General features: G+C 39.9%; 6 protein-coding genes, 2 long non-coding RNA genes and 1 pseudogene across 9 annotated transcripts; 7 read left to right on the top strand and 2 right to left on the bottom strand.

Moving 5' to 3' along the window:
• The first annotated feature begins 5,729 nt into the window (after window positions 1–5,729).
• On the top strand, window positions 5,730–9,381 carry LOC146271575 (uncharacterized). Its single transcript, XR_014767078.1, has 4 exons — window positions 5,730–5,760; window positions 8,092–8,287; window positions 8,501–8,594; window positions 9,068–9,381. It is a non-coding gene; the product is annotated as an uncharacterized LOC146271575 (long non-coding RNA).
• Window positions 9,382–15,221: 5,840 nt separating this feature from the next.
• On the top strand, window positions 15,222–29,357 carry LOC146271574 (myosin heavy chain, fast skeletal muscle-like). Its single transcript, XM_084706563.1, has 41 exons — window positions 15,222–15,242; window positions 16,132–16,172; window positions 16,447–16,665; window positions 16,870–17,013; window positions 17,130–17,286; window positions 17,395–17,422; window positions 17,601–17,709; window positions 18,290–18,382; window positions 18,480–18,543; window positions 18,660–18,758; window positions 18,877–18,980; window positions 19,057–19,195; window positions 19,299–19,417; window positions 19,580–19,729; window positions 19,940–20,110; window positions 20,293–20,596; window positions 20,737–20,801; window positions 20,931–21,018; window positions 21,155–21,272; window positions 21,355–21,478; window positions 21,817–21,953; window positions 22,179–22,434; window positions 22,525–22,767; window positions 22,856–23,032; window positions 23,223–23,368; window positions 23,766–23,856; window positions 24,018–24,407; window positions 24,652–24,778; window positions 24,955–25,073; window positions 25,196–25,392; window positions 25,539–25,722; window positions 25,914–26,079; window positions 26,275–26,399; window positions 26,501–26,809; window positions 27,420–27,623; window positions 27,715–27,840; window positions 28,209–28,379; window positions 28,526–28,630; window positions 28,712–28,807; window positions 28,980–29,111; window positions 29,227–29,357. Exons 3-41 carry the CDS (start codon window positions 16,459–16,461, stop codon window positions 29,242–29,244), a joined length of 5,802 nt encoding a protein of 1,933 aa, XP_084562689.1. The 5' UTR covers window positions 15,222–15,242; window positions 16,132–16,172; window positions 16,447–16,458; the 3' UTR covers window positions 29,245–29,357.
• A 3,573-nt stretch (window positions 29,358–32,930) lies between these two features.
• Window positions 32,931–56,434, top strand: LOC146271572 (myosin heavy chain, fast skeletal muscle-like). Its single transcript, XM_084706565.1, has 39 exons — window positions 32,931–33,149; window positions 33,372–33,515; window positions 33,624–33,780; window positions 33,889–33,916; window positions 34,060–34,174; window positions 34,672–34,764; window positions 34,862–34,925; window positions 35,042–35,140; window positions 35,261–35,364; window positions 35,441–35,579; window positions 35,683–35,801; window positions 35,936–36,085; window positions 36,283–36,453; window positions 36,597–36,900; window positions 37,043–37,107; window positions 37,239–37,326; window positions 37,463–37,580; window positions 37,664–37,787; window positions 38,079–38,215; window positions 38,468–38,723; window positions 38,833–39,075; window positions 39,164–39,340; window positions 39,480–39,625; window positions 39,810–39,900; window positions 40,109–40,498; window positions 40,650–40,776; window positions 40,902–41,020; window positions 41,142–41,338; window positions 41,480–41,663; window positions 41,850–42,015; window positions 42,111–42,235; window positions 42,348–42,656; window positions 43,299–43,502; window positions 43,614–43,739; window positions 55,278–55,448; window positions 55,587–55,691; window positions 55,788–55,883; window positions 56,086–56,217; window positions 56,402–56,434. Exons 1-39 carry the CDS (start codon window positions 32,943–32,945, stop codon window positions 56,417–56,419), a joined length of 5,808 nt encoding a protein of 1,935 aa, XP_084562691.1. The 5' UTR covers window positions 32,931–32,942; the 3' UTR covers window positions 56,420–56,434.
• On the top strand, window positions 51,015–54,540 carry LOC146271573 (myosin-4-like; annotated as a pseudogene).
• A 7,720-nt stretch (window positions 56,435–64,154) lies between the features above and the next one.
• Window positions 64,155–76,113, top strand: LOC146271571 (myosin heavy chain, fast skeletal muscle-like). The gene is made up of 38 exons (XM_084707582.1): window positions 64,155–64,291; window positions 64,407–64,563; window positions 64,839–64,866; window positions 65,257–65,371; window positions 65,707–65,799; window positions 65,995–66,058; window positions 66,160–66,258; window positions 66,386–66,489; window positions 66,628–66,766; window positions 66,882–67,000; window positions 67,155–67,304; window positions 67,480–67,650; window positions 67,841–68,144; window positions 68,285–68,349; window positions 68,511–68,598; window positions 68,703–68,820; window positions 68,902–69,025; window positions 69,317–69,453; window positions 69,711–69,966; window positions 70,057–70,299; window positions 70,397–70,573; window positions 70,716–70,861; window positions 71,055–71,145; window positions 71,305–71,694; window positions 72,051–72,177; window positions 72,341–72,459; window positions 72,633–72,829; window positions 72,963–73,146; window positions 73,280–73,445; window positions 73,541–73,665; window positions 73,766–74,074; window positions 74,230–74,433; window positions 74,524–74,649; window positions 75,013–75,183; window positions 75,331–75,435; window positions 75,521–75,616; window positions 75,773–75,904; window positions 76,096–76,113. The coding sequence occupies exons 1-38, from the start codon at window positions 64,181–64,183 to the stop codon at window positions 76,111–76,113; spliced, it is 5,568 nt and encodes a 1,855-aa protein (XP_084563708.1). The 5' UTR covers window positions 64,155–64,180.
• A 5,760-nt stretch (window positions 76,114–81,873) lies between these two features.
• Window positions 81,874–94,535, top strand: LOC146271570 (myosin heavy chain, fast skeletal muscle-like). Its single transcript, XM_084706564.1, has 39 exons — window positions 81,874–82,092; window positions 82,306–82,449; window positions 82,566–82,722; window positions 82,998–83,025; window positions 83,423–83,537; window positions 83,873–83,965; window positions 84,161–84,224; window positions 84,326–84,424; window positions 84,552–84,655; window positions 84,795–84,933; window positions 85,049–85,167; window positions 85,322–85,471; window positions 85,645–85,815; window positions 86,138–86,441; window positions 86,582–86,646; window positions 86,808–86,895; window positions 87,000–87,117; window positions 87,199–87,322; window positions 87,593–87,729; window positions 87,982–88,237; window positions 88,328–88,570; window positions 88,668–88,844; window positions 88,998–89,143; window positions 89,345–89,435; window positions 89,595–89,984; window positions 90,324–90,450; window positions 90,632–90,750; window positions 90,924–91,120; window positions 91,254–91,437; window positions 91,568–91,733; window positions 91,829–91,953; window positions 92,052–92,360; window positions 92,517–92,720; window positions 92,811–92,936; window positions 93,301–93,471; window positions 93,619–93,723; window positions 93,809–93,904; window positions 94,055–94,186; window positions 94,406–94,535. Exons 1-39 carry the CDS (start codon window positions 81,886–81,888, stop codon window positions 94,421–94,423), a joined length of 5,808 nt encoding a protein of 1,935 aa, XP_084562690.1. The 5' UTR covers window positions 81,874–81,885; the 3' UTR covers window positions 94,424–94,535.
• Window positions 94,536–105,894: 11,359 nt separating this feature from the next.
• LOC146271569 (myosin heavy chain, fast skeletal muscle-like) lies at window positions 105,895–119,506 on the bottom strand. The gene is made up of 39 exons (XM_084706562.1): window positions 119,468–119,506; window positions 119,081–119,299; window positions 118,679–118,822; window positions 118,314–118,470; window positions 118,062–118,089; window positions 117,592–117,706; window positions 116,982–117,074; window positions 116,788–116,851; window positions 116,490–116,588; window positions 116,274–116,377; window positions 115,934–116,072; window positions 115,632–115,750; window positions 115,401–115,550; window positions 115,107–115,277; window positions 114,645–114,948; window positions 114,479–114,543; window positions 114,253–114,340; window positions 114,022–114,139; window positions 113,730–113,853; window positions 113,509–113,645; window positions 113,004–113,259; window positions 112,680–112,922; window positions 112,415–112,591; window positions 112,079–112,224; window positions 111,808–111,898; window positions 111,243–111,632; window positions 110,862–110,988; window positions 110,594–110,712; window positions 110,107–110,303; window positions 109,801–109,984; window positions 109,499–109,664; window positions 109,181–109,305; window positions 108,772–109,080; window positions 108,185–108,388; window positions 107,972–108,097; window positions 107,372–107,542; window positions 107,129–107,233; window positions 106,933–107,028; window positions 105,895–106,711 (listed from the first exon to the last, which is right to left on the bottom strand). The coding sequence occupies exons 2-39, from the start codon at window positions 119,285–119,287 to the stop codon at window positions 106,565–106,567; spliced, it is 5,805 nt and encodes a 1,934-aa protein (XP_084562688.1). The 5' UTR covers window positions 119,288–119,299; window positions 119,468–119,506; the 3' UTR covers window positions 105,895–106,564.
• Window positions 119,507–120,869: 1,363 nt separating this feature from the next.
• On the top strand, window positions 120,870–124,236 carry LOC146271568 (uncharacterized). 2 transcript variants are annotated; one of them, XR_014767077.1, is made up of 4 exons: window positions 120,870–121,244; window positions 121,728–121,894; window positions 122,778–122,939; window positions 123,773–124,236. It is a non-coding gene; the product is annotated as an uncharacterized LOC146271568 (long non-coding RNA). The 2 variants fall into 2 exon arrangements; XR_014767076.1 differs by having other exon boundaries at window positions 122,778–124,236.
• A 1,338-nt stretch (window positions 124,237–125,574) lies between these two features.
• On the bottom strand, window positions 125,575–139,201 carry LOC146271567 (myosin heavy chain, fast skeletal muscle-like). Its single transcript, XM_084706561.1, has 39 exons — window positions 138,983–139,201; window positions 138,594–138,737; window positions 138,318–138,474; window positions 138,079–138,106; window positions 137,487–137,601; window positions 136,832–136,924; window positions 136,611–136,674; window positions 136,423–136,521; window positions 136,175–136,278; window positions 135,960–136,098; window positions 135,703–135,821; window positions 135,414–135,563; window positions 135,080–135,250; window positions 134,633–134,936; window positions 134,453–134,517; window positions 134,277–134,364; window positions 134,076–134,193; window positions 133,844–133,967; window positions 133,534–133,670; window positions 133,018–133,273; window positions 132,651–132,893; window positions 132,393–132,569; window positions 131,666–131,811; window positions 131,330–131,420; window positions 130,776–131,165; window positions 130,286–130,412; window positions 129,978–130,096; window positions 129,564–129,760; window positions 129,247–129,430; window positions 128,937–129,102; window positions 128,716–128,840; window positions 128,313–128,621; window positions 127,554–127,757; window positions 127,338–127,463; window positions 126,795–126,965; window positions 126,515–126,619; window positions 126,324–126,419; window positions 126,053–126,184; window positions 125,575–125,696 (listed from the first exon to the last, which is right to left on the bottom strand). Exons 1-39 carry the CDS (start codon window positions 139,187–139,189, stop codon window positions 125,679–125,681), a joined length of 5,808 nt encoding a protein of 1,935 aa, XP_084562687.1. The 5' UTR covers window positions 139,190–139,201; the 3' UTR covers window positions 125,575–125,678.
• Window positions 139,202–142,995: the final 3,794 nt, after the last annotated feature.

Raw genomic sequence — 142,995 nt, 5'->3', positions numbered from 1 at the left:
AGGGCTAATTACATTTACTGTGACTTCCATCTCCCACAGCAACACTTTCAGCAGCCTGTGTGAAGATGGGGAGCTGCCTCAAAGTTCTGATTCTGATCATTACAATAGGTAAACAAGATGTAAACATGTGTCCTGGAATCCTCAGTATCACTAGAATGAATGCTATAAGCTACTCTTTTTGTTTCTATCCACAAAAAGGATACTTACTCAAATACTTTTGTGATTTTACAAATGGAGTGGGTCCCAGAGTGTATACTGTCACGTGAAAGGAGACTGTATGACAGTAATCCATGTATCCATTGCTAATGGCAGCTCAACATGGTGGTGGACACATTCAGTGCCGGTCCTAGCACATCTGTCCTAGCACATCTCAACTCAGCACACCTGTGGGTCCTGGGCAATACACCTGAACTTCATATAGAGCCTTGTTCTCTAAATAATCATCCCACAGACAGACAGACACAAACACACACACACACACAGACAGAAACACAGAGATTGATGCCTTCATCGTTACAGTAGATGCCACTTAATTACCATATTTAACAAAACTATTAAATACATAATTTGTGAATATTCTACTCTTGGGTTATCTCTACAAGGAAACATGTTTAGCAACACTGAGGGGAGGAGCTAATTTCAGGAATGATTTCTGAGACCTATATGAACCCTAGATATTGTAGTGTCAAAAAGTATGTCTGTGAAGTTTAGTCTTGTTTTTTGTCATCCTGTTTCACAAAAGTTGATCATGTTCAGTTGTTTCATTTTTGTCATCGCTATGTTTGTAGGTAAGTGAAGTATCATTAAAATAGAATGCTCTACGTGTTTAGCATTTGCTATTATTTTGTAATTTGCTGGATAAAAAGGGATTTAAATAAACCTTTGACTTTAAAGAGCAATGTAATACATGTGGATTGTATTTTTTTACTGACGGCTTTTTGTTGCAGGAAATGGTTCGGCTGAAAATGGAATTTATTCATATAGTCTTGAGGAGAGGGTGATGTTTGGTGACAGTGTCAAGCTTTCTTGCAATTATTCATTGGATGGTGCAGGCAGTCTGTTATGGTATCGTCAATATCCCAGATTTGCTCCCCTGTTCCTCCTCCTCGTAACATCCTATGGACCCTCTAAGGAGACTGTAGTTCCTGCCACTCCTCCATACCCTCGTCTATCAATTTATCTCAATAAGGAGAGGAACCGTGTGGATCTGAGCATCTCCTCAGCTGAAGTGGCAGACTCTGCTCTGTACTACTGTGCCTTGCAGCCCACAGTGACAGGAAACTCAGACACACTGTACAAAAACCCCAGTATCTCAACACAAGGCTCAAATACGTGATTCATATGTGATCTATAAAACACTTTTAATTCTTCACACGTTTTACAGATAAGGCTGACTTTTTTCCAGAAGTCTTTGAATTTCAATTCAGAAATTAATTATCAGCAATTATATATTTTTTATTATACAGTGCACTACCATTTTGTCAGATTGCAGGATTGCAACACATTGATGCAGTCACATTACCACTACTTAGCCGATAAATTATAATTTTCAGTATAAATTAATTGATATTAGTCCTCTGATACTTAACTCCACACCAGGCACTAACCAACAACAGGTCGATTAGATATGTGGCTCCTCCTCTTGACTGTAGAGGGAGCTACATGGCAGAGCGCTGCATACTATATAACATTCTGCTTAGTAGAGATTTGAGTGTATTCAATGTATTGTTCTGTCATTCAACTCTTGTGATAAAACTTCGAATCTTTTGTTCATTATAATAATGATTTTTTATTCACTATTACTTTTCTCAGTGCTTGTAGGTAAGTAGTTCTATAATTGCTTGTAAGTAATGTTGAACTTCATTAAAAAAAAAACAAGCATTATAATTGAAAAATGAAAGTAAATATGCTAAAAATGGATAGGCATTATTCGATTTACAAATGTGTTGTAAAATAAAGTTGTTCGATCATGCATGTTAATTTCAGGGGAATATTCTGGGGAAGTGATCACACCATTCACTGATGTTGTTCTGGCTTTGGAGGGAGACAGAGTCACTCTCTCCTGTAACTACTCTGGCACATCCCTCAGCCTTTTCTGGTATTTCCAGAATCCCAGATCAGCTCCACAGTTCCTCACCAGTGATCACATTAACATTAAACCTGGATTCTCTGTAAAACATGAGAGAGAGAAGAAGCATGTTCACTTGGAGATCTCCTTTGCTAAAGTGACAGATTCTGCTCTGTACTATTGTGCCCTGCAGCCCACAGTGACAGGAATCCCAGACACACTGTACAAAAACCCTGACATAGTAAGGGGGGAGGGGCCTCACACGTGTCACTCACAGTAACACTTAGAGGAATGCCTGAGAGGGAAGACACATGCAGCAGTCTCTGTGAAGATGGAAACCTCTCTCAGAGTTCTGATTCTAATAATTACTACAGGTAAACATGATGTAAACAATGAAGTAAATATTTGTTGTGGGATCATCACTGTCACTATATTCAAATGAACAGGCTGGTTTAATGGCAACAAAAGAAGAATAAATATTTCTATACTGTATAATGATGTTGTCTTTTGCAGGACTCATATGTGGAGATCATCTGACCCCTGAGAAGACTGAGGTCACCTCCACTGAGGGACAATCTGTCACACTGAGCTGCTCCTATGAAACAAGCAGGAATGATGTTTGGCTTCAATGGTACAGACACTATCTGAATCAGGCACCTCAGTTCATACTGTATAAAGGAGCCAGAGATAGGAGTCATCAGGAACAAATCTCTGATAAACGTTATCAATCCACAACATCCTGGACAACAACTGAACTAATAATTACAGAAGTGACTCTGTCAGACACAGCTCTCTACAACTGTGCTCTTTTTGACTACCCAGTGATACAAAGTCTAGAAACAAAAACAAAAACATTTTCGCCTATTGGGCGATTAAATATTTTAATCGTTTGACAGCACTAGTAATTACTCATCTGCCACTTCTCTCCAGTGGTATTATCACATTCCTGGATCAGCTCCACAGTTCCTTCTGCTCATCCTCCACAGCAGTGGGTCAGCAGTCAAAGCTGAAGGACTAGATCCTCGACTTAAAATCAAACGTGATCCAGAATCAAGATGTGTAGACCTGGATATCTCCTCCGCAAAAGTGAAAGATTCTGGGTTGTATTACTGTGCAATGACGCCCACAGTGACAGGAAGCCCCATGGTTATGCACAAAAACCTCCAAATCCCCCAGCGCCCCAAATGTTCTCTATTCTTGCTTATACTTTGGCAATGTAATCTCAAACAACTGTAGTACATTGGCCCAAAATCAGGCTCAAATGTCAGAACACAACACAACATTCTAAAGGTCATGTATTGTTTAAATATGTGCATAACATATTTTTATTCAGACTTGCAATTAATTTAATTTAAGTGATTTTACAATTCCAACTCAATAGTTTCTCTTCATACATTTTGTATAAAAGCATGTGTATTAATTTTTCATTATTTAAATGTTGAATAAGTAATCATTTGAATAACTTTCATGTCTAGAAGGCAGTATATTTTTTACTTTTGAGCTTGTTCATTTAATCAGTAAGAAGCATGCTTGTTACAGTAGGCTTCATGTGAGTTACCATGTAATGGCACAACAGCTAAGAATCTCTCTCTCTCTCTCTCTCTCTCTCTCTCTTTCTCTCTCTGTCTCTCTCCCTCTCTCCCCATATCTATTTATGGTCAGGGTCAGGGTAGGCTATTTATAAACAGAAGCTAACATGGGGTATCAGAAAATCATAGTAAACCACTAACTCTAAGAGTATCTCAGCCACTACTAATTTGACCAGATACACATCTAAAAGATCTACAGTATAGTATCTGAGTAGAATGACTATTAGGCAGGTGTCAAAAAGAGGTGATTTCAGGAGACCTGGAACCCAACAAAGTGCTATTCAGTGCTAATTCCTTGTAATAATTTCTAACCTTCATGGTTGCTTGCACATTACCCAAAATGTACCGACCCATTAACAACTGATCAAGTAATCCTTAAAATTACAGGTGCGTTATATTGATTTGAGGTGACTGGCTCATGGTCCCACAGAGCTCTCCCTCTCCCCAGCCTTGCATATTCTGGAATCAAGGCCCAATTTCAAATATTCAAACTGTTCTGGTATTCAAACTGTTCTCAACTGCTATGGAATCAACACAGCAGATCTGGGGTTGGGGATTGAAGAAGCATGGAGTGTAGTCAGAAGTAGCTGTCGATGAGCCTCTCACCGCAAGGGAGCCAGCGTTCTATGAGAGCTTCCCTGACAGACTGTATTCATGACACAGCATTTGTGAACAATATGAGTGTGTGTGTGTGTGCGTGTGTGTGTGTGCGTGTGTGTGTGCCATAGAGCATTTTGGTGAAACTTGTCATGACTAAATGGTGGTGAATAAGTGAAAGCACTCTAAAAACAACCATGCTGTCTTCTTTGTCTTGCATATTACAGCCTTGAAGGATGAAGCCTACAGTGCACAGTACAGAACACAATTGCCCCCCAAAATGCCTTCAACTAAATGTTTTACCCCCAAAAACATCTATCCCACAAAACAAACTTAAATAAACCTACAATATATTTCTTTATGACTCACATAGAGACTGCTTCAATAGCAGCTTGGCTCATTTATATGATGAAGGATCATAAAGTAATCTATTTTTGGTATCGATCTTATGCTTTCTACTGTGCCCATATTAAAAAGAGGTAAGCTTGCTTGTGAATCAGTCTCTGAGTACTTCTTGGAATTCTTGTTTTGAATAGTTTATGTTGTTGAAGTTTACAGCATACTTCAGAGAGTACCTTCCAAGAGAGTACCTTCCATGAAACTCATCACAGCATTATTAATCCTTTATTGCCCATCAGACTGCATCGCAGTGCAGAGGCACCCAGTGGTGGGCAAGCACAATGATTCAACAAAGTAAGTCAACACCCCATGTTTACCCCCTCCATCCTTCCATTTCTGACATTGGTGCTGAAATAGATTTACCACTGACATATTTGGACTGGAATACAAACCATGGACAGCCTGTCCATGCTTAGCATACTTAGCGGACCCTTAACCTTACATGTGACATTTAACATCCCAAATAAGACATTAAAACTCAAGGGACATTTTTTACGGCTCAAATCAAGTTACCAAAAACTTGCTGATGTGTATGAAGTTTAGTTATACTAGGCTCTCGATAGATTAAACATTAAACAACACAGCAATATCGTCCTAAATATCCCAAGCATTGTTATTTGGATAAAAGGATTTAGTGTCGATGATATCCTCCAAATTGAGAATGTAAACGTGTGTAAAATAAGCTAACAACATAGTTTAACAGGTCAACTAATGACAGCTGTTATCTTTTTGCTTTAATTTATTTTAAATAATCATAAAAATAAATATCCCGGGGGAGAATAATATGAACTGTTTTCCTGGTTGCTTTTCATTATTTTAGACAACATGTAGGGATCTTCACAAACTAGTGAAAGGTAACATATATTTGCTTTGATGACCCCTGGTGAAAAAGTTTAACTGGTGCATAATAAGGTCTTGCTTGCCATGAGAGACACATAACTTGGTCCTCAAGTCACAAAAATCCTGTCACATGTGGTAGGACTGACTTGCTGCACGTTGGGCACACGCCCTCTTCTCTTAGGGTGGAGTGTATATATACGCCGTTTCCGCCTGGCTAAGTCGTTTAAATTGTTTGGCGCGTGTTGCCCGTGGTTGTGTGTCGCGCTGGTAGGTTTCGGTTTATCTGTTTTATGTAACGCTTACAAAAGCGCTTCTTTAATGCAACATTTAAATCTGTCATTGCAGACTGCGCGTTGCTTGTGTGCTGGCGCATTGGCTGAGGTTTGTGTGCGGGAAGCCTGACTAAGGTATATGGTTTTAGTTGTGTATTTCTTTTTTAATCATGTAAAGGTTGTTATGGTAAATATTATGTGTAATGTGTATCAGAGATCAGTCTGAACCTGATGTCTTGTGTGTTTTAGCAGGAAAGACACACATAGCAAAGTGGTTGACCACTGTTTTCTCATACTTTAATTTGTTTGTAATTGTAGGCTGTGAGAGCCACCAACAAATATTTATTTTGGGTTTTTGTTTACCTTTGTTTGTATGAATATGTGTCCTTTTTGGTTAACTGCCACCTGGGTGTTACCACCCTCTGGATACATTAGGTCCAGTGAATTTACTGTTTCTGACATTTTGTGTGTTTTTGAGATCCCCAAACACTATTGTGTGGAGTGTGTTTGAGCCTTGACTCACATTGTTCTGGATTCTGTTACTCCGCTTAAATGGAGTGATTTGTAGTGTGTTAATCCAGATAGTGTTGCTTTTATTGGGGATTGGTTTGTCACTGTTTACTGGTTACTCGTGGCCTGTATACCATGGTGGGGAGCTACTTTGATGGCAGTGTGTGAATGTATGTGTGTGAATTATTGTTTTGTAATCTTATTCAACATCAGTGACCAGATATTTATTGAATAAACAATACTGTATTTTGCTACATTTCTGCCTCTGCATAGTCATTCATCTGATTAGCCTGCGTCCTGTGTACCTTCAGAGTAAGTGAGTCAGGGTTTGTCACACACATAATATAGCACCGTTGAAATAGCAAAATACGTACTTGGAATCATATCCTGAACCCTGGAGTTTATTTGAGTTTGAAAACATCTTGCAATTCAGAGAGGCCTTTTTGTGACCTGACAGCATAAAATCTAAATTAAAAAGGTTAAATTAACGTGGGTTGTTGATTATGATGGAAAGTATAAGAGAAATCTGGAAGGTTTTAAAACAAATGCATATTGTAACTGGATAGAAAATAGTTAAAATAAAATTTAAAAATTATATTAAAATTAAGAATTAAATTAAAATTAAAGACTTTATTTTACATTCCTCTTGTGAACAAACTGTATGGAGAGGATACAGAATACTGATGGTAAAAATGGAGTGTCAAAGCAGAAACATTTGTGTGCACTCAGCTGAAATTAAAGATGTACTCTCTCTTATGGGCTAATTGGCATATCTTATATTCTCTGTACTCACATATTGTATATTCCAGTGTCAACCAAAAGTATTATTATTAGAGTAATATTAATATTATATAATATATATATAATAGTAATATTATGATTGCTAGAAGCACGGAGGACAATACACTGTCATTTCCTGCTTTCTTTCTGTCTGGTATTGTCCTGTTGTGTGATGAGGTCAAATACTTGACCACTTGGGCTCTATATAACTGATGACCTGTCTGACGATAGGGACATTCACAGACAGTACTGTATGATGTATGCACAAACTGATATGCTGAATCACAAATTCAGTACGTTTTCACTGTGAAGACCACAACTTTTAAAGCTTTTTGCACCCCAATGCATACTGCCCACTTGTGGCGGCGCTATAAAAAAAGCAGTATGCAGAAACTCAATGTGGCATATAAAGATGGCATGAGGCTGCTGCTTAAAATACCACAATGGAGCAGTGCACGTCAAATGTTTGTAAGTGTTGATGTATCTACCTGTCCTGCTGTACTCAGGAAAGAAAGACAAATTGTAGAAAAGAAAAAATACAAAAAAGCTCCATAATTGAAATTTGTGTAATCTTGTATAATTACATTAAGCATGTGTTTTAGTCAGTTTTAGTTTTTCAGTAACTGACAAACTCTCATTTGAGTTTTCTTGAGGATGGAATCATTGCAGCCAACCCTCTACTGGACACTTGTGGTAATGCCAAGACTGAGGAATGACCACTCGTCTTTGTGTAATTTGAGGGTGAAAGATTTGTAAAGATTTGTACTGGACTATTACACGTGTTATTTGTAGTATACAATGAATTAGTTTACATGTAGAATGTGATTCAATTTGTTTTGATAATGTTTATCCAAAGCAATGTACTGTGGGGATTTGAATATGCAATCCTTTGATATGCAATAAAAAGTTCTACCACTGGATAAAAGATGAGGAAGTAGTACCTTAAAATGCTAGAGAGGAGGTGAGATGGAGTTGAGCTGACAATGAGCCCAGAGCCACAATTATCCACTACTCATGGATAAATGTTTACTACAAGGTCAAGGCTCTACTGAAGAGTAGTGAAGTGACGTGACATGGAGGAGTCCACAGCCTCAGCCCTGAGGAAGAAGCTGGCTGGCTGACAGTGTGGCATAGCTGGGAGAGCAGATCGACAACCTGCAGCGTGTCAAACAGAAGCTGGAGAAAGACAAGTGAATTCAAGAGGGAGATTTATGACCTCCACCCATATCAAGGTATTTAATAAATCTAAGGTCTGTAACAACCAAACATCTCAAGAGACATGTTGAGGAGGAGGTCAATGTAAACTAAATTAATATTGTAATATCCCATTAATCACCCAATGGGCAGACTGATACACAGACTGACTGGTATTTTATTTTTCCCCAAGGGGATAATTCTCTTTGACTTAGTTTTTCTTACTTTCTCTTCTGTCTCTTCTGCCACAGATTTTGACAATCAATATAAAGTCAAACCAAGTATGAGACTGATGCCATCCAGAAAACAAGGGTACTGAAGGAAGTCAAATATGACCATTGAATAGTAAGTCTTTCCCTATTTTTTTTATTTCTTGTGTGGAGAAACTTAGGGTTAGTTGTCTCATGACAAATTACTTATGGCAGTGGTTCCCAACTGGGGTGCGCTCACCCCTAGTGATACGCAGACTGACCGCCGGGGTCGCACGAGAGAATATTTATAATGGCGGGGGAAAAAATTGTCTCAGTATTATTTTTACGTATTTAACTGAGGTAAACTTCACATGCAAAAGTTTTATTGAGAAATACAATTTCACATTACAAACTGTAAATTACTCATGATTTAATTTCATTTTACAAGCACGTCTGTGTCACAATGGCCCCGCCCGCTATTATTGCAATACTAAAATTAAAGTTTAACCAGAGTAAGGTGTCAGGGGGTGCTTGACAGGGGTCAAACACTAGAAAGGGGTGCATGCTGCAAAAAGTTTGGGAACCACTGACTTATGGAGTATTTAAATTGTATTTTGTCCCCAACAGGAAGAAGCTGGCTCAGCGTCTCCAGGAAGCTGAGGAGACCATCGAGGCCACCAACTCCAAGTGTGCTTCTCTGGAGAAGACCAAGCAGAGGCTGCAAGGAGAGCTGTAGGACCTTATGAACGTCTTAAATATATAAAACATTCACAGTAAAAAAAGGAGGAAAATTCAAAGCAGTTAGAGGTTAACCTGGTGTTTTCACTTACTTTCACATCCTTCAAAGAGACCACAGTGTTGCTTCTGTTATATTTTTACCACTCTAAGCCCTTGCAGGTGACAGCTGCTCTTGATAAGATTAAAAAGTATGACAAGCATAACAGAACTTAAAACAACTTTTAAACATTGTAATACATTAATTAGATGTTTTTTTTCAGCTAAATTAACCAAAATAACCAAATATTTTTGCTGCTAGCACTGGAACCCATGAGAACGATATACTGTTTGGGTGCCCGAGAGCAGGAGTTGTTGGCAGCCAGGGATATTAACTCCCCTTCACTTAAGTTCTCACAATGAGATCCAGCCAAGCACATTCTATTTTGGCCTCTACTTCCTCTCACACAATAAACCAAATCCAGGAAACGTTCACACTAAAATGACTTTTATAGCTATAATTCTAACATTAAACATTTAGGTGTTTTCAGTAATCAGGAATGACATTTAGAAAACATAATTTTTATCTGAAATCTAAGTTTAGGCCTATACTTGCAAACGAGACTGTAATGAACATGGCATGAAACCTCTGTCTTGAGGCATCTCTCCTCTGAGCTCTTTCGCTCAGCTTTTGTGGAAAAGGCCACTGGCAAACGAGTTGCTGCCATGTAGGTCATTTTCAAAGAGGGAAGTGGAAAACTGTGAGTCAGCTTGGGTGCTTGCAGGGCTTGGAAGGCTCTGGATCTTTCGGGTTGCCACAATATGCATAACAAAAGCAATTAATTCACTTTATATTCACAATGTTACTGAAAATTCCATGTGGATGCGTAATATCTCTTGCCTAATTGTGAAAAGGTTTTGCTCATGTGCATTAACTTAACACTGACATCTTAATGACTGGCTGCATTACAGAAACTGGCATCACGGGCATGAGCACTGCACTAGTGTAGATTAAAATAGGTCAGTTGACAGGGTGTGGACAGAGCTCATTCACATTTGCTCAATTGCAGGTCAATTGAGATCTAATAAAGACAAACTGCTGTCCTATGCAATGTTTACAAATCTCAGAATAACTCGATGTACAATTTATCTGTACACATGCTTTTACAAATTAGTTTACACGTGTAAACTAGTCCATAAAAGCATGTGTACAGATAAATTGTACATCGAGTTATTCTGAGATTTGTAAACATTGCATGTGTATGCTCAGTGTTGCTCATCAGCTTCCCTCAGTACATGAGGGGGTGACCCCCTTGGATCACACCCAATGTAGAATCAGCAATGACACAGAGGGAGCCTGGAGCAAGAAGAGAGATGAGAGGAGCCTGGACGGCAGCCAAAGTAAGCCACTGAGGAACCTCTTCACCTCAGACGACTGGGAGTCAGTTTACTGTAAGGGATTCCCCGCAGACATATACATCGTCCAATATGTGTGTGATGTGTAGTATGTCTGCAGAGGGGCCCGTTATGAGTATGGCTATTAATAGAATCAACAGTCAGGAAGAGGCCAAAGTAAAGGCAAAAAGGGAGTAACAGTTAAAACAATGCAAAATCAAACAAATATAGCTGCAAGCATGCATTACTTTTTATATGGTATGCAACCATTCATTTCCTTCTTACATATTTGCAGTGGATTAATACAAATTGTTCTAGACTAAATATCAAAGACCTCCGTTATGTTCCTTCTAGATTTATCCAGACCAGACACAGGAACTTGAAGGGCAGGTCTATGGGTGTATGTGAAGCCCTCTGTGACATGCTTGCGTGTAAAAAGGGCTATACAAATACATTTTTATTTGATTTGAGGAGGGATCCAAGTGCAGAGGGCTTTCTTGTTTCAACAGGGCAGGAACAGGCAGAGCTCTGGCACACAGACTGACAGGGCAATAGAGGTCATCCAAAATTGTTATCCAAATACAGGCAATAAGTTGTAAGAGCGGCTAACGGGGCAAAGTGGAGTATCCAATAATCGTATTCAAAAGGCAAGCAAATGGTCAGAAATACAGAAAAGATAGATCAAGGCTCAGACAAACTTTAAGAAAGAGACTGCAAAGAAACTAGGGAACACTGGGATTCAAATAGCAAACAAAAATGGGTCAAACAAGCGACAGGTGAAGCCAACTGACTCAAAACTCAGCATTCTTGCAGACGTAGGCATGACACTTGACAGTCTTGCCATCAACAGGCAACAGCTGCTACTAACCATCAAGATTATTATTGCCCTTACTGCCTATATTGTGGGTGAAAAACTCAAAACCTAGTGGCATTTCAACACAAAATACTTGAATGAAAATGTTTTCATTCTTCAAATACAGAATGAACTGGGTTCCCAAAAGCGGACGGTGTATTTCCGCATTTGGCGTGGTATTTATCAAACCAGATCCTCGTCGGGCAATCAGCGCCGATTAGTGTTAATTAGCTCGCTGTTAAAAGACGGGAAACATCGCCTGCATGTTACTGCCACCGTGGATGATTCGAGGAAAAGAAAAGAAAAAGTTCAGCGAACTGGAGAAATGTACACACCCACTTCCCTTACACCCTCCCAGCAGCGGTAATCTGCGTTTTTACTCACGTGCGCTGCCTTTGTAAATATGGTGTTATGTCTTTACCCGCTATTTCACGCATGACATGGGCGCAATCCTGTTAGTAAAAGAACCACTATCCAGTGGGTCAACTGTAAACCAAAGACACCAACAATGCATAAGGTGCAATGGGCTGGCTTCACCTTGCCGGCGGATCGTCGTGTTGCCCAGTTGGAACATACCCTCACTAATGGTGTAACTATTCATACTAAACTTCACTGTCATTGACGTTTCCATTGCAATGTTCTTGTTTTCCTCTTACCAATATTCAAAGGTTCACTGAAAATAATATGAGATTGAAATGGACAAACTGAAGGCTGTGCAACTGTAACAGACATGGTCTTGCTCCATCAGAGGTATACAGGCCGATGTTCGCCCCTCACTGGGGTCTAACACGCCACCTCTGACTTCCCAAGCCCGACCACTACCAGCTACGCCAACAAAAAGCTAGCTATTCGTTGGTGAGGGTGGCCTGTTACATACTTGAGGAGTGAGTTTCACCACACACCGGCTACACAACATGTAAGCATAGTCAGTGAGCATTCTGAAATTAATTTGAGGTATTGAGGGGGTCAGATGGCTGAACGGGCTATTGATCAGAAGGTTGCCGGTTCGATTCGGCTGTGGAAAATGACGTTGTGTCCTTGGGCAAGGTACTTCACCCTACTTTCCTCGGGGAGAATGTCCCTGTGCTTACTTTAAGTCACTCTGGATAAGAGCTCTGCTAAATGACTAAATGTAAATGTAATTTAACTCATCTGACCAAAAAACTATTGAAGTTTGAAATATTCAAAGATTCACTGAAAATAATGTGAGATTGAACTGGACAAACTAAAGGCTGTGCAACATGTATGCATATTCAGTGAACATTCTCAAAGTAATTTGAGGTATATAGATCATTACCTAAAAGTTATTTAATTTCGAATTTTTAATTTGAATAACAAAGTCCAAAGCGTGTACTACTTTCCGACAATGTGTTTTCTAAACAGAAGTCTTAGAATACTATTTTTTATGTGAAAGAGAATGACAATAGCTGAATAGCAATAAAGTATGTTTGACGTTACATTTACATTACATTTTAGTCATTTAGCAGACGCTCCTATTCGGAGTGACTTACAGTGAGAACAGGGACATTCCCCCCCGAGGGAAGTAGGGTGAAGTGCCTTGCCCAAGGTCATTTCGCAAATCTAGGAATCGAACCGGCAACCTTCTGATTAATAGCCCGATTCCCTAACCGCTCAGGCATCTGACCTCCATGTTTGTCCCCACGTTCACTGTGATTAGGCTACTAATTCTCATCTACAACTGCAGCCAACTATATGTCTTTGGAGTTAGTACTGCATTCTGTAGTTTTATTTAACCGTCATAACTGAGATACTGTAGAGGCGCCTAGAACACGAACTGGAGCCAGCGTTCAGCCAGCCTGAACAAACTGTTGAATAACCTCTTAACCTTAACTGTCTGGGAGTCAGTTTGCTGATAGGGATTCCCCTGACAAATTATTTATGGCTCATCATGTGTGTTTGTGGATGTGTGGGATTGTGTCTGTGCGTGTGTGTGTACTGAATTTATAGAATTTGAAGGATAGCGGGTCTATGAAGATGAATGCAACACAACTTTTCCACAACTGTAGCTTCAGTTAGTAGTTGTCCCAAAGACCTATTAAATACATTTACATGTAACATATTAATGTTTCTTTAATTCCTGTCATTCTTACCATCACCAGAAATAATCTCTCCTCAAAGGTCAATGTTATTATTGACAAGCATATAAGGCTTCTCTGACAAACCTACATCTCAAATGGCACTGCTGAATGTACGTTTCTTGACCTGTCAAGCTGTTTTGCAACATGATGATGTTCAGTGGTCGGCAAGAAAGCAATCTGACCATATATGTCTGTTCCCCCACAACATATCCCATTCATACTTTGGACATTGATACCACGATAAAGTTGCCAGTCAGATAAATAGCCCTGAGGGTCTGCCAAGAAAAAAACATTCTCTGGCCTCTCAAAGGAGGCATGCCAAAGTAACTTACTTGCCTGACATTGCATCTGACACCTCAAATCCCAAATAGAACTTAGGGGATATGACATGTTTACTTGTCCAAGCTACCAGTGCTACTTGAGCTACCAAAGTAATTGCTTATGTGTTAGGCAGACTCCCAGAAGATATAAAACACGTCAAATGTGTAACAACTCACAGCAGTTAAATGTGTCATATTTTATGATACGTTATTTCTCCTGTTTGCAAGAGCATTAGGTTTACCAATGACAGTTCAGTCAAGACACTCACATATTAGATTTGAGCATTTATTGATAACCATGACACGGAAGTAGGTTTGACTTTGGTGGAGTGGATGATCTAAGGGAAGCGCTCCCTGCCTCCTCGATGCGACACATACATACATGACATATGAGGCAGGGAGCAATAGAGATATAATCCCCCTGATGGATAGAACATACAGACAGCAAGGGGGAGAAGGGGATGGTGTAGGGCGGCAGCAGCACTGATCATCATCTTTTACATACCATTGGACAATGTTGCATAGTCATGCAAGAATCATACAAAACTGCTCAATTAATCAAGATCTAGGCCTCGGTTAATGTCATAAAAGGTTTGGGAAGAAGTTCATTTGTTTCCAACCAGAAAAACCTGAGATACAGGCGTGACATCTTTACATGTTGTCTCCTCATAACTGGATTTATAGTAAGCCTACTGTAAATGATATCAAGTCTATGGCTTGCTAAATCAGTAGATTATGTCGTCCGATAATTTATTATCCAAAAGAAATAGGTTTTAGATTTCAAATGGACTGAATGGGATTAGGATGCTATAAACCAGACTGGACACATTTCTATGTCATTATTATAAAATCCATACAGTTCACTCATGTATGTGGGTAATAATATATTTTACCTCTTTTCTCTTCACGTTGGATTTGAAATAATACACACAATGTTCAGTAAAAGTGTTTTCCTTTTCTGGCGAACCTATTCAAAAGACATAGAATGAAACACGGTTTTCATTTTCAAGTTTAGCAAATTGTTCAAAAGTTGTGCAAACTGCACAACAAGCAAAAATGAAATCAAAAATTAAATTGATCGGCTAAAATCCTGTTGGATCTAGTACTGTACTCATTACAACCTTTAATGTGTACTGTCCTTAATAAAAAGCAAATTTAGGCCTTTTTATACATTATTAAAAAATAAAGAAAAAGGAAAGCAATGTGGAATGAATCCAGATAGGTCCTGTATCATGCAAAAGAGACATAGAGAGAATGAGGGAGAGGGAGGGATGGGGTGCAAGTCAAACTCTAGACTCATCTCTAATCCATTTCCTTTAGGAGAGTAGTCCACAATTAGCTACTGCTTGCTAATCACTCTCCACTAGATATAAGGAGTCCCACAGAGCAGCATCCACGGACAGACAACTTCCACCTGTGGGGTAAGATACTTGTTATTTTCACAACCTTTTTATTGAGCTCAGGCACATAGATAAAACTCATCACACTTTGTGCATATTACGTGGTAAGTAGGTTTGCCTGGCCCATATACAAGAAAAATTTGTCAACTCTTATAGACAAACATGTAAGATTGAGTTTTGAATGAAAAGACAGACAATGTGATACAATACGTTTTGTCCCATAACTGAAATATTATTTTGGGATGACAAACTTTTGTTGACTATAAGATATTGGAAGTTGAAAAGTATGTTCTTGTTCTTGAACGACATATTGCATTTACTGTAAATCATGTTTGTTGTGTAGCAGGGATGCACCGATTCATTTTCCATTACCAATAGGTATTGCCCCCCCCCCCCAAAATAAGTTTATATCTGCTGACTATTTAAAAATATCCGATTACTTGTGACAAATTGTGATGTTTGAAAAGGCATCATGCTTATCATACGTCTACAATAGGCTAAGTTTTTTTTCTTCATTCACGTTTTAATGTGTCCATCAAATGTGTATACCATATGTGGTAATTTGTCCTATGTCTGAATGGGGTATACATTTTTTCTTAATTAATTATATGAAACAGTAATTTAAAATTGACTTAAATTAAAATGAGCAGAAATGAAAAGCTTCATCACAAGAAAATATATTTTTAAAATTATGACGTAGAAATGTACATTAAAGTCAAAATATCGGCATCAGCCAATTTTGTTATAGGAATATTGGCTTATGGTGTTGACAAATCATTTAAGTGCATCCCTACTATGTAACACTCAAATGTGATGGGAGGTAGAGCTATGAGATTAATGTTGTATATGTTCTGGTTATGTTATTTCTGGATACAGTTCTCAAAAAACTCTAAACAAACATATTTTACAGTACCAACTAAGAGTCAATTTCATCTGGGAGGGGAAAAACAGGTGAGACAGTTTGATGCTACATACATGTATACTGCTCAAAGCCAAAGCACCATAAGTATATCTACTACTGTAATTGTATACAATTAATTATTATATTTTTAGGTTTATTCTACACCTTTTGTAGGCTTCTTCTGAGGTCTAGTTACTTCACAGTAATATACAGTAAATGCATTTATCATGTAAACTTTCAGCCACACAGGATAATTATGAGAAAGGGCACATCATTTAAAAAAGAAGGAATAGATTTTGTAACAGTGATATATTTTTTCCCCAGTAAGCCGGCACCATGAGTACGGACGCTGAGATGGCCCAATATGGTGCGGCCGCCATTTACCTTCGTAAACCTGAGAAGGAGAGGATTGAGGCCCAGGCTGCACCATTTGATTCTAAGAATGCCTGCTATGTGCCTGATGTCAAGGAGTTGTACCTCAAGGGTCTGGTTGTTAAAAGAGATGCCGGGAAGTGTGATGTGAAAATCCTTATCACTGAGGAGGTAAGAGGATACTTACCACGGAATGAAAAAACAATTTGGTGGACTTGTTTCTGTACATCTATATTTTGCTGCCACAGTCACAGACACATTTAAGCTGTTTAAAAACGTACAAAAACCATGAAATATGATTGAAATTCACTTGACAAAAGTATACATTATTCAATTAGAGTAGGCTTAATGCATGTAATTGCCATAATCTTTCAGGTTAAAACCTTCAAAGAAGAGGAAGTCTTGCAGATGAATCCTCCTAAATATGATAAAATTGAGGACATGGCCATGATGACCTACCTCAGTGAAGCTACTGTCCTGTATAACCTCAAAGAGCGTTATGCCGCATGGATGATCTACGTAAGAAAACTACACATATAGACATGAGCCACCTTAAGGAAGCAAATCACACCCTCAGAAAATGTATACTTGAACTCTAATAACAATATTTTCCTTTACTCTCTGCTCATATACAGACCTACTCTGGGCTCTTCTGTGCCACGGTGAACCCCTACAAGTGGCTCCCTGTGTATGACATGGATGTAGTCAACGCCTACAGAGGGAAGAAGCGTATGGAGGCTCCACCCCACATCTTCTCCGTCTCTGACAACGCCTATCAGTTCATGTTGACTGGTATGGACACTCACTGAGGGATGGCTGAATTCATATATAGATGGATGCAGTGATACGAGTTGCTACTCATATCACTTCTGACACATTTATTTGTCAATTTACTTTCAGATAAGGAGAACCAGTCTGTCCTTATCACGTAGGTTTGAGACTTAAATTGAGTGTATATTTTATATATATATATATATATATATATATATGTATACTTTTATGTGTACAAATATGAAAATGGTGGTGTTTAATGACTCAAGAAGCTTGACCATACTTATTTTAGTTCATGCACACTAAATTATATTTTTTATCATCTCATAAACTAGTGGAGAATCCGGTGCTGGAAAGACTGTAAACACCAAACGTGTCATCCAGTACTTTGCCACAATTGCTGTTTCTGGAGGGAAGAAGGAAGTAATACCCGGCAAAATGCAGGTATGACCTTATATACACCATATAAAGTGCATGCCATCAATTTTTGACCCATCATTGATTTCAGCCCCCCACACCTCCATGGTACAGTTCAAGGGCGTATGTATCATTTTACATGAAAACTGTAAATATATCCTCCCATTTTTTATTAAAAAAATTAGAGTCACTGGCTGCATCATCAGTTATTGAAAAAATCCATCCCCCCATTTAAAAACAAAAAGACTCCCTTCGTATACGGTAGTTAAAATATAGTTTATATCTTAAAATATGTTATCATTCTTGACAGCAGTCCTGCCATAGTTTTACATACAGCATATCATTAATAAGACTGTTAGTATGTTAGTCATATAGCAACTTAAGAGCTTAAGGATTCATGACATTTGCACTTTAAGTGGGGGGTTCTGTGTTAACTCTGACCAAACATATTAAACTAAAGGTGTTCATAGATAATATAGAAACATGGTTAGACCTAGTCTAGGGGAAGCGTTTCAGGAGTGAATGATTAAAGACAAAGTGACGAAAGATAATTATTTTGGAATATTGGTGATAAGTCTAAATGACCAACTGGTTTGTTTCCCTTCAGGGTTCTCTTGAGGATCAGATCATTGCAGCTAACCCTCTACTGGAGTCCTACGGTAATGCCAAGACAGTGAGGAATGACAACTCATCCCGCTTTGTAAGTTTGGAGGGAAAATATTCACATTCTCACATTTTACATTAACTTAGAAATCAATAGGACACGTTGAAAAAGCCCTCTCTATGGACTCTTTCAGGGTAAATTCATTAGGATTCACTTCCACATGAATGGAAAACTGGCAAGTGCTGACATTGAGACCTGTAAGTTAGTTTGGATTCTTTCCCAGTTGATTCTTTTAGTAAACGTTGGTGTTTATTTTACTTGATATTCAAATTGTTCTTGTTTTTCTCTATCCTTTCAACCATGTCTCTCAAAGACCTTTTGGAAAAGTCCAGAGTAAGTTTCCAGCTGCCTGATGAGAGAGGCTACCACATCTTCTACCAAATGATGACCAACCACAAACCTGAGCTTGTTGGTGAGGCACTGCAGGGATTCTGAATGACATTAACTACTTTGTCCACTCATTGGATTCAGCCTTTACATAAAATGTACACATACCGTGGGTGATAATCATTTGAGTTTTGTCTCCACAGAAATGTCGCTTATCACCACCAATCCCTATGACTATCCCATGATCAGTCAGGGTCAGATCACTGTGGCCAGTATCGATGACACAGTCGAGCTTGATGCCACAGATGTAAGTCACTAAAAGGGTTCAACTTGAAAATCATGACGTATTGGTGGTTCATTGTAAACTTTCTTTCCACATCTAGGATGCTATTGACATCTTGGGCTTCACCGCTGAAGAGAAGATGAGCATCTACAAGTTTACCGGTGCTGTCATGCACCACGGCAACATGCACTTCAAGCAGAAGCAGCGTGAGGAGCAGGCTGAGCCAGATGGCACAGATGGTAAGCCAAAGTATTTGTATCAATGTTCTAAAGAGCATTCATACAACGATATTCCTTTGATAAACATTGCACTCTGATGGTCATTGCTCCTTTCTCTCCCCAGTGGCTGATAAAATCGGTTACCTTCTGGGTCTGAACTCAGCTGAAATGCTGAAAGCCCTGTGCTACCCCAGAGTGAAGGTCGGCAATGAGTATGTGACCAAGGGTCAGACGGTGCCTCAGGTAAGGCTTTAAAAAGCATCAGATTAATTTTTTTAACTGAAATGCTGTTAGAAATAAAGCTTGATTGTAAGATTAATTTTAGCATTGTTTTCAATTATTACAGGTAAAAAACTCTTCATAAAATGAAATCAATGTTTAAGTGGAACCAATATTCTTACACAGGTAACCAATTCAGTGAGTGCTCTGGCCAAGTCCATCTATGAGAGGATGTTCTTGTGGATGGTGGTCCGCATCAACCAGATGTTGGACACCAAGCAGCCAAGGAACTTCTACATCGGTGTGCTTGACATTGCTGGTTTTGAGATCTTTGACGTGAGTTTGATATTTGGCATTATGGCAATATTTGAACAATTATTAGAAGTACATTCAAAAGTGGTTTCTTTCATGCGTCATTAAACGATACAGATAGTATCTACTAAATATTTGATTGAGAGGAACAAAAATTGTGCGGATAAAGTAACAAATACATACGTTATGGTGGGATCGCTCAATAAAGTTCTGCCAAACTTTGTAAATCTACAGTACAACAGCATGGAACAGCTGTGCATCAATTTCACCAATGAGAAACTACAACAGTTCTTCAACCACACCATGTTTGTCCTGGAGCAAGAGGAGTACAAGAAGGAGGGCATTGTCTGGGCTTTCATTGACTTTGGCATGGACTTGGCTGCCTGCATTGAGCTTATTGAGAAGGTGAGGTGTTTGTGGATGTTTCATACCTGGCAAGGATACAAGGTTATTTATACATGCAGATACAGTATGAATAAACTGACATGTTCTTATCACAATGCTAATTGTGATTGTATTCTATTATGCCGTTTCAGCTCACTCTTTTACACAGTATATTTGACTGATTAATGTATATTTCTACACAGCCAATGGGCATTTTCTCCATCCTTGAAGAGGAGTGCATGTTCCCCAAGGCTTCAGACACTTCCTTCAAGAACAAGCTGTATGACCAGCATCTTGGCAAGAACATAGCATTTGAGAAGCCTAAACCAGCAAAGGGCAAGGCCGAGGCCCACTTCTCCCTGGTCCACTATGCTGGTACAGTGGACTACAATGTCACAGGCTGGCTGGACAAGAACAAGGATCCCCTGAACGACTCAGTGCTTCTGCTGTATGGAAAGTCCTCAACCAAACTGTTGGCCACGCTCTATGTTGCTGCTCCACCTGAGGGTTAGTATGGTTAAATTAGATTACAAACACATATTTCTACATGAACATATTAACATGATTGTTAATAAATTAACAGTATCGTTCAAGCAACAAGACATTTAATTTATTATGCTGTCTAACTTCTGCCACTCCTTTAACAGATACCACAAAGAAAGGAGGCAAGAAGAAGGGAGGTTCAATGCAGACTGTGTCCTCTCAGTTTAGAGTGAGTGAGGCTTTTTTTTACATTATTTGGGATAGTTTCATGCTGTGATTGTACTTTAATATTAGTGAGCATTTTAGCTTTCTTATGAATAATATCTGACAGTAACAATGCTTTATAACAACCTTACAGGAGAACTTGGGAAAGCTGATGACCAACTTGAGGAGCACCCACCCTCATTTTGTGCGTTGTCTGATCCCCAATGAGTCAAAGACTCCAGGTACATTATTGGTTTACGTATTATTTCTCTTCAGTCATTATTACTTTAAACATGAAATGATGAAACATTTATTAGATTTTTCTTTCCACAATTACAATCCACATAGTAATATGCTGACCCTTAATGTTTCATCCAGGTTTGATGGAGAACTTCCTGGTTATCCACCAGCTGAGGTGTAATGGTGTGCTGGAGGGTATTAGGATCTGCACAAAGGGCTTCCCCAGCAGAATCATCTATGCTGACTTTAAGCAGAGGTAATAATAAACACATACATTTCGCATGTAGTTTCTGTAAATAAGCAGAGCATGTTGAGAAATATATTTTCTATCTTTACAGATACAAGGTATTAAATGCCAGTGTCATCCCTGAAGGCCAGTTCATGGATAACAAGAAGGCTTCTGAGAAGCTGCTTGGGTCAATTGATGTGAACCATGAGGAGTACAAGTTTGGACACACCAAGGTAACATACTGTACACTATTGATGATGAGATACTGGGAACTCATGTTTGTGACATACAGAGATAAATAATAGAGTTAAATATCTAATTCACCTGGTAGACATTCAAAATGTCTACCAGTTAAACTTTTTTGAGAGCAATCCAACAATCTTACTGTAATAATACATATGAGGAATGCACGTTGAGAGATGCATGTTTTTAAATCCTCAGCAAGTCATTTCATTGGCAGTTATTTGATCATATCTTCATACATAACCTTTGCTATCTACTTAGATAGCAATATGTTAACACCAGGCGTGTTTGTTGTTTATTTAAGTTTTGTATAAAACCTGTGTCTCAGGTGTTCTTCAAAGCTGGTCTGCTTGGTGTTCTTGAGGAGATGAGAGATGAGAAGCTTGCTGCTCTGGTAACCATGACGCAAGCTCTTGCCCGTGGATACCTGATGAGAAGGGAGTATGTCAAAATGACGGAGAGAAGGTGAGATGGAGATGATAAAAGGAAAAATATGGATTCAAGATACATTTTGTTCTACTTTGAAGCTATTATTAGAATAATGATGTAAACTTGTAATTTTGGAATGATGGATAACTTGGGCTTGATGGAATGATAGACTTTACATGTAGGAATGGGTTAGGGTAATGACTTTACATTGCATAATTTGTATCGAGCTAAACACTTGCTGTGTCTATCTCTTATCATCAGAGAATCTATCTACACCATCCAGTACAATGTCCGCTCATTCATGAATGTCAAACACTGGCCATGGATGAAGGTCTACTACAAGATCAAACCTCTCCTGCAAAGTGCTGAGACTGAGAAGGAGCTGGCCAATATGAAGGAAGACTATGAGAAATGTAAAGTTGCTCTTGTCAAGGCTGAGGCTCGCAAGAAGGAGCTTGAGGAGAAGATGGTGTCCCTCCTTCAGGAGAAGAATGACTTGGCTCTCCAAGTTGCATCTGTAAGTGAGGCACACACACACACAAACACACACACACAGACACACACACACACACTAAATTAAAGACTAATTAACCTCTGTTATTCTCAGGAAGCAGAAGGTCTGAATGATGCTGAGGAAAGATGTGAGGGTCTGATCAAGAGCAAGATCCAGCTGGAGGCCAAACTCAAAGAGACAACAGAAAGGCTGGAGGATGAAGAGGAGATTAATGCTGAGCTGACAGCCAAGAAGAGGAAGCTGGAGGATGAGTGCTCTGAACTGAAGAAGGACATTGATGATCTGGAGCTTACCTTAGCCAAAGTGGAGAAGGAGAAGCATGCCACAGAGAACAAGGTATCAACATCTCACCAATATCCAAGCAGTAGTTTGTTCAGAAACACCAAACAACAGTTTTGTCTTGAACTAACTTTGTCTTGTCCAGGTTAAAAACCTGACTGAGGAGATGGCATCTCAAGATGAGAGTGTTGCCAAGCTGACCAAGGAGAAGAAAGCCCTGCAAGAGGCCCACCAGCAGACACTGGATGACCTGCAGGCAGAGGAGGACAAAGTCAACACTCTGACCAAGGCCAAGACCAAGCTGGAACAGCAAGTTGATGACGTGAGTAAATTCATGTTTTCGTGCACAATTTGGGGTTTTATCCAACTTTGCCTCTTTTGGTATTTAATGTAATCTCATATAATAAATTGGTTTTAGGGATTCAGAAAGACAACTGACTAATAAAACGTGTTATGAATAAATTGCTGTTAACATCAAAGCTTAAGTATGAGAAATGTGTGTTGTCCTCCAGCTTGAAGGTTCACTGGAGCAAGAGAAGAAGCTCCGTATGGACCTTGAGAGAGGCAAGAGAAAGCTGGAGGGAGACCTGAAACTGGCCCAGGAGTCCATCATGGACCTGGAGAACGACAAGCAGCAGTCTGATGAGAAGATCAAGAAGTAAGTATTGTATATTTATTAGAGACATTCTTGACATTATATTGATTTCATTTACTCCAGCAATCATTACATTGAATTTCCAGTTCAATATAATAATTTCGATGTCCAATATTCAACCCCATCTATAGGTCATGCACATGTATTATTCATATTACTCTCCTTGGAGTAATGCATTAATAAAACTCCTATGAAACTGAGTTTTGTGTCTAATTATACTAATTAGAGAACTTATGGACGACTTAATTGAATATCTTAACCATTAGGATAACAAGGCTTTTGTTTTGAAATACTTAACAGAAAAAGGGTTTTCAGAAAAATGATAGATGTGCTTTACAATTTAATCTCCACTCAATGACATAAAAACAAAACCTGACATGGATTGATGGGTTCACTATAGGAAGGACTTTGAGACTAGCCAGCTTCTCAGCAAGATTGAGGATGAGCAGTCTCTGGGTGCCCAGCTGCAGAAGAAGATCAAGGAGCTCCAGGTGTGTTTGTATTTAATAAACGAGAAACGTTTATTTTTTATGCCTCGATGATATTGGACTTGTTTATCTTTAACATCCACCTTGTCTATTTAGTCCTTTTCCTCTCGTATGTGGGCCAGAATTTTGAGACTTTTAAGCTAAATATTGGATATCTACGGTAGGCTCGTATTGAGGAGCTGGAGGAGGAGATTGAGGCTGAGCGTGCTGCCAGGGCCAAGGTGGAGAAGCAGAGGGCCGATCTGTCCAGGGAACTTGAGGAGATCAGTGAGAGGCTGGAGGAGGCTGGAGGCGCCACAGCTGCTCAGATTGAGATGAACAAGAAGCGAGAGGCTGAGTTCCAGAAACTGAGACGTGACCTGGAGGAGTCCACCCTGCAGCATGAGTCCACAGCCTCAGCCCTGAGGAAGAAGCAGGCTGACAGTGTGGCAGAGCTGGGAGAACAGATCGACAACCTGCAGCGTGTCAAACAGAAGCTGGAGAAAGAGAAGAGTGAATTCAAGATGGAGATTGATGACCTCTCCTCCAACATGGAGGCAGTTGCTAAGGCTAAGGTCAGTGATTCAAATAAACCTGAACAGAAAGATTAAATTAATGTAAACTTTAATTATTCCAAATTCCCTAATAATAATAAAGGCACATTTTGTCATTTTGTAATGATTTACTAAATTTGAACAATTTAAGGATTTAAGAACTTCAATTGGGCACGTTGGTTTACACTTGTGTACAAAAAACACAAAAACAGTAAAAAAAAAAAAAACTAAAGTAGCTATGGGATACATTGTGTTTATTCCACAGGGAAATCTGGAGAAGATATGCCGTACCCTTGAGGACCAGCTCAGTGAAATCAAGACCAAGAACGATGAGAATGTGCGCCAAGTCAATGACATCAGTGCACAGAGAGCCAGACTCCTCACTGAGAATGGTAAAAACATATATGCAACAGAAATATGTTCCACAAGTTGTATATTGAAAATAACCAAAACAAGTATAATAGAGAAACAGACCTAAGGAAGAGCTTCCTCAATTCCCGCAGGTGAGTTTGCTACTAAGTTGTTGGGATACTCTTAAGAAAACTGAGCTTTCATCAACTCCCCACAGGTGAGTTTGGTCGCCAGCTGGAGGAGAAGGAAGCCCTGGTGTCCCAGCTTACCAGAGGCAAGCAGGCCTACACCCAGCAGATTGAGGAGCTCAAGAGGCATGTTGAGGAGGAGGTCAAGGTAAAACAATGAAAGAATACCTATGTTGACCAACTATGACAGTTTTACAGTACAGGGGTTTGCAAAGACTCTTTTTTGGTCCCTTACTACATCACTCAGATCTCCTATTATTTTCTTCTCAGGCTAAAAACGCACTGGCCCATGGAGTTCAATCTGCTCGCCACGACTGTGATCTGCTGAGGGAACAGTTTGAGGAGGAGCAGGAAGCCAAGGCAGAGCTGCAACGTGGCATGTCCAAGGCTAACTCTGAGGTGGCTCAGTGGAGGACCAAGTATGAAACTGATGCCATCCAGAGGACAGAGGAGCTGGAGGAAGCCAAGTAAGTCCAAAACATTTCAGTCTTAAATAAGATAGTAATATAGAACGTTGATAGTAATTCATAGTACCCCAATATAAAGTTACTGTCAACCACCCCAAGTTTGCTCTCAGGACAGAATACCATTGCGATACTTTTTGTGTCAACAGGAAGAAGCTGGCTCAGCGTCTCCAGGAAGCTGAGGAGACCATTGAGGCCACCAACTCCAAGTGTGCCTCTCTGGAGAAGACCAAGCAAAGGCTGCAGGGAGAGGTGGAGGACCTCATGATTGATGTTGAGAGAGCCAATGGCCTGGCTGCCAACCTGGATAAGAAGCAGAGGAACTTTGACAAGGTGAAAAATAAAGTGCCAGTTCTAGGTTTTGATGAAATTGAAAGTGTGGAACATGGATGGACCAAAATCTGCAATTGGAGCTTAAAAATGTTTGTCATCCTCACACCCTGCTTTTGTGCCTTGAACCTAACCCATTGTTTACATGTTGACATTAATTGTTAAATGCTACATTTGTGTGTGCTTCCTCCTAGGTTCTTGCAGAGTGGAAGCAGAAGTATGAGGAGGGCCAGGCTGAGCTGGAGGGAGCTCAGAAGGAGGCGCGTTCTCTCAGCACAGAGCTCTTCAAGATGAAGAACTCCTATGAGGAGGCTCTTGACCAGCTGGAGACTCTGAAGAGAGAGAACAAGAACTTGCAACGTGAGATAAATGTTGTGTGTGGTGCTTTTGTCTTATTGAAAAGAGAGAATGATTTCATATTTCACCATCTCATTATACTGTGGATTAGTTGATTTACAGAACCATCAACTGGGGGAAAACAGTTTCCTGTTGAACTCGTGTTGGATCCAGTAAACTAAGCTTGCTAATTGACCAAGCTTCTGTTTCAAATCACAGAGGAGATCTCTGACCTGACCGAGCAGATCGGAGAGACTGGCAAGAGCATCCATGAGCTGGAGAAGGCCAGGAAGACAGTGGAGACAGAGAAGTCTGAGATTCAGACGGCTCTGGAGGAGGCTGAGGTACAAACTCTCCACCATTTCTAGAATGAAGTGGAAATGATAATCATTCTAAGGATTACCACAGCTAACAATGACATTTTCAAAAACTTTCATTTATTCAGGGAACCCTGGAGCATGAGGAATCCAAGATTCTGCGTGTGCAGCTAGAGCTGAACCAGATCAAGGGTGAGGTGGACAGAAAGCTGGCAGAGAAGGATGAGGAGATGGAGCAGATCAAGAGGAACAGCCAGAGGGTGATGGACTCCATGCAGAGCACCCTGGACTCTGAGGTCCGAAGCAGGAATGATGCTCTGAGAATAAAGAAGAAGATGGAGGGAGACCTGAATGAGATGGAGATCCAGCTGAGCCATGCTAACCGCCAGGCTGCTGAGTCCCAGAAGCAGCTGAGGAACGTTCAGGCACAGCTCAAGGTACTGTGATTGTTGGCCATAGTGATAAGTAGACTGCAGTGAACTACATTATTACCAACTTCAGACCATCACTGCAGATCTAGACTCAAAATGAAAATATAGGCTCAAATATCCATCTCAGATCATATTTGTTTTGGTTTGGAAAACATAGGTTCATGTGTATAGAAAGGCAATTCATAATATCATTCTTACAAAGATCAGTACACCTTCCAGTACAAACAGTACTGCTGAAGCAGTAGAGGACGGTGAAAATACTGTGCACAGCAGCATCATTCTTTTCTTTTCTTCTGGTCTATAAAGCCAAACAATGGATTTTGGTGTTTCAAAACCCATTGACACTGTATGTCTATGTTTAGCTTGTGTTCTGCTCCTCTCTCTTACTAACCGTCTCTGGAGGAGGGGATCCCTCTCTGAATTTCTCCTCCCAAGGTTTCTTCCATTTTTTCTCCCGTTGGGAGTTTTTCTGGGAGTTTTTCCTTGTCTTCCTTGAGGGTTTAGGTTGGTTGAGGGGGAGTTCTATGGGTGTATGTGAAGCCCTCTGTGACATGCTTGCGTGTAAAAAGGACTATACAAATACATTTGATTTGATCTGATACACTGCTGTTTCTAGGATGCCCAGTTGCACCTGGATGATGCTGTTCGTGCTGCAGAAGATATGAAAGAACAGGCTGCCATGGTGGAACGTAGAAACGGTCTGATGGTGGCTGAGATTGAGGAGCTGAGAGTGGGTCTGGAGCAGACAGAGAGAGGCCGCAAAGTGGCTGAGCAGGAGCTGGTGGACGCCAGCGAGAGAGTGGGACTGCTGCATTCCCAGGTGTGGACGAGAGCCACACATAGACACAAAGTTAAATAACATTCACAGCAAGGGATTAGTTTTTGCTATATCCATGTGTACTCTCTTCCAGAACACCAGCCTGTTGAACACCAAGAAGAAGCTTGAGACTGACCTGGTTCAGGTGCAGGGAGAGGTGGACGACATTGTCCAGGAGTCCAGAAATGCTGAGGACAAGGCCAAGAAGGCCATCACTGATGTGAGTCTGGCTAACAAAGTATCACAGTACAATCACTATCAGTCACTACTTTACTTACCTACATTAGCCCACCCTGTATCCATGTCCTAGTGCTTCATAACTTATGTTTCCACAATTCTAGTGTCAACCCCCACTGATCCATCTAAGTAAAATGCAGAAACTTGTTAGATGGTTTTGATTTATACGCTGATTTATACACTGCACTTCTCACAAGGTTTTATAACAATTTGATGGGTCATACCACTCGTACAAGGTCTATATGATATAATGCTGTACTGTGAAATTGTTTTTGTTTATGTAACCTGGTACAATATACTATGTGTACGTACGGTTCCTCAGTTTAACAAAGCGGTATTCTGTTGTTGCAGGCTGCCATGATGGCAGAAGAGCTGAAGAAGGAGCAGGACACCAGCTCTCACCTTGAGAGGATGAAGAAGAATCTTGAAGTGACAGTCAAGGACCTGCAGCACCGTCTGGATGAGGCAGAGAACCTAGCCATGAAGGGTGGCAAGAAGCAGCTCCAGAAACTGGAGTCCAGGGTGAGTTTGCAAAAGTAAAAATAATCCCTGTTGCTTTGAGAAAGGTCAAATATGTTTACTTACTTTTTTCCTAGTATAATGCTGTTAATAAGGACGTTTTTGCATGGGAGTGATGGATTCACAATGAGCTCATAATCTCCACTCAGGTGCGTGAGCTGGAGACTGAAGTTGAGGCTGAACAAAGGAGAGGTGTAGATGCAGTCAAGGGAGTCCGCAAGTATGAGCGCAGAGTCAAGGAGCTGACATACCAGGTAACAACATACTCATTACACTCTTTATAAAATCATCAACATTTGTCTGAACATAAACAATTAATTACTTTTTTACTTCAGACTGAGGAGGATAAGAAGAATGTAACCAGACTTCAGGACCTGGTGGATAAGCTGCAGCTTAAAGTGAAGGCTTACAAGAGACAGGCTGAGGAGGCGGTAAGTCTAATAACTTATTTGACCCTTGCTTATGCAAAATAAAGCTTTCCTAGCTTTTGGTGTATATATCTATGGCTTTACCAATGGTATTTTTATTAATGTGTTAATGATCACTGCAGCACGCACATTTACAATGTTTTTAAGAAATATTTTTTTTATGAATTGATCCCAGGAGGAGCAGTCCAACTCCCACATGTCCAAGTTCAGGAAAGTTCAGCATGAGCTGGAGGAGGCTGAGGAGCGTGCCGACATCGCTGAGTCTCAGGTCAACAAGCTCAGAACCAAGAGTCGTGACTCTGGAAAGGTAAAGACCTGCTGATGTCACACCAAGGGTTCAGACAAGAAAAAAATGTATTACAGTGTTTTGTTAGACCATTTGTCTAATTAAATACAATAACTGTTTTCTTTTTTACATTCAGGCAAAAGAAGCGGAATAGATCCTAACCTGAACAAGACACTGTGCCAAAACATTGCTATGTATCATAAAATATGGTTTACATTGTGATATTTTGAGTGGTTTTGAAAATAAAATGAACAATCTACAAAACAACATGGCTTGTTGATTTGTTGTAGGAGTTCGAAATTTTGTCTTAGGTTGGACAACTGTGTACATAGAAATTAGTTTACACAGGTAGATAAAGCACATAAAAAATGTCTGCATCCAATTTAAGTTTGAAAACACAAGGCCTTTGTAGCCTATGAAACATTTCTTCCATGATCCTGAATATTGTATTTATAAGAAGTGAGTTTGTTAGAGCTACTGTGGCTTGTTTATAGGTGCTACAGCTGATAGATAAGTCTAAAGATGTTTGTTTCAGTAAAATATGTTTGAAAAAGGGGGTCCAAGGGATACAAAATATACAGATACAATGATTCAAATTCATCATATAGATGAAGAATAATCCAGGCTATTTTACCTAACTAGTACAGTGTCTGTGGAATGTACAGTATTAAGACTGTTAAGTTAACAGTTTTGTTGCTAGTTCTAGTTAAACAGACATAATGTGCATTTTCTTCCACATTTCCTTATTTTTAATGAAATACAAATTAGCTCAATTTAAAAAAGTCATTTAGCCACTATGGCTATTCAACCTGTGAGTCATGTGGGTATCTAGATAGCTAACATTACTACTTTTACTTTTTACTGTACTATAGTGCTTTGTGTGCAAGACAGGCCCATTACAAATAAAATGTATTATTATTATTATTATTTGTATAACTAAATAACAATTGACAATCAAAACCTTCCAAAATATATTGTCATTGCATTTACATTTAAAATGATATTCAAATTCTAAATTTATAACCCAACTTTTCAGATGGTGTGAAAATAGATTCCTCCTCACAAACCTGTCTTCATATCTATTTCTTATACGCATTTCTAAGTCTTGCTATGAGCAGTTAACAGCTGCTTCTCAGCAATCAATGTTATTTCACAAGCACAAACCTCATTATAGTTAAGCACAGACTACTTTTTTACTGACATTGATACTGCTCAAATGCCACTACTAAATGACATAATTGAATTACCAGTGAGCTATTTGGCCTGGAATATCTGGCCTGAGATGAGCCAATATCCGTTTTGGCCTTTCATGTATAACTTTCAAAGTGAAACCAAGGTGGCCGTGCTTTACTGGAGTTCTGCCATTGCATGTGACACACATCCCAAATTAGACTATAACTCAGGGTTGATGTTTTCGTATAAGCTCACGTTACAACAGTAAATTCTGATGCATGTATGAGAGACTAACGAGAACTTAGAAACAATCCAATACCTCCAGTTGTAAAGTTTCTCTTAGTTTAGTTTAGTTTAATGTTTATATTTTGGTCTGAAATGTATCTTTGGCTTTCTCTTTACCATCCATTTAATTTGAGGAAGTATGGTCTTAATATATTTTTTATAAAATCAATGTTGTCAAACATATCAGTTTGAGTAGGTCAACAGTTATTACAATAATTACATATTAAATACTGTTTTACCAATTATAATTAGTTGTGCAGTAGCAATTGTCAGATGGTTAGCATTTTAAAATCTCATCCTTAAAATTTGGCGGCATGACGAGAAAACCTCAAAATGTCCACTGCTGAAACCCTGTCAGGTGGCAGCCAGGGGAAATGTGAACCATGTAATCATGGCATCTTGAAAATGGTGTGCCTAAGTATTAACCAACTTTATAGCCAAGATAGATGTCAACAAGACTAAGGCATATTTAACAAGACTACTCTAGCAGTGTAACTTGTATCACCTAAAATGTCTTGTTGTGATGAGACATATTTCAAACGAATGGAGAAACGAAGGAGGATAAATAACACAAATATATCTAGGAGGGACAGTTTGGAAGCTGACATGAGGGTATTGAATATTATCCATATTTAAACCTGATATATTGAAATGCAAATCAAACAAAATAAAATATATAAATATTTTTTAATCCGGTACAAATCATATGTTCGTTTTTTTCTCAATATTCTTTCAATTTTAATTTGAAGCTGTTTAAATTCTTAGGCTTTTGTACCAACTTTCTGAAAGTATTTGACAAAATCTATGGAGGCTAAAGAGTTTGGATGTTATGTAAATAGTGAATAGTCTTAAAAGACAAACTGTTGAAAATATATTTTTGATATCACTGTTTTCCTCACCAAACCATTCAAATGTCATAGATCTGCATGTCAGGTTTTATTTAATATTTTTGTTCAGTTCCCACACACAACACAATCTTTTGGATTTGTCCATTGTAAAGTTCTGCACAAAGTCATCTCTGAAGGGCAGCTCAATTACATGTGCCATGTCAGCTTCACAAGAGAGCAGTGGTATGCATCTCACTTCTGGGTGATAACTCTTTCATTAATGGTATAAATAACTAATGTTCTACATTTACAGCTGTGTCCAACTGAAAAGTAATAATAACATGTTGAATGGTAAAGATGACTTACACATTTTACAATATTCCATTACTTTTAATGGAATATTGTTAAATGGTGGATATTGTGCTTTTGCTACAAGTATTTAGTGCCTATACTTGAATCATGGTTTGATTGTTTTATGTATTTTTATTTATTATGGTAAAATATTTTTGGGAGGTACCATAGTAAAATAATTTGTCCCACCTATGTCAACCAACACTGTACTTCTGCAATGAAATACTTTAATATGTTTTATTTTTTTGATTTCTTTCATCATTGAAACTAGAGATAGCAAGAGGGAAGGAGAGAAAGGGTCAAGGTCAAACAGTGGACTCTCGCCTCCAGTTAACTTCCTTAAGACGAAGTGGTCTACAATTAGCTGCTGCTTGCTATGCACTCTTCAACAATATATAAGGAGACCCACAGATAAGCATCCATAGGGCAATAACTTCAAACTCTGTGGTAAGTTCTTCTCAGTCTTTGCACTTTTCATTTTCACGTTCTTATTATTGATAACATACTCATTGATAAATGTTTTATTAACTGTATATAAGTGCATGGTGGTCTTATTTTTGAGAAAACCAGTTTGAACTATAAGATTTAATATCTTGGAATTGTAAAAAATGGTCCTTCCAGTCTAGCCATTGTCTTCAATCACAGCAACTACAAGAATGTGTGGAGAGCAATGACACTTACAGTTAATAATAAGTGTGTGAATGATGAAATGGGGAATGTGTGGAGAGGAATCATATCCAGTATGTAGCCCAATATATCTCTATTTGGTCAAAATGGCTAGTATGTGTGTACTAACAACCCTCAACTATATTTCAGTGTCAACCAAGAGTCCAATTAATCTGGAAGGAGAATAACAGGTGAGATAGCTTTATGTTATCAATGAATGCACACTGTAAAAAAGGCAAAACATAGTTTTCATGGTTTAGTACAATAAAATAGGTTGTTGAAATACAATTATCCTCACCATATAATATAATTTTCATAACCTTCCTTTATAGTGACATGCAAATTTCCCCATTGTGGGACTAATAAAGGATTATCTTATCTCAAGTGCTATCTATGCTTTAAGCCTGGAAAGGCACTTATTTACCATGTATAAGGCACTCACACAATTTATTAATTTGTTGGCCACTTGTGGACAAGAGATGGACAATGAAAAAAAAATATTAGACACATTTTTTTTCATTTTTTTTTCCCCCACTAGTGAACCGCAGCCATGAGTACGGATGCGGAGATGGCCCAGTATGGGAAGGCTTCAATTTACCTTCGTAAGCCTGAAAGGGAGAGGCTTGAAGCCCAGAGCAAGCCATTTGATTCTAAGAATGCTTGTTATGTGGTTGACGAAAAGGAGTTGTACCTCAAGGGACTGGTTGTAAAGAGGGACGGTGGGAAGTGTGATGTGAAAATCCTTGACACTGAAGAGGTAAGATGACACATGTTTGATTAGTTGGCTGCAATGAAACAGAATAAACAGGTTTACTGGATATGGTCAAGTGTGTCTGTACAACAACAGTCAGTTGTCTGTCCTCGATGCCACAATTTCAGTTTCTTCAATCAAAAACTTGTACCACGTTTATTTTCATCCATTGAAAATACAGTAGTTTGAAATTGTACAAACTTTACCTGTGTTTTTGACAATTTACAGGTGAAAACCTTCAAGGAGGAGGATGTTTACAACATGAACCCTCCTAAATTTGACAAGATTGAGGACATGGCCATGATGACCTACCTTAATGAAGCCTCTGTCCTGTATAACCTCAAAGAGCGTTATGCCGCATGGATGATCTACGTAAGAAAACTGTGCCTGTTCACATAAAGGAAGCAAATATCAGTCTCAGGAAATATACCGTACTTGAGCTCAAATATCTATGTATTAATTTGCCTTCTGCTCACACAGACCTACTCTGGGCTCTTCTGTGCCACGGTGAACCCCTACAAGTGGCTCCCTGTGTATGACATGGAAGTGGTCAACGCCTACAGAGGGAAGAAGCGTATGGAGGCTCCACCCCACATCTTCTCCGTCTCTGACAACGCCTATCAGTTCATGTTGACTGGTATGGACACTCACTGAGGGATGGCTGAATTCAAATATAGATGGATGTAGTGATACGAGTTGCTACTCATATCACTTCTGACACATTTATTTGTCAATTTACTTTCAGATAAGGAGAACCAGTCTGTCCTCATCACGTAGGTTTAAGACTTTAATTGAGTGTATATTTTATATATATATATAAATATGAAGACTATAAAGCTTAATGACTTATGATGCTTGACAATGCTTATATTAGTTCATGCACACTAAATCATATTTTTATCATCTAATAAAATAGTGGAGAATCCGGTGCTGGAAAGACTGTCAACACCAAACGTGTTATCCAGTACTTTGCCACCATTGCTGTTTCTGGAGGTGAGAAGAAGAAGGAACCAGTACCTGGCAAAATGCAGGTATGACCTTATATACACCAAAACGTATTTCCATGGTACTGTTCAAGGGCATAGGTTTATATGTCCCCCCAGTGTTTATTTAGAAAACATATTCACTGGCTGCATCATCAGTTAGAAAAATAAGTAAATAAAAAAATCTGTCCCCCCACATTTGAATACAAAAAGACTCCCTTACTACAGTTAAAATCTAGTTTATATCTTCAAAATATGTTGTCATTCTTGACAGCATTCCAGTGGTAGTTTTACATACAGCACAATGTAAAGTATATTACTTATTATTACTCATTCAGAAACTTGATAGGTTAAAGATTTTTGACATTTGCCCTTTAAGTGGGGGTATTTTGTTAACTTTGGCCAGACATATTAAACTAAAGGTGTTCAAAGATAATATAGAAACAGGGTTAGACCTAGTCTTAAGGAAGTGTTCCAGGAGTGAATGAGAATTGACAAGATAATTATTTTGGATGATAAATGACCAATGGTTTGTCTCCCTTCAGGGTTCCCTTGAGGATCAAATCATTGCAGCTAACCCTCTACTGGAGTCCTATGGTAATGCCAAGACAGTGAGGAATGACAACTCATCTCGCTTTGTAAGTTTGGAAGGAAAATATTCACATTCTCACATTTTACATTAACTTAGAAATCAATAGGACACGTTGAAAAAGCCCTCTCTATGGACTCTTTCAGGGTAAATTCATTAGGATTCACTTCCACATGAATGGAAAACTGGCAAGTGCTGACATTGAGACCTGTAAGTTAGTTTGGATTCTTTCCCAGTTGATTCTTTTAGTAAATGTTGGTGTTTATTTTACTTGATATTCAAATTGTTCTTGTTTTTCTCTATCCTTTCAACCATGTCTCTCAAAGACCTTTTGGAAAAGTCCAGAGTAAGTTTCCAGCTGCCTGATGAGAGAGGCTACCACATCTTCTACCAGATGATGACCAACCACAAACCTGAGCTTGTTGGTGAGGCACTGCAGGGATTCTGAATGGCATAAACTACTTTGTCCACTCAGTGAGGGTTCAGCCTTTACATAAAATGTACACATGCCGTGGGTGATAATAATTTGAGTTTTGTCTCTACAGAAATGGCGCTTATCACCACCAATCCCTATGACTATCCCATGATCAGTCAGGGTCAGCTCACTGTGGCCAGTATTGATGACAAGGTTGAGCTTGATGCCACAGATGTAAGTCACTAAAAGGGTTCAACTTGAAAATCATAATGTATTGGTGGTTCATTGTAAACTGTCTTTCCCCATCCAGGATGCTATTGACATCTTGGGCTTCACCGCTGAAGAGAAGATGAGCATCTACAAGTTTACTGGTGCTGTCATGCACCACGGCAACATGCACTTCAAGCAGAAACAGCGTGAGGAGCAGGCTGAGCCAGATGGCACAGATGGTAAGCCAAATTATTTGTATCAATGTTCTAAAGAGAATTCATATAACGATATTCCTTTGATAAACATTACACTCTGATGCCTTTTGCTCCTTTCTCTCCACAGTGGCTGATAAAATCGGTTACCTTCTGGGTCTGAACTCAGCTGAAATGCTAAAAGCCCTGTGCTACCCCAGAGTGAAGGTCGGCAATGAGTATGTGACCAAGGGTCAGACGGTGCCTCAGGTAAGGCATTAAAAAGCATGTTGGAAAAAAAGCTTGAATGTCATATTAATTTGAGCAGAATGTTCAATTATTATAGCTAAAAAATAATTCATAAAATGAAATCAATGTTTAAGTGAACCAACATTCTTACACAGGTAACCAATTCAGTGAGTGCTCTGGCCAAGTCCATCTATGAGAGGATGTTCTTGTGGATGGTGGTCCGCATCAACCAGATGTTGGACACCAAGCAGCCAAGGAACTTCTACATCGGTGTGCTTGACATTGCTGGTTTTGAGATCTTTGATGTGAGTTTGAGATCATTATTGCAATATTTGAACAATTATTTTTTTTATTTTGTGTGTCATTAAATTATACAGATAGTATCTACTCTATTTTAAAGATTTGATTTCTAGGAACATAAATTGTGCAGATAAAGTTAAAAAATACTTGAGGTATGGTGGGATCCCTCAATAAAGTTCTGCCAAACTTTGCAAATATACAGTACAACAGCATGGAGCAACTGTGCATCAACTTCACCAATGAGAAACTGCAACAGTTCTTCAACCACACCATGTTTGTCCTGGAGCAAGAGGAGTACAAGAAGGAGGGCATTGTCTGGGCTTTCATTGACTTTGGCATGGACTTGGCTGCCTGCATTGAGCTTATTGAGAAGGTGAGGTGTCTGTGGATGTTTCATACCTGGCAAGGATGTTCTTATCATATCACAATGCTTATTATATGTCTTATTCAACTATGCCATGTCAGCTCACTCTCACACACAGTATATTTTAATGATCAAAGTATATTTCTACACAGCCAATGGGCATTTTCTCCATCCTTGAAGAGGAGTGCATGTTCCCCAAGGCTTCAGACAGTTCCTTCAAGAACAAGCTGTATGACCAGCATCTTGGCAAGAACAAGGCATTTGAGAAGCCTAAACCAGCGAAGGGCAAGGCCGAGGCCCACTTCTCCCTGGTCCACTATGCTGGTACAGTGGACTACAATATTACTGGATGGCTGGACAAGAACAAGGACCCCCTGAATGACTCTGTGCTTCTGCTGTATGGAAAGTCCTCAGCCAAACTGTTGGCCACACTCTATGTTGCTGCTCCACCTGAGGGTTAGTATGGTTGAATTAGTTTACAAACACAGGTTTATAAATTGAACATATTAACATGATTTGTGAATGAATAAACAGTAGTGTTCAAGCAACAAGATATTTAATGTATTATGCTGTCTTACTCCTGATACTCCTATAACAGATACCTCAAAAAAAGGAGGCAAGAAGAAGGGAGGTTCAATGCAGACTGTGTCCTCCCAGTTTAGAGTGAGTGAGATTTTTAAATCTGATTTGGGATCGTTTCATACTGTGATTGTGCTTTAATATTAGTGAGCATTTTAGCTTTATTATTAATAAAATAAATAAAAGAGTAACAATGCTTTATTACAACCTGACAGGAGAACTTGGGAAAGCTGATGACCAACTTGAGGAGCACCCACCCTCATTTTGTGCGTTGTCTGATCCCCAATGAGTCAAAGACTCCAGGTAAAATATTGTTTTATGTGTAATTTCTGTCAAGTCATTATTACTTTAAACATAAAGTGATTCAACATGTATTTGATTATTATTTCTACAATTAAGTTCCACAAAGTAAAATGCTGACCGTTAATGTTTCATCCAGGTTTGATGGAGAACTTCCTGGTTATCCACCAGCTGAGGTGTAATGGTGTGTTGGAGGGTATTAGGATCTGCACAAAGGGCTTCCCCAGCAGAATCCTCTATGCTGACTTTAAGCAGAGGTAATGTTACACACAAATGCAACATAGATATGGTAAATAGATAACAACATAACAAATGATGAACCGAGTTTCTCCCTATTCAGATACAAAGTATTGAATGCTGGTGTCATCCCTGATGGCCAGTTCATGGATAACAAGAAGGCTTCAGAGAAGCTGCTTGGGTCAATTGATGTGAACCATGATGAGTACAAGTTTGGACACACCAAGGTAACATACCGTACACTATTGATTTTTTGGATATTGGCATCTCATGCTTGTGACTTACAGAGGTTATTAATATCTAATTTACCTGGTAGACATTCAAAACTGAGTTTACAAATTTTCAAGAGCAATCCAACAATCTTAATAAACTACTTCTGAGAGATATACTTTTTAGAAATCCTCAGCAAGTCATTTTATTGTTAGATTTTTTAGTAGCTATCTACTTAAATAGCCATATGTTAACACCAGAAGCTTTTATGTTGTTTATTTAGGTTTTGTATTATACCTGTGTCTCAGGTGTTCTTCAAAGCTGGTCTGCTTGGTGTTCTTGAGGAGATGAGAGATGAGAAGCTTGCTAGTCTGGTAACCATGACGCAAGCTCTTGCCCGTGGATTCCTGATGAGAAGGGAGTATACCAAGATGACGGAGCGGAGGTGAGATGGAGTTGATAAAAGAAAGAAGTATTTGCATTCAAATAGTGTTTTTAGGGAGTGATACATTTTGTTTTACTATGAAGCTATTGTTAGAATAATTATGTGAACTTGTAATTTTGGAATTATGGCTATCTTGGGCTTGATGGAATGATAGAATTCATATGTAGGAATGAGTTAGGGTTAAAGTAAGGGCTTTACATTGCATAATTTGTATTGCGCTAAACAATAACAGTGTCTATCTTTTATTATCAGAGATTCTGTCTACACCATCCAGTACAACATCCGCTCATTCATGAACGTGAAACACTGGCCATGGATGAAGGTCTATTACAAGATCAAGCCTCTCCTGCAAAGTGCTGAGACTGAAAAGGAACTGGTCAACATGAAAGAAGACTATGAGAAGTGTAAAGTTGCTCTTGAAAAGGCTGAGGCTCGCAAGAAGGAGCTGGAGGAGAAGATGGTGTCCCTCCTTCAGGAGAAAAATGACTTGTCTCTCCAAGTTGCATCCGTGAGTGAACAAAATATATTCACATGTAAAGACAGTTAAACAAGCTAAAAAAAAAAAAATCTTAGAACAAACATTGAAACAATGTTTTTCTCTACCTTTCATTTTCCAGGAATCAGATAATCTGAACGATGCTGAGGAGAGATGTGAGGGTCTGATCAAGAGCAAGATCCAGCTGGAGGCCAAACTCAAAGAGACAACAGAAAGGCTGGAGGATGAAGAGGAGATGAATGCTGAGCTGACAGCCAAGAAGAGGAAGCTGGAGGATGAGTGCTCTGAACTGAAGAAGGACATTGATGATCTGGAGCTTACCCTGGCCAAAGTGGAGAAGGAGAAACATGCCACAGAGAACAAGGTATCAACATCTCACCAATATCCAAGAAGTAGTTTGTTCAGAAACACCAAACAATGGTTTTGACTTGAACTAACTTTGTCTTGTCCAGGTTAAAAACCTGACTGAGGAGATGTCATCTCAAGATGAGAGTGTTGCCAAGCTGACCAAGGAGAAGAAAGCCCTGCAAGAGGCCCACCAGCAGACACTGGATGACCTGCAGGCAGAGGAGGACAAAGTCAACACTCTGACCAAGGCCAAGACCAAGCTGGAACAGCAAGTTGATGATGTGAGTTGGGTTATACAGTATGATGTCCTAACAATTAACAGTATTGAGTGTGAGGAGAAGGACTTGTGTTTATGAATAATATCCAAGTTTTACTGTCTTACCTGTTTTTATCAAAAATACAATCTGTTTTGTCCTCCAGCTTGAAGGTTCTCTGGAGCAAGAGAAGAAGCTCCGTATGGACCTTGAGAGAGGCAAGAGAAAGCTGGAAGGAGACCTGAAACTGGCCCAGGAGTCCATCATGGACCTGGAGAACGACAAGCAGCAGTCTGATGAGAAGATCAAGAAGTAAGTATACTGATCAGAAATTCATATTGACATCATAGGCAGATTAAATTAACGATGAATAACTATGATATGCAATATGATTTATATAATCAATAACCATCCAAAAATCTGGATATATTCACTGTCCCTTCCCCAAACTACAGTAACCAAAGCCATTTGAAATTGAGTTATGTCTGCTTAATAGGAAAGAATTTGAGACCAGCCAGCTCCTCAGCAAGATTGAAGATGAGCAGTCTCTGGGTGCCCAGCTGCAGAAGAAGATCAAGGAGCTCCAGGTAAGTACAGTTGTTTTTGCATTGTAGAGTATAGTTTCATATTTCTTCAATCTAAAATGATAGCATAAGATTACATTTACATTTTACATTTGTTCATTTATAATATAACAGATCCTTTTAGTCATAGCAACTTACAAATAATAAACAAATAATATTGCTCAAATCTTCTGTCTGCCATTTGTTTTCGGAATAAAATGACTTGATTTAGGCTCGTATTGAGGAGCTGGAGGAGGAGATTGAGGCTGAGCGTGCTGCCAGGGCCAAGGTGGAGAAGCAGAGGGCCGATCTGTCCAGGGAACTCGAGGAGATCAGTGAGAGGCTGGAGGAGGCTGGAGGCGCCACAGCTGCTCAGATTGAGATGAACAAGAAGCGAGAGGCTGAGTTCCAGAAACTGAGACGTGACCTGGAGGAGTCCACCCTGCAGCATGAGGCCACAGCCTCAGCCCTGAGGAAGAAGCAGGCTGACAGTGTGGCAGAGCTGGGAGAGCAGATCGACAACCTGCAGCGCGTCAAACAGAAGCTGGAGAAAGAGAAGAGTGAATTCAAGATGGAGATTGATGACCTCTCCTCCAACATGGAGGCTGTTTCCAAGACTAAGGTCTGTGATACAATAAAAAATGTTTATACCATATGTAATATTGTATGTTTTTTAATTGCCTGTCTCATTTCTTAATGTGTGGTAAAATGATTATTGTAAATATAACACTTTCCAGTAACTGTGTCTGTTTAACATGATGTTTGTGTCACAGGGCAATCTAGAGAAGATATGTCGTACCCTTGAGGACCAGCTCAGTGAAATCAAGACCAAGAACGATGAGAATGTGCGCCAAATCAACGATATTAGTGGACAGAAAGCCAGACTACTCACTGAGAATGGTAAATATAAATATAATAAAAATCTGGACGATCATTCTACAAACTGGCATAACATTCTTCAACCTGTCAAAGGAAAGAATCTAGCTAGAAGAATACCTGACAAGAGCTTCCTTAACCCTCCACAGGTGAGCTTGGTCGCCAGCTGGAGGAGAAGGAAACCCTGGTGTCCCAGTTGACCAGAGGCAAGCAGGCCTACACCCAGCAGATTGAGGAGCTCAAGAGACATGTTGAAGAGGAGGTCAAGGTAAGACAACTCAAATTGTTTATCTAGGGATTGAACTGTATACTGTGCTGAAAACATCCACCTGTCAAATTCCTATTGTTGGAATAAAAAGAGCAATTTTTACTCCCCATTTTCTTCTCAGGCTAAGAATGCACTGGCCCATGGTGTCCAATCTGCCCGTCACGACTGTGACCTGCTGAGGGAGCAGTTTGAGGAGGAGCAGGAGGCCAAGGCAGAGCTGCAACGTGGCATGTCCAAGGCTAACTCTGAGGTGGCTCAGTGGAGGACCAAGTATGAAACTGATGCCATCCAGAGGACAGAGGAGCTGGAAGAGGCCAAGTAAGTCTATTGACAATTAAGGTCTTCCCTGAAGCAGACATGTGTTGATTTGTTGGCAGGCTGAACTGTAACTCGTGGGTCTCCAAAGATCCCAACGTAAAAAAAGATAGAAAAGTAATTGCTTCTTTTGTACCGAAACAGGAAGAAGTTAGCTCAGCGTCTCCAGGATGCTGAGGAGACCATCGAGGCCACCAACTCCAAGTGTGCCTCTCTGGAGAAGACCAAGCAGAGGCTGCAGGGAGAGGTGGAGGACCTCATGATTGATGTTGAGAGAGCCAATGCCCTTGCGGCCAACCTGGATAAGAAGCAGAGGAACTTTGACCGGGTAAATGTTCCAAAGCAAGGTTTTAATAAGGCATTAAGTTGAATCCAAAGATGGACCTAAATCTACAATTGGGGCTAAAAAACTATTGTCATATTCATGCCCTGCTTTGTGCCATGAGCCTAAAACATTGTTCACATGTTGACATTAATTGTTAAGGGCTACTTTTGTGTGTGTGCTTTCACCTAGGTTCTTGCAGAGTGGAAGCAGAAGTTTGAGGAGGGCCAGGCTGAGCTGGAGGGAGCTCAGAAGGAGGCTCGTTCTCTCAGCACAGAGCTCTTCAAGATGAAGAACTCCTATGAGGAGGCTCTTGACCAGCTGGAGACTCTGAAGAGAGAGAACAAGAACTTGCAACGTGAGATAAATGTTGTGTGTGGGGCTTTATACAGTATACTTAAGTAGTGTGCAATCCCATGTAATGGTGATACCAAATGTTTTTTTTCTAATCAGAGGAGATCTCTGACCTGACCGAGCAGATCGGAGAGACTGGCAAGAGCATCCATGAGCTGGAGAAGGCCAAGAAGACAGTGGAGACAGAGAAGTCTGAGATCCAGACGGCTCTGGAGGAGGCTGAGGTGCAATAAATACCTTATTATGAGAGATATGAGTATGCTGTTGAATTTCCCAATACTGTTAAGATGATCAAATAAATTAAGTACAAAAGTGTCTCAATGTTTCTTTATCCAGGGAACACTGGAGCATGAGGAATCCAAGATTCTGCGTGTGCAGCTGGAGCTGAACCAGGTCAAGGGTGAGGTGGACAGAAAGCTGGCAGAGAAGGATGAGGAGCTGGAGCAGATCAAGAGGAACAGCCAGAGAGTGCTCGACTCCATGCAGAGCACCCTGGACTCTGAGGTCCGCAGCAGGAACGATGCTCTGAGAATAAAGAAGAAGATGGAGGGAGACCTGAATGAGATGGAGATCCAGCTGAGCCATGCTAACCGCCAGGCTGCTGAGTCCCAGAAGCAGCTGAGGAACGTTCAGGCGCAGCTCAAGGTACTGTGATCGTTGGCAATATAACAGAGAAGTACACTTTAACATTATATATTCTGGTCACTACCTCAGATAAAGTCATACCGTTTTGCTGCCATCATTGAAATGTTGTCCAGTGCTTCCTCATGTGATGATTCCCAGCAAAGCACTGGACATCAAATCCTTGTAATAAATATAGGGCTGCATCGTATTATAGAGTTGCTTGTGTAGCCAACAATTGTAAAACATTACAAAACATTACAGGGCCTTTTTTGTTCCTTGTTCACAGCCGTAGACTAAGTTTATCATAAAATAAAACTACGAGAATTTCCAAGATTTGCCTCAATCTGGTTTTAAAATAAAAACAAATGTTTTAATACACACACAATTATATCATCATTAATAATGTGACTAAGTAATTGTGAATATAAATCTATAAATTATTAATATATCTAAATCAATATTTTTACAAAAATGAAAACACCTAATAAATTGAAAGCAAAACCTGATAACACCCATTTGAACAAACTTACTGTTGTAATACTCAGTATTCCGAGAGACTGTTACAACACAACAAGGGGTACAAAATCCATAAACGCTAGTTTAATCAATCCAAAGCTGTACCAACATAATTTATGACTTCTTGGCACCTTGTGGTGTTTCTAGGACGCCCAGTTGCATCTGGATGATGCTGTTCGTGCCGCAGAGGACATGAAGGAGCAAGCTACCATGGTGGAACGTAGAAACGGTCTGATGATGGCTGAGATTGAGGAGCTGAGAGTGGGTCTGGAGCAGACAGAGAGAGGCCGCAAAGTGGCTGAGCAGGAGCTGGTGGACGCCAATGAGAGACTGGGACTGCTGCATTCTCAAGTATGGACGAGATCCACACATATAGACACAAAGCATTATATTTTTGGTGTGATTTAGAACATTCACAGCAAAAGCTTAGTTTTCGCTAAATCAATGTGTACTCACGTCCAGAACACCAGCCTGTTAAACACCAAGAAGAAGATTGAGGTTGACCTGGTTCAGCTGCAGGGAGAGGTGGACGACATTGTCCAGGAGGCCAGAAATGCTGAGGAGAAGGCCAAGAAGGCCATCACTGATGTGAGTCTGGATAATTTTGTCTTACCTGTAAAGTATACCGTTTTCCTATACACTGCCACACTCCCAATAACAAAGCAATGTGCAATGTCTTTCCACCACATAATCAAACCTCTATGGTAACATACTGTACCCAGCATCCAGTGGTCCCATCCTTTTAGCTCCTGAATATTAACATACCAGTGATTACCTACCTCCAAACCCCACCAATTTTCAACCAAGCACTGTTGAAAATTGGCAGTTTATGGTTGGGCACCTCCCTTGAACTTTAAAGCTACTTTGTTAAACCTGGGAATTCTATGTACTTCTGGCTTCTTTTGAACTACAAGTATTTGCTGTTACCTTTTATCCACATTGCACTGTATGCTTGCCTGTACATTGTCAACATCAGTCCACATTGCACACAGCTATGATGACTTTACCGGATCCACCTCACAAAAGATTTTTCTTTGATTGCAGGCAGCCATGATGGCTGAAGAGCTGAAGAAGGAGCAGGACACTAGCTCTCACCTTGAGAGGATGAAGAAGAATCTTGAAGTGACAGTCAAGGACCTGCAGCACCGTCTGGATGAGGCAGAGAACCTAGCCATGAAGGGTGGCAAGAAGCAGCTCCAGAAACTGGAGTCTAGAGTGAGTGTACAATTACCATGGCAACCTTCAACAAAATACATTTATAATATGTAGTTGATATAATGATGCCTCTCTCTGACATCGTCATAATATTTGACCATGGCAGTCTTCCAGCATGGCAGTGTTGGCATTTGGATTCACCATGAGCTCATGCCTTCATGCAGGTGCGAGAGTTGGAATCTGAAGTTGATGGTGAACAGAAAAGAAGCATGGACGCAATCAAGGGAGTCCGCAAGTACGAGCGCAGAGTCAAGGAGCTGACATACCAGGTGACAACTTACTGTACATTCCAAAACATTATTCCTTAACAGACATGTATGTGTTAAACTGTACACTACATGTCCAATGTAAAATAATTTTTGCTCCAGACTGAGGAGGATATTAAGAATGTAACCAGACTTCAGGACCTGGTGGATAAGCTGCAGCTTAAAGTGAAGGCTTACAAGAGACAGGCTGAGGAGGCGGTGAGTCATACACCAACAAGCATTTCAGCTTACGTTGGCATAAGTAGCTTATAAGGGGCAGTATATCTGCTACATCAGATATACAGAACATATATTTCATGTCTAATAAAACAAAGGACACACACAATTATATTTCCCTTGTATTATTTCTGTGGCTTTGTAAATAATGTTTTCATGCCCTATCTAATTATATCACACATGGACCATTTTTTTTAATGAATTAATTGAAATTGTGCCCCACTTGTTTTCCCCAAAAATCCTCCCAGGAGGAGCAGGCCAACTCCCACATGTCCAAGTTCAGGAAGGTTCAGCATGAGCTGGAGGAGGCTGAGGAGCGTGCCGACATCGCTGAGTCTCAGGTCAACAAGCTCAGAACCAAGAGTCGAGAGGCTGGAAAGGTAAAAATCATGTTTCACTAAGATTAAAATAACAATACATACAATTACAATACAATCTGAATTATGCCTGATATCATACTACTCAAACTGGAATACAATACATACATCACTCCACATCAACCAGGACCGTTTTTAATTTTAGTTTTTGTCAAAAGTAATTTAAGTCAAAATAGGCCCACCTTACTCTATGTTCCTCATGAGAGGAAGCCTATCAATAACAATTCCTTCTTTTTCTTTTTCCAATCAGGCTAAAGAAGCTGAATAGACAACACAAACCTGTTCCAAAACAATGCTATGCTTCATAAAATATGATTTGTCATGGCAAAATTTCAAAACTGTCCTTTAAATAAAGACACGTCAAATAAAATATGGGCCTGCAATACTGTTTGACTTTGTGAATTTATCACGGAGGCAGGGAGCTCCACCTGGAAGCAACCGATTATTCCCCTGGCTTTAGAGTGTACTCAAACACATGCAGATTTTGTCAACACAAAATTGAATGGGATATTGTAGTATGGGATATACATGGACACGTTTTTAGAAATGTGGTGAGTAATAGGTAGTTAAGCCATTGATGCACCATACAACTTTATTGGTTTTGCATCATGAGCCTTTCACATTAAACCACAGTGTTTCTCAAAAAACACTGTGGGTACAAGTTTGGATACAATTTCAGATTGCCTGCCACATGAGCGAGAACAGGCAAGTTGTGCTTTCAATATGCGTTCCTCGGAGGGTCACAGGGAAAGTGGGAGGGTCATAGGGAAAGTGGGAGGGTCATAGGGAAAGTGGGAGGGTCACGGGGAAAGTGGGAGGGTCATAGGGAAAGTGGGAGGGTCATAGGGAAAGTGGGAGGGTCATAGGGAAAGTGGGAGTTCCACCCAAAAAGGTGGGAGGATACGCGTAAAGTGCGCCTAATTATATATTCCGCGGTATTTACAGAGACTGCCAGTAAGAGTGCGCCTCTATTCCGCGGGGGAAATTCTCCACCTCTAAAAAGCAGGAGTATACCAGGAGCATATTTTCCTGTGTGTACACATTTATCTTATTCAATGGCAGCAGTGATCCGAGAAAAGCGAAGACATAAGCCAATTTTTTTCCGAGGGTGTGGATGTTCTTTATGTTTGTGTCTTCATGTTTTGGTTGTTGGCAATGTTTTTGGGCTTGTTGTTTATGATCATTGACCTATGCACTTTTGTAAAGCTCTCTCTTGGAAGTCGCTTTGGATAAAAGCGTCTGGTAAATGAATACATGTAAATGTTCTGCCCTGTAATATGTTCAGGTTTGCTGTTACTTCATGCACGTCACTACATTTAAGCTTGCGCTTTTTTTTCCGTAGGAAGATCCATGATAGAAAAATGCGAGCCCATTGTTCTTTTAGAGGCACGCAAATTACGATTGCGCTAATTGCCTGATGGATGTCAGGTTTGATAAATACCAAGCAAAATGAGGAAGCATAGTGGGCGCTATTAACAAACTCGCAAAAACAGACGCAGCGTAAACTGCGCCATTGTTAAAGTAAATGAGGCCCTCAGTGTAGGAAACAGAAATTAGAAATCTTTGTGTCTGACTCTACTGTTCATTTGTCATGTGCCAGCTGTATAGGGTCAGTATTGGAGACAGCAAGTTCACCCTTGACTGGGTCTTCAGGTCTGAGTCTTTCAGTAATTAATTTTCTATTTCACAGCTCAGCTGTGTAGGCTTAGAATAGGAAGAAGAAATGAGTAGTTCGACCCTTGAATGGGCCTCCGAGTCTTAGTCTTTCATTCACTTGTAATCAGCTTTATGATTATGACTGCGTTTGTAAGTGATGATTGTTAACAGTGGTGTAGTGGTGCCTGAAGAAGTGGGTATAACATATTTTCAGACCTGCACCCAACCGTACACACACACTTTCAATTGGCTTTATCATTATTAGATACATCAAATAAAAACCTTTATCTGATCAAATAAACTGATACTTTATTTCCACACTATACTGTTCATATACACCTCTCTGGGGTATTTTCCTGTTATAATATTATAATCAGATCTTCAAAGTTGTTTGCGTGATTTTACACATTCCATTGTTTAACTGGTCATTTGCCTTTATGTTATGAAGTGGTGGTGCATTGAACACCCTGTTTTGTGTACTCGTAATTATGGGATATTTTCTCAGAAATACGAGATAATAACCAAAATATTTTTGCCTACAGTACAGGCACAGATACCTTAGACTTTTGTTATGCTCCTCTTTACAGTTTTCAAGTGGCTTTTCTAAACCAATTATAAATAAGTCCTGATACTTTACGGGCTACCATTCTTATCAACTATTCTCATCAGTTGAGTTAAGTGAATTCTATTACAAGAGCAAGATAAAACCAGCCTTTAACGGCGGCTTACCTTCAATAAAAAACATCCAACTGTAGAGTAGTTTGGTATTGAGACAGGACAAATTAGTTTCACCGCCGATCTGTGACAAAACTTAAAAAGTGAGCAAAATAAAAAAGTTTTTTTTTTTTTTACTCATATTGGTTTTATCAAAGTTAATGTCCTTTTCAAATTCCATGCAATGAAAGGAGGACCTGGACTCAAGCAAAGTTGCTGTCAATACAGTCCTTTCTGGTCAGGCCAGGTCCTCTCTGCAGTGTATGAGTTTGGCTACTCAAGAGCTCCACCCAGGCAAATAATGCACATACAGCAGTATTTTAATCTGTGTTTGGAAGAGCGGCCACTTGGTTCAAATCCAATTCAGTACCATGAATGACGTGGAGTTGCCTGGAGAAAGAAGGGAAAACAAAAACACAACAACCCCAACAAACCATTCAATGATTCTGTTTGCTTCTTCGAGTCAGCCAGCAGTATGTGCTCCCCTGATAAACTGTAAATCTGGCTCAACATGTGTGTGCGCTGACTGCTCTGGGTTAATTTTGAGGACAACCAATAATAGAATCAACTGTGACTGGAAAAGGGCTTGGCAAAGGACAAAAGCAGTAACTGACTGCAATAAATGAACTTCAGATACTGTGCAAAAATTAAGCTATGCTAACAATCTTGACTTTAAAATAGATGACTAATGTTGTGCTGAACAGCACCTATGATAACTATGCTGGACCAGCTTCTAGAACATCCGAGTAAACAAGGTGTGATCAGAGACATTGATACAGCTCAAATGAAAATACTGAATGAGATTCAGTAGACTGTTTTGCAGCATGAAGACATACAATAGTGCATATGCATAGAATGTGACCATATATGTAGCCCCACCCCAAAATATATCCACTGTTTGCACCACAAGTCTGACACTGATAGCCTGGGCAGGAGCTGTATTGACCTTTCAAATGGGCTATCAAAGTGTAACCTAGTAAGCTATTCAGTGGTGCTATGCCCATACCTAGAACACATCCAAAATTAGATTTGGAGTCTTTTTATAGTTATCAAATTACATGTTGATGTATCAGGCAAACTCCCAGTAATAATTTAAATTGCATTGTGACAGCTAGCGTTAAATAAATTCAAGACCTATAAATCTTTGTAGTGCATTAAACTGTATAGCTATATATTGAATGAGGAATTATATCAGAGGCTTTCCTGACTTCTCTTTATCAGCAAGCTATCCCTTTACAATCCAAGTTTATAATACTAGACTAAACAATTGCCTGGAAAAGACCTGTTCATTAATAAAATAGGTGAAGTATGTTAACTGTTTCCATACATTTTTCCCATTATAATACGATACCAGATCTAAGCAAACCAGCTGAGCTGAAGAAATGGTTGGCCAAGTGGTATTTTAAAAGCTCATCCAGATTTATTATGCTGGCTTGTGAAATACACTACTGGAACCCTGTCAGATGGCAACCAGTGGATATCCGAAACATGGCATCTTGGATATGTTGTCTCCAAGTAATGGCTGATTTTATAGCCAGGGTAGATGTTAACAAGTCTAAGCCTTTAATCAAGCAGTACATGTCACCCAAAAAGGTATGTTGTGTCAAGAATTGTGTCTTAAATGTCACACTGGTGAATTAAATACTGACAGTTTAAAAGTTATCTATCACATTTTGAACATTGGCACAATAGTAGATACCACAGCTGTGTCTCAAAATATTTACATTACAAGTGCATTGTCTTAAGATGCATACAGTTCACATAAAGTATGCATTATTATTTTATCAGTTCTTGTTTTGTGTGGTTTACACTACGGGGTAAAAAGGATGCTGTCAATTTTGAATTATTTCATGCGAGTGGATCTGATTTAATATTTTATATGTTAATGTACAGTACTGTACTAAAATCTTACGCATACATTTTAAATTATGATTACAAAAAATAAGAAGAAATGCTTCGAGGCTTAACGAAATGAAAAGACTAACATTCAACGTTACACTTTTAGACTGCAGCACAAATACAGAAGACAACAAATAAACATTTAAGATAACATATAAGACTTGTGCACAGTAGTGTACATAGTTCAGATTCAGAGACAAAACCAATAATATTTTCAACAGTTAAATAACATTGTCTACAGATTTGTAGGAATGTGAAGAATTTGTATGCTGTCCAAGGAAAAGGTTAAGCATCTGCAAACATTGGGTGGTTACATTCCATAGTGACACTCTGAATATACTGCAACCATTGTACTGCAATTTTATCCCAGTAATTAGAGAGTGAGAAGAAGGAAGGGAGGAAAGGAGTCAAGTCAAACCCTAAATGCTCGCCTCTTACAAACTTCTTTGAGGAGGGTGATCCACAATTAGCTTCTGCTAGCTTGGCACTCTCCACCAGATATAAGGAGTCCCACAGGACAGCATCCATGGACAGATAGCTTCAACCTCTGTGGTGAGACCCAAGTCTCTTTTAGTTTGCATTCACATATTCCCATACCCATTTTGCATGTGGGTGTTGAGATTGATATATTCATTTTATGTTAACTTTATAGACACATCATTTGACTTACAATGGATGGCATACCATGTAATACTATTCAGTTATTTATCCTTTTAATTATTATTTATTACTCTTCGATGTGGTCAGATGTGTTCGCTCACGTACCGTGAGAACAAAATATTCTTAGATATTTACAATTTAATTTGATTGATTCAGAATTAAACTTTAGATACAAACTACACATAGTACTCTAACAACAACACATTTAACACAGTACATAATATTAAATAAAAAAACTAAAAACTTTAAATCATGCTATCATCCAGTAAGTTACACAATGTGTGCTCTATTTCAATGACACAAAGATTTAGAAAAAGATGTTTGCTATAACAATGTTGTGTGTCTCTTTTTGGGTTTGAATGATCGGTATGTATGAACTCATTCAAACCATCTAATATCTTCCAGTGTCAACTAAAAACCTACTTCATCTGGGGAGGGAAGACCAGATGAGGCCTGGTTTGATGCTGCATACTAGTGCATACTGTTCAAACGGCAGTTTTTTCCATTGTCTACAATTAACAACATACGGTGACTTGTGAAATACAATCTTGTCTGATTATCATCTAGGTATCATCCTAGTTTATGTGCTTTGAGCCTGTAAATATGTATATGAATACTGTATTAGTTATTTTTATTACTTTATTATAATCACATAATCATTATTCAGGCAAAATTGCATTGTTTCATCTAACTTAAAACTTGGTCTTTGGAATTTACATTTTAAATAAGTAGTAATTTATCTGTAGAGCTAACCCTTTGAAGCAACTGAAACAATATGATTTTGTATTGTAATTGTCACAACCAGTTTACCTATTTTATTTACTTAGCTTGATGCATTATCTTCCTAGTAAACCGCCACCATGAGTACGGACGCAGAGATGGCCAAGTATGGCAAGGCCGCCATTTACCTGAGAATGAGAGACTTGAGGCCAAGACTGCACCCTTTGATGCTAAAAATGCCTGCTATGTGCCTGATGTCAAGGAGTTGTACCTAAGAGGGAGGCGGGAATTGTGACGTAAAAATCCTTGACACTGAAGAGGTAAGACAATACAAATACACAAAATAAAAAAGTATGGTTCAGTGGATGTGGCCAAGTTTTTCTGTAAACCAGAATTCTGCAAGTAAGTAATAATAAACAATCTTTTATAAAACATGAACCTTTCAGCAGTTACATTCACTATTACATTTTAACTCTTTTAATTAAACAACTAAGTCATAATTTCAGTTGACTTGAAGATTACCAAAATGTTTCAATTAGTGTAGGCTTCATGCATGTTTAGGTTTTTCCAGAACATGAACCCTCTTAAGTTTGGCAATTGAGGACATGGCCATGATGACTTACCTCAGTGAAGCTTCTGTCCTGTATAACCTCAAAGAGCGTTATGCCGCATGGATGATCTACATAAGAAAACTGTGCCTGTTCACATAAGCCACCTCAAGGAAGCAAATATCAGTCTTAGGAAATATACCGTACTTGAGCTCAAATATCTATGTATTAATTTGCCTTCTGCTCACACAGACCTACTCTGGGCTCTTCTGTGCCACGGTGAACCCCTACAAGTGGCTCCCTGTGTATGACATGGAAGTGGTCAACGCCTACAGAGGGAAGAAGCGTATGGAGGCTCCACCCCACATCTTCTCCGTCTCTGACAACGCCTATCAGTTCATGTTGACTGGTATGAACTCTCACTGATGGATGGAGGATGGATGCATGGTTTAACTGATGAATTTACTGGTGAACAGTGAGATAAATTGATTGATGGTTGATGCATAATCGAATTGAATTGATAAAGAGTTCAAGAATTATAGACTACAGGATACATGGATACATTTAGGGATGGATGGATGAAAGTGAAGATATACTGTTTAATACAGTAGACAGTACAATGTAATTTACGATGGAGTTACTCGTGACTATTACTTTTATTTTTACTTGCAGATAGGGAGAACCAGTCCGTCCTGATTACGTGAGTTAAGATTTTTTCTTTTATATTTGTATGGTTTCTTATGTAAAAACATATTAACAACATTTTTAATCAAAAGTCATCAACCTGAGATATTTCTCAATGTAGAACCTTTATGACTTAAAGTTATGTTTATTAGTTAGAATACTTGCCAGTACTTTCAAAGTTTAAAAGTTATGAAGATTAAAATAAACAATCTTATGAAGATTAAAATAAACAATCTTCTTAACTAGTGGAGAATCTGGTGCTGAAAAGACTGTCAACACCAAGCGTGTCATCCAGTACTTTGCCACCATTGCTGTTTCTGGAGGTGAGAAGAAAAAGGAAGCAACTCCTGGCAAAATGCAGGTAAGTCGTGAGACATGCTGTTTGATAATCAAGTCCTAATACATTTTCTTTGTGGTTTATGTTGAATAAATAATCATATTTTTTTCAGGATAATATTTTCTTTGATATATGATATGTACCTTTAGAATATGTTTGAAACTAATAAAAGAGATTACACCTAACATTTTTCTACGATATCGAACAATTACTTACCTTTTACCTCTTAACAAAAATAAACCAGTGATTTTTCTTCAAACTGGAATTGAAGGAGCCATCAAAAGTAATTGACCTATATACAAAATATATATATATGTATATACTTGTGTTAAATTTGAATTGTATGCCGCTAAAAACATTTCTGGACCTGGAATTGTAAATAGGTGGGTTAAAGCCTGCCCACTGTGGAGCTTTAATTTCTCTTTTTTTTAAAGGAAAAATGTGAGTCAGATCTGAATACATTTTAAATAATACAATAACTATCATAGATCAAATATAAACAATTTACAATATTTTTCCAGGACTTAAAACGAAATATTGAAAGATGGGAGTTACGTGATATACGAAAATGACCAACTGGTTTGTCTCTCTTCAGGGTTCGCTTGAGGATCAGATTATTGCAGCTAACCCTCTACTGGAGTCCTACGGTAATGCCAAGACAGTGAGGAACAACAACTCCTCTCGCTTTGTAAGTTTAAAAGTGGAAGACCGGCAGAATGCATTTTTCTTTGAGTCTTATTGTAATAATTCACATATAATCCTGCTGTGGTAACAGGCTAATATACATTGGAGTGCATGCTGGATGAGCACTGGTATACACTATAGGCAGTTACATTTAGTTTTGATACACCTGACTTCAAATAATCTCTTTAGACGACACGGTTGAGCTTGATGCCACAGATGTGAGTTACTGAAAGTGTTGCAATTTAACTGAGCAATTTAAAATACAATGTGTCATGATTGACTCTTGATCAGGACATGAAGAAACCAACATAGATTGTGTGTCTAAAATATTTTATTCTGACAAAATGATCCTCCTCTCACCGTCTAGGATGCTATTGACATCTTGGGCTTCTCCAGTGAAGAGAAAATGAGCATCTACAAGCTGACTGGTGCTGTCATGCACCACGGCAACATGCACTTCAAGCAGAAGCAGCGTGAGGAGCAAGCTGAGCCAGATGGAACAGAGGGTGAGTCTCACTTCCTCCTTTTACACTTCTATCAAACTGATATTTAATATTTTTATGTATAAATACAGTACCTCATAGTTAGTATTTGATAATCATTCACAATTTCACCCTCCAGTGGCTGACAAAATTGGTTACCTTCTGGGTCTGAACTCAGCTGACATGCTGAAAGCCCTGTGCTACCCCAGAGTGAAGGTCGGCAATGAGTATGTGACCAAGGGTCACACAGTGCCTCAGGTAAGGCTTGGAAAAGCCTCTGACCTACCTTTTTCCTACAATATATATATTTTAAATAATTGATATACTGTTGCAAGTGCAGTGGGATGGTATTTAAGAATGACATTGCAAATTGTTTCTTTATTCAGGGAACACTGGAGCATGAGGAATCCAAGATTCTGCGTGTGCAGCTGGAGCTGAACCAGGTCAAGGGTGAGGTGGACAGAAAGCTGGCAGAGAAGGATGAGGAGATGGAGCAGATCAAGAGGAACAGCCAAAGAGTGCTGGACTCCATGCAGAGCACCCTGGACTCTGAGGTCCGAAGCAGGAATGATGCTCTGAGAATAAAGAAGAAGATGGAGGGAGACCTGAATGAGATGGAGATCCAGCTGAGCCATGCTAACTGCCAGGCTGCTGAGTCCCAGAAGCAGCTGAGGAATGTTCAGGCGCAGCTGAAGGTACTGTGATTGTTGGCAACAGTTCACTTTAAATGAATCAAATCTCTATTCCAGTGTAGAAAAACATTCTACAGGCCCGTTCAGTACAGACAGGGTTATTACAGAACTAGACACAAAAAGAAAAAAAGAAAAGTACCAATACTAAGCTCCAAAAATATTTTAACCACTTTGTTCTTTAGAATGCACAGTTGCATCTGGATGATGCTGCCCGTGCCGCAGAGGACATGAAGGAGTAAGCTGCCATGGTGGAACGTAGAAATGGTCTGATGGTGGCTGAGATTGAGAACCTGAGAGTGGGTCTGGAGCAGACAGAAAGAGGCCGTAAAGTAGCTTAGCAGGAGCTGGTGGACGCCAGCGAAAGAGTGGGACTGCTGGATTCACAGGTGTGGACAAGATCCACACACACACACATATAGATACACACCAGCCTGTTGAACACCAAGAAGAATCTTGAAGCTGAGTTGGTTCAGGTGCAGGGTGAGGTGGATGACATTGTCCAGGAGGCCAGGAACGCTGAGGAGAAGGCCAAGAAGGCCATCACTGATGTGAGTCTGGCTAACTAAGTATCATAGTACAGTCACTATTCAGTCTGTTGCTTTATTTACACCATCATCATCAAGGCCATGTCAAAGCAATATGGAACCACCATATCATCATACAGTAGCCAATGCCTATGATAACATACCTTCCACCTTGTAGCCATGTTCTACTGACTGCTTCACAACTTATGTGTTCACAATTCTAGTGTCGACCCTCACTGATCCATCTAAGTACAATGCAGAAACTAGTTAGATGGTTCTCATTTATACGCAGTTCCGTTTTCACAAGGCTTTATAACTGTTTGTTCGGTCATTCCACTAGTATATGGTCTAGATAATATAATACTGTATAATGAAAAAAATGGTTTTGTAACCTGGTACAATACTGTGTGAGTAGTTCTTAAGTTCAACCAAGCGGTGTTGTATTGTTGCAGGCGGCCATGATGGCAGAAGAGCTGAAGAAGGAGCAGGACACCAGCTCTCACCTTGAGAGGATGAAGAAGAATCTTGAAATGACAGTCAAGGACCTGCAGCACCGTCTGAATGAGGCAGAGAATCTAGCCATGAAGGGTGGCAAGAAGCAGCTCCAGAAACTGGAGTCCAGGGTGAGTTTGAAAACATTTGAATATTCCCTGTCCAACCTTGATAGAGGTAAAATATTTCTGGTGCATTTAGTCCGGCATAATGCTGACCTTTTATCATGGGAGTGGTGTATTCATCATGAGCTCCTGTTCTCCACCCAGGTGCATGAGCTGGAGACTGAGATTGAGACTGAACAGAGGAGAGGTGAAGATGTAGTCAAGGGAGTCCGCAAGTATGAGCGTAGAGTCAAGGAGCTGACATACCAGGTAATGTAACAACACACTCACTTTACACAGCATATAGAATCCACGTATATAGAATCCACAGAAAGTGTATAATTTGAAAAAAATCCTCTGCTTCAGACTGAGGAGGACAAGAAAAATGTAACCAGACTTCAGGACCTGGTGGATAAGCTGCAGCTTAAAGTGAAGGCTTACAAGAGACAGGCTGAGGAAGCGGTAAGTCATTTTTCAATTCAAATGAAGAGACATTTATTTTTGTCCATTAAAGTCCATTAAAGGCAAGTATGTACCTTTAACTTACTGTGTGTAATTTTTGTACTTGAGCATTTACAGAGGTTTGCCATTCAAGTCTTAAAACTTAATGGTAATTCTGAAAAAAAAATGTTTGCAATAATGTTGTCATATGAATTAATCCCAGGAGGAACAGGCCAACTCCCACATGTCCAAGTTCAGGAAGGTTCAGCATGAGCTGGAGGAGGCTGAGGAGCGTGCTGACATTGCTGAGTCTCAGGTCAACAAGCTCAGAACCAAGAGTCATGACTCTAGAAAGGTAAAGACCTGCTGATGTCACACCAAGGGCTCATAAATATACCTCATGGGACCTCATAAACAACACTTTAAATCAGTTACTGAAAGTACATATTTTTGGGGGTTGTTTTGTCAAAATGTATCACCACATGCACGTTCTGTGTGAAAGTAAAATAACTAACTCCTCGTTTTTCTCTTTTTCTCAGGCCAAAGAAGCAGAATAGACTTGACAAGATCTGATTTCATAAAATATGAATTACTTACTCATATTTTAAGTATTTAAAAAATAAAGTATTTGTGCACACAATGCCACATGACCTTTTACTGGATTTCTAACTCACTTAATTCTTCCTTAGGAAAAAACTAATGACCAGCACAGACACTGCAAATGAAAAAGGTTGAGAGTTAAATGAAAGAGAATGAAATGTTGAGAGTTATTCGCAGGAATAATAAGGACATTGCAATGTAGAGTGAAATAGTTTCACTTTTAGATTTTTTATACCCTCCTGGGGTAAGGCCTTAGACAGTGGAAAAAAGACAACTAGATTGCAAACATAACATCCCAATTATTTTGAATTCAAGGCAAAATTTGCATCTGGAATAGAGTAGTACAAACTGCTCTATAGTACATGTCACAAGTATAAGATCAAACACCCGGGGATGCAGTCTCTTGCCAGATGGTCAAACAACAGAGAGGTGCTTGAATGGACGGGGAGTCATTCCCCCACAGTGGAGAATGAAAAGACAAGCAGCACATGATGGGATTGCAAGAACCCTTCTTTGTTTGAGCAGAGGTCACAAAATCACCCATGTTGCAAAGGGAAGCACCTGTGATCTCAGCAGGGGAGTTTAAGAGTTCTGTAGGAGCTTGGATACTAGGTAGGCGGCTGCATTTTGAACTATTTGCAGAGGATGTACAGCACACGCCTGTCGGACAGTGAGAAGGACATTACAGTTTTTAAGATGGGAGAGTACTGTGGCCTGAATGAGCAGCTGGACGGAGAATAGAAATTAACGCATCCTCTTTGTGTTGCGCGGAGAATACCAGCAGGTCTGCATCATGCAAGACATGCGTTTCTTGAACACCCCCACCAGTAAGCATCCGGCATTGAAGCTAGATAAGTGGGTGTCATGAAGGTGGTTGTTCCTTTCCTGGAAAGAAAAATATAATAGCTGATTGGGATTTCCAGAGTTTTGGAAAGGAGTATGTGACGTCACGAGAGGCTGGGTCCTGGAGGGGTGCTGCATTCCCCGGAGGTGGCTTCAGCCCTGAACAGCTGTGGCTCCCTCTGCTGGGGGAGTCGGGAGCTCCATCCCTCCTTCATGGCGGACCTGGGACTGATGAGACCATGATGACATGAGGGGTTTTGTTGAAGAGGGAGAGTCAGTTAGGTGGTGGGTGAGGTTTTGAGACGAGCTGCCGGTTGGGCCCCCTACAATGGACCTGGCCGCCCCAGTAGGAATACTGCGAGGGACACGGAAGGCTGGAGCTCCAGTTCACGTAAGATCGAGATGTTTACTTACCTGAGAGAATCGGGACTATGATTTCACCGCCAAGAAGAGGCATTGTTTATGCAAGTTTCTCAGTTGAAGAACCCACCTGAGCCTAGGTTACCCTTTTTTGTGTTTGGGACGCACTTTTTGTTAAATCCAAAGAACTTTAATAAAACCTTTTTGAAATATTTTGAACCTTGTGTCCTCACACTACTTGAGCTGTCCCACTGAGGGCTGAGTAGCCTCTCGTGGCGTCACAAGTGGCAGATCTCACCATAAGATCAGGCATTATTGTAAAACTTATAGAAGTACTTGAGGGGAAAACCTAAAGTTTCAAGTATTCAGCCTCTGCCACAGAGCCTTAAAATGTGAATCATGATGACTCAACAAGATTTGACTTTAGTTTATAAAAAATTGTATTATTACTTGTTTCCCCTTTAAAGAAAATAAAACACCCTTAATTTAACCAAAGATTGTGAGTAATGTAATGTATCAGAATATTTACATGTAGTTACTGTGAACAAGGATACTGGCCACATATCCTGTCCACAGACAAATACATTTAATTTCCTTACCAAATTCAAATAAACAAAAGAAAACTAAATGTCACAAAAGCACAATACTTGATTCACAAAATGCACAAAAGCTTGACCATGACAAACATGGTTCATTTCATTGAAATTCACGAGTGAATCATCACATGGTATGGATTCCTACCACACCGGAGTATAATACTTTAGTATAAGTACCTTCCGAGGAAAGATGAATCTTCGCATGCAACTTATTTTCTTTAACTTTACGTAGGGCGGCACGCCATCCTTGGAACAGCTTCCTTACACTCAGACTCAAAAAGACCTGACCAGTTTTACAACAGTATCAGAAGACAGGCATTCAAAAATGAAATTCTTGAAAACTACTGTCAAACTAATAAAACAGTCAACTTGTCACTTGTCAAGGCATTACAGAAAAATATAACATAAACACGACTAAACGCACGTGAAATAAAAATAGCACCTAGCGTGAAAAATGGCTAGCCTGGTTAACACCCCAAGCAAGCTAGCTTAAAGGCCATATTGCAGGTTAAACACCACTGTTGATTAATGGGTACATGAAGCACTCAAGATATGTATATCATTTAAAATATCTCCAAATGGTGTCTCCAAATGGTGTTAAAGACCAGTTTTTGTTGTTAGCATTAGCATATTAGCGCAATTCGGTGATGACATCACGTTGGGGAGACGTGGAGGACACTAGCCTCAGACCAGCACTAGAACTATGGCGAATTACTTGGATGACAGATTGACTGAGGAAGAGGTGGCAGAAACCACTAATATGTATGATGGCCCAAGCTAGTCTACGAACAGCAGTGCACATACACATATTTTTTTACTGTCAGTGGATAGCACCGAGTGAAAGTCAACGTCAACGTCTCTTTATATCTAGTGACTGTGATCATTCAGGGCCTGACATTAACTTTCTGAGGCATTTGTCTTTTGGACAAGTATAGCCTACATTTACGTTTCACTTTTCCATGCACAAAGTCGCACGTGGGAATTTTCTTTACTCAACGTTGTCCTGAGGGCAGAAACGTTTGTGATTGGTTTAATCTGACAACCAATCGCGAAAGAGGAGAGAATTGCAGAGACGGGGCCTCCATTTTCAATCTTCGGGCGGCATTTTCAGTTGCGCACAGCAAAGATCGGAACTGGTTATCATTTCAAAGCATTCATAAATTCAAAACATGTGTAATCTTTAAATACCTGCCAGTGCTATCAACATTACGTGTGCCCATACATGTTAACCATAAGCGCTAGTTAGCTAGGTAGCTAGCTAAGATAGCTAGTCAAGATAATCAGGTGAGCTAGAAAGCTTAGGTAAGATAGCTAGTCAAGATAATCAGGTGAGCTAGAAAGCTTAGGTAAGATAGCTAGTCAAGCTAATAATGTGAGCTAGGATGCTTAGCTAGCTAGTCAATCAGGTGAGCTAGAAAGCTTGTTAATGTACATTGCATTAAGCTTTACTGTATTAGTTTTCAAAAAAAACAATGGCTATTTAGAGTCTGACCTCGCTCCATTGACAAGTGTTGACTTCCTTTTAGGCGGGTCCTGTGTTCAAGTTTAAAACTATTGGATCTGCCCAGAGCCACTCTGATCTGCCATAACCAATTGCTAGAATTCGCTTTAGCCAATTCCTTCACCACTACTGTAACAGAGCTAGCTGCCTTAGCTGGAAAATCAAACTGTTCCCGAACTCCGTGGGGAGGAGGGCCACAACATCATGGCCACCAACAAAACTCAGCAAAACTTGTACTTGCTCCGGCTTTAGTTTATAGATATTTGGCAGGGTTGCCACAACGGACCGAATGGCTTCGCTCGCAACTTTCTCCGCCGCCATTACGGAACTACAACACAAACTAACGCACGACATCAACGTCAGCGTTGTCAGCTACTCCCTCTGTTCGCTGATTTGCCGGTAGAAAATCAACCTGAAAAATCTGACCTACGTACCTAGAGGCCAGACCTAGCACAGAAGCAAAATCCAAATTGAGCGGAAGGGCAGAGCCAGGCTAGCAAGATAGGGCCCAAGGTATGAGAGATAACTAAAACATTTACAAGCTTTCCAACTTAATTTGGGAAAAGCATCTGGTAAATTAATACATTCTTTTAATATTAATATTATTAATACTTTTGTATTATTACAAAAGATTGATTATTAATTGCATATACGGCAGAGAGGATTTGGAAACTGACACAGTTGTTAATCACGGACATCCTTCAGGAAAGTAGTGGGTCTGTTATTGCTCATGAGGTTCTCCAAGGGAAATAGAGCACACAGCACTTTCTTCCATGTCTAGAAGAGGCGCGCCACTTGACTATCCAATTCTGTTATATGAATAATATGGCGGCCAGAGAGAAATTGGAGAACACACAACAAACTTAATCAACCTCTTAATCCAGCTTGCTGTGAAGGATCCCCCTGACAGACTGTATAATATGTGTGTGTGTGTGTGTGTGTGTGTGTGTGCATGCTCTAGGAGAGCCATTGAGGACAACTGTTGGGAGAATTAACCATGAGGGGGGAAGTCTTCTTAAATGAACAAAAAGCTCTAATCGTAACAGTAATACAGTGCCGATTGTGTTAAATAACCTATTAAATTTGCTTGACTAGAAAAGGTCGATGTTTTAGTTCTAGTAAACAAGTGCCATTAGTAAACAATAGCTGAATTTCAGAAATTAGTTATTGCTAATTACAACATGCTCAACATTGTAATGAGTCACTTAGTCAACATCAATGGAAAAAAGCAATATTAATGATATAGTCTTACAATGTTCACAATATTTACAGTTACTGTTACAGAAAATAAACATTTTATCAAGAGGTGCTAAAGCTAATAAATCTAAAACGATAACAAGCATGTTAAAACCTACATTAATGCACAAGAATGTACTTTGATGCTGCTACTTGGCAATCCTGTTTTATGTCCTAATATTATTCATCCCAGTTCCGAAAAAAGTCATAATCTACCGATGATTGACATAATTTGTATCTACATACACGTCATCACCATATATATCGTTGACTCCATTCCATGTTTGTCATTGATACTGTCATAAAAGGAATGAACAAATGCCCTACAAGTCCTTTCAATGTAAACCCAGGGTGGTGTTATTTATTAGAGCACTGCAAAGGAATGTGACACCACATCCCAAATTAGATTTTATCTCAAAGGGCATTTTCTTTTTAGCTTGAATCAAGTTACCATGTCCTTGGTAGTAAATCTTAATTTATGGTGAAGACCAGCAGTTGGAAAAAACTGATTGCAGCAACTACTGCATAAGCTCACAACATTTACAGTATATGTTGATTACATATAGTGTGATTTTACTGGGTTAATCTTAACAGTATAGGTTTATGCTTTAAATATATTATTCAAAGTATGTCAAGTGGTGGTCATTGAAATAGAGTAAAATTTTATGACAACATCTTTAACATATTTCTTCTAACAGCTGATGTTGGAGCCAAGATACCGTAGATGTTCAAGTACAAGTCCAAGTATTCTAACACTCAAGTTGTACATCAAGTCACATACATTATTTGTTGGGATGACAAATACAGTATATCTTGCATTTCAAACTTTTCACATGAATACATATAAAAAACTATACATGAATTTATCTGGAGAGGACACATTTTTGTTAGAGAGTTGACATTAATCTTGCATGAACGTTATGGAAAATAATATTTATTCTTGAATGTGTTTGAAACACATTGAAATGGCGAGGGGACTGTCAGCTTAATATTGTGTGGTGATTGAGTATGAATATCTTTGGATAAGCTCTTTTATATGTAATCATTTAGTTTAAGAGGCTAAAAGTATTTTGTAAGAATAATAGTTTTTACAATAAGGTGTTGAAAAGTGATGCACACATATTTGAAGTTTGTCCTTTGATTAAAGGCTGTTTTATGTCTGGGATTCATCGACACCTTCAGATAAGGCTTAAACTATGTTCACTTCTGCCACATCAAATATTGGCTCCATGAATGGTTAGTGTCTGACATTGAGTGTTTTATGAATGTATTCATAATATTGACATTTTGATTTTATGAAAGGTTTATAAATCTTTACTTTCAAAGTCATGCCAAATAATATGAATATAGATTAAATAGAAAATAATAATACAACAAAAAGCCTATAAACCATCTCAATGCTGCAATAACACATGGTAATGAATAATGACTTGACCTGGAATATTTGTATTTTTATATGATAAAATAGAGCATAAAGCCATCTCTCAATCTATCAGTCCTCAAAAAACTGTTACAGAAATCTACCCTGTAAATCGTATCTTAAAGTACTTAAAATGTCATAAGAAGTTGTAATGCTTTGCAAAAATATTTTATAAAAGTTTTTCTTGCCTCAGTTTTCTAACGATAACTGTCAAACAAATCTACTGTGCAATTTGTTTTACCAAATTGAGCATTTTTTACCCTGAAGTTTCTCAACTGTTGTCAAAGTTGTACGTACAATTGTTTAATAGCCTAAATCAAATACCTGTTAACAAACAAATGCATGGTAGGAAATGTATAGAAATGTTTTTCATCACAGACAATAGACAAATGGAGAGGCAAGGAAAGGGAGGGGTAGAGTGGACGGGGGTGGAGGAGGGAGTGAAGAACAGATGGGGTCCAGTCAAATTGTAGATTCTAGGCTCCAACAAACTTCCTTGAGGAGAGTGATCCATAAATAACTTTTGCAAGCTAGGCACTTTCCACCAGATATAAGGAGTCCCACAGGACAGCATCCATGGACAGATAGCTTCAACCTCTGTGGTAAGATACTTCAATTCTTTGTATTGTTCATTCACATAATGTCTTTTATGATACCAAACTCATTGCTAAATGTTGTACTTACACTCCAAGTAAATGCAGAGTGTTAGCTTGCTATGTTTACATTACATGGCAATTTACATTTTAATTAAAGATGGTTTTTGGTAGGTATACTTTTCATTGAAGACATTAGCTGTACAAGGATTTTTTAGAGCAAGATTTTTTCGTGACTATTTGCGAGACTCAAAAGCAACCCAACTGTATGCTCCTATTATAGTATTGTAATTACAAATGTGTATTTCAGACATCCAGAGGAAAAGCTTTATTCTGTTCACTATTGATACAACTGTGTATCATAATGTCTCTTTTTAGATTACATTATTGGCACGTGAGTACTAAAAACACACATTTCTTCCAGTGTCAACTAAGAGTCTAATTCATCTGGAAGGGGAAGACCAGGTGAGACATAATTTGATGCTACATTCAGAACTGATGTATACTGTTTAAATCAGTGTACAGTACTGATCGAAGGTCTACTATGGAGAAATATAATTGTCCGAACCAATCTTTTTGTCTCCAATCTTCATTGCCAGCTACTTGGCATCCTCAAGGCTATTGGGATATGTTGTTTTGACCTGATTTAAGTGAATAACTATGGTTGATATAAGGTGATGATAAATACACTTGTCTTCCAGTAAACCGCCACCATGAGTACGGACGCCGAGATGGCCCAATATGGCAAGGCTGCCATTTACCTTCGTAAGCCTGAGAAGGAGAGGCTTGAGGCCCAGACTGCACCCTTTGATGCTAAGAATGCCTGCTATGTGACTGATGTCAAGGAGCTGTACCTCAAGGGTCTGGTTCTTAAGCGGGATGGTGGGATGTGTGACGTGAAAATCCTTGACACTGAAGAGGTAAGACAATTTGATCAGTTTGGTTGTCAAATAATTAAACAAGAGGTTTAGGACAAAAGTCATTGCAGCGATAGTCTGTATATCCACAACATGAGCGACATTTATTGACCATCTTTACCCATTTATTTAAATAACTATGCAGCCATTCCAATTGGCTTCTCAGATTGCCACATTTCTGTCCTAACATAACTTTAACTATGTGTCTGCCCATTTTAGACTAAAACCTTTAAAGACGCGGATGTCTACAACATGAACCCTCCTAAATATGACAAGATTGAGGACATGGCCATGATGACCTACCTCAATGAAGCTTCTGTCCTGTATAACCTCAAAGAGCGTTATGCCGCATGGATGATCTACGTAAGAAAACTGCCTGTTCACATAAGCCACCTCAAGGAAGCAAATGACAGAACAAAAAAATATAAAGCACTTGAGCTCAAATATCTATGTATTAATTTGCCTTCTGCTCACACAGACCTACTCTGGGCTCTTCTGTGCCACGGTGAACCCCTACAAGTGGCTCCCTGTGTATGACATGGAAGTGGTCAACGCCTACAGAGGGAAGAAGCGTATGGAGGCTCCACCCCACATCTTCTCCGTCTCTGACAACGCCTATCAGTTCATGTTGACTGGTATGAACTCTCACTGATGGATGGAGGATGGATGCATGGTTTAACTGATTAATTAACTGGTGAACAGTGAGATAAATTGATTGATGGGTGATGCATCATTGGATGGATTGATAAAGAGTTCAAGAATGATAGATTAAGATATGCATGGATGAATTTAGGAATGGATGGATGATAGTGAAGATGTGCTTTTAAAATACAGTACCTAGCACAATGTCATTTACAATGTCATTTACAATGGAGTTACTCATGACTTTTATTTTAATTGTTACTTCCAGATAGGGAGAACCAGTCCGTCCTGATTACGTGAGTAAAGATTTTTTCTTTAATATGTTTATGGTTTCTTATGTAAAAACATAATAGCACATAATTTCTAATAAAAAAGAGATCTGAGATATTTCTCAATGTAAGTAAATAAGACTTTATTTATATAGCACATTTCATAAAAGAATTGCAGCTCAAGGTGCTTTACATAAAATCAACAAAAACAATAATACAAGTGATAAAAGTAATAGAGCTAAAACATATAACAAACCAGACAAGCTGCACTCTATCTGCAGTCTCTCAAATCCGTCTTAGATCCGAGCTAAAGAACATGTAGAACCTTTATGACTTCATGTTTATTAGTTAGAACACTTGTCAGTACTTAGATTTCAAAGTTATGAAGACTAAATTAAACAATTTTTCCATCTTCAGTGGAGAATCTGGTGCTGGAAAGACTGTCAACACCAAGCGTGTCATCCAGTACTTTGCCACCATTGCTGTTTCTGGAGGTGACAAGAAGAAGGAAGCAACTCCTGGCAAAATGCAGGTAAGTCGTGACATATGCTCTATGATAATCACAGCCCTAATACATTTTCTTTGTGGTTTATGTTTTATAAATATCAATATATTTAGCAATGGTTACTATATACTTTGCATGATGTATATTTTCAGAATGTTTGAAACTATTAAAAGAGGTATGGAGCTTTCTAAGACTACATGGTAACTTGCGAGTCAACCCTGAATAAACAAATTCACTTGAACACCGTGGGCTATATATAAAAAATATACTGTATCTTTTCAATACTGGAATGACAAACTTAATGCAGAAGGATAAGAGTTACAAGATACAAGATAAGGACCAACTGGTTTGTCTCCCTTCAGGGTTCTCTTGAGGATCAGATCATTGCAGCTAACCCTCTACTGGAGTCCTACGGTAACGCCAAGACAGTGAGGAATGACAACTCCTCTCGCTTCGTAAGTTTGATAGTTGAAGACTGCTATTCTATGCTTATCACTTCACACGTTTACATGTACTATCTTTTTGTCACTTACAATCATGCTGTGGTAACAGGATAATATACATTGGAGCGCAAGCTGGAGGAGTATACACTGTAGGCAGTTGCTTTTATTCTTGACACCCTTGCCTTGACAGTTAATGTTGTCTTTTAGGGTAAATTCATCAGGATTCACTTCCACACTACTGGCAAATTATCTAGTGCTGACATTGAGACCTGTGAGTTGGCTTGAATTCTTCAGAAGTTCTTACCCAAATCAACTATATGATGTCCATTTACTTTATGTAAAAATGTCTTTCTTATTTTCTTTCTCTCACAGACCTGCTGGAGAAGTCCAGAGTGAGCTTCCAGCTGCCTGATGAGAGAGGCTACCACATCTTCTACCAGATGATGACCAACCACAAACCTGAACTTGTTGGTGGGTCACTGCAGGGATGAAAATACTACATTATGTTGTATTCGCTCCTTTGTTCGCTCATGAAAGGTGCAATAACTAACACAAGCTGGCATCAGGTAATAATCATTTCAGTTTTGTGTCTCCATAGAAATGGCGCTCATCACTACCAACCCCTACGACTACCCCATGATCAGCCAGGGTCAGATCACTGTGGCCAGTATCGATGACACGGTTGAGCTTGACGCCACAGATGTGAGTTACTGAAATAATTTAAATTGAGTAATTTGAAATACAAAATGTAACATGATTGATCAGGACATGAAAAAACCTCATAGATTGTGTGTCTAAAATATGTTATTCTGACAAAATTATCTTCCTTTCGCCTTCTAGGAAGCTATTGACATCTTAGGCTTCTCCGGTGAAGAAAAGGTTAGCATTTACAAGCTTACTGGTGCTGTCATGCACCACGGCAACCTGCACTTCAAGCAGAAGCAGCGTGAGGAGCAGGCCGAGCCAGATGGCACAGATGGTGAGTCTCACTTCCTCCTTCTACACTTTTCTCAAACTGCTATTTCATATTTTGATGTATAATTACAGTAACTCATAGTTAGTATTTGATACTCATTCATAATTTCCCCCTCCAGTGGCTGACAAAATTGGCTACCTTCTGGGTCTGAACTCAGCTGACATGCTGAAAGCCCTGTGCTACCCCAGAGTGAAGGTCGGCAATGAGTATGTGACCAAGGGTCAGACAGTGCCTCAGGTAAGAATAGACTTGAGAGCAGTGATTTTACAATAAGACGTTTCTTTTTACTTGTGATGTGTTTGTAAAAAGAAATACTTAGCATGAAATGAATACAATTGAATAATATTCGTGTAAGACAGTGAAAGAAACTTTTTGCATTGATGTTACACAGGTGAACAACTCAGTGATGGCTCTGGCCAAGTCCATCTATGAGAGGATGTTCTTGTGGATGGTCATCCGCATCAACCAAATGTTGGACACCAAGCAGCAAAGGAACTTCTTCATTGGTGTGCTCGACATTGCTGGGTTTGAGATCTTTGATGTGAGTTTGTACATACTGTTGTAGTACTGTATATTCACTATGTTTAGTTACTTAGGTGAGAAAGAGACCAAGAAACTCTGTGATCTACTTGAAGGAAATCATTTAAAGAACAGATAATAGGCAAAAACACTGTGGGATCCAAAAAAAAAAAAAATCTTAATGTACCAATTCCCAGTACAACAGCATGGAGCAGCTGTGCATCAACTTCACCAATGAGAAACTGCAACAGTTCTTCAACCACACCATGTTCGTCCTGGAACAAGAGGAGTACAAGAAGGAGGGCATCATCTGGGAGTTCATTGACTTTGGCATGGACTTGGCTGCCTGCATTGAGCTCATTGAGAAGGTGAGCTGTGTGTATAAATTACTCAATGGGTAATTTTTTTCTGTACAAATAACCAAAATGTTAGGTTCTTGCAACTACACAAGTTAGTTCTTTGATGAGTTATGTTATTACAGTAATTGTTTTTTCTAGAATAGAAATGTGGTTTACTTTGAGGAAACAGATTCTTATCTGATGTGTGTTTTCTCCCCAGCCAATGGGCATTTTCTCCATCCTGGAAGAGGAGTGCATGTTCCCCAAGGCTTCAGACACTTCCTTCAAGAACAAGCTGTATGACCAGCATCTTGGAAAGACCAAGGCATTTGAGAAGCCTAAACCAGCAAAGGGCAAGGCCGAGGCCCACTTCTCCCTGGTCCACTATGCTGGTACAGTGGACTACAATATCACTGGATGGCTGGAAAAGAATAAGGATCCCCTGAACGACTCTGTGCTTCAGCTGTATGGAAAGTCTTCAGTCAAACTTTTGGCCGCGCTCTATGTTGCTGCTCCACCTGAGGGTTAGTATAGTTGAACTAGGATCCAAAATATCATCATACATTCAATCTTAACACATATTTACATGCCTTGTCATGGATAAACATGTTTGTTAAATACTTTTTTTCAACAATATGTATTGTGCTGCTTCAATTCTTGACAGACACCTCAAAGAAAGGAGGCAAGAAGAAGGGAGGTTCCATGCAGACTGTGTCCTCTCAGTTCAGAGTGAGTGGGATTTGTATGTCATTTATGATAGATTGAATAGTTTTGCATCACTGACTTATACTCACTTAAATACTTGTAAATTGTAGTCTGTCTGATCATAAACATTGTAGCTTGATCACAAAAAATATCTGAGATCAATTGCCTTTGCAAAAACCTTACAGGAGAATTTGGGCAAGCTGATGACCAACTTGAGGAGCACCCACCCTCATTTTGTGCGTTGTCTGATCCCCAATGAGTCAAAGACTCCAGGTAAAACACCAGGTTATTTCAGTATTACACGTCTAAAATGATTAGGTATCAAGTATATAATTTGTCTTTAAGACATTACTTCACTATAAACGTTTTGATTCCAGGTTTGATGGAGAACTTCCTGGTTATCCACCAGCTGAGGTGTAATGGTGTGCTGGAGGGTATTAGGATCTGCAGAAAGGGCTTCCCCAGCAGAATCATCTATGCTGACTTTAAGCAGAGGTAATAATAAACACATACATTTGCGATGTAGTTTCTGTAAATAAGCAGACATGTTGAGAAATAAATTTTCTATCTTTACAGATACAAGGTATTGAATGCCAGTGTCATCCCCGAAGGCCAGTTCATGGATAACAAGAAGGCTTCTGAAAAGCTGCTTGGGTCAATTGATGTGAACCATGAGGAGTACAAGTTTGGACACACCAAGGTAAATCTTGATGATGGGATACTGGCAACTGATGTTTGTGACTTACAGAGATTGTTAAATATCAAATTTAACTCGTAGACATTCAAATTGGAATCGAGAGGAATCCAACAATCTTAATGTAATAATACTTGTGAGAAATACACAGTTTTTTAAATCCTCAGCAAGTCATTTCATTGGCAGATATTTGATCCTAACATCATACATAACCTTTGTTATCTACTTAGATAGCAATATGTTAACACCAGCAGTGTGTGTTGTTTATTCAAGTTTTGTATCATACCTCTGTTTCAGGTGTTCTTCAAAGCTGGTCTGCTTGGTGTCCTTGAGGAGATGAGAGACGAGAAGCTTGCTACTCTGGTAACCATGACACAAGCTCTTGCCCGTGGATACCTGATGAGAACTGAGTTCACCAAGATGATGGCGAGGAGGTGAGATGGAGTTGATAAAAGGAAATATATGGATTCAAGTATTTGAATTCAAATTTTGTTTTTAAGGACTGATACATTTTGTTCTACTATGAAGCTATTGTTAGAATAATGATTTAAACTTGTAATTTTGGAAGGATGTCTATCTTAGGCTTGATGGAACGGTAGACATTACATGTAGGAATGGGTTAGGATAATGACTTTACATTGCTTAATTTTTATTGAGCTAAACAATTACTGTGTCTATCTCTTATTATCAGAGAGTCTGTCTTCACAATCCAGTACAATGTCCGCTCATTCATGAACGTGAAACACTGGCCATGGATGAAGGTCTACTACAAGATCAAGCCTCTCCTGCAAAGTGCTGAGACTGAGAAGGAGCTGGCCAACATGAAAGAGGACTATGGGAAGTGCAAAGCTGCTCTTGAAAAGTCTGAGGCTCGCAAGAAGGAGCTTGAGGAGAAGATGGTGTCCCTCCTGCAGGAGAAAAACGACCTGTCCCTTCAAGTAGCATCTGTAAGTGAAATACACATACACACACCACACACACACCACACGTCTATAATGTCATACACATTGGCTTACCCACAAACTTTCTTCTCTCAGGAATCAGAGAATCTGAATGATGCTGAGGAGAGATGTGAGGGTCTGATCAAGAGCAAGATCCAGCTGGAGGCCAAACTCAAAGAGACAACAGAGAGGCTGGAGGATGAAGAGGAGATGAATGCTGAGCTGACAGCCAAGAAGAGGAAGCTGGAGGATGAGTGCTCTGAGCTGAAGAAGGACATTGATGATCTGGAGCTTACCCTGGCCAAAGTGGAGAAGGAGAAACACGCCACAGAAAACAAGGTATCAACATCTCACTGATAGCAATATAGGAAATGTTGACTAACTGTACTCTTCATAAGGTCTGAATTGACCATCAGGTTATTGCTGTCTTGTGCAGGTTAAAAACCTGACTGAGGAGATGGCATCTCAAGATGAGAGTGTTGCCAAGCTGACCAAGGAGAAGAAAGCCCTGCAAGAGGCCCACCAGCAGACACTGGATGACCTGCAGGCAGAGGAGGACAAAGTCAACACTCTGACCAAGGCCAAGACCAAGCTGGAACAGCAAGTTGACGATGTGGGTCAAGTCATACATTTTAACGTTTTTATCCTTACTGTTATCTCACATTAGATCACGTTTTGAGATGAGGGATTCAGATGAAGAACATATCATTGTTTAAACTTAGTATTAACTATTAATTAACTCTGTTGTCCTCCAGCTTGAAGGTTCTCTGGAGCAAGAGAAGAAGCTCCGGATGGACCTTGAGAGAGGCAAGAGAAAGCTGGAGGGAGACCTGAAACTAGCCCAGGAGTCCATCATGGACCTGGAGAACGACAAGCAGCAGTCTGATGAGAAGATCAAGAAGTAAGTAACTGATAACATACCTAGAGATATAAATTACTTCCTTATTTCCCATGGTCATTAAGTTTGATTATGCACTTATTTTGAAATACCAACCAAATACAACTGTGTAACTGTGTATACAACTGTATGCTTTTAGTTTGATCTTTCCTTTACAATGACACAAAACCAAAACCTCTGACATTGTGCTCCGTAGGAAGGACTTTGAGACCAGCCAGCTCCTCAGCAAAATTGAGGATGAGCAGTCTCTGGGTGCCCAGCTGCAGAAGAAGATCAAGGAGCTCCAGGTACGCTTGTAGTTACTAGACCCCAGACAAGTAATCTTTCCTATTTTGTCCTGGATTACATTTGACTATCTTGTATGTAAAATCCACTTTGCCTATTTTATCCGTTTCCTCTCGTATGTGGGCCAGAATTTTGAGACTTTGACCCTAAATCTACTGTAGGCTCGTATTGAGGAGCTGGAAGAGGAGATTGAGGCTGAGCGTGCTGCCAGGGCCAAGGTGGAGAAGCAGAGGGCCGATCTGTCCAGGGAACTTGAGGAGATCAGTGAGAGGCTGGAGGAGGCTGGAGGCGCCACAGCTGCTCAGATTGAGATGAACAAGAAGCGAGAGGCTGAGTTCCAGAAACTGAGACGTGACCTGGAGGAGTCCACCCTGCAGCATGAGGCCACAGCCTCAGCCCTGAGGAAGAAGCAGGCTGACAGTGTGGCAGAGCTGGGAGAGCAGATCGACAACCTGCAGCGCGTCAAACAGAAGCTGGAGAAAGAGAAGAGTGAATTCAAGATGGAGATTGATGACCTCTCCTCCAACATGGAGGCTGTTTCCAAGTCTAAGGTCAGTGAGGACACATAACAATCACAGAATCAGCCCAAATATGGTGGGTTTCCAAGATTAGGGTTTAAGTAGTCTCAGGATCTGAAATCTGACCTCTTGTTAACCTTCAAAGTTTCATGTCTATTGCTAACATTATATTGATTCCTATGCATGTGAGCATTTTGTCTTTGCCTTGCATACATGGGAGACACTAAATGTCTCAGTTCCATTGGCTGATTAATTTTCATTCAATATTAATTATGGTTTGGGTTAGTGAAGTAAAGCCAAATAACTCTACAAGTTAATATCTATACAATGTTTGCATTAAGCTGGTTATGAATCAGGATCCAGTGTCTTTAAAACATGATGTTCCGCAGGGCAATCTGGAGAAGATGTGCCGTACCCTTGAGGACCAGCTCAGTGAGCTCAAGACCAAGAATGATGAGAACGTGCGCCAGGTCAATGACATGGGTGGACAGAGAGCCAGACTCCTCACTGAGAATGGTAAATTCAGTGAATCAAGAACAATTCCTTCATCAAAAGTTATGAAAATACATATTTCAAGTTTAGTACACCAAATGGTCATGTAGATAATAATACAAAGTAATCATATGAAAAAGAACTCAAGAGGGCTTGACCTGAAAATAACTTACTAAATTCCCCAAAGGTGAGTTTGGTCGCCAGCTGGAGGAGAAGGAAGCCCTGGTGTCCCAGTTGACCAGAGGCAAGCAGGCCTACACCCAGCAGATTGAGGAACTCAAGAGACATGTTGAGGAGGAGGTCAAGGTAATCCTCAAACCTGAAGAATTGCATTTAAGGCACTGGCTGATTGGATTTTTTACCAAGTCCATATCTATTTCTTGGTATATTATTAGTTTGGAAACCAATCTAAATGCATTAACTTGTATAGTTCTCACTGATCAAGTCAACACAGCTGCCCCTTTTTATTTCCCTTTAAGGCTAAGAATGCCCTGGCCCATGGTGTCCAATCTGCCCGCCACGATTGTGACCTGCTGAGGGAGCAGTTTGAAGAGGAGCAGGAGGCCAAGGCAGAGCTGCAACGTGGCATGTCCAAGGCTAACTCTGAGGTGGCTCAGTGGAGAACCAAGTATGAAACTGATGCCATCCAGAGGACAGAGGAGCTGGAAGAGGCCAAGTAAGTCCATGAAAGTCTGCCCTCAGGCAACGATACACAAATGAGCCACAACATTATTTGACAGTATTGTCAATTACTGCAAGCCTGCCATCAGGACAGGACATCTTTACAATACTGCTCTTGTATCTAACAGAAAGAAGCTGGCTCAGCGTCTCCAGGAAGCTGAGGAGACCTTTGAGGCCACCAACTCCAAATGTGCCTCTCTGGAGAAGACCAAGCAGAGGCTGCAGGGAGAGGTGGAGGACCTCATGATTGATGTTGAGAGAGCCAATGGCCTGGCTGCCAACCTGGATAAGAAGCAGAGGAACTTTGACAAGGTGACAATTGGAAAAAAACCTGAATCTGCAACAAGTTGCTCAAAACTGTTATATGACACATTGTTTTTTAGCCCTTGCATAGTCATTTGTAATTCAATTGTTAAAGGCTGCTTTGGTGTGTGCTTCCTCCTAGGTTCTTGCAGAGTGGAAGCAGAAGTTTGAGGAGGGCCAGGCTGAGCTGGAGGGAGCTCAGAAGGAGGCTCGTTCTCTCAGCACAGAGCTCTTCAAGATGAAGAACTCCTATGAGGAGGCTCTTGACCAGCTGGAGACTCTGAAGAGAGAGAACAAGAACTTGCAACGTGAGATAAATGTTGTGTGTGGTGCTTTTCCCCACCTCTTGTACATCTGATTATTTATTTTTGAATCAAGCAATGTTTCTTTTTTTCAATTACAGAGGAGATTTCTGACCTGACTGAGCAGATTGGAGAGACTGGCAAGAGCATCCATGAGCTGGAGAAGGCCAAGAAGACAGTGGAGACAGAGAAGTCTGAGATCCAGACGGCTCTGGAGGAGGCTGAGGTACAAACTCTCCACAATATTCCAGAATGAAGTAGAAAAAATAAACACTTTTAGAAGTAACTTAACTAAGAATGACATTGCAAATTGTTTCTTTATTCAGGGAACCCTGGAGCATGAGGAATCCAAGATTCTGCGTGTGCAGCTGGAGCTGAACCAGGTCAAGGGTGAGGTGGACAGGAAGCTGGCAGAGAAGGATGAGGAGATGGAGCAGATCAAGAGGAACAGCCAGAGGGTGATGGACTCCATGCAGAGCACCCTGGACTCTGAAGTTCGCAGCAGGAACGATGCTCTGAGAGTCAAGAAGAAGATGGAGGGAGACCTGAATGAGATGGAGATCCAGCTGAGCCATGCTAACCGCCAGGCTGCTGAGTCCCAGAAGCAGCTGAGGAACGTTCAGGCACAGCTCAAGGTACTGTGATTGTTGGCAACAGTTCACCTAAATTATTCAAATCAATCTTTCAGTTCAATAACATTTGATATATTCACTTACTTACATATCTGAAATAAACACCAATGCTAAGCTCCTACACTGCATTTATTTGAACCACTTTGTTTGTTCTCTAGGATGCCCAGTTGCACCTGGATGATGCTGTTCGTGCCGCAGAGGACATGAAGGAACAGGCTGCCATGGTGGAACGTAGAAACGGTCTGATGGTGGCTGAGATTGAAGAGCTGAGAGTGGGTCTGGAGCAGACAGAGAGAGGCCGCAAAGTGGCTGAGCAGGAGCTGGTGGACGCCAGCGAGAGAGTGGGACTGCTGCATTCCCAGGTGCGGAAAACATCCACAAACACAGACAAATAGGTAACATTCCTAACAAAAGTTTTGTTTATTGTTAAATCCATGTGTACTCTCTTTCAGAACACCAGCCTGTTGAACACCAAGAAGAAGCTTGAGTCTGACCTGGTTCAGGTGCAGGGAGAGGTGGACGACATTGTCCAGGAGTCCAGGAACGCTGAGGAGAAGGCCAAGAAGGCCATCACTGATGTGAGTCTGGATAACCTAGTAGTACAGTCACTATTCAGTCTGCTACTTTACTTACTCCATCATCAAGGCTGTGTCATAGCAATATGGAACCACCAAATCATCATACAGTAGCCTATGCCTTTGATAACATATCTTCCCCCTTGTGGCCATGATCTGCTGACTGCTTCACAACTTATGTTTTCACAATTCTACTGTCGACCCCCACTGATCCATCTAAGTACACTGCAGAAACTAGTTATATTTATACAAAGTTCATTTCTCATAAGGATTGTCAACTGTTGGTTGGGTCAATCCACAAGTATATGGTCTAGATACTGTGTGAGTAGTTCCTCAGTTTAACAAAGCGGTATTGTGTTGTTGCAGGCGGCCATGATGGCAGAGGAGCTGAAGAAGGAGCAGGACACCAGCTCTCACCTTGAGAGGATGAAGAAGAATCTTGAAGTGACAGTCAAGGACCTGCAGCACCGTCTGGATGAGGCAGAGAACCTAGCCATGAAGGGTGGCAAGAAGCAGCTCCAGAAACTGGAGTCCAGGGTGAGTTTGAAAACATTTGAATATTCCCTGTGTAACCTTGATGGAGGTAAGCTTTTTCTGGTGTATTTAGTCCTGCGTAATGCTGTTAAATAGGGCCTTTTAGCATGGGAGTGATGGATTCACCACAACCTTATGTTCTCCACACAGGTGCGTGAGCTGGAGACTGAGGTTGAGGCTGAACAGAGGAGAGGTGTAGATGCAGTCAAGGGAGTCCGCAAGTATGAGCGTAGAGTCAAGGAGCTGACATACCAGGTAACAACATACTCATTACACTCTTTATAACATCTTCAGCATTTGTGCGAACATGAACAAGTAATACACTTTTATTTTACTTCAGACTGAGGAGGACAAGAAGAATGTAGCCAGACTTCAGGACCTGGTGGATAAGCTGCAGCTTAAAGTGAAGGCTTACAAGAGACAGGCTGAGGAGGCGGTAAGTCTAATAATGTATTTGACCCTTGCTTATGCAAAAATACATTTAATCTTCCATTATATCTGTACCAATTATGTATTTCTTGTCTTAACAATTCCAGCAGCAGGTAGATTGGCAAAGTTTTCATGACATCTTTTTTATATGAATTCCTTTCAGGAGGAGCAGGCCAACTCCCACATGTCCAAGTTCAGGAAGGTTCAGCATGAGCTGGAGGAGGCTGAGGAGCGTGCTGACATCGCTGAGTCTCAAGTCAACAAGCTCAGAAGCAAGAGTCGTGACTCTGGAAAGGTAAAGACTTGCTGATGTCACACCAAGGGTTCATAAATATACCTCATAGGACCTCATAAAGACCACTTTAAGTCACAGTTACTGAAAGAACATATTTTTGGGGGGTTGTTTTGTCAAAACGTATCCCCACTTGCACATTCTGTGTTAAAGTAAGATGACTGACTAACTCCTATTTTTTCTGTTTTTCTCAGGCTAAGGAAGCGGAATAGACCTGACAAGATCTGATTTCATATAATATGAATTACATGCTGATATTTAAAGTATTTAAAAAATAAAGTACTTGTGCACACAATGCCACATGACTTTTTACTGGATTTCTTACTTATTTCTTCCTTGGAAAAAAACGAAATATCATAGGATCAGCACAGACACTGCAAATTAAAAAAGGTGAAACACAATGTTGAGAGTCACTCGCAGGAATTATAAGGACTCTGCAATTAAGAGTGAATAGTTTCACTTTTATATTTTTAGGGCATTCATGATCTATTGGGATAGATACAGTGAAGAGAGACAGTATGTAATGTAAGGAAGAGAAATAAAGAGGGCATGACATGCAGGATTTGGCATCAAGTCTCAGACCAAAAGTCATCAGACTCAGGCGAAACGGCTTCAGTCTCAGAAAAACCTTTGTCATTCTCAGACAAAAACGCCCTCTAACTAATCGCCGTCAGATAAACAAACCTCTGTCATTCTCAGAGAAAACGCTCTCAAACCAAACGCCGTTAGCCTGATGTTGTCATACTCATAATTCCCGACCAATTTTTTGTTGTGGGCGGGGCTAAGTTGGGCTGGAAGCCAGAAGTGAAAAAAGACTAGTAACTTAAAGTAGAAAAAAAAAACACTTTCAAGCTTGCTCGTTACTTCTTTTGACCAGTTTATTAGGATGACAGACGTGTTTCAGCCTAAGCCATCATCAGTGTGTAGCGTGAACACCAGAATGGATGCTCTTTATCATAAAGGGGTTAAGGGTCAAGGGTTACAAGTGTCAAATAGGCTAAACAAAAATGCAAACTGAATGATTGAGGCGGTAATGCAACCATTACAGCCACCTCTCCTATAGTATCCTAATACATCAATAAGAAATATCCTCCACATTACTCATGTGCACAACCTAGTGAATATATACACATCTTTACACAGAGAGATCATAAAAAAACTGTTCAAAACCAGCTCTTCATTCAAACCATTAGGGTGTACTGTTCGAAGCATAAAAATTCAGTAAGCCTCCCCTGAAGGAGATAGCGCTCTCTGTCACCACCCCGTTTAAGAGCCTTCACTGCCTCTAGGGTTCTTGGTGGTGTTCAGGGTGGAGCAAGGGAAGATGGGAATGATACAAAAAAACTGGTCATACACACAAGCGGGGTAACCATGAGATCAGGTGTTACGCAGCTCCTAGTAAAGACAAGGGCCGAGCGCTCTTAGAACGTTCCTAAGAAGATCTTAGCGTTAAGAGGTTCTTAACAAATCTGGGAAACCTGGCCAAGGTGTAGTTAGTTGCCGGCATTGTAAAGGGCAGGGGATGGAGAGAGACCAAAGGCCTGAAGATGCAAGATGGCCATCTGTGTGGTCTCGGTCCAGGACAATCATAGAGGCATAGAGGTCGATCACGAGCCTCTGCTTGCCCAAGTATTTCTGGGTGGCGACAGCGATGGGGCTCACGCGGTAGCCAGGGAACAGGAGAGAGGCGAACGGGCCAATAATGAAGCCCTGAGACACCTCCTTGGCCAACAGGGCAGAGACCACGTCGGGGACCGGGAGTGACGCCCGGAGCAATCCCAGCGGGAAGGCCCGGGGGGCGGAGACCACGGGAGGCGGCCAGGCCGATGGCTGGGACCAGAAGGCGGAGCCGTGGGACCCAGGGAAGCCGAGGAGGTCAGAGCGGCCGGGGGCCTTGTGGACGCGGCCAAAACGCAGCGGGCGGGACCTGTGTTCCAGCCCGGGAGGGGAACTCATTGTCGGATGGGTTGAGGTCCAGGACGTCCATGACCACCGACGCAGAAAAGAAAAAAGGTCAGGAGGCGAACAGTAGGAGGAGGGAGACAGGGCGAGCCGGACTGCAGCGGAGCAGGAGCAGCAGATGCAGGACAGCGGACACAAAGCAGTGTGGAGTTGGCAGGCAGTCGGCAGGTGGCAGGCAGGATGGCAACGGGGCGCACGGAAGGTCGAAACTACAGCAACCTGCTAGCACAAGGACCACGGCAACGGAAGACACTTTATACAAACCTCATAATTTTGGTCGCATTATTCCGTGCTTTCGCTAGGCTGACGCTAGTTAGTTGATTGGAGTGGCGGAAGAAGTCTTACTTCCTCCCGAACTAACCAACAAGTGCAACAAGTGCACAATAAGGGACAGACAAGAAAGGAGCTTGGGTTAGGAGCGGGCACTCTTGAGAGGTGGGACTGCCAGACAGTTGTCAGAAGAAGATGGTGGGTGGGGGTGTAAGGCTGGAGCATAGACTTGATGTCGTTGGGTGCAGTCCCATTCACCGCTCGGAAGGTCAGTACCAAAGTCTTGAATCTGGTGAGGGCCGGTGATGGGTAGTGAGTGGAGAGAGATGAGGAGTGGAGTAACATGGGAGCGTCTCGGTAGGGTGAAGACTAGGCGGGCTGCTGCGTTCTGAATCCTCTGGCGGGTTGCGCATGCTGGGAGATCTGCGAGCAGCGAGTTGCAGTAGTCCAACTGGGCAAAGTAGTGGGTCTGTTATTGCTCGAGATCTCCTCCAAGGGAAGTAAGCATACAGCACTTTGTTCCATGTGTAGAAGAGGTGTGCCACTTGACTCCTATCCAATTCTGTTATATGAATAATATGGAGGCGGCCAGAGAGAAATTGGAGAACACACAACAAACTTAATCATCCTCTCAACCCAGCTTGCTGTGAAGGATCCCCCTGACAGACTGTATATATGTGTGTGTGTGTGTGTGTGTGTGCGCACACTAGGAGAGCCATTGAGGACAACTGTTGAGAGAATTAACCATGGGGGGGAAGTCTTCTTAAAATAACAAAATGTTCTAATAGTTACAGTAATACAGTGCTAATTGTGTTAATGATTAGATTTGCTGGACTACAAAAGGTTGATGTTTACGTTTTTCACAACATAATTGGCATTAGTAAACAACAGCTGATTTTAAGAAATGAGTTATTGCTAACTACAACATGCTCAACATTGTCAATAATCACAGTCAACATCAATGGAAAAAAGCCATTAATATTAATGATAGTTTTACACATTGTTCACAATATTTACAGTTACTCTTACAAAAAATGAACATTTTATCAAGTGGTGGTAAAGCTATTAAATCTAAAATGAGAACAAACATGTAAAAACATACATTAATGCACAAAAATGTACATTGATGCTACCACTTGGCAACCATTTTTCATGTCCTGGCTAAGATTAGTCATCCCAGTTCCAAAAAAAGTCATAAACTACCAATGATTGACATCATTAGTATCTCCATAAACGTAATCTCCATAAATATCGCTGACTCCATTCCATGTTTGTCATTCATAGCGCCATAAAATGAATGAACCAACGCCTTATAAGTCCTTTCAATGTAAACCCAGGGTGGTGTTATTTATTAGAGCACTGCAAAGGAATATGACACCACATCCCAAATTAGCTTTTATCTCAAAGGGCATTTAAACTTGAATCCAGTTACCAAGTCCTTGGTAGTAAATCTTAATTTATGATGAAGCCCAGCAGTTGGTAAAAAACTGATTGCAGGTAAAACTGCATTTGCTCACAACATTTACAGTATATGTTGATTACATATAGTGTGATTTACCGGGTTAATCTTAACAGTATAGGTTTAGGCTTTAAATATATTATTGAACCCATATCAAGTAGCGGTCACTGAAATAGAGTAACATTTAATGATGACATCTTTAACATATTTCTTCTAACAGCTGATGTTGGAGCCAAGATACCGTAGATGTTCAAGTTCAAGTCTAAGACTTTTAACACTCAAGTTCATCAAGTCACAAACATAATAAGTTTGGATGACAAATACATCTTGCATTTCAAACTTGTCTCATGAATACATATAATAGAGTAAAATATTAAACTATCTGGAGAGGAAACATTTTTCTTTGAAAGTTGACTTGAATCTTGCATGACCTTTATAGAAAATAACATTTCTTGTGAAGTGTTTGAAACACATTGCTATGGCGAAGTGACTGTCAGCTTAAACTTGTGTGGTGATTGAGTATTGATATTATGGATAAGCTCTTTTATATGTAGTCATTTAGTTTAAGATACTAAAAATATTTTGTAAGAATAACAGTTTTTACAATAAAGTTTTGAAAAGTGATGCAAAAATATTTGAACTTTGCCCTTTTTTAGTGAATGCTGTTTCATGTCTCGGACATATCGGCACCTTGAGATAAAGCTCAAACTATGTTCACTTCTGCCACATCAAATGTTGGCTCCATGAATGGTTAGTGTTTTTTAAAATGAATTTATTCATAATATTGACATGTTGATCTTATGAAAGGTTTACACATCTTTCCTCTCAAAGTCATGCCAAACAATATGAATATTGACTAAATAGAAAATAATAATACAATAAAAAGCATGTTAACCATGTCCATGCCGCAATAACAGATGGTAATAAATAATGACTTGACCTGGAATGTGTTAATTTCGTTTTGTATTATAAAATAAAGCATTTAGCCATCTCTCGATCTATCAGTCCTCAAAAACCTGGTACATCAATCTACAGAAATTATATCTTAAAGTACTTGAGAAATGTCATAAGGTGTTTTAATGCTTTGCAAAATATTTGACCAAACTTTTTCTTCGAACGATAACAGCTATTTTACAAAGACAGTAAAAAAAAATCTAATGTTTAAATTTTTTTTTTTTGCCAAATTGAGCACCTCTTGCCCTTTGGTTTTTCAACTATTGTCTAAGTTGTAGATAAAGTTGTTTTATAGCCTACCTGTTAACAAACAAATGCACGGTAGGAAATTTATAGAAATGTACTTCATCACAGAAAATAGACAAATGGAGAGGCAAGGAGAGGGAGGGGGAGAGTGGACGGGGGTGGAGGAGGGAGACAGATGGGGTCCAGTCAAATTCAAGATTCTAGGCTCCAACAAACTTCCTTGAGGAGAGTGATCCAGAATTAGCTTCTGCTAGCTAGGCACTTTCCACCAGATATAAGGAGTCCCACAGGACAGCATCCATGGACAGATAGCTTCAACCTCTGTGGTAAGATACTTCAACTCTTTGTATTGTTCATTCACATAATGTCTTTTATGATACCAAACTCATTGCTAAATGTTGTACTTACACTCCAAGTAAATGCAAAGTGTTGGATTAAGCCATGGTATTTTAACGTTACATGGCAATTTACATTTCAATTAAAGTTGGTTGAGTCAACTTTTAATTGAAGACAGTAGCTGTACAATGACGTTTTTATGAGGACCGTTTGCGAGATCCAAATTAGACTCAAGAGCAACCCAAATGTATGCTCCTATACATTGTATTGTAATTAGAAATGTGCATTTCATTTAGGACATCCAGAGGAGAAGCTTAATTTTGTTCACTATTGATACAACTGTATTTGTAATATCTATTTTTAGAATACATTATTGGCATGTGAGTACTAAAAACACACATTTCTTCCAGTGTCAACTAAGAGTCTGATTCATCTGGAAGGGGAAGACCAGGTGAGACATAATTTGATGCTACATACAGAACTGATGTATACTGTTTAAAACTAGTGTACAGTACTGATCAAAGGACTGCTATGTTAATTGTGGACAGTAAAGTGAGAAGTATAATTGTCCGAACCAATCTTTTTTTCTCCAATCTTCATTGCCAGCTAAGTGGCATCCTCAAGGCTTTTTAGATATGTTGTTTTGACCTGATTTAAGTGAATAAGCAATTGTAAAACTTGTATAAGATGCAAATAAGAGTACTATGGTTGATTTAAGGTGATGATAAATACACTTGTCTTCCAGTAAACCGCCACCATGAGTACGGACGCGGAGATGGCCCAATATGGCAAGGCCGCCATTTACCTTCGTAAACCTGAAAAGGAGAGGATTGAGGCCCAGGCTGCACCATTTGATGCTAAGAATGCCTGCTATGTGACTGATGCCAAGGAGCTGTACCTCAAGGGTCTGGTTGTTAAGAGGGAGGGCGGGAAGTGTGACGTGAAAATCCTTGACACTGATGAGGTAAGACGATTTGATCAGTTTGGTTGTCAAAGAATTAAAAAGAGGTTTACAGCAAGTCAATGCAGTGATAGTCTGTATGTCCACAACATGAGCGACATTAATTGACAATCTTTACCCATTTATTTAAATAACTATGCAGCCATTCCAATTGGCTTCTCAGATTGCCACATTTCTGTCCTAACATAACTTTAACTATGTGTCTGCCCATTTTAGACTAAAACCTTTAAAGACGCGGATGTCTACAACATGAACCCCCCTAAGTATGACAAGATTGAGGACATGGCCATGATGACCTACCTCAATGAAGCTTCTGTCCTGTATAACCTCAAAGAGCGTTATGCCGCATGGATGATCTACGTAAGAAAACTGCCTGTTCACATAAGCCACCTCAAGGAAGCAAATGACAGAACAAATAAAATATAAAGCACTTGAGCTCAAATATCTATGTATTAATTTGCCTTCTGCTCACACAGACCTACTCTGGGCTCTTCTGTGCCACGGTGAACCCCTACAAGTGGCTCCCTGTGTATGACATGGAAGTGGTCAACGCCTACAGAGGGAAGAAGCGTATGGAGGCTCCACCCCACATCTTCTCCGTCTCTGACAACGCCTATCAGTTCATGTTGACTGGTATGAACTCTCACTGATGGATGGAGGATGGATGCATGGTTTAACTGATTAATTAACTGGTGAACAGTGAGATAAATTGATTGATGGGTGATGCATCGTCAGATGGATTGATAAAGAGTTCAAGAATGATAGATTAAGGGATGCATGGATGAATTTAGGAATGGATGGATGATAGCGAAGATATGCTGGTAAAATACAGTAGCCAGCACAATGTAATTTACAATGTCATTTACAATGGAGTTACACATGACTTTTATTTGAATTGTTTCTTGCAGATCGGGAGAACCAGTCCGTCCTGATTACGTGAGTAAAGACTTTTTCTTTAATATGTGTATGGTTTCTTATGTAAAAACACAATAGCACATAATTTCTAATAAAAAGAGATCAACCTGAGATATTTCTCAATGTAAGTAAGTAAATAAGACTTTATTTATATAGCACATTTCATACAAAAATTGCAGCTCAAGGTGCTTTACATAAAATCAACAAAAACTATAATACAAGTGATAAAAGTAATAGAGCTAAAACATATAACAAACCAGACTAACCGCACTCTATCTGCGGTCTCTCTAATCCGTCTTAAATCCGACCTAAAGAACATGTAGAACCTTTTTGACTTTATGTTTATTAGTTAGAACACTTGTCAGTACTTAGATTTCAAAGTTATGAAGACTAAATTAAACCATTTTTCCATCTTCAGTGGAGAATCCGGTGCTGGAAAGACTGTCAACACCAAGCGTGTCATCCAGTACTTTGCCACCATTGCTGTTTCTGGAGGTGACAAGAAGAAGGAAGCAACTCCTGGCAAAATGCAGGTAAGTCGTGACATATGCTCTATGATAATCACAGCCCTAATACATTTTCTTTGTGGTTTATGTTTTATAAATATCAATATATTTAGCAATGGTTACTATATACTTTGCATGATGTATATCTTCAGAATGTTTGAAACTATTAAAAGAGGTATGGAGCTTTCTAAGACTACATGGTAACTTGCGAGTCAACCCTGAATAAACAAATTCACTTGAACACCGTGGGCTATATATAAAAAATATACTGTATCTTTTCAATACTGGAATGACAAACTTAATGCAGAAGGATAAGAGTTACAAGATACAAGATAAGGACCAACTGGTTTGTCTCCCTTCAGGGTTCTCTTGAGGATCAGATCATTGCAGCTAACCCTCTACTGGAGTCCTACGGTAACGCCAAGACAGTGAGGAATGACAACTCCTCTCGCTTCGTAAGTTTGATAGTTGAAGACTGCTATTCTATGCTTATCACTTCACACGTTTACATGTACTATCTTTTTGTCACTTACAATCATGCTGTGGTAACAGGATAATATACATTGGAGCGCAAGCTGGAGGAGAATACACTGTAGGCAGTTACTTTTATTCTTGACACCCTTGCCTTGACAGTTAATGTTGTCTTTTAGGGTAAATTCATCAGGATTCACTTCCACACTACTGGCAAATTATCTAGTGCTGACATTGAGACCTGTGAGTTGGCTTGAATTCTTCAGAAGTTCTTACCAAAATCAACTATATGATGTCCATTTACTTTATGTAAAAATGTCTTTCTTATTTTCTTTCTCTCACAGACCTGCTGGAGAAGTCCAGAGTAACCTTCCAGCTGCCTGATGAGAGAGGCTACCACATCTTCTACCAGATGATGACCAACCACAAACCTGAACTTGTTGGTGGGTCACTGCAGGGATGAAAATACTACATTATGTTGTATTCGCTCCTTTGTTCATTCATGAAAGGTGCAATAACTAACACAAGCTGGCATCAGGTAATAATCATTTCAGTTTTGTGTCTCCATAGAAATGGCGCTCATCACTACCAACCCCTACGACTACCCCATGATCAGCCAGGGTCAGATCACTGTGGCCAGTATCGATGACACGGTTGAGCTTGACGCCACAGATGTGAGTTACAAAAAATATTTAAACTGAGCAATTTGAAATACAAAATGTAACATGGTAGACACTGAATCAGGACATGAAGAAACCTCATAGATTGTATGTCTAAAATATGCTATTCTTTTATCTCCCTTTCACCGGCTAGGACGCTATTGATATCTTAGGCTTCAATGGTGAAGAGAAGATGAGCATCTACAAGCTGACTGGTGCTGTTATGCACCACGGCAACCTGCACTTCAAGCAGAAGCAGCGTGAGGAGCAGGCTGAGCCAGATGGCACAGATGGTGAGTCTCACTTCCTCCTTCTACACTTTTCTCAAACTGCTATTTCATATTTTGATGTATAATTACAGTAACTCATAGTTAGTATTTGATAATCATTCATAATTTCCCACTCCAGTGGCTGACAAAATCGGTTACCTTCTGGGTCTGAACTCAGCTGACATGCTGAAAGCCCTGTGCTACCCCAGAGTGAAGGTCGGCAATGAGTATGTGACCAAGGGTCAGACAGTGCCTCAGGTAAGAATAGACTTGAGAGCAGTGATTTTACAATAAGACGTTTCTTTTTACTTGTGATGTGTTTGTAAAAAGAAATACTTAGCATGAAATGAATACAATTGAATAACATTCGTGTAAGACAGTGAAAGTAACTTTTTGCATTGATGTTACACAGGTGAACAACTCAGTGAGTGCTCTGGCCAAGTCCATCTATGAGAGGATGTTCTTGTGGATGGTCATCCGCATCAACCAAATGTTGGACACCAAGCAGCAAAGGAACTTCTTCATTGGTGTGCTCGACATTGCTGGGTTTGAGATCTTTGATGTGAGTTTGTACATACTGTTGTAGTACTGTATATTCACTATGTTTAGTTACTTAGGTGAGAAAGAGACCAAGAAACTCTGTGATCTACTTGAAGGAAATCATTTAAAGAACAGATAATAGGCAAAAACACTGGGATCCTAAAAATAAAAAAATCTTAACGTACCAATTCCCAGTACAACAGCATGGAGCAGCTGTGCATCAACTTCACCAATGAGAAACTGCAACAGTTCTTCAACCACACCATGTTCGTCCTGGAACAAGAGGAGTACAAGAAGGAGGGCATCATCTGGGAGTTCATTGACTTTGGCATGGACTTGGCTGCCTGCATTGAGCTCATTGAGAAGGTGAGCTGTGTGTATAAATTACCCAATGGGTCTTTAAAGTACATTGTAAGCATATGAGGTAAATGTGAAGAACAATAAATACTGGACATTTGTTGAATTCATAATAAAAGAGCTCACCATATCTATAATGCAAATGTGCCCTGTACGTCTAGTCTACACAGTACTTTTTTTCTGTACAAATAACCAAAATTTTAGGTTCTTGCAACTACACAAGTTAGTTCTTTGATGAGTTATGTTATTACAGTAATTGTTTTTTTCTAGAATAGAAATGTGGTTTACTTTGAGGAAACAGATTCTTATCTGATGTGTGTTTTCTCCCCAGCCAATGGGCATTTTCTCCATCCTGGAAGAGGAGTGCATGTTCCCCAAGGCTTCAGACACTTCCTTCAAGAACAAGCTGTATGACCAGCATCTTGGTAAGACCAAGGCATTTGAGAAGCCTAAACCAGCAAAGGGCAAGGCCGAGGCCCACTTCTCCCTGGTCCACTATGCTGGTACAGTGGACTACAATATCACTGGATGGCTGGAAAAGAATAAGGATCCCCTGAACGACTCTGTGCTTCAGCTGTATGGAAAGTCTTCAGTCAAACTTTTGGCTGCGCTCTATCTTGCTGCTCCACCTGAGGGTTAGTATAGTTGAACTAGGATCCAAAATATCATCATACATTCAATCTTAACACATATTTACATGCCTTGTCATGGATAAACATGTTTGTTAAATACTTTTTTTCAACAATATGTATTGTGCTGCTTCAATTCTTGACAGACACCTCAAAGAAAGGAGGCAAGAAGAAGGGAGGTTCCATGCAGACTGTGTCCTCTCAGTTCAGAGTGAGTGGGATTTGTATGTCATTTATGATAGATTGAATAGTTTTGCATCACTGACTTATACTCACTTAAATGCTTGTAAATTGTAGTCTGTCTGATCATAAACACTGTAGCTTGATCACAAAAAATATCTGAGATCAATTGCCTTTGCAAAAACCTTACAGGAGAATTTGGGCAAGCTGATGACCAACTTGAGGAGCACCCACCCTCATTTTGTGCGTTGTCTGATCCCCAATGAGTCAAAGACTCCAGGTAAAACATCATGTTATGTCAGTATAACACTTCTAAAATGATTAAGTATCAAGTACATAATTTGTCTTTAAGACATTACTTCACCGTAAACGTTTTGATTCCAGGTTTGATGGAGAACTTCCTGGTTATCCACCAGCTGAGGTGTAATGGTGTGCTGGAGGGTATTAGGATCTGCAGAAAGGGCTTCCCCAGCAGAATCATCTACGCTGACTTTAAGCAGAGGTAATAATAAACACATACATTTGCGATGTAGTTTCTGTAAATAAGCAGACATGTTGAGAAATACATTTTCTATCTTTACAGATACAAGGTATTGAATGCCAGTGTCATCCCCGAAGGCCAGTTCATGGATAATAAGAAGGCTTCTGAGAAGCTGCTTGGGTCAATTGATGTAAACCATGAGGAGTACAAGTTTGGACACACCAAGGTAAATCTTGATGATGGGATACTTGCAACTGATGTTTGTGACTTATTTAACTGGTAGACATTCAAAATGGAATCGAGAGGAATCCAACAATCTTAGTGTGATAATACTTGTGAGAAATACACAGTTTTTAAAATCCTCAGCAAGTCATTTCATTGGCAGATATTTGATCCTAATATCATACATAACCTTTGTTATCTACTTAGATAGCAATATGTTAACACCAGCAGTGTGTGTTGTTTATTCAAGTTTTGTATCATACCTCTGTTTCAGGTGTTCTTCAAAGCTGGTCTGCTTGGTGTCCTTGAGGAGATGAGAGATGAGAAGCTTGCTACTCTGGTAACCATGACGCAAGCTCTTGCCCGTGGATACCTGATGAGAACTGAGTTTACCAAGATGATGGCGAGGAGGTGAGATGGAGTTGATAAAAGGAAATATATGGATTCAAGTATTTGCATTCAAATTTTGTTTTTAGGGACTGATACATTTTGACTACGAAGCTATTGTTAGAATAATGATGTAAACTAGTAATTTTGGAAGGATGTCCATCTTAGGTTTAAGGAACGGTAGACATTACATGTAGGAATGGGTTAGGGTAATGACTTTACATTGCTTAATTTGTATTGAGCTAAACAATTACCGTGTCTATCTCTTATTATCAGAGAGTCTGTCTTCACCATCCAGTACAATGTCCGCTCATTCATGAACGTGAAACACTGGCCATGGATGAAGGTCTATTACAAGATCAAGCCTCTCCTGCAAAGTGCTGAGACTGAGAAGGAGCTGGCCAACATGAAAGAGGACTATGGGAAGTGCAAAGCTGCTCTTGAAAAGTCTGAGGCTCGCAAGAAGGAGCTTGAGGAGAAGATGGTGTCCCTCCTGCAGGAGAAGAATGACTTGGCTCTCCAAGTAGCATCTGTAAGTGAAATACACATACACACACCACACACACACCACACGTCTATAATGTCATACACATTGGCTTACCCACAAACTTTCTTCTCTCAGGAATCAGAGAATCTGAATGATGCTGAGGAGAGATGTGAGGGTCTGATCAAGAGCAAGATCCAGCTGGAGGCCAAACTCAAAGAGACAACAGAAAGACTGGAGGATGAAGAGGAGATGAATGCTGAGCTGACAGCCAAGAAGAGGAAGCTGGAGGATGAGTGCTCTGAGCTGAAGAAGGACATTGATGATCTGGAGCTTACCCTGGCCAAAGTGGAGAAGGAGAAACACGCCACAGAAAACAAGGTATCAACATCTCACTGATAGCAATATAGGAAATGTTGACTAACTGTACTCTTCATAAGGTCTGAATTGACCATCAGGTTATTGCTGTCTTGTGCAGGTTAAAAACCTGACTGAGGAGATGGCATCTCAAGATGAGAGTGTTGCCAAGCTGACCAAGGAGAAGAAAGCCCTGCAAGAGGCCCACCAGCAGACACTGGATGACCTGCAGGCAGAGGAGGACAAAGTCAACACTCTGACCAAGGCCAAGACCAAGCTGGAACAGCAAGTTGATGATGTGGGTCAAGTCATACATTTTAACGTTTTTATCCTTACTTTTATCTCACAAAATTCACGTTTTGAGATTAGAGATTCAGATGAACATATAATTGTTTAAACATTAGTATTAACTATTAATTAACTCTAACTCTAATTAACTGTTGTCCTCCAGCTTGAAGGTTCTCTGGAGCAAGAGAAGAAGCTCCGTATGGACCTTGAGAGAGGCAAGAGAAAGCTGGAGGGAGACCTGAAACTGGCCCAGGAGTCCATCATGGACCTGGAGAACGACAAGCAGCAGTCTGATGAGAAGATCAAGAAGTAAGTAACTAATAAGATACCTTAGAGATATAAATTACTTCATTATTTCCCATGGTCATGAAGTTTGAAATTTGGAAATACACTTATTTTGAAATACTAACCGAATACAACTGTGAAACTGTGTATGCAACTGTATGCTTTTGGTTTGACCATTCTTTTACAATGACACAAAACCAAAACCTCTGACATTGTGCTCCGTAGGAAGGACTTTGAGACCAGCCAGCTCCTCAGCAAAATTGAGGATGAGCAGTCTCTGGGTGCCCAGCTGCAGAAGAAGATCAAGGAGCTCCAGGTACGCTCGTAGTTACCAGACCCCAGACAAGTAATCTTTCCTGTTTTGTCTTGGATTAAATTTGACTGGCTTATATTTAAAATCCACATTGTCAATCATATCCGTTTCCTCTTGTATGTGGGCCAGAATTTTGAGACTTTGACCCTAAATCTACTGTAGGCTCGTATTGAGGAGCTGGAAGAGGAGATTGAGGCTGAGCGTGCTGCTAGGGCCAAGGTGGAGAAGCAGAGGGCCGATCTGTCCAGGGAACTTGAGGAGATCAGTGAGAGGCTGGAGGAGGCTGGAGGCGCCACAGCTGCTCAGATTGAGATGAACAAGAAGCGAGAGGCTGAGTTCCAGAAACTGAGACGTGACCTGGAGGAGTCCACCCTTCAGCATGAGGCCACAGCCTCAGCCCTGAGGAAGAAGCAGGCTGACAGTGTGGCAGAGCTGGGAGAGCAGATCGACAACCTGCAGCGTGTCAAACAGAAGCTGGAGAAAGAGAAGAGTGAATTCAAGATGGAGATTGATGACCTCTCCTCCAACATGGAGGCTGTTTCCAAGTCTAAGGTCAGTGAGGACACATAACAATCACAGAATCAGCCCAAATATGATGGGTTTCCAAGATTAGGGTTTGAGTAGTCTCAGGATCTGAAATCTGACCTCTTGTTAACCTTCAAAGTTTCATGTCTATTGATAACATTATATTGATTCCTATCCATGTGAGCATTTTGTCTGGCATACATGAGAGACACTAAATGTCTCAGTTTCATTGGCTGATTAATTTTCATTCAATATTATTATGGTTTGGGTTAGTGAAGAAAAGCCAAATAACACAATCTATACACTGTTTGCATTAATCTGGTTATGAGTCAGGATCCAGTGTCTTTAAAACATGGTGTTCCGCAGGGCAATCTGGAGAAGATGTGCCGTACCCTTGAGGACCAGCTCAGTGAGCTCAAGACCAAGAATGATGAGAACGTTCGCCAGGTCAATGACATCAGTGGACAGAGAGCCAGACTCCTCACTGAGAATGGTAAATTCAGTAAATCAAGAACAATTCCTTCATCAAAAGTAATGAAAATACATATTTCAAATTTAGTACTGTAAATGGTCAGGAAGATAATAATACAAAGTAATCATATGAAAAAGAACTTGACGTCAAGCGAGGTCAAGTGAAGGCTTGACCTGACAAGAACTTACTAAATTCCCCAAAGGTGAGTTTGGTCGCCAGCTGGAGGAGAAGGAAGCCCTGGTGTCCCAGTTGACCAGAGGCAAGCAGGCCTACACCCAGCAGATTGAGGAACTCAAGAGACATGTTGAGGAGGAGGTCAAGGTAATCCTCAAACCTGAAGAATTGCATTTAAGGCACTGGCTGATTGGATTTTTTACCAAGTCCATATCTATTTCTTGGTATATTATTAGTTTGGAAACCAATCTAAATGCATTAACTTGTATAGTTCTCACTGATCAAGTCAACACAGCTGCCCCTTTTTATTTCCCTTTAAGGCTAAGAATGCCCTGGCCCATGGTGTCCAATCTGCCCGCCACGATTGTGACCTGCTGAGGGAGCAGTTTGAAGAGGAGCAGGAGGCCAAGGCAGAGCTGCAACGTGGCATGTCCAAGGCTAACTCTGAGGTAGCTCAGTGGAGGACCAAGTATGAAACTGATGCCATCCAGAGGACAGAGGAGCTGGAAGAGGCCAAGTAAGTCTATGAAAGCCTGCCCTCAGGCAACAATACACAAATCAGCTACAACATTATTTGACAGTATTGTCAATTACTGCAAGCCTGCCATCAGGACAGGACATCTTTACAATACTGCTCTTGTACCTAACAGAAAGAAGCTGGCTCAGCGTCTCCAGGAAGCTGAGGAAACCATTGAGGCCACCAACTCCAAATGTGCCTCTCTGGAGAAGACCAAGCAGAGGCTGCAGGGAGAGGTGGAGGACCTCATGATTGATGTTGAGAGAGCCAATGGCCTGGCTGCCAACCTGGATAAGAAGCAGAGGAACTTTGACAAGGTGACAATGGGAAAAATACCTGAATCTGCAACACGTTGCTCAAAACTGTTATATGACACGTTTTTTAGCCCTTGCATAGTCATTTGTAATTCAATTGTTAAAGGCTGCTTTGGTGTGTGCTACCTCCTAGGTTCTTGCAGAGTGGAAGCAGAAGTTTGAGGAGGGCCAGGCAGAGCTGGAGGGAGCTCAGAAGGAGGCTCGTTCTCTCAGCACAGAGCTCTTCAAGATGAAGAACTCCTATGAGGAGGCTCTTGACCAGCTGGAGACTCTGAAGAGAGAGAACAAGAACTTGCAACGTGAGATAAATGTTGTGTGTGGTGCTTTTCCCCACCTCTAGTACATCTGATTATATATTTTTGAATCAAGCAATGTTTCTTTTTTTCAATTACAGAGGAGATTTCTGACCTGACTGAGCAGATCGGAGAGACTGGCAAGAGCATCCATGAGCTGGAGAAGGCCAAGAAGACAGTGGAGACAGAGAAGTCTGAGATCCAGACGGCTCTGGAGGAGGCTGAGGTACAAATTCCACAATATTCCAGAATGAAGTAGAAAAAATAAACACTTTTAGAAGTAACTTAACTAAGAATGACATTGCAAATTGTTTCTTTATTCAGGGAACCCTGGAGCATGAGGAATCCAAGATTCTGCGTGTGCAGCTGGAGCTGAACCAGGTCAAGGGTGAGGTGGACAGAAAGCTGGCAGAGAAGGATGAGGAGATGGAGCAGATCAAGAGGAACAGCCAGAGGGTGACGGACTCCATGCAGAGCACCCTGGACTCTGAGGTCCGCAGCAGGAATGATGCTCTGAGAGTCAAGAAGAAGATGGAGGGAGACCTGAATGAGATGGAGATCCAGCTGAGCCATGCTAACCGCCAGGCTGCTGAGTCCCAGAAGCAGCTGAGGAACGTTCAGGCACAGCTCAAGGTACTGTGATTGTTGGCAACAGTTCACCTAAAATTACTAAAATCATTCTTTCAGTTCAATAACATTTGATATATTCACTTACTTACATAACTGAAACAAACACCAATGCTAAGCTCCTACACTGCATTTATTTGAACCTCTTTGTTTGTTCTCTAGGATGCCCAGTTGCACCTGGATGATGCCGTCCGTGCCGCAGAGGACATGAAGGAACAGGCTGCCATGGTGGAACGTAGAAACGGTCTGATGGTGGCTGAGATTGAGGAGCTGAGAGCGGGTCTGGAGCAGACAGAGAGAGGCCGCAAAGTGGCTGAGCAGGAGCTGGTGGACGCCAGCGAGAGAGTGGGACTGCTGCATTCCCAGGTGCGGAAAACATCCACAAACACACACAAATAGGTAACATCCCTAACAAAAGTTTTGTTTATTGTTAAATCCATGTGTACTCTCTTTCAGAACACCAGCCTGTTGAACACCAAGAAGAAGCTTGAGTCTGACCTGGTTCAGGTGCAGGGAGAGGTGGACGACATTGTCCAGGAGTCCAGGAACGCTGAGGAGAAGGCCAAGAAGGCCATCACTGATGTGAGTCTGGATAACCTAGTAGTACAGTCACTATTCAGTCTGCTACTTTACTTACTCCATCATCAAGGCTGTGTCATAGCAATATGGAACCACCAAAATCGTCCTACAGTAGCCTATGCCTTTGATAACATACCTTCCCCCTTGTGGCCATGATCTGCTGACTGTTTCACAACTTATGTTTTCACAATTCTACTGTCAACCCCCACTGATCCATCTAAGTACAATGCAGAAACTGGTTAGATTTATACAAAGTTCATTTCTGATAAGGATTGTTAACTGTTGGTTGGGTCAATCCACGAGTATATGGTCTAGATACTGTGTGAGTAGTTCTTCAGTTCAACCAAGCGGTATTGTGTTGTTGCAGGCGGCCATGATGGCAGAGGAGCTGAAGAAGGAGCAGGACACCAGCTCTCACCTTGAGAGGATGAAGAAGAATCTTGAAGTGACAGTCAAGGACCTGCAGCACCGTCTTGATGAGGCAGAGAACCTAGCCATGAAGGGTGGCAAGAAGCAGCTCCAGAAACTGGAGTCCAGGGTGAGTTTGAAAACATTTGAATATTCCCTGTGTAACCTTGATGGAGGTAAGCTTTTTCTGGTGTATTTAGTCCTGCGTAATGCTGTTAAATAGGGCCTTTTAGCATGGGAGTGATGGATTCACCACAACCTTATGTTCTCCACACAGGTGCGTGAGCTGGAGACAGAGGTTGAGGCTGAACAGAGGAGAGGTGTAGATGCAGTCAAGGGAGTCCGCAAGTATGAGCGTAGAGTCAAGGAGCTGACATACCAGGTAACAACATACTCATTACACTCTTTATAACATCTTCAGCATTTGTGCGAACATGAACAAGTAATACACTTTTATTTTACTTCAGACTGAGGAGGATAAGAAGAATGTAGCCAGACTTCAGGACCTGGTGGATAAGCTGCAGCTTAAAGTGAAGGCTTACAAGAGACAGGCTGAGGAGGCGGTAAGTCTAATAATGTATTTGACCCTTGCAAAAATACATTTAATCTTCCCTAATATCTGTACCAATTATGTATTTCTTGTCTGAACAATTCCAGCAGCAGGTAGATTGGCAAAGTTTTTATTAAATATTTTTTATATGAATTCCTCCAAGGAGGAGCAGGCCAACTCCCACATGTCCAAGTTCAGGAAGGTTCAGCATGAGCTGGAGGAGGCTGAGGAGCGTGCTGACATCGCTGAGTCTCAAGTCAATAAGCTCAGAAGCAAGAGTCGTGACTCTGGAAAGGTAAAGACTTGCTGATGTCACACCAAGGGTTCATAAATATACCTCATGGGACCTCATAAATAACACTTTTAAGCAATTAAGTCACTGATACTCAAAGTACATATTGTATTTGAAGTTTTAGTGTTAGATTTTTTCCTAGTCAAAATGTAACATCTTATGAGTGTTCTGTGTGAAAGTAAAATTATGGATAATCACTAATTGGTTTTATCTTTCTCTCAGGCAAAAGAAGCAGAATAGACCTGACAAGATCTGACATACCAAACCATTGTATACTTCATAAAATATGATTACATATAGTGGTGTTTTGAACTGAATGTAAACAATAAAGTATACATATTTATCATCATGAAGAAAAGTTATGTCCCATTTATTCCAAAACCACATGCATTGTTACTGGATTTTAGTTTAGGATAATCATTATGTTCTATGTTATGTGACCGGCACAGACACAGTAACAATGTGCCAAACTGTAGTACAACAATCACAAATGTTGATACTAGTGATGCATCACAAGTAAAATACTGGCCCGAAACCGTAACTTCAGGATGTACCTGGACAAAATTTACTTCTGAAATTGTCATACTTGTTTTGCCTATTTAAAAAAATAAAAAATAATGGGAATTTCAGCAGTAAAGCTCAGCTTACATTCATCAGTGCTGAAATGCAAGGCAGGTTTAGTTGTATAGCATATTTCAACAACAAGGCAATTCAAAGTGCTTCTCATAAAACCATTAAAAGCATCAAAACATAAAGCAAGAAATAAAACAAAAGTTGCAGTGCAGTTTAAGAAATAAAATGATAATATCATTGAATCTGGTTCAATTAAAGGCAACAGCAAACAGTAAAGTCTTCAATCTGGATTTAAAGGAGCTGATGGTCTCAGCACACCTGCAGCTTTCAGGGACCTTGTTGCAGATATGTGGAGCAGAAAATCTGAACGCTGCCTCTCTATGTTTAGTTCTGACTCTTAGAACACAAAGTAGACCAGTCCCAGATAAACTGTGGGGTCGGGATGGTTCGTAAGGTAGCAGCAGATCACAAATCTATTTAGGCCCTAAACCATTCAGTGCTTTATAATCCAGCTGCAGGATTTTAAAGTCCATTCTTTGTTGGACAGGAAGTCAATGCAAAGACCTCAGAATTGGAGTGATGTGATCCACTTTCTTTGGCTTAGTGACGACTCGAGCTGCAGTTTTCTGAATCAGCTGCAGCTTTCTGATTGACTTTTCACAGAGACCTGTGAACATTACATTTCAGTAGTTTAGTCTACTGAAGATAAATGCATGGACAAGTTTTTCTCCAAATCCTGTTGAGACATAAGTTCTTTAACCTTTGATACATTCTTCAGGTGATAGTAGGCTGATTTTTTAATTGTCTTGATATTGCTGTTTAGGTTGAGGTCTGAATCTATAATAACACCTACATTTTGGGCTTGGTTAGTGGTTTTTAACATCAGCGATTGAAGCTGAGTGCTGACTTTCAATCGTTTGTCCTTGGGACCAAAAACAATTACTTCTATTTTATCTTTATTTAAGAACATTCAGGCACATCCAGTTGTTAATTTTTTTAATACATTTACCTAGCCCTTCTAAGGGATTATAGTCCCCAGGTGATAAAGTTATGTAGATCTGTGTGTCATCTGCACAATTATGATAACACACTTTGTTGTTTTTCATAATCTGAGCCAATGGAAGCATGCAGATGTTGAACAGAAGAGGCCCCAGTATTGAACCTTGGGGAACACCACATGTCAGACACAAAGACACAATGTATTGTAAAACTAAAGTTCTGCCACTGTCTGTGTTTAAGTGGATGTCGTTGAAGACCTTAACAAGAGCAGTTTCAATTCTGGGGTGCTGACAAAAACCAGACCCAAGGACATTAAAACAGTTATTTTCGGCTGTTGAAAAAACACTTTTTCCATTATTTTACTTAAAAATGGGAGGTTTGATATTGGCCTATAATTTGTAATTATTTGGGGGTCCAAACTAGCCTTTTTTAGGATTAGTTTAATAGCTGCAGTTTTCAGGGCTTGTGGGAAGACACATGACAGAAGGGATGTGTTCATAATTTGTAAAAGATCAGTGGTCATGCAGTGTGAATTTTTTTTTTTAAGTGTAATGGCAGAATATCCAAGCTGCAGGAGAATGTTTTCAGATGTTGTATAATATCTTCTAGGCTTCTTTGGTCGATTGAATGAAATTGTGTTATGATATTTGAATGGATGCTATTTAAAGGTGGGGACAGCACATATTCTGTGGTTGGTGTGGGGGCGCCGATTGCTTGTCTAATTTTATGAATTTTGTCAGCAAAAAAGGAGGCAAATTGATTGCATGCCCAGGTGGGTTGGAGTGTAGCAGTTACTTACACCGGAGGGTTTTTCTGTCAATGGTAGAAAATAAGGTGCGTGTATTGTTATTGTTGTTACATTTACATTTATGCATTTAGCAGATGCTTTTATCCAAAGCGACTTCCAAGAGAGAGGAACGAAGAACCCCCCCCCCCCCCAGTCTGCAGAGAAGGGAGACTGCCGTTGGAATGAAAGGAAGAAAACTGGATACAGTAACACGGCGGATATCGCTCATTGGAAGAAAAAACCCCAGATGTTTTTATACATAAATATATATTTTTGCATCCAACGTAGTCAAGGCAGTAGGCGTGTGTTGCAAAGGCGGCCGCCTTAACTGCAAAGTGCTGCGGGAAACCCTGATGTTAATAAACATTTTATAAGGGCTTGTTTATCCATTAACTTATGTTTATTACAAGCACCTTCATATAAAATGTTGCCTTGATTGCTAACAGCTGTTATCATTTTATGGTTATACTTTCAATGATGAGTAAAAGGTGAAAGTGCTATGTAGTCAAGCACCATCTAGGTCTGAGGAAATGTATACCATGGTTACACTATCTTTCTCTGACAGAATTGTGTATTGCTGCAAATGTAATTGTCATTCTACATTTTGTCATTTGTATTGTTTTGACTGTTTTCACTTTTTTTGTACTTAACTAATAGCTCTTACTGAAAAGTCTGCAACTACGCATACACACAGACACATGTTCACTCAAGATGAGTTATAAATACATGTGGAAATACTGTGAGGGGAGGCCTCACAGCAGGCCGATTTCAAGGATCAGAGACAGTTTACAGTCAGCAATTCATTTCACTGGTTAATCTCCAGATTTCTCACATTTCTGCCCCAGGCTCCTCTACAGCATATCATTCATGGTACCATGAATTGAACCAAGTGCGGAACTTTTCCGGACACAACTTAATGTACTGTTACGGGTGCGATAACTGCTGGGGGGAAGCAGTATTATTAAAGTTGCCATGAATGTCAACTCATCAATAAAATGCAACAATTGACTGTCTATCAGGATAGATAACATGGAACAGTTTTTTACTGTCATACAGTCATTCTTTAGAACCAGTTCAGATTTATTCTCAAAGTAATGAAAACCACATCTAAGTGGCTAAATTACGTGCAATGGAAATGAACCTCTACAGTTAAAGGATGGTGAGGTTTTCTGGTAAAGTATGAAGGTGTGTCTGTCTACAGTTTCTACATCGTCTTCATCTGACAAGTCATGTATAATAAGGATGGAATAACAAATTCCATATTAGGTATTGTTTTGACTGTCTTTTTTCCTCGACCAATGGCCTTTCCCATCTCTTATGACCTTATTCATAGTTGTTCCTATAATTGCCACCACAGCACATGCACATACAAACTGGGCCATAGAAACAGTCTGTCAGATGATCCTCCACAGTAAACCAACTCCCAGAACATAAAAGGTTAAAAGACTATCCAACAGTGTGTTGCTATGGCTGCACTCCAGACTCCTCCAATTTCCCTCCCTGCTTCAGGGCCTCTTCATGATTATTGACAAACTTCCATTAAAAACATTGTCAAGCTACAGAATGAGTAAGACTGTGCTTGGGGTGGCTATTGAGCAACAATGGGAACGGCTGTACTGCTAAGATATACTGTGCGATAAGTATAAAACCTGGCATGCGGCAGTTGCAATGCAGAGCCCCAGATTATCACAAGATGCCAAACGCTGTTTGAAATGTTAAGACTCATTCACTGCTATGTGACACACCCCTTGGCATTCCCATGCTGTTCTATGCTGACCATGTTTTCTAAGCATACTAAATACAAGCCCTACAAGTGCACCTGGAGCTCCTTGATCTTCTTCTGCAGCTGGGCACCCAGAGACTGCTCATCCTCAATCTTGCTGAGAAGCTGGCTAGTCTCAAAGTCCTTCCTATGGAGCACAAAGTCAGAGGTTTTGGTTTTGTGTCATTGTGAAGGAACGGTCCAACTAAAAGCATACAGTTGTTTACACAGTTGTATTTGGTTAGTGTTTGATGATGAGCAATGATCTGATCCTCAAGAGAACCCTGAAGGGAGACAAACTAGTTGGTCCTTATCCTATATCATGTAACTTCCATATTTCAACATTTCGTTTTCAGTCAAGTCCTGAAAACATATTGTTTATATTGTATGTATGATAGTCATTGTATTATTTAAAATGTATTTAGAGTAATAATATAGAGTAGTAATGTATCTCATGTTTCTTAAAAATAGAAGAGGCTTTAACCCACCTATTTACAATTCCAAGTCCAGAAATGGTTTTAGCGGTATAGAATTACAATGTAATCAGTCTGCCTGTCTGATGCATCATCATTTTATTTGGTAACTGGACTTGGGTTATGAAAAAGATCCCCTGAGTAAAATCCTAATTTGGGATGTGAAATGTCACATGTAAGGCTCCACCAAATAACAACCTTACTTACCTTATAAAGGCTCTTCAAGGGTTTATATTCAAGGACAAATGTGTCAGTGATACATCTACTTCAATCTACCAATGTCGGAATTGTGAGGATGGAGGGGGTACACATAGGGGTGGGGGGCAAGTGCACGTATACGGTCAAATAACTGATCTTTCACACCACTACATATGTCTTAGCTGCAAAACGGCCAGCCACTAACCCGGATGCCATAGAACACTCAGTTTTTGACCCTTTGTTCAAGTATATAAAGTACTTCAATTGTTATTTGAGCTGTATCAGTGACAGCCTGTATAACACCTTATATAGACTGTTAAAATGAGGCATGCACTTGTTTTTAGCTTTATGTTGTGTGAGTTATTATTTTGTTTAAGACCAGCAATGAAAACGTGCCTTGAGAAAAAGAAGGTAAGGTTACGATGAAAACACTTTTTGAACCTCTATATTTGACATTTTTCAAGTTTAAGTGTAGGATCACTATAGAGTTGATAGATGGGGTGGTTATAAGCATGACAACGGAGGAGCAGCTGCAGTATGAAGATGGTAAGACATTCACTGAAGTGAAACTTTAACCTGTGCTATGTAGTCCAGTACATATCTAAAGTTTTTAAGGCGGTTTGATATTCTTCATGAAGGTAGGTTTGTAAAAAGTTAAGTTCTAGTTTTAGTGTCTTTATTTGTATAAATGGTAATAGTATGAATAGTAAAATGTCAATGTCATCCCATATTGTTTAGCCTTCTTGACATTTACCATGATCCTTTCCTGCCACTGTTGGTTCTATTATTAGATTTGATTATTAGGCCCACAATCCATGCTCCATTGCGCACATACTGTAGTAGGGGCGACGCCATGAATTTTGGGCCCCATGAAAAAAACAAAAAACAAAGTTGATAATTTCTATTCGTTTTTCAATTGTTTGGGGCCCGTTAGTCGAGGCCCTTAGAATTGTCTGACAAACCCTGACTGTCACTTATTATGAAGTCCACAGGACGCAGGCTAATCAAATGAATGACCATGCAGAGGCAGACATGTAGCAAAATACAGTATCGTTTATTTAATAAATATCTGGTCGCTGATGTTGAATGAGATTACAGAACAATAATTCACACACACATTTACACACTGCCATCAAAGTAGCTTCCCACCACGGTTTACAGGTCACGAGTAACCAGTAAACAGAATTCATGTGATTCAAGGCTCAAACACACTCCACACAATAGTGTTTGGGGGATCTCAAAAACACACAAAATGTCAAACAGTAAATTCACTGGACCTAATGTATGGCAGTTAACCAAAAAGGACACACATTCATACAAACAAAGGGAAACAAAAACCCAAAATAAATATGTGTTGGTGGTTAATTAATGTAAGGGAAAACAGTGGTCAACCACTTCGCTATGTGTGTCTTTCCTGCTAACACACAAAAGACATCAGGTTCAGACAGATCTGATACACATTACACAATATTTACCATAACAACCTTTACATAAGAAAGAAATACACAACTAAAACCATATACCTTAGTCAGGCTTACCGCACACAAACCTCAGCCAATGCGCCAGCACACAAGCAACGCGCAGTCTGCAATGACAGATTTAAATGTTGCGTTAAACAAGCGCTTTTGTAAGTGCTACATAAAACTTGAATCGATCCTATAGCGCATGCGTCCTACATTCACTGTCTATAACAAATAAACTCATAGATCACAGCTTATAAAACACATACATTGTAACTATATTCTAAATTTACACCACACCACTCTTCCAGATTCAAATTTGATGCTGTAAATGTGAAAGATTTGCCTGGGCATTACAAGGTCCATTAAAATCCAGACATTTTGAGAAGAAATTACTGTCCCCAATTGTTACAGCACTGGGTTGGGTTCCAGTTAATTTAATCATATATTGCTATCCATAAAATTATACAGTATAATTCATAAATTGCTTCATAAAAGCTCAAATGTTATAGCCTGACGTTGTCATACTCAGAATATGAGTCTGAAAACTCTCCGTTGTGCTGTGACTATGGGGCGTGTTTCAACCGAACTCGTAAAAACAAATGCCTCTACGCTCAATTGGATAGACCTAGCAACAACAAAAGTCAACAACAAAAAACGATTCAACTTGAGAAAACGTACCTTACATAAACACCGACATTTTCCTCATGGAGCTTGGATAATTTTTATAAACTTTTAACATTTAAAATCAACATGGTTAACCAAATAATGAATGGCATGGTCCTGGTATGAACACGTTTGAGTTTCAGTCACTTTGTAGCTACTGTACATGCAAATACTGTTCCCCCCATGACACTCTACATTCAGTGGTCATGACAGTTGTTTTAATCTGGCCCCAAAAAGCTCTCTACGTTGAAGATAACAGTGTCTGCTGTGTTGTACTGTGCATTGCCTACAGTGACAGGCAGCAAACACCCAGACACACTGTAAAAGAAACCTGATGGACCAATGAAAGACAGAAGTTGTTTAAAGATGTATTATTCAAATACAAGAACATACATTTCTGACTGCCATAATCAACTCATCATAACGAAGTTCCAGACCTGAGAGTAAAATGAACGTACCAACGACATATTTCCTTTCACTAGTAGGCCATCTGATTTAGATGGAGAAGGAACTGTGGCATCAGTCTTCAGACAAAAAGCACATTGATTGAAAGAGACCAGTGTTTCCGTCTGCACATCTGCCTCTGTCTTTCATTAAAGGAAAACATTTCTCTTTATTGGATTCTGTTTTTCACGACTGTTAAAAGTGACATCATTGGTTTTGTTTTCTATCAGACATGCTGACTGTAACCAATGACAGTACACAGTTGGAATCTACTCCATTGTCAGAAGGAGTGGCTGTGGAACTGCATAAAGATGTTCAGGTGGCTGTTTCTGAAAGAGTGGAATGCCTTTCTCTGTCATTTCAGTTGGTCCTTTTGTCAAGATGATGCTCCACTCATTTGTCATCTTTTTAGCTTTATTAGGTGAGTTGTTAAATGTGTTAATCATTTATTTGCTTTTGCAAAATGCTATGCATAAAACAATTTAAATAAAAGTGAATACTAACATGTGCATATTATTCCATACAATCTACAAAATGTGGAATATGTTTTATTTAACCAATATTACTTTTTGCAGAATCTGTTAACGGGGATTCAATAAACCCAAAGAAAACACAGGAGCAGATTGTGGAGGAAAGTAATGTCAATCTGACCTGCAATTATGATGGCACCATTTACAATATACAGTGGTACCGCCAATATCCACAATGTAAACCAGAATTCCTCCTTTCCATCACAGAAGAGGGGTCCATAATTAAAGCTACTACACCATTTCCTCGTCTGTCATCTTGCATTCACAAGAAAGACAAGCTTGTGCAGCTGGAGATTTCAGCTGCTGAAGTGACAGACTCTGCTCTGTACTACTGTGCAATGACGCCCACAATGACAGGAAATGTAGACTCACTGTACAAAAACCTCAAGTAAACCCTTTGAAGCAATGTTTCAGTTGAGAGACATAATATACTGATCCTGGAAACCTTGTACCTAGAACTTTATTATGAATGTCGTGGAGTAATTGTAATGGCAATTTTCGACATAGTTACAATATCTATGTTTCTTAAAGCGGTAAAAAGTAAGTTCCTTTGTTATAAACAGAAACTGAGGTTCTGTGATGTGGTTTACTCTGTAGAAGGGACACTCAGATTGTCTGGTATTTATGGTGTTGTTTTAAGATGCCTAACTAAGATCCAGACGGTCTTAGTTAGGTTTGGGGGTTGGGCAGAGCTGACCTGACCTGATCTTTTGGCCAAGGAGATGGCCAAGCCAGGCATCCTGTTTGTAGAAACTAGAAAACTGCATCAACATGGGACACTGGCCTGGGGGGTTTTATTATCCTAAACTGTCACTGACCAGTGCTGACCAATCATGGTGACCGCTGTATTGATTGATTATTAACATCTGGTATCTGTTCATATAAGGGAGCCTCTCCTTATTGTCCTTTATCACTCTTACGAACGACCTGTGTGGATGCCACCTCCTTTGTTAATGACTGATCAGCAAAGCTTTGTTTAATCATATGTAATTGTATAGTCTAAATAAATTGTATTAAAACCATATCCCTTGACTATTCAGATCTACACAGTGCCACTCGAATTCTTCCATATCAGTAATCTTCCCAAGTAAACAAATACATTGTGTACCGTCCAAAACTATTGACTCTTTGAGCAATACTTGTATCTTAAAATTTCTCATTTATATGATATTCTGTGATATGAGTCACACTCAAACAATACTTCCACAGATAATTAATTATTTGATACTATATCAAATACATGAGATCAATAGATAGATAGATGGATAGATAGATAGATAGACAGAGAGATTGATTATTTTAAGATTAGAAGGAGTGGCCTCTCAGTAATCAGACACTTAAAAAGTGTCTAAATGGTGCTTAGTATTTGCAGTTGGTCAGTACCTTATTTCAGTATTTAAGTCTGAAGTGTGGTTGGTGACACACACTATGTCTTGTACCATGCACTACCACCTTCATAAATGACAGCAAAAGGGAGGGGCTAATGTTTGGGGAGGTACAATACAGGTTATGTGTGCATGAATACTCACAAAATAAAGAGTTTGGTAAATTATCTGTTCTTATTGTCTGTTCCGTCTAAGAAGAGCATATTTTTAGAATGTGCTACATGTAGTGTTTCTTGTTAAAATGCTGTTAGTATACTTGGTGTTGTTCAATAAATTACTATCTGGTATGTAATGTTTTGAATTACTGTCATACTTACAGAGTTGGTTTATGCTTACATTAACAATACATGTTCACATGTAAGTACTTTGTTTTTGCAGGTGTCATTTGTCAAGAGCTCACTCCAATAAAGAATGAAGTGAACAGTGTAGAGGGTGACGCTGTTATTTTGACCTGCAGATTTTCCAAAACTGCAACAGCTGCAGATGATTTATATTGGTATCGACAAGAAACTGGAGCGCCCCAATTTCTCATACACCTCTATGGTCTTCACAACCTAAATAAAGCTGATCCACAAAACCATCGACTATCTGCTAAGCTGAACGGAGGGAAAGACCACCTGGATCTGATGATCTCTTCTGTTACAGTGACAGACTCTGCTCTGTACTACTGTGCTCTGAGGCCCACAGTGACAGGAAACACATACACATTGTACAAAAACCTGACTAGAAGGTGTCAATGACTGAAGCATGAACAAAACCTTCTACAGTACTGTTCCCTTTACCATCATTATCTACATGACAAAACTGGGGAGGGGACAATCTTAAGGGGAGGTACAATAGGTTGTGTGGGGACATGTACAAAAAAGAGAATAATTTAAGAGTTTGTATTACAAGCTGTCATACCATGTCTTTTGTATCAAGAGCAACTGTTTTGTGTGTTTTTTTGTCACAGTGTCCATACAATTTTCAAACAATGTTATTGTACTTTGTGTTGTTTTTTAACATACTCTCTGGTAGGTCATGTACTGAATAACTGTGATAAATGCATATTTGGATAAAATGGGAAATGTTGACATGAAAAAAGGATGTTCACATTTAAGGATTTTGTCTTTACAGGTCTCCTTTGTCAAGAGCTCACTTCAATAAAGAATGAAGTGAACAGTGTGGAGGGGGAAACTGTTACTCTGTCCTACAGCTACTCCAAAACTGCGGATGCTAATGATTATTTCTATTGGTATCGACAAGAAACTGGAAAACCACCAGAATTTCTTGTCTCCATCACAAAATTTGACCCCAGCACTAACTTTAGCACACTAAACAATCGACTATCTGCTAATCTATATGAAGAGGGGAAAAGTCTGAATCTGAGCATCTGGTCTGCTAAAGTGAGAGACTCTGCTCTGTACTACTGTGCTGTGAGGCCCACCGTGACAGGAAGCCCAGACACACTGTACAAAAACCTGACGACATGTCACACATAGAGAAGTACTCCAAGAGGAGGAGTGTGATGTCAAAGGAGTGGCTGAACCGAAATAGGTGTACAAAAGTAGACACATACTTCATATGACTTTATGTGACATACTTTTTATGTTTGCTGTTTTCTCATCTAAGATGGTGTTAGTGCACTTACTAATAACATATCTATGGGTTAGTGATGGTTATATACTATATATTTACCCACCTTCTTTAAGATCATCTTCTGTAAACTTATTGTCTGCTCCTAATTTATTATTTTGGTTCGAGGGCTTTTCGTTGTGCAGGGCCCAAATTATGGAACTCTTTACCATTGAATATCCACCAGTTGTATTCAATTTTCCAAGTTTAATACTCAGATTAAAAGTTATCTGTTTAGAATGAGCTTTTAATGATTGTATTTTTTGTTCTGCATGTTTGATTTCTATTGTGTTTTGGATTTTATTCATATGATTTTTTGTTGTAAGATGTCCTTGAGTGCCTTGAAAGGTGCCTATAAATCAAAGGTATTATGGCTATTTTCAGAAGTCTAATTCAAATACATTTAGTTAGTTATTTGTTTATGGACATAATGAAATTTAATCATAATGCATCAAAAAACTGGAGGGATCAGTACTCCACTTTAGTGCCAGGAGGTGGTGCTGTAATGTTAAACATCTTATTAAATGTTGGTGAAGAGTTCAGTACTTTGCTGAGATTAGACATTAAGTATACTTGTTTGATGTTGCATTGTGACAGTCTTTCTAAAGATGATGATGTTTAATGCACTTTCAATTGTTATCTCACTTTTCTTTTTTTTTAATAGATTTTGATATATTTTCAAGAACAAATCTGTATGGATTACAATGTACTGATTTTCTTTGATCATTTTATGTATTGTCTTGTGTCATAATTGTATCTTAAAAGTTTGATTGTGTTTATAATGCTACAAAGTTGCTCAAAAATCCACAAAGTCATGAAATAGTGTAGGCCTACATACTTTATTTCAAACCATGTTCAAAAAATCACCATTCAATTCATATTTTATGAAACATGGCAATGTTGGTATGTTTTGGTGCAGGTTCTTGTCACTTCTATTCAGCTTCCTTTGCCTGATAGAAGAGAAGAGAGTATGACGGATTGTTATTCAGGGGTCAGATAGCTGAGCGGTTAGGGAATCGGGGTACCAATCAGAAGGTTGACAGTTTAATTCCCAGCCGTGTCAAACGATATGGTGTCCCTGGGCAAGGCACTTCACCCTACTTGCCTTGGGGGAATGTCCCTGTACTTACTGGAAGTCGCTCTGGATAAGAGCGTCTGCTAAATGTAAATCCCATTTTTACAAAATGTGGGCAATGGACTTTTTTCTTAATGATATATATTGGAGGTCTAATTGACCCATTTAAGTAATACTTTATCAAATGTCCAATCTATAAACTGAGTGGAGAGTTAGGGGTACATTCAATTTACTAACCCTGGTTGTGGTTAAAAAATATATATATATTAGGTATGTGTATGTATGTAAAAATCTAAATGGTGTGAGAATAGATGTTTTGACGGAACAACCCCCAAAAATATGTACTTTCAGTAACTGATTTAAATTGTTATTTATTAGGTCCCATGAGGTATATTTATGAACCCTTGGTGTGACATCAGCAGGTCTTTACCTTTCCAGAGTCCCGACTCTTGGTTCTGAGCTTGTTGACCTGAGACTCAGCGATGTCGGCACGCTCCTCAGCCTCCTCCAGCTCATGCTGAACCTTCCTGAACTTGGACATGTGGGAGTTGGCCTGTTCCTCCTGGGATTAATTCATATGAAAACATTAATCAATTAATGCAATCCTTCTTTTTTTTCAGAATTACCACCAAGTTTTCAGACTTGAATGACAATCCTCTGTAAATGCTCAAGTCCAAAAATGAAATAAAGTAGGTAGAAGGTACATATTTGCCTTTAATGGACTTGAATGTGAAAATTTTTCATAAACAAATGTCTCTTCATTTTAATTGAAAAATGACTTACCGCCTCCTCAGCCTGTCTCTTGTAAGCCTTCACTTTAAGCTGCAGCTTATCCACCAGGTCCTGAAGTCTGGTTACATTCTTTTTGTCCTCCTCAGTCTGAAGCAGAGGATAATTTTTCAAATTACACACTTTCTGTGGATTCCGTGGATTCCATATGTATAAAGTTATGTGTAAAGTGAGTGTGTTGTTACATTACCTGGTATGTCAGTTCCTTGACTCTACGCTCATACTTGCGGACTCCCTTGACTGCATCTACACCTCTCCTCTGTTCAGCCTCAACCTCAGTCTCCAGCTCACGCACCTAGGTGGAGAACAGGAGCTTATGGTGGGTACATCCCTCCCATGCTAAAAGGTCAGCATTAAGCCAGACTAAATGCACCAGAAAAAGTTTACCTCTATAAAGGTTAGACAGGGAATATTCAAATGTTTTCAAACTTACCCTGGACTCCAGTTTCTGGAGCTGCTTCTTGCCACCCTTCATGGCTAGGTTCTCTGCCTCATCCAGACGGTGCTGCAGGTCCTTGACTGTCACTTCAAGATTCTTCTTCATCCTCTCAAGGTGAGAGCTGGTGTCCTGCTCCTTCTTCAGCTCTTCTGCCATCATGGCCGCCTGCAACAATACAACACCTCTTGGTTGAACTGAATAACTACTCACACAGTATTATACCGGGTTACAAAAACTATTTTTTTTACAGTACAACAATATATTATCTAGACCATACACTAGTGGAATGACCAAACAAAGAGTTATAAAGCCTTGTGAAAACTGAACTGCATATAAATCAGAACCATCTAACTAGTTTCTGTATTGTACCTAGATGGATCAGTGATGGTCGACACTACAATTGTGAACACATAAGTTGTGAAGCAGTCAGTAGAACATGGCCACAAGGTGGAAGGTATGTTATCATAGGTGTTGGCTACTCTATGATGATATGGTGGTTCCATATTGCTTTGATATGGCCTTGATGATGATGGTGTAAATAAAGCAGCAGACTGAATAGTGACTGTACTATGATACTTAGTTAGCCAGACTCACATCAGTGATGGCCTTCTTGGCCTTCTCCTCAGCGTTCCTGGCCTCCTGGACAATGTCATCCACCTCACCCTGCACCTGAACCAACTCAGCTTCAAGCTTCTTCTTGGTGTTCAACAGGCTGGTGTTCTGGAAAAGAGTACACATGGATATAGCAAAAACTAAACTTTTGCCGTGAATGTTATCTATTTGTGTGTGTGTGGATGTTTTCCACACCTGGGAATGCAGCAGTCCCACTCTTTCGCTGGCGTCCACCAGCTCCTGCTCAGCCACTTTGCGGCCTCTCTCTGTCTGCTCCAGACCCACTCTCAGCTCCTCAATCTCAGCCAACATCAGACCGTTTCTACGTTCCACCATAGCAGCCTGTTCCTTCAGGTCCTCTGAGGCACGGACGGCATCATCCAGGTGCAACTGGGCATCCTAGAGAACGAAGTGGTTAAAATAATGTTTGAGCTTAGCATTGGTACTTTTATTTTTTATTTTTGGGTCTATTTCTGCAATAACCCTGTCTGTACTGAACAAGCCTGTAGAATGTTTTTCTACACTGGAATAGAGACTTCGTCGTCGTCGTCATCTACCGCTTGTCCGGGGATCGGGTCGCGGGGGCAACGACCTAAGCAGGGAGGCCCAGGCTTCCCTCTCCCCGGCCACTTCCACCACCTCTTCCTGGGGGACCCCGAGGCATTCCCAGGCCAGCCGAGTGACATAGTCCCTCCAGCGTGTCCTGGGTCTTCCCCGGGGCCTCTTCCCAGGAATAGAGACTTGATTCATTTTAAGTGAACTGTTGCCAACAATCACAGTACCTTGAGTTGCGCCTGAACGTTCCTAAGCTGCTTCTGGGACTCAGCAGCCTGGCGGTTAGCATGGCTCAGCTGGATCTCCATCTCATTCAGGTCTCCCTCCATCTTCTTCTTTATTCTCAGAGCATCGTTCCTGCTGCGAACTTCAGAGTCCAGGGTGCTCTGCATGGAGTCCAGCACTCTTTGGCTGTTCCTCTTGATCTGCTCCATCTCCTCATCCTTCTCTGCCAGCTTTCTGTCCACCTCACCCTTGATCTGGTTCAGCTCCAGCTGCACACGCAGAATCTTGGATTCCTCATGCTCCAGGGTTCCCTGAATAAAGAAACAATTTGCAATGTCATTCTTAGTTACGTGGATCCTAAAAGTGTTTATTCTTCTCACTTCATTCTGGAAAATTGTGGAGAGTTTGTACCTCAGCCTCCTCCAGAGCCGTCTGAATCTCAGACTTCTCTGTCTCCACTGTCTTCTTGGCCTTTTCCAGCTCATGGATGCTCTTACCAGTCTCTCCGATCTGCTCGGTCAGGTCAGAGATCTCCTCTGTGATTTGAAACAGAAGCATTTTTTAAAGTACCATCCCTGATCTTCCAGGAATAAAACAAAGCAAGGAGTTGAAAGCAATGAGTTGAAAACAGGAAACTGATGCTACTAACATACTAATCCAAAAATACAAATAGGAAACAGTATCCGGTTTTCTGCTTTACAAAAGCACCACAAACTACATTTATCTCACGTTGTAAGTTCTTGTTCTCTCTCTTCAGAGTCTCCAGCTGGTCAAGAGCCTCCTCATAGGAGTTCTTCATCTTGAAGAGCTCTGTGCTGAGAGAACGAGCCTCCTTCTGAGCTCCCTCCAGCTCAGCCTGGCCCTCCTCAAACTTCTGCTTCCACTCTGCAAGAACCTAGGAGGAAGCACACACCAAAGCAGTCTTTAACAGTTGAATTACAAATTACTATCAGGGTGTAACAGGGTTACAGGGTGTAGCAACACAGTTTTGAGCAACTAGTTGCAGATTCTGGTATTTTTCTCATTTTCACCTTGTCAAAGTTCCTCTGCTTCTTATCCAGGTTGGCAGCCAGGGCATTGGCTCTCTCAACATCAATCATGAGGTCCTCCACCTCTCCCTGCAGCCTCTGCTTGGTCTTCTCCAGAGAGGCACACTTGGAGTTGGTGGCCTCAATGGTCTCCTCAGCATCCTGGAGACGCTGAGCCAGCTTCTTCCTGTGAAGGTTTATTTTTTACATTCCTAAGAAACCTGAATTTGGTTTTGGGTACGGTTTGAGCACACCGCTAACTCCTTATATTGCTTCCTTATGGAGTGCCTTTAAGCTTTGTTGACTTACTTGGCTTCCTCCAGCTCCTCTGTCCTCTGGATGGCATCAGTCTCATACTTGGTCCTCCACTGAGCCACCTCAGAGTTAGCCTTGGACATGCCACGTTGCAGCTCTGCCTTGGCCTCCTGCTCCTCCTCAAACTGTTCCCTCAGCAGATCACAGTCGTGGCGAGCAGATTGGACTCCATGGGCCAGTGCGTTCTTAGCCTAAGATCAAGAGAAAACAGTGAGCTCTCTTTACTCTGGTAATGAGAAATACACATGCCCAGTACATACATTTAAGTCAGTACTGTAGCTCAATTGATGCATGTACACATGTATTGACTTGTCTCAAAATCCAAACATTAAAGGGTAGAACATTTGAATTGTGGATCTTATAAGTGGACCAAGAATAAGCAGACTCGGTAAGAAATTAAAAAATGTGTTTCATAGTTAGTGTTATGTGACTCAGGAGGATGATTGGTCAACACGACCTGCTTTTTTAATTTGTAATTTACCTTGACCTCCTCCTCAACATGCCTCTTGAGTTCCTCAATCTGCTGGGTGTAGGCCTGCTTGCCTCTAGTAAGCTGGGACACCAGGGCTTCCTTCTCCTCCAGCTGGCGACTAAACTCACCTGGAGAGAATAATAGATTCTTGTTAGGTCAAGCCCTCGCTGGTGTACTTCTTAATATGCTTAGTTTGTATTATTTTCATACAGAATAATTCAAATATGTATGTTCATAACTTTTGATGAAGGAATTGTTCTTGATTCACTGAATTTACCATTCTCAGTGAGGAGTCTGGCTCTCTGTCCACTGATGTCATTGACCTGGCGAACGTTCTCATCATTCTTGGTCTTGAGCTCACTGAGTTGGTCCTCAAGGGTACGGCACATCTTCTCCAGATTGCCCTGCGGAACAAACATCATGTTTCAGTGATAGTTATTCTAGTTGTTTCACAGTTTTTCCAACAGTTAACAAATTATTTTGATTAATTGCAGTTGTGAAATCTTTAAATTGTTCAAATATAGTAAATTATATAAAGGTGAACAGTTGTTCACAAACCTCTACAATCCACTCCTTCATCCTCTGCGGACTTGGTCGTTGAGCATTCAAGTTTTACAATAATTTTATCTTTCTGTTTAGGTTTATTTGTATCACTGACCTTAGCTTTAGCAACTGCCTCCATGTTGGAGGAGAGGTCATCAATCTCCATCTTGAATTCACTCTTCTCTTTCTCCAGTTTCTGTTTGACGCGCTGCAGGTTGTCGATCTGTTCTCCCAGCTCTGCCACACTGTCAGCCTGCTTCTTCCTCAGGGCTGAGGCTGTGGCCTCATGCTGCAGGGTGGACTCCTCCAGGTCACGTCTCAGTTTCTGGAACTCAGCCTCTCGCTTCTTGTTCATCTCAATCTGAGCAGCTGTGGCGCCTCCAGCCTCCTCCAGCCTCTCACTGATCTCCTCAAGTTCCCTGGACAGATCGGCCCTCTGCTTCTCCACCTTGGCCCTGGCAGCACGCTCAGCCTCAATCTCCTCCTCCAGCTCCTCAATACGAGCCTACAGTAGAACAACACGCATCATCATTCATACGTTTCATAATGAGTTTCAAAATTCTGTCCTGCATATGAGCAGAAAACAACTTTATGAACAAGGTGGATTCCAAACACAAGCAAGTCCAATATCATCAAGGCCCATAACAGGAAATGCTTCTTGTTTATTAACTACACTGCACCTGGAGCTCCTTGATCTTCTTCTGCAGCTGGGCACCCAGAGACTGCTCATCCTCAATTTTGCTGAGGAGCTGGCTGGTCTCAAAGTCCTTCCTACACAGCACAAAGGAATTACATTTTACTTTTGTGTTATTTTGATGGGAGACTATGAACTAATCTTTACCCATACCCATCAGAATATTACAGCAGGTACGTTTTGGATCCTAAATTTGAATCTTTAAGTGTGTTTGAATAATATGTATTCTTTGTCATGTTTCTGATCAACTAACTCACTTCTTGATTTTTTCATCAGACTGCTGCTTGTCATTCTCCAGGTCCATGATGGACTCCTGGGCCAGTTTCAGGTCTCCCTCCAACTTTCTCTTGCCTCTCTCAAGGTCCATACGGAGCTTCTTCTCTTGCTCCAGTGAACCTTCAAGCTGGAGGACAACACACAATTCTCATACTTAAGCTTTGATGTTAACAGCTATTTATTCATAACACGATATATTAGTCAATTGTCTTTCTGAATCCCTAAAAACAATTTATTATATGAGATTAAATTAAATAACAATAGAGGCAAAGTTGGATAAAACCCCAAATTGTGCACGAAAATATGACTTCACTCACATCATCAACTTGCTGTTCCAGCTTGGTCTTGGCCTTGGTCAGAGTGTTGACTTTGTCCTCCTCTGCCTGCAGGTCATCCAGTGTCTGCTGGTGGGCCTCTTGCAGGGCTTTCTTCTCCTTGGTCAGCTTGGCAACACTCTCATCTTGAGATGCCATCTCCTCAGTCAGGTTTTTAACCTGGACAACACAAAGTTAGTCTAAGTTAAAACTATTGTTTGGTGTTTTTGAACAAACTACTGTTTATATATTGGTGAGATGTTGATACCTTGTTCTCTGTGGCATGTTTCTCCTTCTCCACTTTGGCTAGGGTAAGCTCCAGATCATCAATGTCCTTCTTCAGTTCAGAGCACTCATCCTCCAGCTTCCTCTTCTTGGCTGTCAACTCAGCATTAATCTCCTCTTCATCCTCCAGCCTTTCTGTTGTCTCTTTGAGTTTGGCCTCCAGCTGGATCTTGCTCTTGATCAGACCCTCACATCTCTCCTCAGCATCATTCAGATTCTCTGCTTCCTGAGAGAAGAAAGTTTGTGGGTAAGCCAATGTGTATATTAAATTATAGATGTGTGGTGTGCGCATGTATATTTCACTTACAGATGCTACTTGAAGAGACAGGTCATTCTTCTCCTGCAGGAGGGTCACCATCTTCTCTTCCAGCTCCTTCTTGCGAGCCTCAGCCTTGGCAAGAGCAACTTTACATTTCTCATAGTCTTCCTTCATGTTGGCCAGCTCCTTCTCAGTCTCAGCACTTTGCAGGAGAGGCTTGATCTTGTAATAGACCTTCATCCATGGCCAGTGTTTCACGTTCATGAATGAGCGGACATTGTACTGGATGGTGAAGATAGACTCTCTGATAATAAGATAAAGAGTGGCACAGTGTTTAGCTCTAAACAAAATGAAGCAACACAATGATAGTAAATAAATTAGTTTGTTTATATGATGTTTCCTACATGTTAAATATATCTAGTGTAAAAAAAATACAAATTCACCTCATGATTCTTACAAAAACTTCATAATAAAAGAAAATCTAAACACCAGCTATGTGTAAGTGTTCAACTCCAAATCTTTAGAACTTTTACTTTAATCATCTCCATCTCACCTTCTCTCCATCATCTTAGTGAACTCCTTTCTCATGAGGTAACCGCGACAAAGAGCCTGCGTCATGGTTACCAGAATAGCAAGCTTTTCATCTCTCATCTCCTCAAGGACACCAAGCAAACCAGCTTTGAAGAATACCTGAGACAATTGGAGAAACATGAGTAGGGTCAGTGTTTTTGCTCGTACAGTATTTCAAACATTCCAGTGTATCTGGAATTTTACCTTGGTGTGTCCAAACTTGTACTCCTCATGGTTCACATCAATTGACCCAAGCAGCTTCTCAGAAGCCTTCTTGTTGTCAATGAACTGGCCTTCGGGGATGACGCTGGCATTCAATACTTTGTATCTGTGTAGAGAAGTGGCAAACAATAGTCTGTTTTCGAACACTAAACATTTATGTGCACTCATAAGTATTATAATGCGTATTTCCATTTCTAAATGTACATGTGTATCTGCTCTGGTCTGTGTGTAAGTAAAGTGTGTGTCCAAGTGTGTGTGCCTATCTATGCTGTACCTCTGCTTGAAATCAGCATAGAGGATTCTGCTTGGAAAGCCCTTTCTGCAGATCCTAATACCCTCCAGCACACCATTACACCTCAGCTGGTGGATAACCAGGAAGTTCTCCATCAGACCTTAAATCAGGAGATTGGAGAGGACTTTGGGGGATTTTTGAGGAAACAAATATTACAGTTTAGAAGTGTTTTCCTTTGTTTAAAGTCAAATTTTACCATATGTTATTTTTTACCTGGAGTCTTTGACTCATTGGGGATCAGACAACGCACAAAATGAGGGTGGGTGCTTCTCAAATTGGTCATCAGCTTGCCCAAGTTCTCCTGTAAGGTTGTTCCAAAGGACGATAATGATCAAATTATATATATGAATTAAAGTGACTTTCTGATGATTGTTCATTTTAATTATTCAACATTTATAAATATGATTACTAATTATTAATTTAGTAATTTAGTACTCACCCTGAACTGAGAAGAAACAGTCTGCATGGAACCTCCCTTCTTCTTGCCACCTTTCTTTGAAGTGTCTTTAAATGGTTACAAATGCAGGGGAAAAGTTAACTTTTAAGTTATAATTATTTATCAATAATATAATACTTCAATATTTTGTGCATAGAAATATACTTACCCTCAGGTGGGGGAGCAACATAAAGGGTACACATAAGTTTGACTGAAGATTTCTGGTACAGCTGAACCACAGAGTCGTTCAGGGGATCCTTGTTCTTGTCCAGCCAGCCATTGATGTTGTAGTCCACTGTACCAGCATAGTGGACCAGGGAGAAGTGGGCCTCTGCCTTGCCCTTTGCTGGTTTAGGCTTCTCAAATGCCTTGGTCTTACCAAGATGCTGGTCATACAGCTTGTTCTTGAAGGTAGTATCGGAAGCCTTGGGGAACATGCACTCCTCTTCAAGGATGGAGAAAATGCCCATTGGCTAAGAGAGAAACACATGTGAAGTAAATATATGTATACTAAAACAAAATATTAACATGGAAGAAACTCCACTAAGTATCCACTTCCAATTACATTATTTGACGTGTATTTATATTTATATACAATACAATAATATTAGACTTTTCCCACACACTTCACCTTCTCAATAAGCTCAATGCAGGCAGCCAAGTCCATGCCAAAGTCAATGAACTCCCAGATGATACCCTCCTTCTTGTACTCCTCTTGCTCCAGGACAAACATGTGGTGGTTGAAGAACTGTTGCAGTTTCTCATTGGTGAAGTTGATGCACAGCTGTTCCATGCTGTTGAACTGTGAATATACAAAAACTTAGGTTGGGTTAACATTTTCTGTTAGTATTCTATCATTTAATCATTAAAAAGGATTGTATTGTTTCATAATGGTCAAACCATCCCATGGCAAATCCAAACTCACATCAAAGATCTCAAACCCGGCAATGTCAAGCACACCAATAAAGAAGTTCCTAGGTTGCTTGGTGTCCAACATCTGGTTGATGCGGATGACCATCCACAAGAACATCCTCTCATAGATGGACTTGGCCAAAGCACTCACTGAATTGTTCACCTGTGTAACGAACAACAGTACTGAGTTGACAGTTTGGAAAAAATTTGAAAAAAGCCTTAGTTTTTAGTAAAGAGCCCTTACCTGAGGCACTGTCTGACCCTTGGTCACATACTCATTGCCGACCTTCACTCTGGGGTAGCACAGGGCTTTCAGCATGTCAGCTGAGTTCAGACCCAGAAGGTAACCGATTTTATCAGCCACTGGGGAGAGAAAAGAGCAATGAGCATCGGAATTAAAAAGAAAAGAGCAACAAGGTTTGTGGGCATTGTTTCTCTCTTTTCCAAACTATTAGTTCACAGAAACAACAAGCATCACACTATTAAAAAGTAGTTAAATCCAAATTTGAATAGATGCTTTTGACAAGAAGTGTAAATGTGACTCACCATCTGTGCCATCTGGCTCAGCTTGCTCCTCACGCTGCTTCTGCTTGAAGTGCATGTTGCCGTGGTGCATGACAGCACCAGTCAGCTTGTAGATGCCCATTTTCTCTTCATTGGAGAAGCCCAAGATGTCAATAGCATCCTGAGGGGGGAAATTAAGATCATGTTCAAATACGACAAACAAACGACCTGCAATCTATTAAACAGGTTACTTTAGGGATGGGAGCTCCAAGCAAGATGGAGTAAGATGGATCATTATTATTCCACTGAATTTTTAGAACTCATACACTCACTAGCCATAGCCAAACATTTTATGTGTTTTCTAACTCTTTCATAGACTCACATCAGTGGCATCAAGCTCAACCTTGTCATCAATACTGGCCACAGTGATCTGACCCTGGCTGATCATGGGGAAGTCATAGGGGTTGGTGGTAATGAGTGTCATTTCTGTAGAGAACCAAAATGGAAACATCTCTTGAAAGCAGTTTCTAAGTTTGTGCAAACATGCAAACCATGGATTTTGTCTATTGAAAATTCCTTGCAATCTTCTGTGCCTCACCAACAAGCTCAGGTTTGTGGTTGGTCATCATCTGGTAGAAGATGTGGTAGCCTCTCTCATCAGGCAGCTGGAAGCTCACTCTGGACTTCTCTAGCAGGTCTGTGAGGAGAAATGAGAGAGAGATATGGGCAAAGTGGAGACATCTGAATCTCAAGTAGACACCAACACCAACTTTTTGTTTGTTTTAAATTATAAAGTGTAATCAGAGACAAAGAGAAATTAAGATAGGAGAAACCCAATAAGAGTCCCAATCCATTTAGAGAAAACATCTATGGAACAGGGAAGGAATCCAACTCACATGTCTCAATATCAGCACTAGCCAGTTTGCCGGTGGTGTGGAAGTGAATCCTGATGAATTTACCCTAAAGTAGAGCACAGAGTAAATCAAGAAAAGTATCCCAGTATGCTACAGCTCATAAAAATAGGAATCTAATGTAATAAAAATATAAATAGTGCAATAGAAAGAAATTATCCTTGTCCCTCCAAACTTACAAAGCGAGAGGAGTTGTCATTCCTCACTGTCTTGGCGTTACCGTAGGCCTCCAGTAGAGGATTAGCTGCAATGATCTGATCCTCAAGAGAACCCTGAAGAGAGACAAACCGGTTGGATCGTTTAATCCGGTAACTCCCTTCTTTCAAAAATAAATGTATTTTCTCTTGTCCTGGGAAGTTTCACTTTATGATAGCTTAGAACATTTATTTTAAACATGTATACATTTAAACATTTATACAATGCAGAAATAAGAACATGAATCACCAACCACAAAATAAATCATCGACCACAAAAAAAAAGATTAAAAAGAACTGGAAATAGAGTTGCAAGCGAGAAGTACCATAGTCCTATGTATAGAAGGCTTGGTAACATTGTGATGGAAAAGGTGATATAAGGCCCACATACCCACAATTCATTGCCATCCTATGCTGACATTGTCAGTCCCTAATGTAAGTTGTTCAAACTTTTAGGTGTTTCAGTTTTCAGTAATTTAAAGGTTTCAAGGACAAACATAGCCTTCTGTAATTATCAACTGACAAGAACAACAACAGGGGTTCTCCTACAGCAGATCTCCAAAAGATCTATTTCCTTCTGCATGTTAGAACTTGCCTGCATTTTGCCAGGTGTTTGTTCTTTCTTCTTTTCACCTCCAGAAACTGCAATTGTTGCAAAGTACTGGATAACACGTTTGGTGTTGACAGTTTTTCCAGCACCGGATTCTCCACTGGTTGATGAAAATGTTTTTTAGTTTACATAGCCATTTCTAATCTAAAGGAGTATTGGTGGATGTCTTACTCATGATACATGTATTGTTTTAGCTGCACTTGGTAACATTTAAAATAAGAGACACAGCGCGCACTATATTTGTCTGAGCTCCTATGTTTTCCTCCAGTTTGAGTATGACTGACACAAAGTAAGTAAAGGAGGAAGGCACACTTGAAAATGAACAGGATTGCTGCGACAGAATTGGTGAGAAAGTAGTGGCCATGTACTGCAACAAAAACCTTTGAAGAGTATAGCTTCATTATTACTTCAAACTTTGAATATAGTATTATATACATTTAAAATGTTAAACTTACGTGATCAGGACGGACTGGTTCTCCCTATCTAGAAGTGAAGAGCATGAATAATGTAAACGGAAAATGCATACCCCTTCCCATTTATCCACATAACCATACATACATTTTTACATCACCGTATCCTGTCTGTTTATCCATCCATCCATTTATTGTATCAATCCAACTATTGGCCAATTTTACTTCATCATTCAAGTCAGTCAGTTTGTCCCTTAGTCAATTTGCTCATCCATCCATACATCCATCCATCCATACCTGTCAACATGAACTGATAGGCGTTGTCAGAGACGGAGAAGATGTGGGGTGGAGCCTCCATACGCTTCTTCCCTCTGTAGGCGTTGACCACTTCACTGTCATACACAGGGAGCCACTTGTAGGGGTTCACCGTGGCACAGAAGAGCCCAGAGTAGGTCTGCAAAGTGAAAATAAACTAGGATTAATCTAGGATTTTTTGCATTTAGCAGTATGGTTTACGGTATGTAATGATTCTTTTTTTTTTATCTCCATGGGGCTAATTGATAAGAAATCGACAGATTGATGTATGTCACAGTTCAAATATCATAGTATCTGCATTTTCCTTGAGGTGGATAATGTGTACAGTTCACGTGTAGTTTTCTTACGTAGATCATCCATGCGGCATAACGCTCTTTGAGGTTATACAGGACAGAAGCTTCATTGAGGTAGGTCATCATGGCCATGTCCTCAATCTTGTCAAATTTTGGAGGGTTCATGTTGAAGACTTCTTCTTCTTTGAAGGTTTTAACCTGCAATTCAGATACATGGATCCAGCCAACATTGGTTCTAATGGACATAAATACATTTGAACAGTATAAAATCATCTTTTATTCAAAAGATATTTCCCATTTTGCTTCATGGTATTTAGTCATGTTTGTTGGGTGTTGAGTATAGTAACAGTATCGTTTGTGTATGGACTACCACATGGGCTTTACCCACTGAACCTGTTGTCTATTCTCTGCAATTTAAAGACATGGCAGCCATTGGTCATCATAGAAGAGCCTTACCTCCTCAGTGGTGAGGATTTTCACATCGCACTTGCCACCGTCCCTCTTAATAACCAGTCCCTTGAGGTACAACTCCTTGGCATCAGTCACATAGCAGGCATTCTTAGCATCAAATGGTGCAGCCTGAGCCTCAAGTCTCTCCTTCTCAGGCTTACGAAGGTAAATGGCGGCCTTGCCATATTGGGCCATCTCGGCGTCCGTACTCATGGTGACGGCTCACTGGAAGACAAAGATGACAGGCATAAGTAAGCTAATTAAGTTGAAAGATCTGTTTGCATTATATACTAATCAGTAAATAAGACTAGACAAGACTAACAACATTTCACCACTCAGTCTATTAATAAACAATCTATACTAGAATGTTCGTAATATCAAACCATGTCTCACCTGGTTTTCCACTTCCAGATGAATTAGACTCTGATGATGCTGTCACATATTTGAATGTTACAATATTGTTACAATATTAGTATGAAAATGGATAGTACCCACATGCCAACTACCCCGAAATTGTCAAATTGAATCGCATGCATAGTTCAACTTCAAAATGTGATTTCTATTTACTTATTGCCAAAAATATAAGTCCAGTCTTCAATTGATATACTACCTGTATGTCTTTAAACACTGTATAAATTAGTCTACATGTCAATAATAATACAAATAATAACGTAACATGTCATAAAGTGAAGGCCATGTGAATAAAGGATGCAAAGAAGAGTATCTTACCACAGAAGTTGAAGCTGCTGTATCTGACCATGGATGCTGATCTGTGGGACTCCTTATATCTGGTGCAAAGTGCCTAGCAAGCAGGAGCTAATTGTGGATCACTCTCCTCTATGGAAGTGAATTGTAGGGAAGCATCCAGTGTCTTGTTCAAGCCCCTCCTTTGCTCTTTCTCCCCCTCGATCTCAATTTTCTTTGATATATATATAAATGTCTGTACATTGAGTGAGTGTAGATTTTCAGTTACATTTCATTATACTTAAACCCATTTGGGGACATACTGTACATTGTAAACACTTTATCTTGATATGCACAAACATCTTGTATGTAAAAGATAAAACACATCATCATTATGCACATAATGTCAATCTTCTCCTTGAGCTAGAACACACACCCCCCTCAACTAATAATCTGGGTAATTGTTCATTTAGTCTGTTAATTCATTTCCTTATGAAGCATTTAAGTTTGTCTTCAGAAAGCTCATGTAAAAGCTGAAGTGAATACGGTATTATGGCACAATCAAGATGAAAACATAGTGATGCAAGTTGTACAGTCTCAACTTCTTTCAGGAGGATGGGTGAGGAACAAACATGAATAAATAAAAACAAATATTGAACAGGCTCAAACATAATCATGTACTTTTTTAAATGCCCCAGTGTTTTAATTAATATATAAAGACTGCCTTGGTGGTGTAGTTGGAGGACATTTATTATGTTTAGGCATTAATCAATACTCTTTCCCAATATGCACAACTGTCAAGCTTTTCTCTATCTGGTTGAAAGCAGGCAGTTATCAGAAAGTTTAATATCAGTTTGCCTGCCTGGTGCATTAGCGTTGTATTCAGTAACTTGATTGGGTCTATAAAAAAAGATCCTCTGAGTAGAAGTCTAATTTGGGATCAGAAATGTCACATGTAATGGCAAGGCTCCACCAAATAACAAATTTACTTACCTTATAAAGTCCAAAGCATGGATTGGCTTTTTAAAGATACATGATACATTTTTGGCAATATATTTCAGTGGTAAATCTACTTTAATACCAATGTCAGAAATGTGAGGATGGAGGGGGGTTTATGGGGGTGTCAGCAGGGGTGTAGAGCACTCACTTTCTAACCCTTTATCAGCCATTGCCATTCAAGCTAAATCAGTGTCAGACTAAATAACGACTTTTATGGCCTTTTGAGTTGTTAACTTTTTTTAGCTATGTTGTTTGAGGTTATTACTTTATGTAAGACTGGTCCAGCTATGAAAAACAGCATGAAGAATGAGAAGATAAGTTCATAAATCAGAAAAAAATATCTGGACACTTCACACTATCATTTGAGGGAAATGTATCAAGCTTTTTTAGTATAGCATTGTCTTTAGGATGTGTTGTTCAGCCATGACATTGAAAGAAGGGGTGGCAACAATCTTGACAATGGAGGAGCAGCTGCTGTCTGATGAGGGTAAGACATTCACTGAAGTGAAACTTTAACCTGTGCTATGTAGTCCAGTACATATCTAAAGTTGTTTAAGGCGCTGTTTTAAACTCTATTACTCATCCACCACCACTCTTAATGAAAGTACGTTTATGAAAAGTTAAGTAATGCGTCCACTGTCTTTGTCTCTATGAACAAATAATTGTATAATATAACATAATGTATGTAAATGTAATCCTATATCTTGCATTGTTTGGATTGTTTAGCTTTCTTGACCTTTATCAAGGTCCTTTGCTTGGTAAAGGAAAACTGTTGGCTCTATTTATAGTGGCCAACAATCCATTCCCCACTGCCCACACATTCACTGGCAATGACATGATAAGTATGTGGAGGATCCTGCCCAGCAAGCTGGCTCCCAGACATTTAAGCTTAAGAGGTTATGGAACAGCTTGGTGAGGCTCCACTCCAGGCTAAATAAAATGTATTTATATAATCCTTTTTACACACAAGCATGTCACAGAGGGCTTCACATACACCAAAGGAACTGCCCCTCAACCAACCTAAACCCTCAAGGAAGACAAGGAAAAACTCCCAGAAAAACTTCCAACGGGAGAAAAAATGGAAGAAACCTTGGGAGGAGCAATTCAGAGAGGGATCCCTTCCTCCAGAGACTGTTGGTAAACTACTCCAGTTTATGCTCAGGGCGCCTCCATAACATCGCATATGACATTGAATTGGACATAAATCAAATGAACCATTCTTCCAGATACTATAAAGATCACAGGGTTTAAATGTAAAATATCTTCCTAGGGGGAGTTCTCCAAAGAGCAATTTACTACTAGGTTAATTTTTGAAAATATAGTTTAGGATTTCTGTCCCTGATTGGTACATCACTGGGTTGGGTTCCGATTAATTTAATCAGTATAGTACTGCTACAGAGTATGCTACAGTTTCCAATCCCTTCCATTAACAACATTAAGGAAATATTTTCAGGATTTTAATTCATTCATGAAAGCTCAAATGTTAAAGGCAGGGTCGGTACATTTTGCAAACCTAGCAATTTTGGCTTGGGTCAGGGTTGTCGCTTGACCGTTTTTACTGGGATACGTGCCTCAGTATAAATCTGGTGTGTCCCAGTAAAAAAAAAAAAGTTTTTTAAAGTTTGAGTTTTAATCATTTACTTTATTAGTCAGCGCATTCAATTAGATTTTAATTCCGGAAAAAGAAACTCAGTATCTCAATCAACGCTTGTTAAATCAATCAATTAAGGTAATATAAGAAAACATTACGACATTTTTAAAAAGTTTCGAAATAATAGGCCAAATGATCATCTTATTTTGACACAAACATAATAACAACCTGTGTCCAACGTATTATATCACATGAAGTTCTGCTTTTAACATTGAGGATGGGAGGGATGATGCTGTGCTACTTTATATTGTCTATAGGTGGAGCTATAAGGAGCTGATGAACCATTAACTAACAATTTAATTGAGTTGATAATAAGTGAGAGGCTAAAGAGAAAATGTAAACAAATGTTGTGTTATTTTTTGTTTGCAGGTGAGGTTTCATCACAGGCTACAGAGCCAAATACTCAGGACCAGTGCCGGTCCTAACACATTGGGCGCCCCGGGACGAAGAAATCCAGTGCCTCCCCTACCCCACCGGCCGCCCCCCGAGAGTACACGGAACGAGGACCGCTACCTGGCAGCACAAATGACGGTAAATGCTGCACCGCACCGTCTCAGCAAGCAGGGGTACCTGCAGCTGCCTGAAGGGAGCACCAATATGCCAATTCCTCACAAAGTGAACTGCTAGATAAGAGAAAACAGCTTTGCGGCGCAGAGATTATAATTGTTTTTATCCTCGTGCACCCCCCACGTGACATGAAAAAATGCCGACCCGGGCGGCCGCCCGGTCCGCCCGTGCCTAAAACCGCTCCTGCCCAGGACTAAAAACACAACACATTTTGCCCATTGTGAAGTTAAGTAACTTTGTCAATGTACTCCATCATATCCAAACGTCTATAAAACTAGATGAAGAGAAAGAACAGGCAGTGGGGGTTCTAGACAAATTTTACTGAGGGGGGCCAAGGTGGGGCCAGTGTTTGATCAGGGGGGCACACAAACTGAAACAAATGCTATTTAAATACTTTAATTTGCTTAATGAAGCACTGGTTTTGGAAGGAGACAGTACTACTCTTTCCTGCAAAGTTAAATACTCCCATGGTGACAGACTTCAATATTATCGGCAATGCCCCAAATCAGCTCCTGAGTTGTTAATAGTGCAACATGGAGAAGTGAAAACGGGGATCATTCTGAATCACAGAGATGCAAAGCACTTAGATCTGGTGCTCTCCTCTGTTTAAGTGGCAGAATCTGCTCTATACACCTGTGCTTAGAAGGCCACAGTGACAGGAAACCCTGACAATATGCACAATATTCACTGTGGAAACACTGATTAGAAATTATCTGCAGGGGGTGCTGTTTACTTGAGCACACTGTGTGATCATCATTCATTAGTTTGTTGGTGCGGTGCCTCTATATTGCCTGCAGTGGAAGCTTCCATATTGACTGGGGGTCCTGATTCAGAAGCGCAACACAATCAACAATATTGTGTCAATCTTCAAACATCTTGCGCATTGAAAAAGTACAGATTCAGCTGCCTATCTATCTGAATATTTCTGTGACAAAATGTTGCTTTCTTTAATTCTGCTGTTGGCAAACCTTAAAGGTAAGTGATGCAATAGCTTCAACTGTGTGTTTTCATTTTCAACCAAAGAGCTTACATTTCACAACTGTTACATTATAACATGTACTGCCAATTTGGACGTTTTAAGGCTTGTCTTGTTAAAATCTGTATCCATTTTCTTTACAGCAGTTACTTCTGAGAATATAATTACACCATTCACTGATTCTGTTCTGGCTTCAGAAGGAAAACCTGTTACTCTCTCCTGCAACTACTCTTCTGGCGACACTTTGCAGTGGTATCGCCAATATCCAGGATCATTTCCATATTTGGTGATAATGGAGTTTAGGGAGATGGAAATGAAGAATAAATTTACTCTTGATCACAAGAAAGACATTAAACGTACTGATCTGATCATCTCTTCAGCTGAAGTAACAGACTCTGCTGTGTACTACTGTGCTCTGAAGTCCACAGTGACAGGAAACCTGGAGACTCTGTGCAAAAACCTAACAGTAAGTAAGTAAGTACACTGATTTCCGTCTTAAATTGTGATTAAGAAGTAAAATACAAATAAAATGTACTGATTACATACTTTTGAAGATACATTTGAAGTAGACAATCCAGTTTAGAAGTAGGAGCCACACTGTAGGGTAATAAAACACAGTACAGTAATCAATTGATCAGTCGGTTCCAAATGCCAGATGTCTGCAAATCCACAACAACAGGAACAATATTACTAAATGTAATTCTTCTTTTAACAAAGTAAGTGGCACAATACTGGAAGTTTCACAGATACAAATGTTTTTTTTCTAAAATGTACAATATAATTTTCACATTCTTCATACAGTTTTACTAACTATATAGCATGTATATATTTGACATGTATTTGAATGGAAAATATATTATTCTGAAAATTAAAAGATTGTGTTTTTTAGGTATCAACTGTGAAGATATCATTACATCATTAGCAGACACTAAAATGGCTTTGGAAGGAGACCGTACTACTTTTTTCTGCAAAGTTAAATACACCCCTGGTGAGCAAACTTGAAAAATTAGAGTATGAGGTTGTTTGGATGAATAAAATATACATTTAATTAGTTGTTTGTATATGGATAGTTACATTAATGTAACAGAAAAGCATAACGCATCAAAAAACCTGAGTGATCAGCACTCCACATTAGTGCCAGGAGGTGGTGCTGTAAATGTAGGTGAAGACTCAAGTACTTTGTTGATATTAGACATAAAGTATACTTGTTTGATGTTGCACTTTGACAGTCATTCTAAAAATGTTGATGTTTCATGAAAAATTATGAAAAATGTTTTGATACTCCAATACTGGACAGCATGCTATTGAGGGACGTGTGGCTAATTTTAGGAGGTCTCTCTGAGTTATGAATGCATCTTACGAATGAAATAATTTTATTAGAAATTGTAAATATTAAGTGCAATTTCACAATATAATTGAGTGTGTGGAAGTATGCACACATTTAATCATCATTCCATTTGCAGTGACAGCAAAACATCACAACACACTAAGAAGAGATGTTTTAGAACATAATTTGGATACAGCTCATTAACTATAAACTAAAATTATGAGGGAGTTGCTAATGGTAACACTTGTCTGTGTGCATAATACTTTGAATTTGCAAAAAGATCCACAGTCATGAAATAGCGTAGGCCTACGTACTTTATTTCAAACCATGTTCAAAAAATCACCATTCAATTCATATTTTATGAAACATAGCAATGTTTTGGTGCAGGTTCTTGTCACTTCTATTCAGCTTCCTTTGCCTGATAGAAGGGAAGAGAGAATGAAGGATCATTACTAATCCCATTTATTTTACATGAAATGTGGACTTCCTAAATTAAATACGTTGACCTTTTGATGAAGTAATACTTCATCAAATGTCTAACCTATAAATTGAGTGGAGTGTTAGGGGTACTTCAATTTACTTACTATTAGTAAAACCTGGTTTTGGCAAATATATATTTAAAAAAAGTAATATGTAAAAATCTATATAGTGTGGCAATTGGACATCGTGGAATAATAGACGTATAATAATAGATAATTTCATGTACTAAGTGCTACCACACTTGAAATGATGTTGATAAGGTTCCAGTAGTATAAGTCAGCATCATCTCTTTACCTTTCCGGCCTCACGGCTCTTGGCTCTGAGCTTGTTGACCTGAGACTCAGCGATGTCGGCACGCTCCTCAGCCTCCTCCAGCTCATGCTGAACCTTCCTGAACTTGGACATGTGGGAGTTGGACTGCTCCTCCTGGGTGACATTGATGGCAGGTTTAAAGATAGCAGAATGGCAATCACATTTTAAAAAGGCTGATTAGGTTAATTAATGTTTTACTTTGTAAAGTCTAATTCTGTAATATTACATTTATATTAATTAATGTATGACTCACCGCCTCCTCAGCCTGTCTCTTGTAAGCCTTCACTTTAAGTTGCAGCTTATCCACCAGGTCCTGAAGTCTGGTTACATTCTTCTTATCCTCCTCAGTCTGAAGCAGATGATGAGGTAAACACAAATTATTTATATCAACATGTAGGCCTATTGTTTTATAAAAATATGCAGATTTTTACTGAGTGTTGTTACCTGGTATGTCAGCTCCTTGACTCTGCGCTCATACTTGCGGACTCCCTTGACTGCATCTGCTCCTCTCCTCTGTTCAGCATCAACTTCAGTCTCCAGCTCACGCACCTGGGTGGAGAACAGGAGCTCATGAGTGAACCTGTGGAATCTACCACTCATGAAATCATCGACAAAAGGGTTTTATTAGGGTTTACAGTGAATACACAAAAAATACTCAAATCATACAAAGCATACAAAATACTGTAGAGAAGCATTTGAGGTCAATCAGTGACTATCAACTCACCCTGGACTCCAGTTTCTGGAGCTGCTTCTTGCCACCCTTCATGGCTAGGTTCTCTGCCTCATCCAGACGGTGCTGCAGGTCCTTGACTGTCACTTCAAGATTCTTCTTCATCCTCTCAAGGTGAGAGCTGGTGTCCTGCTCCTTCTTCAGCTCTTCTGCCATCATGGCTGCCTGCAACAGTAAAATAATACAACCACAGAATAGATCAGACATGAAGAGATGAAGTAAAGCTAGGTGAGCCAGCATATCATATAGTAGCTATAATGGCTGTTCATTGATATTTTGTGAGGGCAAAAGGCAATACCATATATATATATATATATATATATATATATATTACTAGTATACAAATAGGGGTGGAAGGTAGTTCCTGTTTAACATACATGTTAGTTACAGTATGTTATTGTACACAAATTCTAACTACTGTATGCTGGCATTACTTTTAAATTGTTTTAGTAGAACAATACATTTTAGAACAATGGGGAAGTGGCAGTGGTAGTAGAACAGTGGTGAGAGTGGGATATTCAAGTTATCCAGACTCACATCAGTGATGGCCTTCTTAGCCTTCTCCTCAGCGTTCCTGGCCTCCTGGACAATGTCTTCCACCTCTCCCTGCACCTGAACCAGGTCAGACTCAAGCTTCTTCTTGGTGTTCAACAGGCTGGTGTTCTGAAAGAGAGTACACATGGATTTAACAATAAACAAAACTTTTGTTAGGAATGTTACCTATTTGTCTGTGTTTGTGGATGTTTTCCACACCTGTGAATGCAGCAGTCCCACTCTCTCGCTGGCGTCCACCAGCTCCTGCTCAGCCACTTTGCGGCCTCTCTCTGACTGCTCCAGAGCAACTCTCAGCTCCTCAATCTCAGCCACCATCAGACCGTTTCTACGTTCCACCATGGCAGCCTGTTCCTTCATGTCCTCTGCAGCACGAACAGCATCATCCAGGTGCAACTGGGCATCCTGCGGCAAGACCATGTACAGAGTGTATTTTCTTTACCAATTTATAATAGCAAATGTTTACTGTGGGTGAAAAAATAACATTTTGAAAAAAATAAATATTACTGTTAAATTAGAATGTGTTAGATTTTCTGTTCTGTTAAGTTACTGTTTGATGTCACACTGAAGGGTTGGGTGCAAAGCAGGAAGTGATTGAGAGATAATTGGGGGTTTCCTGTTGGTCACTAGCTGTCTGAGTGAGCAATAATTGCCTTTAACCAGATGCTTGCAGGGCACTCCTAGTGTAATAGTTTGTTTATTAATGCATGCGTATTTTAAAGACATTTATCTGTTTGTAAACAATTTGATTCTCAGATTTACGCGGCTGTAGCTTTGGTGGGTTTGGTGGGTATTTCCATAAATAATCATGTAGCCTGTAGTTTTGGAATGAAACATACAATAAACTCATATGTGTGATGTTCAGGTGTCCGTATACTTTTGTCCATATACAGTATTTTATATTGATAAAATATAAATATAGTTTATGTACTGTAAGACTATTGCCAACAATCAGAGTACCTTGAGCTGCGCCTGAACGTTCCTCAGCTGCTTCTGGGACTCAGCAGCCTGGCGGTTAGCATGGCTCAGCTGGATCTCCATCTCATTCAGGTCTCCCTCCATCTTCTTCTTTATTCTCAGAGCATCATTCCTGCTGCGGATTTCAGAGTCCAGGGTGCTCTGCATGGAGTCCATCACCCTCTGGCTGTTCCTCTTGATCTGCTCCATCTCCTCATCCTTCTCTGCCAGCTTTCTGTCCACCTCACCCTTGATCTGGTTCAGCTCCAGCTGCACACGCAGAATCTTGGACTCCTCATGCTCCAGTGTTCCCTGGATAAAGAAACGTTTACATGTGATCATCTTAACCAGTATTGAGGAATTCTACAGCATACTCATATTTATCATAAAAAGGTAGTTGTTGTACCTCAGCCTCCTCCAGAGCCGTCTGAATCTCAGACTTCTCTGTCTCCACTGTCTTCTTGGCCTTCTCCAGCTCATGGATGCTCTTACCAGTCTCTCCGATCTGCTCGGTCAGGTCAGAGATCTCCTCTGATTAGAAAAAAAAACATTTGGAATCACCATTACATAGGATTGCACACTACTTAAGTATACTGTATAAAGCACCACAAACTACATTTATCTCACGTTGCAAGTTCTTGTTCTCTCTCTTCAGAGTCTCCAGATGGTCAAGAGCCTCCTCATAGGAGTTCTTCATCTTGAAGAGCTCTGTGCTGAGAGAACGAGTCTCCTTCTGAGCTCCCTCCAGCTCAGCCTGGCCCTCCTCAAACTTCTGCTTCCACTCTGCAAGAACCTACCAAGGTACCACAGCAGCAATTCATACAACAAACAACTGAAGGTCTATCTTGTACGCCATTCAACCACACGTTTGAAACAGTGACTGCCTCGAAACTTAAATGTATACTTAAATTTGCAAGTGTAGTACAATATTTCTTACCTTGTCAAAGTTCCTCTGCTTCTTATCCAGGTTGGCAGCCAGGGCATTGGCTCTCTCAACATCAATCATGAGGTCCTCCACCTCTCCCTGCAGCCTCTGCTTGGTCTTCTCCAGAGAGGCACACTTGGAGTTGGTGGCCTCAATGGTCTCCTCAGCATCCTGGAGACGCTGAGCCAGCTTCTTCCTGTTAAATACAAGAGCAGTATTGTAAACTTGTCCTGTCCTGATGGCAGGCTTGCAGTATTTGACAATACTGTCAAAAAATGTTGTGGCTCATTTGTGTATCGTTGCCTGAGGGCAGACTTTCATGGACTTACTTGGCCTCTTCCAGCTCCTCTGTCCTCTGGATGGCATCAGTTTCATACTTGGTTCTCCACTGAGCCACCTCAGAGTTAGCCTTGGACATGCCACGTTGCAGCTCTGCCTTGGCCTCCTGCTCCTCCTCAAACTGCTCCCTCAGTAGGTCACAGTCATGGCGAGCAGATTGGACACCATGGGCCAGGGCATTCTTAGCCTTAAAGGGAAATAACAAGGGGCAGCTGTGTTGACTTGATCAATGAGAACTACAGGGTGATGCGTTTAGATTTGATTCCTTACTGATAAGATATCGAGAGACAGATATGGACTGGTAAAATATCCAAACAGGCACTGCCTTACAGTTACTGTTTAGCTCAGTGGGCCTGTGGATCAATGGTAAACTTCTTGCATTTTTCTTCAGGTTTGAGAATTACCTTGACCTCCTCCTCAACATGCCTCTTGAGCTCCTCGATCTGCTGGGTGTAGGCCTGCTTGCCTCTGGTCAACTGGGACACCAGGGCTTCCTTCTCCTCCAGCTGGCGACCAAACTCTCCTGTGGGGAGTTGATCAAATCTGAGTTGTCTTTCTTTCTAGAGTACTTCATCAACTTCATTGGATTTTGTGGAGCATTAGCTAATTGTTCATCAAAGTCAAATCTTAAACTGGTACTGTATTTTATAACTTTAATCAGGACACAGTAATTGGAAGTACTTCAATGTTGCTTTTTCTTGACTTATTTTACCGTTCTCAGTGAGGAGTCTAGCTCTCTGTCCACTGATGTCGTTGATCTGGCGAACATTCTCATCGTTCTTGGTCTTGATCTCACTGAGCTGGTCCTCAAGGGTACGACACATTTTCTCCAAATTGCCCTGCGGAACAAACACCATGTTTTACAGACACTGTTTCCTGATTCATAACCAGCTAAATGCAGACAGTGTATGGATTGGGTTATTTTTTTTACTTTCCCAAACCATGAATTAAGAAATAGATAAGCTTTGTAACACATACTGTACTGTATGGAATTGGATACATGTAGCATCTACCATGTATACGAGACAAAGACTAAATGCTCACATGGATAGGAGTCAATATGATGTTATGAATAGTAACAGAAAACTTTGGAGATTAAAAAGAGGTCCGATTTTAGATCCTGATCCTGAGACTACCTAAACCCTAATCTTGCCCTCCCACCATTTGGTCTGATTATGTGATTGTTATTTGTTATCACTGACCTTAGACTTGGCAACCGCCTCCATGTTGGAGGATAGGTCGTCAATCTCCATCTTGAATTCACTCTTCTCTTTCTCCAGCTTCTGTTTGACACGCTGCAGGTTGTCGATCTGCTCTCCCAGCTCTGCCACACTGTCAGCCTGCTTCTTCCTCAGGGCTGAGGCTGTGGACTCATGCTGCAGGGTGGACTCCTCCAGGTCACGTCTCAGTTTCTGGAACTCAGCTTCTCGTTTCTTGTTCATATCAATCTGAGCAGCTGTGGCGCCTCCAGCCTCCTCCAGCCTCTCACTGATCTCCTCAAGTTCCCTGGACAGATCGGCCCTCTGCTTCTCCACCTTGGCCCTGGCAGCACGCTCAGCCTCAATCTCCTCCTCCAGCTCTTCAATACGAGCCTACAGTAGATGTAAAATATTTTTTAGCTGATAATTAAACAAAATAAGGAATTTCCTCACCTCAGGATGTCATGAACTCTGGCATACAGCTATTATCAAATGTAGTATTTCCTGTGAAAAATTGTTGAATATCCCTTTACATGGGCATAGTAACTACAGCGCACCTGGAGCTCCTTGATCTTCTTCTGCAGCTGGGCACCCAGAGACTGCTCATCCTCAATCTTGCTGAGGAGCTGGCTGGTCTCAAAGTCTTTTCTATTACGCACAAAATAATCCATGTCAGATGTTTAGTTACTGTGTTATTATGAGGGGAAAGTCAAACACATCAAAACCATAACGGGACAGTCTGTTTGTAGAGTTTGTAAGTATCAACTAAAATGTGTATTCTTGTCATATTTTTTTTGGAACAATTTAAAAAGTCAGACAGGAATATCTCAAATAATGTCAAATGACATACAGTATGTCTACATCTATACTGTATAGTGTATCAGAACACTTACTTCTTGATCTTCTCATCAGACTGCTGCTTGTCGTTCTCCAGGTCCATTAAGGACTCCTGGGCCAGTTTCAGGTCTCCCTCCAGCTTTCTCTTGCCTCTCTCAAGATCCATACGGAGCTTCTTCTCTTGCTCCAGTGAACCTTCAAGCTGGAAGACAGAAAAAAACAGTTTGGTAACATTTACATTGAGGTTATTTACTACTAATTAACTACATAGCAATACTTGTTGTGAAAGTTATGTAGGTACCTAGGAATTGATATTTCTTATTATTAAGTGGTATATTGTATGTTTAAATTAAAATAACGTGTAAGGCAAAGTATGGGGGAGGGTTGTAAAGGTTACAACAAATACAAAATGTCCATTGTGTAATAACTTGAAAACTAAACTACAGCTGCAAACGATATGACATTTTTCATGTAATTACAATGTTGTTACTAATTGTATGGTAGTTAAGGTAACTTCAATGTAAACGGTTGGTAGTTATCACTCTTACTTAACCATATGATGATATAATACAATAATAATAATATTTTTCATTATTAATAAATCAATCATTGTTGGCTGTCAATCTGAATCCCTGATTTGAAACAATTCGAAACAATAAAAATATCCCTGATCTCAAAAAGGGAATGTTCAAGTGCTGTTAAAATCTAGACTGGCACATGAAGACTTTAAATACATTTTCTAAATGTAAAATGTGCAAGAATGATTCTTCTAACTCAACTCACATCATCAACTTGCTGTTCCAGCTTGGTCTTGGCCTTGGTCAGAGTGTTGACTTTGTCCTCCTCTGCCTGCAGGTCATCCAGTGTCTGCTGGTGGGCCTCTTGCAGGGCTTTCTTCTCCTTGGTCAGCTTGGCAACAATCTCATCTTGAGATGACATCTCCTCAGTCAGGTTTTTAACCTGAACAACACAAAGTTAGTTAAAACTATTGTTTGTGTTTTTGAACAAGCTGCTGTTTTGCTCTTGGTGAGATGTTGATACCTTGTTCTCTGTGGCATGCTTCTCTTTCTCCACTTTGGCCAGGGTAAGCTCCAGATCATCAATGTCCTTCTTCAGTTCAGAGCACTCATCCTCCAGCTTCCTCTTCTTGGCTGTCAGCTCAGCATTCATCTCCTCTTCATCCTCCAGCCTTTCTGTTGTCTCTTTGAGTTTGGCCTCCAGCTGGATCTTGCTCTTGATCAGACCCTCACATCTCTCCTCAGCATCATTCAGATTCTCTGATTCCTGAAAAGAGAAAAGGAAAAGTACAAATATTGATTAATATTGACTATGTTTTGTTTTATATGTTTAGTCATTGTTTTAAGCACTGTACCGTATGTTTTCACACATGAATATGTATTTCACTTACAGAAGCAACTTGGAGAGACAGATCATTCCTCTCCTGCAGTATGGACACCATCTTCTCTTCCAGCTCTTTCTTGCGAGCCTCAGCCTTGGCAAGAGCAACTTTACATTTCTCATAGTCTTCCTTCATGCTGGCCAGCTCCTTCTCAGTCTCAGCACTTTGCAGGAGAGGCTTGATCTTGTAATAGACCTTCATCCATGGCCAGTGTTTCACATTCATGAATGAGCGGACATTGTACTGGATGGTGTAGACAGCCTCTCTGATAAAGAGACATAAAGACAGTGTTTGGTTAGCTCGATACAAAAGGATGTAATTCAATCATTACACTAACCCATTCCTACATGTAAAATATATCATAATTCCATAAAGTTCAATATATCCATCAATCCAAAAATATCACATCATTATTCTAACAATAGCTTCATACTTAAACAGAATTGAATCACTCCTTAAAAAAATTGAATGCCTTGAATGCAAAAACCTGAATCCATATTTTTCCTTGTATCTTCTCCATCTCACCTCCTCTCCATCATTTTGGCAAACTCCTTCCTCATCACGTATCCACGGGCAAGAGCTTGTGTCATGGTTACCAGATTAGCAAGCTTCTCATCTCTCATCTCCTCAAGGACACCAAGAAGACCAGCTTTGAAGAACACCTGAGGCATAGGGAGAATACAAAGCTGAATATAAAAAGATGACTAAAACAGATTCACATATTGCTCTCAAAGAAACTGTTCATCTTATCAAATATAGGCAAATGCACTGGTTGCAGAGTATTTACCATAAAGTTGCTTGTATCGTATCATTATGAGTGTATCTGGTTTGTTACCTTGGTGTGTCCAAACTTGTACTCCTCATGATCTATATCAATTGACCCAAGCAACTTCTCAGAAGCCTTCTTGTTGTCAATGAACTGGCCTTCAGGGATTACAGCAGCATTCAATACTTTGTATCTGCATAGAGAGATATTTTGATTATTACAGTACATTTTCCTGTCTACCTGTATCAATGTACCTGTATTACAATTTAAAAAAAACATAATTATGCATGTGTGTCAGTACCTCTGCTTAAAGTCAGCATAGAGGATTCGGCTGGGGAAGCCCTTTCTGCAGATCCTAATACCCTCCAGCACACCATTACACCTCAGCTGGTGGATAACCAGGAAGTTCTCCATCAGACCTGGTTTCAAAAGTTACAACAAGAGTTACAATTGGCAAATGTATTATATTCACTTCAGAGTAAAATGATGGGTTATGTTATACCTGGAGTCTTGGACTCATTGGGGATCAGGCAACGCACAAAATGAGGGTGAGTGCTCCTCAAGTTGGTCATCAGCTTTCCCAAATTCTCCTGTAAGGTTTTTGCAAATTATATCTTCAAAACAATAATTTCATGAAGTTATTTAGTTGTTTTAAAACATTATAAAAAGTTTACTCACTCTGAACTGAGAAGACACAGTCTGCATGGAACCTCCCTTCTTCTTGCCTCCTTTCTTTGTTGTATCTGTTGAACAGATATAACAGATTGGAGATCATTAACAGGAATAGTTTATTTTTTTAATTATAAATGACATTTTTGATGTGTGTCATGTCTGAACTGTTAATATAACAATACTAACCCTCAGGTGGGGGAGCAACATAAATGGTGGCCAGCAGTTTGATAGAAGACTTCCCATACAGCTGAATCACAGAGTCGTTCAGGGGATCCTTGTTCTTTTCCAGCCATCCAGTGATATTGTAGTCTACTATACCAGCATAGTGGACCAGGGAGAAGTGGGCTTCTGCTTTGCCCTTTACTGGTTTAGGCTTCTCAAATGCTTTAGTCTTTCCAAGATGTTGGTCATACAGCTTATTCTTGAAGGAAGTGTCTGAAGCCTTGGGGAACATGCACTCCTCTTCCAGGATGGAGAAAATGCCCATTGGCTGTGTAGAAATATACTTTGATCATTAAAATATACTGTGTGTAAGAGTGAGCTGAAACGGCATAGTTGAATAAGACATATAATAAGCATTGTGATATGATAAGAACATCCTTGCCAGGTATGAAACATCCACAGACACCTTACCTTCTCAATAAGCTCAATGCAGGCAGCCAAGTCCATGCCAAAGTCAATGAAAGCCCAGACAATGCCCTCTTTCTTGTACTCCTCTTGCTCCAGGACGAACATGGTGTGGTTGAAAAACTGTTGCAGTTTCTCATTGGTGAAGTTGATGCACAGCTGCTCCATGCTGTTGTACTATGGATTTTCAATTTGGGAGAACTTTATTTAGCTATCCACCCATACTGTATTATATTTTTACTTCAATTTAGAGTAGATACTTTATGTATAGTTTCCTGATACGCAAAATCAACCACTTGCTAATTTATTTCAAATAATCTTTGACCAATCTCAAACTCACGTCAAAGATCTCAAATCCAGCAATGTCAAGTACACCGATGTAGTAGTTCCTTTGCTGCTTGGTGTCCAACATCTGGTTGATGCGGACCACCATCCACAAGAACATCCTCTCATAGATGGACTTGGCCAAAGCGCTCACAGAATTGTTCACCTGTGTCACATTGCATAATTACATGATTTCATAGATATAGATATACCATCCCACTGCACTTGTAATGGCATATCAAGTATTACAAATATGTATGTATATAGTAGGAAAAAGATCGCTCGGAGGCTTTTCCAAGTCTTACCTGAGGCACTGTCTGACCCTTGGTCACATACTCATTTCCGACCTTCACTCTGGGGTAGCACAGAGCTTTCAGCATGTCAGCTGAGTTCAGACCCAGAAGGTAACCAATTTTGTCAGCCACTGGGGAGAAAAAAGAGCAATGAGCATCGGAATGCAGGTTTATCACAAATAGGTTCAATAGTGCAATAGTTAAATAGTAAAATGGTTAAGGAGGTTAAGGATTACAGTAAAAACTTTTGGATTGAATGTCAGACTCACCATCTGTGCCATCTGGCTCAGCCTGCTCCTCACGCTGCTTCTGCTTGAAGTGCATGTTGCCGTGGTGCATGACAGCACCAGTCAGCTTGTAGATGCTCATCTTCTCTTCAGCGGTGAAACCCAAGATGTCAATAGCATCCTAGATGTGGAAAGAAAGTTTACATTAAACCACCAATACATTATGATTTTCAAGTTTAATCCTTTTAGTGACTTACGTCTGTGGCATCAAGCTCAACCTTGTCATCAATACTGGCCACAGTGATCTGACCCTGGCTGATCATGGGATAGTCATAGGGGTTGGTGGTGATAAGACACATTTCTGTGGAGACACAAAACTAAAAGGATTATCACCTGAATCTAGTTAAAGGTAAAAAGGTGAAATGTTGTACCCTCAATGAGAGGACAAAGGAGCAAATGCTGAAAATTAAATCATTTTATTCCTTTAAGCTCTGCGGTGACTCACCAACAAGTTCAGGTTTGTGGTTGGTCATCATCTGGTAGAAGATGTGGTAGCCTCTCTCATCAGGCAACTGGAAGCTCACTCTGGACTTTTCTAGCAGGTCTGTGAGAGTTAGATAAAATACATAGAGAGAGAACATTTAGAATCTATTGTATATTGACACCAACAGCAATTAATCCAAGTCAACTTACAAGTCTCAATATCAGCACTAGCCAGTTTGCCGGTAGTGTGGAAGTGAATCCTGATGAATTTACCCTTAAAAAAGTATGATTGTGAGGAAAGCATTAATCTCTCAATATTTATTATTATGCTTTTTTGATTCATAATACAAATGCATAATTATATGCAGTATAGGAATATAATCATAATAATAAGTATGAAGATATACAGGAAATATGCTTGTCAGACTTACAAAGCGAGACGAGTTGTCATTCCTCACTGTCTTGGCGTTACCATAGGCCTCCAGTAGAGGGTTAGCTGCAATGATCTGATCCTCAAGAGAACCCTGAAGAGAGACAAACCAGTTGGTTTGTTTAGTCTGATAACATTCGTCTTTCAAACATGTATTACTTTTCTCTAGTCCTGGAAAGTTCCCTTCATAATAGCTTTAAACATTTATATTCAAATTGTATACATTTAAACTTATATTATGCAGAAATAAGAACATGAATCTCCATTCATTAAAACAATCATTAACCACACAATTTAAGACAAAAGCAAAAATAACCGGAAACAGAGGGGGCCAAGAAGGTATAATTACACTAAAATATGTTTTGAACATTCTCAGAATAGGGTTCCAAAGACATATCAAGTTTGGCGGGAATACGTCATAGATTTGCTAAATCACCCCAACTTCCTGTTTTTCAGTTAACCAACGATTTTGATTGGCTGTAGCGGACAAATGGTTTTGAAAAAGTAAAGGTACATCATAACTTTTGTGAGGCCTGGTCTGAAGATCATCTGTGGCAAATTTGGTGAACATTGGACACAATCTGGGGCCTGTTTGAATTAAGGTGTAAAAATATAATACAGAATCTTATAATTTCCTTCTGCATGTTAAAACTTGCCTGCATTTTGCCAGGTGTTTGTTCTTTCTTCTTTTCACCTCCAGAAACAGCAATTGTTGCAAAGTATTGGATAACACGTTTGGTGTTGACAGTCTTTCCAGCACCGGATTCTCCACTGGTTGATGAAAATGATTTTTTATCAAATCAAGTACTCAAAGTATTGGTGAATGTCTTACTCATGATACATATTAGGACATATTAGGTAAATGAAGTGAACAAATGAATAGGTCCCTGCACTGGGTAACATTTAAGATAAGAGACACAGCGCCCCCTATATTTGTCTGAACTCCAACTCTTTTCTCCAGCTTGAGTATGACTGACACAAAATAAGCCAAAGGGAATACAATTGAACAGGATTGCTGGAACAGAATTAGTTGGAAAGTAGTGGCCAGCTCCAAAAAATATTAATAGACATTCCACTAGCTCTGAGTCAGAGGGACTCATTTGCTTACAGAACATGTTTATAGGCGACAAAACTTGATTTTGCTGAAATAATCATACATCATGTACTGAAACAAAAACATCCTGCTTCATTATTGCTTCAAACCTTGAATATAGTCTTATAGATATACATTTTAATTGTTAAACTTACGTGATCAGGACGGACTGGTTCTCTCTATCTGGAAGTGGAGAGCATGAATTATGTAAACGAAAAATGCATACCCCTCCCCATTTATCCACGTAACTATAAATCAATTATTCCATCACCTTATCCATCTATCTGTTTATCCATCCATCTATTTATTCTATCTATCCAACTATTGGCCAACTTTACTTAACCAGACAAATCAGTCAGTCAATAAATCAATTTGCTCATCCATCCATCCATACCTGTCAACATGAACTGATAGGCGTTGTCAGAGACGGAGAAGATGTGGGGTGGAGCCTCCATACGCTTCTTCCCTCTGTAGGCGTTGACCACTTCCATGTCATACACAGGAAGCATCTTGTAGGGGTTCACCGTAGCACAGAAGAGCCCAGAGTAGGTCTGTGTGTGATGAGAGGGTAAAGGAAAATGTAGCTGTTAAAAGTGACAGTATTTTCTAATATGGTATTTTTTCTGGTCTGGTTGGCTTTCTTAAGATGGCTCATGTGTAATTTTCTTACGTAGATCATCCATGCGGCATAACGCTCTTTGAGGTTATACAGGACAGAAGCTTCATTGAGGTAGGTCATCATGGCCATGTCCTCAATCTTGTCATACTTAGGAGGGTTCATCTGATCTATTTGCTCTTCTTTGAAGGTTTTAACCTGACATATGTCAAAAACATGTACAAATATTAATTATCTGAAAAATGAGGAAACATGAATAAAGACTAAATTCATTGTAATAGGACTTGACTAAATGCCATATGTAGTGAGTTTTATTAAGCTAACTGAAATTGAGCAGTTGACAGGCCGATAGGCTTTTGAACACAGTCAAATGTGTTGCTACTGTACATTTGTTTTGCTATACATACTCACTTGGTCATGACAACAAACATTTATCCTCTTACCTCCTCAGTGACAAGGATTTTCACATCGCACTTCCCGCCATCTCTCTTAATAACCAGTCCTTTGAGGTACAACTCCTTGACATCGGGCACATAGCAGGCATTCTTAGCATCAAATGGTGCAGCCTGGGCCTCAATCCTCTCCCTCTCAGGCTTACGAAGGTAAATGGCGGCCTTGCCATATTGGGCCATCTCAGCGTCCGTACTCATGGTGACGGCTCACTGGAAAACAAAGATGACAGACATAAATAAGCTAATTAAATTGAAAGATCCATTTGGTATTTTACACTTACACTAAAATAAGGCTAAACAATGCTAACAATATTTCCCCACTCAGTCTACAAATGGAGCGTTTATACAAGTGTGTTCGTAATATCAAACCAAGTCTCACCTTGTTTTCCCCTCCCAGATGAATTAGACTCTGATGATGCTGTCAAATATTTGAATGTAACAATATTAGTATGAATATGGATAGTACACCCATGCCAACCACTCAACTCAGAACGGATCAAATTGAATAGAATGCATAGTTTAACTTCACAATGTGATATACATGTCAATAATAATACAAATAATAACGTAACATGTCATAAAGTGAAGGCCATGTGAATAAAGGATGCAAAGAAGAGTATCTTACCACAGAAGTTGAAGCTGCTGTATCTGTCCATGGATGCTGATCTGTGGGACTCCTTATATCTGTTGCAAAGTGTCTAGCAAGCAGAAGCTAATTGTGGATCCCTTTTCTTTATGGAAGTGGATTGGAGGAAAGAATCTAGGGTCTTGCTCAGACCCCCTCCTTTGCTCTTTTTCCCCTTACACCATCTCCTTCTAAATTTTTTTAGAACCTTTTTATAGATAGGTTTCTTTATACTAGAACAATTCTCGGTACATCATTTTAAATGTTTTCTTGTTTATTTAACCAATTGAAGCTGTTGTTTTGAATTAAAATTAAACTTGCATTTGACATTACAATTGTTAAAAACACTGTAATAAGAAAGTGACAGTTTTCATCACATTTTTATATAATTTAATTTCAATACAGGTCATCATTGATACTCAAACCCGTTTGGGAAAATGTATTGTAAACATTCCATCTTGATATGCACAACATCTTGGTATGTAAAATGACATCGGCATTAGGGAAATTAAACATACATCATGTAATGTATGTATTATGTCCTTTTCCTCCTTCAGCTAGTACTCATAATAACCATCTCAGCTAATATTCCTAATAATGGTTTATTTCATTTTCTTAAGCATTTAAGTATGCCTCCAGGAAGCTAATATGAAAGTTGTTGTGAATACGGTAATATGGTACAATCAATATAAAGAAATAGTGATGCAAGTCCTCCAGTCTAAACTTCTTTCAAACATAATTATTATAATTTTTTTTTATATTCCCTTGTCTTTAATCAATAAAGCAGGATGTCTCAGTGGTGTAGTTGGAGGATGTTTATTATGTTAAGTCATGAATCAAAATCGAATTGGAATTTATATGTATAGCCCTTTTTCATGTAATGTAACAGAGGGTTTCACTTACACCCATAGAACTGCACTTTACCAACCTAAATCAATACGCTTCCCCAATATGCAAAGCAACAGTCAAACTTTTCTCAGTTTGGTTGAAAACTGATGCATCAGCGTTTTATTCAGTAACTTGATTGGAGCTATAAACAAGATCCTCTGAGTAAAAGTCTAATTTGGGATGTGAAATGTCACATGTGATGGCAAGGATCCACCAAATAATAACCTTACTTACCCTACAAAGGTCAAAGGAGCGATTGGCCCTTCAAGGGTTTATATTCAAAGCCAAATATCTCAGTGGTAAATCCACTTCAGCACCAATGTCAGAATTGTGAGGATGGAGGGGGGTACGTGGGGGAAAGGGGGACTTATAAGGTAAAACGACTGTGCTTTCACACCGCAACATGAGTAGGCACATGCAAAATAACCTACAGCTGATGATGACACAAAGGACTTTGTGACCCTTTATCAGTAAAATGAATAAGTTGCCATTCAAGCTAAATCAGTGTAAGTCTAAATAACATCTTATATGGCCTTTTGAGTCATGAACTTTTTTTTAGCTATGTTGTGTGTGGTTCTAACTTTATTCAAGACTGGTCCAGCTATTAAAAATAGCATGAAGAATATAAAATAAAGTTAATGATGCAGAAAAAGACATCTAGACACTCCTCAAACTATTATTTGAAGGAAATGTATCAAGCTTTTTTTGTAAAGTATAGCATTGTCTTTAGGATGTGTTGTTCAGCCATGACATTGAAAGAAGGGGTGGCAACAATCTTGACAACGGAGGAGCAGCTGTTGTCTGTTGATGTTAAGACATTCACTGAAGTGAAACTTTAACCTACGCTATGTAATCCAGTACATTGTTGAAGTTGTTTAAGGCGCTGTTTTAAACTGCATTACTCATCTATAACTATTCTTAGAGAAAGTACGATTGTGAAAACTTATGTACTTGTTTCACTGTCTGTATGAACATTAATAACATTATTCATAAACATACTGTATGTAAATGTCATCCCATAGCTTGTATTGTTTTGACTGTTTACCCTTCTTGACCTTTACTAAGGTCCTTTCCTTCCACTGTTGGTTCTAATAATAGTGGCCAACAATCCATGGTCCACTGCACACACACTGTAGTACACATTTACTGGAAATGAGCCCAAAATATGTGGAGGATCCCACACAGCAAGCTGGCTCCCAGACACAGGTTAAGAGGTTACTCAACAGCTTGTTGTGGTGTGACACTCCACGCTCCTCCAATGTCTGCTCTGAGTGCTTCCACATCACACATGGCATTGACTTGGACTTCAATCAAAGGCCACTCTTCCAGATACCATAACATATCAGATGGTGTAGGTGTGAAATATTTGCCTTGGGGGAGCTCCTGAGCAATCTACTACTAGGTTCACATCCTAAATATAGTTTGGGAATTACCCTGATTGTTCCTGATTGATACATCACTGGGTTGGGTTCCAGTTCATTTCAGCAGTGTATTTCTGCATAGAGTATGCTACAGTATTCAATTCCCTCTAGTAACATTGAGGAAAGGATTTTTATTAATTTGCAAGAGCTCAAATGTTAACATAGAAGCAGGAAAGGATGATGCAGTGCTTCTTTATATTGTCTGCAGGTGGAGCTGTCATGATATGATTAACATACATCATAATTTGGTTGATAATGAGTGAGGCTAAAAAGAAAATGTATACAAAGTATGTGTTATTTTTCTTTTGGTTTTCATAACAGGCTACAATGCCAAAAAACAATGTGCCTCATTCTCGAACATTTTCTTACGTTTCTTCTGAAATGTTTCTTACGGGCTTCGGAAAAACAAGTAAGAAAAAGACCTCCGCCAAATTCATGAACGCTTGAAAATGTGTTCCTACGCAGCAGAAGTTTTCTGAGCTGTGCTCCCCGGGAAGAGTTTTCTTAAGTTGAAAGCACATCCTTGTGCTCCTGAATTTGCATACATACACGCCCAAAAGCTCCTTATAAGGGCACGCAACAGCAGTGACGTGTGCAGTCAGAATCGACACAGTTAGAAAAGCAACAGGAATGCAAGTTATGTCCAAGCGAAAAGCAACCGGTGCACAGGTGCATCGGTGCTACATCATACAGGTAAGATGAGCAGTGGAATTGTTCTCCACTGGATCTAACAGTGTGCACACTAAGCAGGGACAATTATTAAAATGATTTAAATCCGAGGATGTCTGTTATGGCAAGCCGTTTTATCATTTAACTAATGAATTCTTGATATCCAAAATTCGAATTCTTGAAGAAAATACAATTCTAAGCTTTTTTACTAAGTATGACAAGCCATTTTATTATTTAACCAATGAATTGTTGATATCAAGAATTTGAATTGTTGGTATCCAGAATTGAATTATTGATATCCAAAATTCGAATTGATATCCAAAATGCAATTCTGGATATAAAGAATTCATTGGTTAAATGATAAAATGGCTTGCCATAGTCTGTATAGTTGATTGCAATCA

This window comes from Hypomesus nipponensis, chromosome 10 (assembly GCF_054491055.1).
Source record: "Hypomesus nipponensis isolate SF chromosome 10, ASM5449105v1, whole genome shotgun sequence".
Taxonomy (NCBI): Eukaryota; Metazoa; Chordata; class Actinopteri; order Osmeriformes; family Osmeridae; genus Hypomesus; species Hypomesus nipponensis.
Note: the sequence above shows the minus strand (reverse complement) of the source record. Positions and strands in the feature narration are given on the sequence as shown.

Excerpts from the sequence above, each read along its gene's own strand:
- LOC146271574 (XM_084706563.1), top strand. The coding sequence starts at position 16,459 with ATGAGTACGGACGCTGAGATGGCCCAATATGGTGCGGCCGCCATTTAC. Across the intron at positions 19,196-19,298 it reads TGAGCCAGATGGCACAGATG|TGGCTGATAAAATCGGTTAC; the intron begins GTAAGCCAAAGT and ends TTCTCTCCCCAG. Across the intron at positions 26,810-27,419 it reads ACGTTCAGGCACAGCTCAAG|GATGCCCAGTTGCACCTGGA; the intron begins GTACTGTGATTG and ends TGCTGTTTCTAG.
- LOC146271572 (XM_084706565.1), top strand. The coding sequence starts at position 32,943 with ATGAGTACGGATGCGGAGATGGCCCAGTATGGGAAGGCTTCAATTTAC. Across the intron at positions 37,581-37,663 it reads TATGCTGACTTTAAGCAGAG|ATACAAAGTATTGAATGCTG; the intron begins GTAATGTTACAC and ends CTCCCTATTCAG. Across the intron at positions 42,657-43,298 it reads ACGTTCAGGCGCAGCTCAAG|GACGCCCAGTTGCATCTGGA; the intron begins GTACTGTGATCG and ends TGGTGTTTCTAG.
- LOC146271571 (XM_084707582.1), top strand. The coding sequence starts at position 64,181 with ATGAACCCTCCTAAATATGACAAGATTGAGGACATGGCCATGATGACC. Across the intron at positions 67,305-67,479 it reads CTGGGTTTGAGATCTTTGAT|TACAACAGCATGGAGCAGCT; the intron begins GTGAGTTTGTAC and ends ACCAATTCCCAG. Across the intron at positions 72,830-72,962 it reads GAGGAGCTGGAAGAGGCCAA|AAAGAAGCTGGCTCAGCGTC; the intron begins GTAAGTCCATGA and ends TGTATCTAACAG.
- LOC146271570 (XM_084706564.1), top strand. The coding sequence starts at position 81,886 with ATGAGTACGGACGCGGAGATGGCCCAATATGGCAAGGCCGCCATTTAC. Across the intron at positions 85,168-85,321 it reads AGGGTCAGACAGTGCCTCAG|GTGAACAACTCAGTGAGTGC; the intron begins GTAAGAATAGAC and ends GATGTTACACAG. Across the intron at positions 87,118-87,198 it reads TACGCTGACTTTAAGCAGAG|ATACAAGGTATTGAATGCCA; the intron begins GTAATAATAAAC and ends CTATCTTTACAG.
- LOC146271569 (XM_084706562.1), bottom strand. The coding sequence starts at position 119,287 with ATGAGTACGGACGCCGAGATGGCCCAATATGGCAAGGCCGCCATTTAC. Across the intron at positions 118,471-118,678 it reads ATGCCGCATGGATGATCTAC|ACCTACTCTGGGCTCTTCTG; the intron begins GTAAGAAAACTA and ends TTCACTTTGCAG. Across the intron at positions 114,140-114,252 it reads CAATGAGTCAAAGACTCCAG|GTCTGATGGAGAACTTCCTG; the intron begins GTAAAAAATAAC and ends TCCTGATTTAAG.
- LOC146271567 (XM_084706561.1), bottom strand. The coding sequence starts at position 139,189 with ATGAGTACGGACGCTGAGATGGCCCAATATGGCAAGGCCGCCATTTAC. Across the intron at positions 136,675-136,831 it reads ATGACAACTCGTCTCGCTTT|GGTAAATTCATCAGGATTCA; the intron begins GTAAGTCTGACA and ends TACTTTTTTAAG. Across the intron at positions 129,761-129,977 it reads ATGTTGAGGAGGAGGTCAAG|GCTAAGAATGCCCTGGCCCA; the intron begins GTAATTCTCAAA and ends TTTCCCTTTAAG.